Source organism: Mercurialis annua, linkage group LG6 (assembly GCF_937616625.2).
Source record: "Mercurialis annua linkage group LG6, ddMerAnnu1.2, whole genome shotgun sequence".
NCBI classification, from domain to species: Eukaryota; Viridiplantae; Streptophyta; class Magnoliopsida; order Malpighiales; family Euphorbiaceae; genus Mercurialis; species Mercurialis annua.
Window position 1 is genome coordinate 39926051 of NC_065575.1, and position 141710 is coordinate 40067760.

The 141710-nt window shown below is 33.5% G+C and overlaps 19 protein-coding genes and 1 long non-coding RNA gene across 23 annotated transcripts; 14 read left to right on the plus strand and 6 right to left on the minus strand.

Moving 5' to 3' along the window:
* The first annotated feature begins 6265 nt into the window (after positions 1 to 6265).
* LOC126685822 (probable pectinesterase/pectinesterase inhibitor 7) lies at positions 6266 to 8461 on the plus strand. Its single transcript, XM_050379787.2, has 2 exons — positions 6266 to 7306; positions 7636 to 8461. The coding sequence occupies exons 1-2, from the start codon at positions 6328 to 6330 to the stop codon at positions 8325 to 8327; spliced, it is 1671 nt and encodes a 556-aa protein (XP_050235744.1). The 5' UTR covers positions 6266 to 6327; the 3' UTR covers positions 8328 to 8461.
* Positions 8462 to 14260: 5799 nt separating this feature from the next.
* LOC126686239 (pectinesterase inhibitor 28-like) lies at positions 14261 to 14967 on the minus strand. The gene has a single exon (XM_050380284.2). The coding sequence runs from the start codon at positions 14932 to 14934 to the stop codon at positions 14389 to 14391; it is 546 nt and encodes a 181-aa protein (XP_050236241.1). The 5' UTR covers positions 14935 to 14967; the 3' UTR covers positions 14261 to 14388.
* Positions 14968 to 18794: 3827 nt separating this feature from the next.
* LOC126686087 (uncharacterized) lies at positions 18795 to 20365 on the plus strand. Its single transcript, XM_050380115.2, has 3 exons — positions 18795 to 19339; positions 19414 to 19652; positions 19990 to 20365. The coding sequence occupies exons 1-3, from the start codon at positions 18875 to 18877 to the stop codon at positions 20234 to 20236; spliced, it is 951 nt and encodes a 316-aa protein (XP_050236072.1). The 5' UTR covers positions 18795 to 18874; the 3' UTR covers positions 20237 to 20365.
* A 6295-nt stretch (positions 20366 to 26660) lies between these two features.
* On the plus strand, positions 26661 to 28639 carry LOC126653749 (uncharacterized). The gene is made up of 3 exons (XM_050347686.2): positions 26661 to 27281; positions 27789 to 28027; positions 28141 to 28639. Exons 1-3 carry the CDS (start codon positions 26814 to 26816, stop codon positions 28388 to 28390), a joined length of 957 nt encoding a protein of 318 aa, XP_050203643.1. The 5' UTR covers positions 26661 to 26813; the 3' UTR covers positions 28391 to 28639.
* A 904-nt stretch (positions 28640 to 29543) lies between these two features.
* Positions 29544 to 31476, minus strand: LOC126653616 (60S ribosomal protein L18-2). The gene is made up of 4 exons (XM_050347551.2): positions 31328 to 31476; positions 31029 to 31247; positions 30753 to 30935; positions 29544 to 29896 (listed from the first exon to the last, which is right to left on the minus strand). The coding sequence occupies exons 1-4, from the start codon at positions 31328 to 31330 to the stop codon at positions 29738 to 29740; spliced, it is 564 nt and encodes a 187-aa protein (XP_050203508.1). The 5' UTR covers positions 31331 to 31476; the 3' UTR covers positions 29544 to 29737.
* Positions 31477 to 33985: 2509 nt separating this feature from the next.
* LOC126686899 (exocyst complex component SEC15B) lies at positions 33986 to 36522 on the plus strand. The gene has a single exon (XM_050381187.2). The coding sequence runs from the start codon at positions 34120 to 34122 to the stop codon at positions 36520 to 36522; it is 2403 nt and encodes an 800-aa protein (XP_050237144.1). The 5' UTR covers positions 33986 to 34119.
* A 757-nt stretch (positions 36523 to 37279) lies between these two features.
* Positions 37280 to 37903, plus strand: LOC126686900 (uncharacterized protein At5g01610-like). Its single transcript, XM_050381188.1, has one exon. The coding sequence runs from the start codon at positions 37280 to 37282 to the stop codon at positions 37793 to 37795; it is 516 nt and encodes a 171-aa protein (XP_050237145.1). The 3' UTR covers positions 37796 to 37903.
* A 619-nt stretch (positions 37904 to 38522) lies between these two features.
* LOC126687874 (uncharacterized) lies at positions 38523 to 38999 on the plus strand. Its single transcript, XM_050382428.1, has one exon. The coding sequence runs from the start codon at positions 38523 to 38525 to the stop codon at positions 38997 to 38999; it is 477 nt and encodes a 158-aa protein (XP_050238385.1).
* A 1509-nt stretch (positions 39000 to 40508) lies between these two features.
* LOC126687983 (uncharacterized) lies at positions 40509 to 41486 on the plus strand. The gene has a single exon (XM_050382537.2). It carries the CDS (start codon positions 40732 to 40734, stop codon positions 41248 to 41250), a length of 519 nt encoding a protein of 172 aa, XP_050238494.1. The 5' UTR covers positions 40509 to 40731; the 3' UTR covers positions 41251 to 41486.
* Positions 41487 to 56448: 14962 nt separating this feature from the next.
* Positions 56449 to 58189, plus strand: LOC126685683 (uncharacterized). The gene is made up of 2 exons (XM_050379607.2): positions 56449 to 57054; positions 57890 to 58189. The coding sequence occupies exon 1, from the start codon at positions 56545 to 56547 to the stop codon at positions 57052 to 57054; it is 510 nt and encodes a 169-aa protein (XP_050235564.1). The 5' UTR covers positions 56449 to 56544; the 3' UTR covers positions 57890 to 58189.
* Positions 58190 to 63766: 5577 nt separating this feature from the next.
* LOC126687875 (uncharacterized) lies at positions 63767 to 66471 on the minus strand. The gene is made up of 4 exons (XM_050382429.2): positions 66141 to 66471; positions 64666 to 65781; positions 64144 to 64590; positions 63767 to 64068 (listed from the first exon to the last, which is right to left on the minus strand). The coding sequence occupies exons 2-4, from the start codon at positions 65777 to 65779 to the stop codon at positions 63767 to 63769; spliced, it is 1863 nt and encodes a 620-aa protein (XP_050238386.1). The 5' UTR covers positions 65780 to 65781; positions 66141 to 66471.
* Positions 66472 to 71111: 4640 nt separating this feature from the next.
* LOC126685819 (protein SENESCENCE-ASSOCIATED GENE 21, mitochondrial-like) lies at positions 71112 to 71773 on the minus strand. The gene has a single exon (XM_050379784.2). It carries the CDS (start codon positions 71617 to 71619, stop codon positions 71347 to 71349), a length of 273 nt encoding a protein of 90 aa, XP_050235741.1. The 5' UTR covers positions 71620 to 71773; the 3' UTR covers positions 71112 to 71346.
* Positions 71774 to 82068: 10295 nt separating this feature from the next.
* On the plus strand, positions 82069 to 82696 carry LOC126687876 (uncharacterized). The gene is made up of 3 exons (XM_050382430.1): positions 82069 to 82113; positions 82266 to 82357; positions 82459 to 82696. Exons 1-3 carry the CDS (start codon positions 82069 to 82071, stop codon positions 82694 to 82696), a joined length of 375 nt encoding a protein of 124 aa, XP_050238387.1.
* A 22137-nt stretch (positions 82697 to 104833) lies between these two features.
* LOC126688255 (U1 small nuclear ribonucleoprotein A) lies at positions 104834 to 107392 on the plus strand. The gene is made up of 5 exons (XM_050382888.1): positions 104834 to 105085; positions 105195 to 105367; positions 105609 to 105702; positions 105928 to 106010; positions 106830 to 107392. Exons 1-5 carry the CDS (start codon positions 104977 to 104979, stop codon positions 107118 to 107120), a joined length of 750 nt encoding a protein of 249 aa, XP_050238845.1. The 5' UTR covers positions 104834 to 104976; the 3' UTR covers positions 107121 to 107392.
* On the minus strand, positions 107370 to 108599 carry LOC126688256 (mediator of RNA polymerase II transcription subunit 28). The gene is made up of 3 exons (XM_050382889.1): positions 108354 to 108599; positions 107792 to 107904; positions 107370 to 107705 (listed from the first exon to the last, which is right to left on the minus strand). Exons 1-3 carry the CDS (start codon positions 108550 to 108552, stop codon positions 107571 to 107573), a joined length of 447 nt encoding a protein of 148 aa, XP_050238846.1. The 5' UTR covers positions 108553 to 108599; the 3' UTR covers positions 107370 to 107570.
* A 1699-nt stretch (positions 108600 to 110298) lies between these two features.
* LOC126685752 (poly [ADP-ribose] polymerase 2) lies at positions 110299 to 116546 on the plus strand. The gene is made up of 18 exons (XM_050379703.2): positions 110299 to 110476; positions 110549 to 110840; positions 111069 to 111190; positions 111334 to 111415; positions 111567 to 111802; positions 112119 to 112245; positions 112436 to 112491; positions 113144 to 113217; positions 113355 to 113401; positions 113521 to 113570; positions 113810 to 113872; positions 113996 to 114076; positions 114306 to 114416; positions 114580 to 114655; positions 114810 to 114952; positions 115545 to 115618; positions 115977 to 116082; positions 116234 to 116546. The coding sequence occupies exons 1-18, from the start codon at positions 110393 to 110395 to the stop codon at positions 116324 to 116326; spliced, it is 1917 nt and encodes a 638-aa protein (XP_050235660.1). The 5' UTR covers positions 110299 to 110392; the 3' UTR covers positions 116327 to 116546.
* Positions 116547 to 119682: 3136 nt separating this feature from the next.
* Positions 119683 to 120642, plus strand: LOC130015721 (uncharacterized). Its single transcript, XR_008791053.1, has 2 exons — positions 119683 to 120252; positions 120335 to 120642. It is a non-coding gene; the product is annotated as an uncharacterized LOC130015721 (long non-coding RNA).
* Positions 120643 to 123481: 2839 nt separating this feature from the next.
* Positions 123482 to 128855, plus strand: LOC126685750 (uncharacterized protein C57A7.06). Of its 3 annotated transcripts, none has more exons than XM_050379696.2 (11): positions 123483 to 123946; positions 124199 to 124397; positions 124483 to 124958; positions 125840 to 126061; positions 126191 to 126508; positions 126626 to 126976; positions 127062 to 127142; positions 127230 to 127316; positions 127402 to 127773; positions 128077 to 128208; positions 128389 to 128855. In XM_050379696.2, exons 1-11 carry the CDS (start codon positions 123608 to 123610, stop codon positions 128554 to 128556), a joined length of 2745 nt encoding a protein of 914 aa, XP_050235653.1. In that variant the 5' UTR covers positions 123483 to 123607; the 3' UTR covers positions 128557 to 128855. The 3 variants fall into 3 exon arrangements, with proteins under 3 accessions (XP_050235655.1, XP_050235653.1, XP_050235654.1); XM_050379697.2 differs by having other exon boundaries at positions 127233 to 127316; XM_050379698.2 differs by lacking the exon at positions 127402 to 127773 and having other exon boundaries at positions 123482 to 123946.
* Positions 128856 to 129327: 472 nt separating this feature from the next.
* Positions 129328 to 135119, plus strand: LOC126685751 (gamma-tubulin complex component 4). 2 transcript variants are annotated; one of them, XM_050379701.2, is made up of 16 exons: positions 129328 to 129635; positions 129722 to 130028; positions 130121 to 130257; positions 130372 to 130470; positions 130739 to 130859; positions 131594 to 131866; positions 132106 to 132186; positions 132278 to 132361; positions 132464 to 132550; positions 132662 to 132717; positions 132809 to 133006; positions 133191 to 133413; positions 133664 to 133752; positions 133923 to 134076; positions 134250 to 134372; positions 134458 to 135119. In XM_050379701.2, exons 1-16 carry the CDS (start codon positions 129466 to 129468, stop codon positions 134527 to 134529), a joined length of 2274 nt encoding a protein of 757 aa, XP_050235658.1. In that variant the 5' UTR covers positions 129328 to 129465; the 3' UTR covers positions 134530 to 135119. The 2 variants fall into 2 exon arrangements, with proteins under 2 accessions (XP_050235658.1, XP_050235659.1); XM_050379702.2 differs by having other exon boundaries at positions 129812 to 130028.
* A 211-nt stretch (positions 135120 to 135330) lies between these two features.
* Positions 135331 to 137953, minus strand: LOC126685757 (O-methyltransferase 1, chloroplastic). The gene is made up of 7 exons (XM_050379708.1): positions 137638 to 137953; positions 137058 to 137209; positions 136843 to 136963; positions 136405 to 136529; positions 136188 to 136316; positions 135917 to 136081; positions 135331 to 135612 (listed from the first exon to the last, which is right to left on the minus strand). Exons 1-7 carry the CDS (start codon positions 137825 to 137827, stop codon positions 135541 to 135543), a joined length of 954 nt encoding a protein of 317 aa, XP_050235665.1. The 5' UTR covers positions 137828 to 137953; the 3' UTR covers positions 135331 to 135540.
* Between the last annotated feature and the right edge of the window lie 3757 nt (positions 137954 to 141710).

The following is a 141710-nucleotide window of genomic DNA, read 5'->3' on the forward strand; positions in this document are numbered from 1 at the left end:
ATTGTTTTACAAACTATTTAATAGACATATAATTAAATTTAAATTTTACTAAAATAAATAAATAAATCAAAAACCGTCATATTCATTCATGAAAAATAAATTTATAAAATTTATCTCGAGATTTTATATTCATCCCGAGAAATATATTCACCCGAGATTTGAGTCGCCGCCATCCTCCATTCCCGCTGTCAACCTCAGACCCATTTATATTTTAAAAATATATAAATAATGATATTTAGAATTTATATTTTTAAAAAGTAACAACAAATTTATATTTTTAAATTTTATTTTAAATTTCAAACAGCAATTAATATTTTTTAATAATGGGATGCGAGAAGCGCTTGTGAAAGAATTTGAAGTCACGATTTAACAGTTTGCTGTCTAACGCTTATACCATTTGAATTATACCTCATTTCGCAGGAATTAATATTTTTTAATAATATAAATAGTGATATTTAGAATATCTATATAATAAACTAGGAAACGACTATAAGAATTAAAAATTTAGCTCCTATAGCTTAGCTTAACCCTTATGCAAACCAAATATTATCTATTTCCATGGAGTATTACAAATTTTGCATCTATGAAAATGACTTATATGTACCACTGTTACAGTAGAAGGCGGTCTAACTAAGTCGTTTTTTTTCCACCAACTAAGTCGTTATATTGATCATAATGTGTCTTTGGTTGAAGTTGAAATATTGGTAATTAATTTTAACCATCACTGAATTTTTCAGTTTTTTTATTTCAATTATTAAACTATTTTTTATCATTGAATTTTTTTTTTCATTTTAATATTGAATTTTTTTTTTCATTTTAGTATTTTCGGCCAAAAATACTTAGGCGGCAGCCGGAAATTGACATGTGCTAAGCAGATTTCGCTAGTTTTACTTTGAAAATTTATCACATATATATAATTTCACTTTTAAAATGAGTTTTTAGGTCAAATAATGCATATATGGCAAGTTTTCAAATAAAAAAATTAATACCGGCTACCATCCAAGTATTCGAAAAATATTAAAATAAAAAAATTAAAAGTTCAGTAATTAAAAAAAATAGTTTAATGAACTCGAAAATTCAACAATCTTTGGAATCAAATACCCTTGAAACATTAAATCAGAGTTGAAAAAATCAACGTAGGGAAGTTTCATTTGGTTTGCAGCACATGCGCTTTCCGCGTTAACTAAATTCGAAGGTTGTTCTATGCACCGATCAGATGAATGAGTCTTCTTTGTCCAACTTATTGCATGTATAAAGCTTTGTTAACTTAAGTAAAATTAATGTTTTGTAATTATGTGTATTGTGTAGCATGCTATTACATTACATGTTGATATATATAAATACATAAATGTGTATATACTCCTATGGGTATATTAATAAAGTATCGTTTTTACTTGTTATATTCGTAGAAAAATAATAGTTATGTGTATAATAATACATTTGTACATGTGAAATGAAAATGACAAATCTTATCAACCGATTTTAAAATTATTTTTGACATTTTAGTAATTAAAAAATAGTTAAAAACGTCATTTAATATTATTTTTTAAAATTAAAACAATAACTAATAATAAATAAAAATTAATTATTTTAAAACAATATTAGTACAAAAAGTTCAGACGCTGTTATTGTACTTCTTCCATTATTATATAATCGGCTGACTTGTAGAATTTCTCAGACATTACTGCTTCACTTGATTGTGAATAAATTCACTATAACAAAAGTTTAACTTCTTAAAAAATAGTATTTCTTTTAGTTATTTGGTTCATTTTTATCAATGTACTTTCTGGAAAATTGAGGGGTTGACTTCCTTTTAATTAAGAAAATGATTGCCCTAACAAAATTTAGGTTAATTTTTACTTTCCTAATTAAATTAATTAAAATATAACCATATATCTATATTTAATTAGCCAATTTAGTTATTGAAAATAATGTTGTTTTTAAATTTTAATTAATTAAAAATAAAATATAATTTTCTTGAAAATTATTAAGTGAATCAAACAATAAAAATATTAATTTCTTCCACCTTAATTTATTCAGCAATTAATTTCCGAAGAAATATACTTTTCAAAAATTATACACTTTTGAATAAAATGAGAGTATAACCTCTCAATCTACTTGAAAATGACTCACATGTTATAATCTTAGTTAACTGATATCAAAAATGATAGATGCATGGTTGTCTAGTATATTTGTTTAGGAAAATACCTTATAACCCATCTTTTTAATTCAGTTTTTTTAACTCACTTTATGTGGTAAGATTTTATTCGTCCAATTTTCATCTAAAAGTGCATATTTGAAAGAAAAAAAAAGAATGCCATCAATCCACTATTTAATTGTCATGTCATGCAGTACAAAAAAATAAATTAAACATATTGTGTTATATAGCATTGTTCAATTGTTTATGGGTCGGACTAGGTGAATTTAAATCTTATCCAGTTGAATTTAACTCATTTAAATATAAATTTAATTTTGGTTTGAATTTTCTTCGAATTTAATAATTCCTATTTAATTTCTGTCCATATATTAAATCTCTATATAATTCACAGAAAAAAGATTTGAGCCTAATTTATAAAAATCTGAAAAAAAAACAATTAATACAGCCATCAAATTCAAACTAATTAGTTTGAGGTAATATCCAATTTCAATCCAAGCGGGATGAAGTTACACAGACCAAGCAGAAACCCAACCAGTGGCGGAACCAGGACTCCAACTTTAGAGGGTCAATTTTTTTATGTTAGGCTATTTAAAAAATTAAACGGCTGTAAATATAGTTTGAATCTGTTTATTTGTAGTTTTAGGGGCGGTTAAAAGAAAAAACCGCCCCTAACACATGTAGCGCGGTTTCCAGGGGCGGTTATAACCGTCCCTACTGAAAAAACCCTAAAAATTCTATTTTTTTTTTAATTTTTTTCCGGCAAGGAGGGTCGGCCGACCCTCTTCGACCCTCCCTAGTTCCGCCCCTGTACCCAACCCAATAATTAGATATATTCTCTTTATAGCTATTTTAACTAAATTACTCTTAATTAAGACTATGCATTGATCCTATAATATGACTTAAATTAAGCGTTTGTTTTTCAACTCACCCACGTCTAGATCATGCACATATTTAATGGCGGAATAAAGATGTTATCATCGTTATCTTTGTTTTCTATTCATATTATGATTTAATTAAAAACTCAACAAACTTTAAATAGTTATTTAAATCATTATGCCTTCTTATTATGTTCTATATCCAATATTACCAACATTCTAATCAATAATTAATGAAATTTGGTGCCGTTTTGACTTTACAAGTAATGCCAATGAAATGCATCCCAAGGAAGCAGGCAAATCAAATCTTAGATCTTACCATATATCATTACCAACCAACCCTGTCTTCATCTGCATGCTATGTATGTATATACTCTAATTCTATTAAACATTTTGCGACGTCGTTCTAGACATTACCACCTAAACCATAATTCATGAAAACATATTTAATTTGTAAAATCTTAATTATATGGAATTATAAAATGTTCTTGGAATTAGGTAGTGGAATTATACTATTTTTGGCCCAAGTTTTTACTTTTCTTTTTCTAAAGAAATATTTTGTTGAGAGAAGTCCTTGTATTTTGTCTGCATGTAGTCGGTTGTTACGTATAGAAACCGCCAGCTATATCACAACCTATAATAATTCAGGTCTTTTTATTGACTTACATCCTTAACATTGTTACTGATTGGCTATTATTCTTGGATTTTTGAGAAAACTTGGCTATTCTAATAATTTCTTTAATTATAAAACTTCAAATTTAAGCTCTGCTTAGGGCAACTTTCAAAGAATTCTTATCAATGAAAAAAATTACATCAGAAGAGTCCTATGCAAAGTGCGATTCAAATGGACTATATAAAAGACTTAGTTTAAGATTTATGTTCTAAGGTACTAAGATTTTTTTATTTTTTTTATGAATGAGTAATATATTAAAGGGCAAAAACATTTGCTTGTGTCCTCATTTAAATTCCAAACCTTTCAAAACCGGCGTAATTAATCTATTTTGAAATATTCATAGCCTTTTCTATCCGTTTTTTGGATTGAACCGAATCTTTACTTATTTGGCATCCATGTCACTGCCAAGTCAGCGAATTGCTGACGTGGCAACGCCCCTTCATCCAATCAAATCTCATGACAACCCACATGATAATCAAACTGAAATAAAACCCAACTTTTAATGCAGATTAATTAATTATATTATTATAAATTTATATATATTAAAAAAGTTAAATTCTTTTAAATTAACTAGTAAAAATTAATTTAAAATTTTAATTAATTTAATTAAATTTAAGTTATAATATTTAACTAAAATTGACTTCAGTTAGAATTTAAGTTATAATATTTAAGTTATAATATTTAAATTTTAGTTAAATTAATTAAGAATTTAAATTATTTTTAAATTGATTATGGTTTTTAGTTAATTTTTAAAAATAAAATACTTATTTGTACTTTTTTGAATGGAAATAAATTTAATTTTATATTTAAAGTTGGTCAATTAAATTATTTCATCATTTAAATAAAAAAACTACGAAAAATTAAAAAATTAGGATACAATTGAAACGATAAAATGCAAAATAGGATAAAATTGACCAGTTATCAACGTCGGGGTAGAATTGAAAAGGAGATAAAAGATCGGGTTTTTTTTTTGAGGTATTAGACCTTAAATTATTTCACCAGAATATTAATGTATATACAAGAATTTCTACCGATTACTACATGGACCAATCTGTTAAGAATTTTACTATTTCTGATTGTAAAATTTATCGATTTAAAGTACTCCACCATCATTTCGAGAGCTCCTAGCTCGACACATTTTAACCCTAAATAAATACCATTTCAGTAATAATTTGTCGGTCAATTGGTTTGCTAAACTAAATTTTGTATATTCAAGGACGCATCGATAACAACTTGAATAATTCCCACATCATGCTAACAAAAAAGGAAATGAAATTCAAGCATGAAAGGAACGCGTTTTTCATTAAAAGTCATATTGTTGACTTCACAAAATTCAATATCATACATAAAAGAATTCCTACATGCAAATGGAAAATGAATCTAAAAGTCCTTCTAATAATCAAAATAAAATAACAACAATTTGGTCCTTGTGGGCTTAATTTAATGACTGAAATATATTATTTAAATCTATGAATTTCAGATTTAAATCTTCCTTCCTCTATTAATATACTCAATTAATAAAAAAATAGCAATTATTTGAATAGAAAAATAAAATATAGAACATGTTTTAATGGACCATCCTCATATAAAATAAAGGAACAAAGAATTTACATATTCAAAATTATACTAAATCTGCCTAATATATACTGAGTAAATGTTTTTGACGGGTTTGTCAAAAATGACAAAATAATTTTTAATATCCATAACTTAGACCGTTTTATTAAATATATTTCAAAACAATAATTTATTGATTTTATAAACTACGATGAATATAACTTTTGGACACATAATCACCCTTTTATAGCCATATAACTAGACGAGATGGGATAGCTCAAGTGGTAGCGCCTCATTTTACACTGTTAGATTTTGAATTCGAGTAGTTAAATTCTTTGTTCCTCATATGCTATGGGAAAAAAACTACATATCTTAAACTGAAATAAAGACACATTATGTAAAATTATTATTTATAAAACTAAAAACTAATTATTAACTGGAAAATTAAATTCTAAAAATATGTATAATTTGAAACTTAAATATAATTATTTTAATATGTAAAATTAACAAACCATAATGTTCAAATCATATTTTAAAAATTTATTTGACAAAATGATTAAAGTTGTGGATATAAAAAAATATTTTTCCTTTCATAATTTATATCAATAATTAAAAATGAAATATTAAAATAAATATACATTTTAATTTATTGACTTTTTTTATAATAAATTAGTACACAATTAAAACATCATACAATTATTTAAAATTATCTATTTGCTTTTATAAAAATATATATATTATAATTAATACATTTGTGCTACTATGTAAATTCTTACAAAAAAAATCTTTAAAAATGAAGTTTTTTATTTTTCTTAGAGATGTAACTATATAACAATGAAATAATTACTCGACATATTTGTAGCATGTAATAATTGATTTATTTTTATTTATGTAGCATGTAATAATTACTCGTGTAATAAATTAATTATTGTGACTAAACATCCATGAAGACCGGTATAGGCAAAAGTTTTTTTCTTCTATAAATTGCACCAAATCCACCAACACAAACTCAATTCATCATCAAACTATACTATCAAACTCTTATCTAAAATCTTTGTCCAGAAATTATGGCTTCTGAGTTATCATTTTCTCTTCTTCTTCTTTTGCTTCATTTCTTTACATCTCCATCTTTAGCAAATACACCTCCAGGATCAGTTTGCAGCTCCACTCCTGATCCTACCTACTGCAAATCACTACTTCCCAATAACCACACCGCCAATGTTTACGATTACGGCCGGTTTTCAGTTCGTAAATCCTTGTCGCAATCGCGAAAATTCTTGAATTTAGTCGACAAATATCTTTCTCGACGATCTTCCTTGTCAGTATCGGCCATTCGGGCTCTTGAAGATTGCCGATTTCTAGCTGGTTTAAACATGGATTTCTTGTCAACTTCTTTTTATACTGTTAACACCACTAGTAAAATGTTGTCATCTTCAAAAGCTGACGATGTTCAGACATTTTTAAGCGCCATTTTAACTAATCAACAAACCTGTTTAGAAGGGCTTCAAGCTACAGCTTCAGCTTGGAGTTTAAGGAATGGCCTTGCTGTCCCTTTGTCTAACGACACGAAGCTTTACAGTATGTCTTTAGCTTTGTTTACTAAAGGTTGGGTTCCGAAGAACAAAAAAGGGCTGACGTGGAAGCCGACAGGTAAACAGAGAGCGTTTAGTAATGGAAAGTTGCCGTTAAAGATGTCTAGTAAAGCTCGTACTGTTTTTGAGACTGTGACTAGGAGAAAACTTCTGCAGACGGATGGTCAGGACGATGACGGTGCCGTTTTGGTGAGTGATATTGTGACGGTGAATCAGAATGGAACTGGGGATTTTATCTCTATTACTGATGCTGTTGCTGCAGCTCCTAATAATACTGATGGCTCTAATGGGTATTATATGATTTTTATTCCTGCTGGTGTTTATGAAGAGTATGTTTCTATTCCGAAGAACAAGAAATATTTGATGATCGTTGGTGCTGGTATTAATCAGACGGTCATTACTGGGAATCGTAGTGTTGTTGATGGATGGACTACTTTCAATTCTGCCTCATTTGGTAAGTAATCGGTATTTTGTTTTCGATAACACTCCGAAACTCTATAATTATATTATAATCTATTTTTATAAAAAAAATGGCCATTTTCGGGCTAAAGAAATTATTATTGTTGAACTATAAATATTTTACATGATAGTTATCATCGTTTTATTTATTATATTTTGATAACTGAACTTTCATTTTTACATGTTATTTTAGCAATTCAGTTTAAAAATATGTTTATTTGGTAAATAAATATAATATGGTGATCGACCCAATAAGTAACTTTTGGTATCTCTGTTTCCGTATTGTATAGTCTATAATTACAAACTAATATATTGATTTTGCAGCTGTAGTAGCACCAAACTTCGTAGCCGTGAACATCACATTCCGAAACACAGCCGGCGCGATCAAGCATCAGGCAGTAGCATTAAGAAGCGGAGCTGATTTCTCCACATTCTACAGCTGCAGTTTCGAAGGGTACCAAGACACCTTATATACACATTCTCTCCGCCAATTCTACAGCGAATGTGACATTTACGGCACCGTAGATTTCATATTCGGAAACGCAGCAGTTGTTTTCCAAAACTGCAATTTATATCCTCGTCTTCCGATGAGCGGACAATTCAATGCGATCACTGCACAAGGCCGAACTGACCCTAATCAGAATACGGGCACTTCAATACATAATTGTACAATTAGAGCAGCTGATGATTTAGCTTCGAGCAATATGACTGTCCGGACTTATTTGGGGAGACCATGGAAAGAATATTCAAGAACTGTCTATATGCAAAGTTTCATGGACAGTTTGATAAACCCGGCCGGGTGGCAGATATGGAACGGAGATTTTGCGCTAAGTACATTATATTATGCAGAGTATAATAATACCGGACCGGGTTCTGATACGACTAGCCGGGTTACTTGGGATGGTTACCATATAATCAATGTTACTGATGCTGCTAATTTTACAGTGTCTGGCTTTTTGTTCGGACAAGATTGGTTACCTAAGACAGGAGTTCCGTTCACTGCTGCATTATTATGATGCGCTACTAATTCATTTGAATTTTTTTTTTCTATTTCTCTGTTTTTTCTTTTAAGCATCATTTTATATTCTTGCTGTCAGATAAATGTAATTCTTTTAGCCAAATTGTAAAATAAAAAGAAATCATTGACTTATTTTTATTTTACCCTTATGAATAGCTGGACAAGAGCTGGAATTGTTTTGTGTAAAAGGTAAAAGTAACTTCTTTTTCCAGAAATTGTCTAAACTTATTTGTACTATTTATATTCAAATTGATGTAGATAAAAGAGCAAATTGTTCTCAAGTCCCTTAAATATAATTTACATTTTTATTTCACTAATTTAAAAATCAAATAATATTGTCTTTTTCCGTCTACGTTAGTGTTTTAGTTTTTCCATTTTTTAACGTTAGTCAACTAAATTAAAAATTTTAGAGCAAATTATGCTAAGGTCCCTGAGATATACTATAATTAACAGTTTGGTACCCCTTGTTTCAAAAGTCTACTTAATGGTCCCTTAGATTTAATTCCGGTAACTATTAGGTTCTTCCGTTAGTTTCAACACTTATTTCAAACGATTTGGTACCCCACCTTTAGTTTTGTGAACTATTTGGTCCCTCACTTTTAATTTTATTAAACGATTTGATCCCTCACTTTTAAACGATTTAGTACTCGAATTTCAATCCGTTAAACGATTTAGTCCCTCAAATTAACAGAAGGATCTCTCAGTTAATGGAATTAAAATTGAGGAACCATTAAGTAGACTTTTAAAATAAGGAGTATCAAACTGTTAATTATGGTATACCTCATGGGCCTCTAAATAATTTGCTCAAATTTAACTAACAAAGTTAGATTTCAATTTAATTTTTATAAATTTATTTTTGACACAAATATAAATAAAATTTATATCTTTTATGAGATATAATGGAATCATAAATATAATTTCATCTGTTTTACTTTTTGGAACATATTTTAATTGTTTTCAGTTTTTTTATTTTTTTATTTTTTTTAATTTTTTCTACTTCATTTACTTTTGGAACTTAAAAACTAAAAAAAATTGAAAAAATTAAATGTCAAATGTTAAAAAGTTTTAAAAATTAAATTGAAGTCATTAAATTTTATAATAATATTTTTTTATAATTGGAGAGGGGGAGCGCTTATGGAAGAATTTGAACTCATGATCTAGCAATTTACTGCTCAGCGTTTATACTATTTGAGCTAACATATTTTTATTTATACATTTTTAAAAATATGAATTTTAGGACTAAATTGAAGTTTATATTTTTTAATTAATTCCTTTGATTTAATTGACTAACACTAAAACAGACGGAAGAATTAAATTGTTTATAAAAATAAAAATAAAGAACGACATCATTTGATTTTTAAATAAAATATTGAAAATTATGCATTATTGCATATGTAGAGACCCTAACAGTAATTTGCTCTATATTTTTTTTAAGGATAACAAACCATCTAATAAAGGGAAACAGGAAACAGTTACATGAGTAAAAAATACGAAAAAGTTGATAAACCATTTTTGCTGATCTAACACAGAAAGAGATGCTTGCGGTAAAACATGCGCCACACTATTTACAGATCGTCTTACGAAATTAAAATAAAAATTATGAAATATCCGATAAAATACCATATTCATCAATGAGCGGATCCACTCAAAGGCTTTAGCGGCGGACACAAATTCAAAATAACCTCTAAATTTACTCTATATAAAATGTCAGCAATTGTTTTTCAAAATTAATAGTTTTAATTTTTTTTTAAATATGAGCAATTAAGAATAGAGAAGTCGGCTGCTAGAACTTTATAACCAATTAATAATCTATCTTACAACATTTCTAATAATGGTAGAATTTAATGTATAACAATGGTAGGATATGTATATGTGTTTTAAAACCGAACTGATGGCTGAACCGGTGAGGCCACCGGTTTCCGGGTCAACCGATTGAACCAGTTTAATGACCGGTTTAACTGGTTTAATAAATTTAAAAAGATTTAAAAAATCTGGTTCACCGGTTCAACATCCGGTTTTTTATAGGTTAGATCCGGTTCAATCCGGTTTAACTAAAAAGTCTATTTTTTTACAGTTTTAGACTGGACCATCCGGTTCGACGGGTTCGACGGGTTTGACCGACCAGTCCAGTTTTTAAAACTCTGATATGTATTATATTATAAAGGGCTATTCCTTTTTTAATACCGAACCTTTACTTGTATCGTCAATTTTAGCCAAACGTTTTAAAATCGACTGGTTTAGCCAATTTTGAGATATTTGAAGCTTTCTGTAGCTAGCTTAGGAGGATGGCTATCTTTGAGAAACATGTGGATACCCGCTTTATCTCTCTTGAGACTCGTTTTGGTCGAGTTAAATCGGATGTTAGGTACACACGTAGTACAATGGACACTCATTGGGGCGCACCTACTCCACCTTTGGCACATAAAGGAGACGTGAAGACATCAAGTTTGATGATATTTTTGGGAATGAGCCCTAGAATCATTCATATTGCATTTTTATTATGTTTTATCATGTTTTTAGCATTTTCTTTTCTTTTTTAAAAATACGTTGTATTCTAACCATGTTATGAAATGCATGTTTTTGTGTTTATTTCAATGCGATTGCCTTATACTGCATTTATCTTATAAATGAAATATTTTATTTTTTTTATTTTGCAATTACTTGTCTTTTATGCTTAAATTTCTTATACTTTGTCAATTCTTTTAATTAATTTATCGCTTGCATATATGCTTTAAATCTTTTTGTTTTTAATAAATGGGAAGAAATATTTGTCTTTGATTTTAAAATTTCTCTTAAATTACAAATTTTTAACAAAATGTCAAAGTGTTAAAAATTGTAATTTACTTTATGCTTATAAATTTTGTTTTAATTATTGATGCATAAAGTGACGGGGAGGCAAAGCTCATTTGAACTCCCACTAACTTAGTCATTTGAGTAAATTGATTGTTAAAATTAAAAAGGGGGAGATTGTTGGACCAAGTCCTTTTCGATCTCTAATTTTGACTGATAATCAATTTAAAAGTTCTAATATTGTTTATTAGAGTGTATGAACCTATTAAAATCATCGTGCGTCGATTCAGAGTCTTCTAGCGAGAATCAAAAATTTTGATTTCCCAAAGTTTTAGTGGGATTTTCGCGCCCGTGACAAACATGTCTTGCGGGCGCGACACCCCTATAGAGGGCGCTATTAAAGGTGTAAACGAACCGAGCCGTTCACGAGCAGCTCGGTGTTCGGCTCGATAAGAGTTCGGTTCATGTTCGTTCGTATTCTAAACGAACCGACTTCGGCTTGATTTTATGTTCGTTAATATAAACGAGCTGAACATGAACATAGTGGTGTTCAACTCGTTTACGTTCACGAACAGCTCGAATAAGAGTTCGGGAACAAGCTCGATTAATAGTTCGTGAACAAGTTTGTGAACGAGCTCGTATATAGTTCACGAACAAACTTGTTTAGAAACTCGATTAGGTGTTCGCGAACTAATTCATATTTAAATTAATTTATATAATTATGTTTCTAATTTATTCAGCTCATATTCGTGAACGAGCTCGATTAGTTTGTTTTTAATTTATTCAGCTTGTATTCATGTTTGTTCGTTTAATAGTTCGTGTTTGTTTATCCGTTATACGAGCGGGCTCGGGAACGAGATCGTTTAGTACTTATCGAGCTCGTTCACGAGCTCGTTCGCGAGATTGTTCGTGAACGAGCTCGTTTAGTACTTATCGAGTTCGTTCGCAAACTTGTTGTTTTAGCGGCTAAACGAACGAACACGAGCTGAACACGAACTGAACATGAACATGAACACTATAAATCTAAACGAACCGAACATGAACACTCCCTTCAAAGTTCGACTGAACATGAACCGAACATGAACACCTTGTTTGCTAAACGAGCCGAACATGAACACTCTAAAGCTCGGCTCGGTTCATTTACACCCCTAGGCGCTATAAATTATGTAGATGGAACGACTTAAAGGTTGACTGGAACCCTGAGTCGACTTTCTGTAGAGGGTGCGACACACATATAGGGGGCGCGACAAATGTTACCGTTGGAGGTGAAACTGCTATTTTTGAGCACCCCAATGAATGAGTGACACATGGTTTCATATGATTGAAGGATTTAAAATAACTCAAAAATCGCGGGCGCGACACTTGGGTAGTGGAAGTGACCTAGCCAGTTTCTACACAACTTTTTGTCTTCACTTGGAAGACTTATAGAATAGTTGTTAGCGTTATAAATAACCTCCAACCACCATATTTATGTGGTTAGACACTCTAAAAACAACAACAACTACAAGCATTCAACTCTTACTTACATCTATTGTGCATCATTAAGTGATTACTTTTTTTTGTTGTTGATAATCAATTTTTGTTTATCATTAGTATCGTAAGTTTGTGATTAGCCTTGAAAAATCAGCTTGTGAGTTTGTGTCTACCTTTAGAAAACAATAATTGTACTCCCTCCGGTCCATAATATTTGTCGCATTTGTCTTTAACACAAAAATTAAGAAAGCAATTAATATGTCTTAATATATAGACATATTTACCAAGTTCTTTCTATCTTGAAACTTGTTAACATTTATGTCTAGTATTTTTATTTGTGTTGTTGTATTTTTTTAATAAATTAGTTAGGGGCAAACTTGGAGTAAATTTTTCGATAACACAATTTCATCTAAATCATTTTTGTTCTTTTCCAACATATAAATATGTATTCAATTATTTGTGGCAATCTATCGTTATTCCATTTTAATTTACTAGTGTCGCTTTACGTGTTTCACACGTGTCTCGTAGTGTGACTCGTTAAATTATCAAATAAAATTTGAAATAATAGTTAATTGAAATAATTTATCTTATTAAATACTTTAGATGACTGTTTTAATTGTTTAAAAAAAAATCGGTACTCAAATTTTATAATTTATAGATAATTTTAATAGAAAATATAAAGTGAAAACTAAAATAGTAGTTCATTGATATAGTTTACCTTATTTAGAATTCTATACAATTAAAAATAATTAAAATAGTAATGATTAAATAGTTAAAGTTGTCTACTTTAATTAGTATTATATACAATTATCTTAATATAGTAGTTTATTTTAGTTAGTACTCTAACTTATCTTAACATAGTAGTTTATTTTAGTTAGTATTCTAATTTTAATGCTTTTCTAATAGTTTTTAATTAATAATTAAATTTTATAAGTGAAAAGGACATCAACGTAAATGTGTCTGTCCCCCTCCCCCCCCCAAATCCGTGCTTTTATATAGTATAAATATAGATAACTATGTTTTTTTGTTGGTTTGAATGAATTCAAAAACCAAGCATTCAAATAATTATTTAATATTAAAAAATAAAAGCAAAAGCCGTCCTTCATATTATATATTTTGTGCGAGCATATTAATAAAATCAAGTCTAACTTTTTTAGGTGACCCGCTTGGTGGTTAGAAAAGCCCTAATCGATGACTGTAATTTTTTAGAGTTCTCATCATCTCTTTTAGAATAGTTCACTCAAGTTGAAGAATCATTCATCTGTAATTTTTGTTATTATTAATAAAAAAATTAGCCTTTGAAGAATAAAAAATTTACATTACAAAATTTATTTCAACACATATAATTGGCTATTTAATTTGTAAAGATTAAATTAATAACGTTTATCGAAATCGTTCCTGTAGATTCAACATTAGATACTCCAAAATTTTAAGCTACATTCGATTTTATACACTTGCATAATTATTCGAACAACTTTATTTATTTATTCATTTTTTATTTTATTTTTTGACATATTTAATTGTTTGGATTCAGACATCTTTCATGAACTCGATTTAGATAACAATCTCCCGCACGATAAATTTTTGACTAGAGATATCTTTAGACAGTATTTTTTCACTCAAAGATATATTTTTCTTCCAGATACAACCTTAACTAACATCACAAAATAAAGAATACAATCATAAATATATTTATATTGAACAAAAAAAGACCGTCATCAATTGCCAAGACTCAACTACTAAATTAAAAACATGAAGCCATAGGCATAGCAATAGAAATTTGCATCACAAACTAATCAATGCTTTTTGTTGTTCATGAATTTAACAATGGCCAACACATTATTGCATAATTGCCGAAAGATCGCATTCTTTTGTGTCAAAATTGAATCCTTACCAGCAACACTATTCTGCTTAAATCCATCTTCACAAGTTTTAGCATTAGCAATGGCTGCACTGACCCAAACGTAAACATTCCTATTATCCTTAACTAGCAACGCGGCTCCTGCATCAGCGAGTTGCGTATTAGCATCAACGTATTGGTCGTAGCAATCGGAGAGTGCCTGCTCGGTGGTAGGATCCCAAGTTGACCTGTTATTAAGCAATTGCTTGATGTGCAAGGTAGTATGTGTTGCATTTTCGGCTGCAAGTTTCAATGCGATAAGGCCGAGTTGTTCAATGTTTGCGGTTTTGCTGTCCCGGTTTGATGCAAGACTTGCAATGCAATTAGCCTTGCTATGAGTTCTTTCACATACTTTTCCGACCAAGCTAACGGCCGCGTTTGCGTGGGGGAAAATGCAAAGAACTAGAGAAAATAGGAAGAAGAAAATTTTATTTGGTGTCATTTTCTTTTCTTCTTCTATTTTTACTATCAAGAATCAGGAGTGATTCTGGTTTTTAAATGAAAATGAAAGAAGCGTAATTTGCTGAAAATAGTTTGTTAAATTAGAATTTGGTAATTTTTAGTGCTAAGTTATTCTTTTTTTAAGTAAGTCCATCAAATGCAAGAAATGGATGCGCTTAACCAACGAAAATGACCGTATTTTCGGGAGTCTTTCAAATTCTCTGACGCGTATTTCACATCAAAAATTACAGTTTCCTGGTTCAATTACAGAAATGAAATTGGCATTTCCAAATATAGGAAAATTACTTGTGACACCGAAAATAACTTTGAGAACCAACTGTTATTTAAAAAAATTGATGGTTATTGTAGTGGCCTGATTTTACAACCAGGCCCTAGTAAATGGGCCCGAGAAGATTCGCACTTCTACTAACCCAATCAGCAGGCCTGGCCCTTAGAGTGACATCTCCTCCATTTCCAACAACAACTAAGGGTGCAATCATCGAGTTAGGCTATCCGTAATTTACTCAAGATCGACTCAAAAATAATTTGAGATCATCTTGAAAAATCGAGTTGTGCTCGAACTCAAATTACTCGAATTTCATTTCGAACTGAGTTCGAGTATCAATTATAAATACTCGTGATGCTCGTGAGTCTAAAAAAAATCAAACGGATTTACTTTATCATATTAGCTTTTTATACCTCTAAATTTAGATATGCTTCACATTAATTGGACAAATTATATATTTCACAATAATATACATCAAATAGGCAAGATTTAAATAATTTTTTTTATTTTTATTGAAACTCGAGCTTGAGAAGTTTAGATGTTATTTGAGCTCAAACTCAAACTCGAATTTGATAATTTGAACTCATTCAAAATCTGATTTGAGCTTGTCTATAATATACTCGAACTCAGAATTCGAAGCTAGCCTAATTCGGGATCAGATCCGCCCGGTTCTCACCTCTAACAAACAACAACTTCAAGAGAGTAGAATATTCCCTTTTTGATGATCTAAAGGAGAGCATATAAGTTGGATGTAATTGTAATGTACTCTTTGGAATTGGTTTTCTGGAACTGGCGTGATGCCATGTGGTGGCATATCCAATATGATTTATATTGTAAACTAAGACAAGATGGAGATTACAATATAGAGAAGGCAAAAGGGTAAGACATATATGCGAAAAAGATTACAATATAAAGAATGTATTATTTAACAATTTTAGCAAGGAAATTTAGCGTTTATGTAATGTATTTGGAAGTAATTCCATGAGCATAACTCCATAATATTCTTCTATCCAAATTAATATATATTATGTAAAAAGAAAATTTATAATCTATACCGAATCTTTATGAACTACAGTTTTTTTAACAAAAATTATATTAAACAACCACAAGTAGCAAAACAATTTCACTATTCCAAAAATGTATGCACATTTAAAATTATAACTCATATAAAAGAGATATAATATATAAAATACAATCAGAAATTTTAAAACAAAATCATACAAAAATATGAAAAAGATGTATTAATATGTTCGCTTCTGGTTGAAGATTTTGTCATTACGAGCTTTTCAAATATTCCAACTAATATAAAACCTTCTCATCTGTAGGAAGAATTACAAACTAATGAATAAGAAAATAATTTACAAAAAGGTTCAATCCAAATAACACAATGCATCAAACTGTCATTTTGATGTTCTTGTATATTTACAATAATAATATGCTTAATCACTTAAAAGCATCCATATTTTTGGTTTTTTTGTTTATGGCCTCCTCACCTTTTAAATTTTTGAGTTTTAGCCCATTTTTCAGTTTTCACTTTCAATTGTAGTAATATATTCAAATTAAAGTGAAAAAAAACTCAAATATGTCGTTTATTTTACTTCATATTATTCCAATTTGCATTTTTATCATAATAAATTTGTAAAACAGGTAATGTCAAAAAAAATCACGAACTTTACACGTTTTCTCATTTTAATCACGCGCTGTTTAAAAATCGTCATTTTTATATACCAATTATCAATTTTCTCAAATCCATATACCGTTCAAAAATCCGGCAAAAATTGTTGTGGCTGATTCGTTATAATATGTCACTATCTGGTTGTCAAATCAGCAATTTGTATCGAATTTTTGAGTTTGAGAAAAATTGGTAGTTCGTGTATGAAAATGATGATTTTTAAATGGCTTGATTAAAATGAGAAAACGTGTAAAGTTTGTAAAATTTTATGACATTAACCCTTTTTAAAATGAAGCAATATGAGAGGTTATTTGAACTTTTTTCCGCTACAATTGAAAGTCAAAACTGAAAAATGAATTAAAATTAAAAAATTTGAAAGATAAAAGGTGTGGCCATGAATAAAAAAATCAAAAAGGTAAAATGTTTTTAAGCGATTAGGCCGTAATAATGCGCTGGTGAGCAAAAAAAAAGCTACAACAAGAAAGCCAATCATATAAAGAATCCATATAAAAATATTAATATTGGCTCAACTTCGAGTGTTTTTTTTAATAATTAGAGATATCAAAGTTATAACCAATTTAATTTAATTGTCTACAACCACTTATGTGGAAAATTTAATTTAATTGTCTACAACCACTTATGTGGAAATTTTTTGTTCATCAATGGTCAATTAGTATATATTTTAACTTATGATTAATTTAGTTATAGATTTGTTTATTTATTTATTTTAATGTAATAATTATTATTAAAGATGAGCAACATGCGCCGAATCAAGTGTAAAACTGGAATAAATTGATCACAAGAAACTAAGTTTAGAATTAATATTTGACCATAAAGTTAATATTTGTGTCAATTGACCATCGTTTGCAAGTTGTGAAGATATATTGCTATTTAAATATGACAAAAACTAGTTCAACTAATAATATTTTATATTTATTTAGTAAATTAATTTCTAAAAATAGAAAACAATTATAATTTATAATTCTAAAATAAAAATTTATTAATAATTTATGAATGGATGGAGCTAGTATTAAATTTGTGAATTTTGTTTGTTGAACGTTGATTTATAATGGCCTAATGATTTAAAGAAGCCAATTTTTTTGCATTTTTATTAGTTTTATCAAAACTTTTAATTTATCAATTTTGATATGATTTGAATTTTTTTATAGTTTAATTCTAAAATTTGAGTGAGAAACTAGATGTTTTCTATATGAAAGTTTAACGTAAAATGAGATAAGTCTTATATATATATATATATATATATATATTAGGTATTTTTGTAAATATGTTTATTATTAATATAGAGTGGGAAATTATAAAAAATAATATAAAAAGTAGTAAATATTTTTAAAAATAGTGTGTTTAACAAATAATCCATAAATGTAACACCCATTCAAATTTCTGCAATATGACATGATTTTTATAGAGTTCAAAATATAAAAAGTATATTATTATTTTTATTATTTTCACATCTTTAAGCTATAATTTAGTAATTTTTTCTGACATGATAGTCATGTAAATAAAAAAGAAGCAGGACAAGATGGTTATACAAACAAAAGACACATTTGAATTATTTCAATATAATTAAATTTTACTAACGAGTTATATTTTAAATAGTATAAACACCAAACATTATTGGGTTAAGATTATGGATTTAATTTTTTTCAGAAATATATTTCTCCTTCTCACTTGTCACAAAAATTACAAATAGATTTTAATTAAATTAAAAGTTTTTTAGGCTGATAAAATTGGAAATTTTGTTTATTATTTATAAATTTCTTAAAGATTTGACTTTTTCATATTATTAACCCATTTTTAATATTAATTGGTAGCTATCAAAGTGGTCACAGCACCTATTTTACTTACACAGTGGTAGACAGAGTTCGTGCAAACCACATAAACTAATCCATAAATAAGAAGAGAAACAAATATAGCATTCACACATACAATTTCTGAAAAACTGTTAACTGAAGAATAACAATTATGGAGAAAATAGAGCACACAACAGTTTCTACAAATAACATAAACATGCACGTAGCAGCAATCGGAACAGGCCCAGAAATCCTCTTCGTCCATGGCTTTCCTGAACTCTGGTACTCATGGCGACACCAACTTCTCTCTCTATCCGCCCTCGGCTACCGTTGCATAGCGCCCGACCTCCGCGGATACGGTGATACGGATGCCCCGGAATCATTGACGGAGTACACAGCGTTTCACATCGTGGGCGACTTGATTGGGGTCCTCGACTCGATGGGGATCAAGCAGGTGTTCTTGGTTGGACATGACTGGGGTGCTATGATAGCCTGGTATTTTTGTTTATTCAGACCTGATAGAGTCAAGGCCTTGGTCAACACCAGTGTCGCATTCCTGCCCAGGGAGCCGCGGGCCAAGCCGACCGACCTGTTCAGGACTATTTACAGTGATGATTACTATGTTTGCCGATTTCAGGTATGTAGTGGAATTGGATTAATTCATTGTAATTTAAATTGCTGTATTGGAATTGAAATAAGAATGTGATGCAGGAGCCTGGAGAAGCTGAAGAAGATTTTGCTCAAGCTGATACAGCAAAATTGATTAGGAGTGTTTTTACTTTGCGCGACCCGAGTCCGCCTATTCTGGCTAAGGAGATTGGATTCAGATCGTTGCCCGATCCTCCGAGTTTACCCTCTTGGTTGACGGAGGAAGATGTCGACTACTATGCTGATAAATTTAACAAAAAAGGGTTCACCGGAGGATTGAATTATTATAGAAACATGAACAGGTAGGAGTAATAATCTATGCTGCACAAAAACTTTACAAATGAAAGTTAGTGTTTTTTTATGACTCTTTTTAAAAGTCATGATTAAATTAAGAAAACGTGTAAAACATAACCTCATTAATTTAACGTACCAAATTGTCGAAAAAAATTAAAAAAAAAATCTATTAAGCTGGTTATAGTTATGAATGTATAAATTATTTTGCTTTTATAATATATTTTTCTGTTTAATGATTTTTTTTGGGTTTTAGTACAATATAGCTATCCATCAATAAAGTAAAGGTATGCTATATGTTAATTGATTTGCAGTTACTAATTAATCACTTTCTTAAATTTGTTGTAGAAACTGGGAGCTAATGGCACCATGGGATGGGGTCCAAATAAAAGTAGCAGTAAAGTTCATAATTGGAGATTTGGACCTAACCTACCATTTTCCAGGAATGAAGGAATATATACACAATGGTGGGTTCAAACAAGTTGTTCCTCTTTTGCAAGAAGTGGTGGTAATGGAAGGTGTAGCTCACTTCATCAACCAAGAAAAACCTGATGAAATTAGTAAACATATTTATGACTTTATTACCAAGTTTTGATTATGTTAATGCAAATTAGAGAAGCTAATTAATAATTTCATGTGGGTTAGCTCTTCCTTAATAAGAACAAACAGCTGAATTAGTAGTTGATGCCTTGATGGGAAATAAAATTATTTCATGGTTTCTGTCTTTTTCAGTATTTATTGTTTGCCTTTCTAAGAGAGTTATGCTGTGTATTTTTTATTGATTAGTCTTTAAAACAGAAAAACAAGTATATCTATTAATGCCAATTTGGAGAATAATTATACAACTGGCCGAAATTTATAGAAATAATGATCAATAGGCTTCATTTCTAAGGAAATTTTTAGAGTTTTCTTAAATACCGCATCTAAATCACTAGGTACCGCTTCTCTTTCTATCTCTTTGCTCTTATAATTAAAAAAAATTAACTGGACTTTTTTTATAAACATCTCCCCCAGATATTTATCAAAAAACGTCTACCCCTTTGAAATGATGTAATCTGAAAACGTCCCCATGAGATGTTATGAAAAAAAATGAAATTAAACGAAAAACATATAGTGCTATCTCGTCCTCTTCTCTGGTTAGATTCCGACATTTTCATCCGAAATTTTTATCATCCGTTTTTAATATTTGAATATGAGTTGAGAGGATCTGAGTGTGAGTTTTAAAATTAGGAAAAAGTAAAAAGGTATTTAGTTAAAAAAAAGGTGGTAACTAGTAATATAGGGGGGTATTTAATAGTTCACGATTTTTATTCATATATAGTACATCTGAAAATTTAATTTTTAATATCTCCACTCTATTATATAATATATGATATTTTGACGAAGTCTTTTAGTTTAAAGTCTTATCAGAATTTAATTAAATTTCATTTTTTTAGTGGGCTAATAAAACTGGATGAAATGACTAAAACGTTAATGGAATAAAAAGACAAAGGACCGTAGGATTTAATTTAACGAGGACGAAATTGTGAATTATAACATATATGAAGAATCTGAAAATAATTTACTCTATCAAGAATAATACAAAGTTAATAAAATTGACAGATTTATAAATATATTTAATAATAAAGTTATGGATAAAAAACTTATTTTATCTTTTTAAAAATTTAAATGGCATATTTAATCATAATACATATGTGTTGTGGTATTTTAAAATGGGAATAAGTTGAAGTATTGTATATACATTAAAAGTAAGTATTTTATATAACAGATGTGTCACGTTATTTTATAACAGACATTTTGTGTGATGAAAATTGTATTTTTATTATTAAAATAATCAACACATATTTAAAAGAGGAATTTGCACAAAATACTCTGTATTTAGATTTATTTGTTTCAAATACCTCAATTTTAAAAATTTATATTTTTACTGTTTTTTTGTAATGTTTCTATCTCTACTCCAAATAGAATTTTAACATATTAGCATTTTTACTCCACTCATGTAAGGCACATGTGTACTTTTATTTTTTTTATCTTTTTCTCTTTCTTCCTTTTCTCTTTTCTCTTTCCTCTTTCTCTCTTTTTTCTTTTCTCTTTCCTCTTTCTCTCTCTTTTCTTTTCTCTTTCTTCTCTTCTCTTCTCTCTCTTTCTTCTTTTTCTTCTTTCTTTTCTCTGTAACTTTTTCTTTTACGTTTTTTTTTCTTCATTTTAATGAAATTTCTTAACAAATTCTATCTAAAAATTCAAGATAAAGAAGAATTAATTATGAAAAATTCGACCTAATTCCTCTCAAGAAATAACGAAGTTTTCCGCCATTCCATCGCCGTCATTGATCTTCTGCTTTTTTCAGAATTTTCTTCTTCTTCTTCTTCTTCTTCTTCTTCTTCTTCTTCTTTCTATGTTGTTTTAATTGTAGTATCGTTTTTTGGTTATTTTTTCAATTTTTTTTGAAGAAATCGTTTTTTTCTTCATTAATGATGTTTTGACATGGTTTTCAAACGCTTTTAAATTAATTTTAGAAATTGTTGGAAACTGTTTTTTCGAAACTGTTTTATACTGTTTGAAACATTTGTAAACGGTTTGAAACTGTTTCTTTGAAACTGTTTGAAACTGTTATTTTTTAGACTGTTTGAAAATGTTTTTTCGAAACTGTTTGAAACTTTTGTAAACGGTTTGAAACTGTTATTTTTGAGACTGTTTTAAAGTGTTTTTAGAAACCGTTCTAAACTATTTGAAACCTTTGTAAACTGTTTGAAACATTTTTATATTGTTTAAAACTGTTTTTAAATAACATTTGCAAATTATGTTTTATGAAACTGTTTGAAACCTTTATAAACTGTTTGAAACTTTTGTAAACTGTTTAAAGCTGTATTTTAGAAACTGATTGATACACTTGTAAACTGTTTGAAACCATTGTATAATTTTTTTGAAACGATAATAAATACGTCTTTTAAAAATTGTATGAAACCGTTTGAAATTACATTTGAAACTGCATTTGAAACTGTTAGAAACCGTTTTTAATAGAACAAATAAATAAAAAAATTACAGTTTTCTTTGTTTTTGGAGAAAGTTATGATCGTCGGATTTGAATTTCAAGTGAAATTTGAAGCGATTTGATTACGAATTAAAAATTCGAGCGGATCGGAAAATAGATTTGAAACTAGCAATAAAACTTTAAGAAATAGTAATAAAATCACAGAAATTAATTCCCTAAAATGTTATGAGTTGAAGATTAGACTTGATTTGTTGATGTGTTATTTAAAAAAAATAAACTGAAAAAAATGATTAAGAAGAAGAAGAAGAAGAAAAAGAAGACACTGAAACAAGTGGAGTAATTTTTAGGTATAAAAATAAATTGGACAGGTATAAAAATAATTGGCTGAAACGGGTAGGTAGGTAAATCAAGTCCAAAAATTGTGGTAGGTAATTGCTAATATTTTTTTTATTTAGGTATTTCCCTAATTCTCTCTATTTAAAATAGGACCTATATATAAAAGCACGGATGGGGGGGGGGGACAGGCAAATTTACTGAATAATCCTTTTCAGTTTACTACTAAATAAAGGTTTTATAGTCATTAACTAATTAGTTATTTAATTAATCACTATTGTAATTAAAGTCCTAATTAGAATAGGTAGCTAAATTATCTCCAATTTAGTTTTTAATATGCAAAAAATAACTAAATTGTCTCCAAATTAGTAGGAATACATATCTTTTAGTTTGATAGAATTAAAAAATTAAAATACTCTATTTGGTCAATATATTATTATTTAAATTTCTATGTTATTATTTTTAAAGATATTATTAATTAAATTAAGTTAATTATTTATTTATGGTTATTATAAAACCAAAAGAAGAATAAATTCAGTATGGAAAAAAATTTAATAACCGAATATATTATATTTACTTTTATAAAAATTCTTAATTAATTTAATATTAATTATAAATAAAAAATTGATATAATTATAATAAATTTACTAATATGTTCATTGACGAGTTACGTTACGAGCCACGTGCATAGCACGTAATGCGAAACTAGTATTCATAAATGTAAAAATATATAAAATTGTACTTTTGTCTTGTTTCTGGTGGGCTTAGTTGGATCTATTGGGCCCTAACTCGAGAAGTTATCAATTGATAACTTTGAAAAAAATATAGAATTTTAAGTTATTTTTATGATAAATTAGTTATATTTGACGAAAATTGTATACATAAAATGATTATATTTAAAGTTTTGTAAAATTATTAGATAATTTCATGAAAAAGATATAGTTCTTGTACCATTAGGAACTAATTTATCAGAAGATAAATTAAAAAATTTAAAAGAATATCTAATTTTTTATCAATTAGATTCATCACATTTTTTAAATTACTGTTTGAATATATATAATTGTCATCATTTACTGAATTAATGGAATATAATTTTATCAAGTTGGTTGTAATTATGAATAAATAAAATTATTTTGCTTTTAAAACATATTTTTATACGGTATGTTTTTTTTTTCGTTTAATGGATCTTTTGTTTTGGTAAAATATAGTTATCCACCAATAAATTAAAGGTATACTATAATGATTGATTGATAGTTAATAATCGAATAAAGGATCAAATCGACCCCTAAAAAGAGTCTTTTTCGCTATTTTTAGTACAAACAACCTCAAAAGTTGCGTTTTTAGCTCAAAAAGGCCCTCCCCTACTCTCACCCAGGCAAGTGTGCTACACTCTCCATGAAAAAATGAAAAAAATTTAAAAAGAGCCTTAGTATTCAATTTATCTCTTAAATTAATTCTTAATAAATTTAATTTTCAATTACATCTTTCAAATTTTAAAATTCAGTAATTAATTTAATTTTTAATAAAATTTAAGGAACCATTTTTTCCCTTTTTTTATTTCTTCTTCTTCCCCCTTCTTCATCTTCCTCCTCCTCCGCCTTCTTTTTCCTTCTCCGGCCACCATCCATATTCCACCGACTGCCATATGCCTCCATTTTCACCCCCCTCTCTAGATTATTCATTATTTTTGGGATGAACAGATCTGTTCATCCCAAAAGGGATGAACAGATCTGGTTCATACCTTTTGGGATGAACTCATTTTGTTCATCCCTTTTGGAATGAACACACGCTGTTCATCGCAAAAGGGATGAACAAAATGAGTTCGTCCCTTTTGGGATGAACAAATAGGTGGATTTCGGTGGCGGCGGGCGGCGGGCAGCGGGCGGCGGTTTTCGATGTGTTAGAATTATGATTATTTGGTTTTAATTAAATTCAATTAGTGTTACATAAAATTTAAATGTGTTTAATTAGGATTTAATTAGAATTAATTAAGTTTAATAATTATAATTAGTAAATCCCACTCTCTTTTTTTGGTTAGAGGGATTTTTTTGATACGAAAGTACAAGTTGCGGGTTTTTCTGATACGAAAACGCAAGTTATGGGTTAGTTTGTTCCAAAAGCTGTGAAAATGACTTATTTGATATTTAATGCCAAATTGAGGGGGCGATTTGATCCTTTGTTCGTTAATAATCGATCACTTTCTTAAATTTGTTGTAGAAAGTAGAAACTGTGAGCTAATGGCCCCATGAGATGGAGTGCAAATTTTAAAGTACCAATTAATTTAATAATTGGAGAATTGGACCTACCATTTTCCAGGAATGAAGGCATATATACACAATGGTGGATTCAAATAAATTAAAGCAGTAGCTCACCTCATCAACCAAGAAAAACCTGATAAAATTAGTAAACATATTTATGAGTTATGACCAGGGGCCGAACCAGCCTAATAGCTGAGGCAGCGACCGTCCTCGTTACTCTTTTAAGTTTTAATTATTTTAAAAAATATAGCTACTTAATTTTAAATTTTATATAATTAGCCCCCTCGGATTTTATTTTGTATAAATTAGCCATTTTATAGTAGAATTCCTATTTCTGCCCTCTGTTTATGATTTTATTACCAAATTTTGATTATGTTAATGCAAATTAGAGAAGATAATTTCATGTGGGTTAGCTCTTCCTCAATAAGAACAAACAGCTGTGATGAAAAATAAAATTATTACGTGGTTTTTGTCTTTTTCAGTATTTATTGTTTGCCTTTCTGAGAGAAATCTGTGTGTATTTTAATTGATTAATTTTAAAAAGACACACACTATGGAGTATCTATCTATATGTATAACCATCCGGATGCCAACTGGCCAAAATTTATAAAAATCTTGATCAAAAAACTTCATTTCTAAAGGAAATGTATCCATATACACATCTGAAAATTAAATTTTTAATATTTCCACTCTGTGCCATATTATCTGGCATTTGGACAAAGTCTTTTAAAAATTAAATCATTTGACCTTTAAAAATTATGACGAAAGTGTAAATTATAATATATAAAAAAACTTGAAAAAATCTTTTTAAAATTAAAAATTATTGTTATAAGTTATTTTTATATTTCATATTTTTTCATTAAACATATTCTACAAACTACTAATAAAGCATCTTCATAAAATAGTCTTTGCATAGTGTTTTTAGGCTAGGCCTCCATAATTTTTATCGAACTACATATAAAAATACATATTAACATCTTTTTCCTTGTTTTGTATAATAAACAAAATAACAATGAAAATTAAATAGGTAATCTCAACCGTTCAAATAACAATTTATTCTAAATTAAATAATTATAATATTTTCTTCAAAATAATAATAATTATAATATGGTATAATAATTGAATTTGAATGATAAAAATGACTATTATTTGTAATTCGAATATTAAATAACTCATTTTTTTGTTATTTTAATTTTTAAAATAATATTTATTATTTTTAGATCATTTCGTTTTCTGAATCTATTCATATTATATAATTTTATTATTAATTAATTTAAAAAAAATTAAGTGATAAAACAATTAAAGTTATATTATTTAATTTTATAATAGTATAAATTTAGAAATCAAGTTGAATCTAGGACCGAGTTGACCGTATTATGTTCATTTCTAAAGATCTAATTCAATGAATCATCATTATCCTCTAGAATTAATTCAAAACTCAAATATACTTTAAGAAACTTCCTATATCTTATCTTTTTCATTTGCACTTCATAAAAGCTCTGTGAACTTCTTCAACTGCTATAAATATCACCAAACTTTCACCATCTTCACCAACCAAATCAAAACCCCAACACCACGGACCAACAAAAATGGAGAAAATACAACACAGTACAGTCTTCACCAACGGCATAAACATGCACATAGCATCAATAGGCACAGGCCCATCCACCATTCTTTTCCTACACGGATTCCCTGATCTTTGGTACACGTGGCGCCACCAGCTTCTCTCTCTTTCATCCCTCGGTTACCGTTGCATAGCTCCCGACCTCCGTGGCTATGGCGACACCGACGCGCCGCCCTCCGCCGATCAGTACACTGTTTTTCACATCGTCGGCGACCTTGTCGGGTTGCTTGATGCTCTGGGTATTGAGCAGGTGTTTCTTGTGGGTCATGACTGGGGAGCTATTATGGCTTGGTATTTTAGCTTGTTTAGAGCTGATAGAGTTAAGGCGTTGGTCAACACGAGTGTCGTTTTTCAGCCGAGGAATCCGCATAAGAAGCCTGTGGAGAAGTACAGAGAATTATTGGGCGATGATTTTTATATCTGCAGGTTTCAGGTTATAATCTGCTTCTTATTTTTCTGTTTTTGGGGTTTTAATTAGGGTTTTTGATTGTGCAGTTCTTTATTTTGTTGGTATTTAATCTGATTTTAATTGAAATTGGGTAGTTTAATTAGGTTTGTAGTACTCAATTTGAATTTGTTCAAGAATCAATTGGTGTAACAAAACTTGAAATTTGAGCATTTAAAACTGAAAGTTCACAGTTAAGTGTTGGTTGGTGGGATTTTAGGGTTAAGTTTAAAAGCTGTAGCATCATCACCTACCAACCATTATGATTTATGATCCCAGATTCAGTTTGGACTTACTTTTAGAATTTAAGTATTTTTGACTTTTGGTTCATTTATGATCTTGAACTCAATGACATTGATTTTGAAAAATTAGAAATCGACGAGTCTGAATTATCGGCCTGTGTTTAGTATTCATCGATGCATCATATGAATATCGGTTGTTGAAGTTACCGAAGAGCGTTGCATTGAAGATCGAACTAACCAAATTATGTTGTAGGAAGTCGGAGAGATTGAAGACGACTTTGCCCAAGCTGGTGCTGCAACGATAATAAGAAGATTCTTTTTAACCCGCAATACAAAACCACCTTGTATACCCAAAGAAACCGGATTCAGAAGTTTGCCTGCCATTCACGATTTGCCGCATTGGCTGTCAGAAGAGGATGTCAATTATTATGCTAGCAAATATGAGCAAAAAGGCTTCACTGGGGGATTGAACTACTATCGATGTTTAGACCTGTATGTTCTAAGCAAAAATTCATAGCTATCTTTAATGTTGTTTGATGTTGTAATTTATGGAAGGATTAGATTGAGTTGCAAATGCTAAACTCATTTTTCTGTTGCTTATGCAGTAACTGGGAGTTGACAGCACCGTGGACTGGCTCACAACAAATCAAGGTTCCGGTTAAGTTTATAGTGGGCGACAAGGACATAACCTACCATTTCCCAGGTTCTAAGGAATTTTTACATCAAGGTGGTTTGAAGAAGTATGTACCGTTTTTGCAAGAGGTGGTCGTTTTGGAAGGAGTCGGGCATTTTCTCAGCCAAGAAAGGCCGGAGGAAGTAAGTGCTCATATCCACGACTTCATCAAGAAGTTTTAACTGGCATCTGATGTTTCTGTAGTCGATTAAGAGCTTAGTAATCTTCATACGAAAATAAACATGTTGAGTGCTCAGTAGTAGCATTCTATTAAAGCTTAATTGCCATTCCTTACTTAGATCATATGGATAAGTATTTTTCTACTACAAACTAGGGCTTCAAGGGCGACCCTGTTTGTGATGGAAATAAACAGGATATTTGTACGCTGCAACTGTAGATTGATTAATAGTTTTGAAGGCAAACTTGATTAATAGATATGTGGTAATCATTCAGTAGGTAGACTTAAGTACATAAGTACAGAGGCAGTTTTGGAATATTAAACTCCTTGAGTCACTAAGTTATTCCAATATTACAAAAAGGGTATTAAGATTCAAATCGTTAAAAACAGTTATTAAGTAATTGAATTATTTCACGGGATGTCACTCGAGACAAAGCGCTAATTTTTTTGAATTTTGTCCTACGTGGCATGTCATAATTATAAAAAAGGTGTATAATTCAGTATCCTTTTTTAACAAAAGAGTATAATTTAGTATCCGTTTTGTAACTTGCGATGAACTTAATGATCTTCTTTTAAGACGGTGACCTCCCTGAGAAATAATTCAATAAATTAGTGACTATTTTTTAACGATTTGAATCTTAATACCCTTTCTATAATCCTATAACAATCCAGTAACCCATGGAGTTTAATATCCCGCAGTTTCGCAACTATCACTTGTTGGTTACAAAAATATTCTTACATGTAAAAATCAAGTAATATGTGAGGTCATTGGATATTAAATATCATAATAATTAATAAAATTTTAATTAGTAATAATAGATAAATAATTCACAATCCCACGTTGAACTAAGGTCATGTAAGAATTTTTTGTTGATTGCCAGCTACTGAAGCAAAATGAAACCCCAACAATTTGCTCTTAACAGTGCAACAATGTAGCCTCCAATATTGCAACTCAAAGGTAGCATTTATACCAATCTCTTGCAAGGTAGAATTTAACAAGAATATAACATGAAATGCTAGTTTTCAAGGCCATCATGTAGAAGAGTTCTACTTCATCTAACCACCAATTACCATCCATCATTCTCACATTGAATAAGCAATCTGAAGTAGAAATAATTCACCTTTGTGTGATACTCATACATCGATCAACATCAACAGAAGGAAAAAAGATAAGAGTTTGACATTAAATCAAAAATCTATAATTTAAATCAAGAAACAACATAATGAAAATATAAAATGTTCCAAACAATAGGATAAAAAAAGGTAATAGATAACCAAATTGAGTTGATTCATGGCTGCATCTAGTTGGATTTGGTAGACTACAATGCAATTCCTGATTGAATTTGATTGCTCAAACCTTAAATCCTCTGCTGTTCCTTCTTCCTCTAGCCTTCTCAAATTTCCTTCCCTTTGATCGGACATAAGGTTTGGTATGGCTGTGTGGTACACCAGGTGCTGGTCCAAAGTGCTTCACTGCTTCCCGAGAATTCTTGGGACCTCTAAGGAGAACCTGCAATTTCGAGAAAACCATTAGTATCACATAGTTTTTTCTCTTGCTGTTTAATTATTAGAAGATTACCCTTCATCAATATGCAGAAGGAATTGAAATCTTCATTTGGTACTCTTAACATAATACCAAAATCATAAGCAAAGACACTGAGAATAAGCTGATGAATAGATTCAATCCAGATTATAAGCCAAATTATATGGAACCAACAAAAACATGCTGATGCATAATGCTGTCTCATAGAAAAACATTGCTTCCCAAATGCCTGTGAAGTAGAGGAAAATGAACATAAAAGAGTGTTGGTGTGTTACATGACTTAAAGAAACTATCACGGTATCACCCAACTCCACGTGTGTTGAAATGAAACGTCTTTCACATGCCATTAATCTTTGTAGGTTCCAACTCATTGCAGTACACATCTACATCTGGATAACTTGCATGCTAAATGATGATCCGGGAAATAAATTTCAAATTTGATTTCTATAACATTCAACTAGATCAATAATAGTAAGCTGCTCAGAAACATCAACATAAATTGGGAGCAATAATAAACTGCCTAGACCTTAATTTGAACTCGGTAGCTTTCTAACTTAGAATATGTAACAATACTTAAAATAGTCAGCTTTTGGAAGCTTCTCACTTAATATTAATAAAACCATCTCAAATTACCAACATTCTAAATTCTCATTTGTAACGTAATGCAAAAACATGGAGACACTTGTTGCCCGAGTTAATGACTACTCTGAAAGTTGGAACACATCCCTCTCAGAACTAATCGTCCTCAGCTAATTGCAAACTTTGCTCTCAATTCAAGTTATAATATCAAAAACAAACTTACAAAAGCTAAGAATTCACATACCGTGTTCTGACCAAGAGGAGCACGAAGAGCAAGCTGATCAAAAGTCAAGCATTCTCCACCAGCCTTCTCTATCCTAGCCCGAGCAGTCTCGGTGAATCTAAGAGCAGTAACCTTAATAGCAGGGACTTCAAACGCTCTGATATCATCAGTGACAGTACCCACAAGCACAGCAATTTTATTATCCTAAAAGCAATCAATCAGTTAATAAAAAAGCTCAGCAATAACAATATTAACTTCAAATCATACATAAACTGGCAGAGAAAAAAATAAACAAACCTTGTTCTTCATGAAAGTAATCAAACGAGAGAGTGAAAGCGGGGCTTTGTTAACCCTGCTCATGAACAGTCTCTTCAAAACCACCGCATTGAATTTGCTTCCAGTCCTCCGTACCAAAAATCGGTACAGCTTCACGATGAGCTTCAGGTAGATATCATCGGACTTCGGTGCGGTCCTCTTCGTCTTCTTGTTCTTGCCTCCTGCTATCAAATCGATACCCTGTAAAATAAATCACAATGTAGTGAGATCAGAAATCGAACGGTCACAAAAGAAGATTGGGATTTAGTTTAAAATGATACCATTGTTGGCGGTGGTTGTGCTCCTCCTGCTGCTGCCGCTCGACGCCGGACTTCTGTTGAGGCAAATGAGCTTAAGGAGAGAGCGGGCTAGGGTTTTTCAGGACTTTGTAGGGGAAACAAAGTTGGGATCCGCTGCTTCAGTTTCTGGTGAACTCCGTTTGTTTCAGATGGACCCTGATTAGATGCCCTACACGTGGCTGGATGGGTGTACCCTAATTTGATTACTCTGAATGATGTCGTTTTAAACAAGTTCGTAAGTGGATGGTGTGGATAGAGGCCTTTAACCTTTTAGGCCCATCTCATGGACCGGGCTCTGACGGGTTCAGTCTGGATCCTGTCAACCTTAAGAATTCAAGTCCGGTCCAGTTCGAAAATATTATTTATCATCTGAATTTGATAAATATATTAGATTTATGTGAGATTAGTCCGAATTTTATTAGACCTATATAAAAATTTAGTTAACAATTAAATTTTAAGTCTTCACATAAAAAGAACCTATCACGGGTTCATGTTTGGAATGAATTTGATGAAAAAATAAATGTTCGTGTTCGACCCAAGTGAGCGGAGTCAGAGCGATCCGAACGGACATTCAACACAATAATCAGTAACAATCGTTGGATTTTTTTTAAACTTGTTAAAACTAGGAGATATTCGCGAACTTTATTTTCTTTGAAAAATCATAGATATATTCAATCATAGTCGCAAATGAACTTCAAAAATTTCAAACTCTTTTAAGCAAATAATTATAAATAAAAAAAACATTTGTTTGTTTCATGTTGTTCATGATGATTGGGTCAATAATTATGCATCTTTAAGTTATACCAACTATTAAATGATATGGGGCAATCCGATTTTTGGTAATATAAAATCACATTGCACCTTTGATGGCATAACTTTTTCTTATCCATCACCTTTGATGGCATAAACAATGCAACCCATGTTGACAACAATAGGTTACAAATATGCAAATTTTCATTTTCTTTTAGTTAATAATCAACGTTATATTATGGCCAAGTTGCATTGCGTTGGTCTCCTGGCTTAAATGAGGCTTTAAATTCTATTTATGTTCATATATACAGCCTTCTATAATTTGGTATTAAAATTTTTATCTTTCATAAAAAATTATCCGACTCAAATAGATATTAATTTAAATGTAAATATTATAAAAATATTGCCTCACAATTCATGTACCTTGTATCTAAAAAAAGAGGAATTTCGCCCCGTATTTTTTTTGAAATTTTATAAAAATACGTTCTAACTCTTTGCTATTGTAAAACTATTTTTTTTTATTTTTTCATAAAAATACCCATCTACTAATTTATTTACTAATTATCTATTAAAAAGTGTATTTTTTATTAGAGCAAAAAATAAAAGCAGATTTCTACAAACTTTGAACTGTAAATAAGTACTTTTACAAAAAGTTCTAAAAAACATTTATTATAGGCAAAAATACTTAAAAAAAACCCACCTTTAACTTTGTTTCAATTGCACCACCACGTAGGAAAATTTTCAATTACACCCTATTTTGGGTTTTCAGTTTTCGTCTATACCCCAATTGACTAAAATGACCTCTTTTTATTTAGAAAAAAGTTTAAATTAATCCTTCATATACTAATTTATTTGTTTTTTTCAAATGGAAAAAATAATAATACAATCCCTCTATTTAGTTGGTTTTAATAATTTTATCATTAAATTAATTAAATTATCAATTTTTTTTATTTTGGGGTACATATGAAAACTAAAAACTCTAAATAGGGTGCAATTGAGAATTCTCCTATATGGTGGTGGAATTGAAAAAAAAAATAAAGATGGGGGAGTTTTCAGTATTTTTGCCTTTATTATATTATGGCCAGTAGTGCTATTTCATTTGTGGGCCAAATCATTTGCACCTCTTAGTTGGTCGAACGGCAATATGAACAAAGCTGCATTATTATTAGTATTTTATGTAAAAGACTGACTTTGATTATTAAATGCTTATATTTTATATTTAGAATAACTAAATTAATCCAATTAAAAATGAATAATGTTCACCAACGATTTCCTAATTTTATTATCTCCCTTTTATATTCCTTAAAGTTTTAAAAATGCTTTTGTCTATGTATTTCAGATGTCTAACTCAATTATCTCTACATCAATTATTTTCTAACATCGATAAATCTTGTCGAAATTACATCTGTCTTGAAAGTCTGTGCTATTAAAATTAATAAATTACTAACTTGTTTGATGAATCACATCAATAAAATATAATTGTGTTAAAAAAATGACTAATATGAGATAAATTTGAACAAAAAGAACCGTTGGTATATTTTGAAAATTTTATGGAAGATTGGAATATAAATTTGAAAATATGAATGGTTAAAATATATTTTAACTCATGAAAATTATCTAAAATAATTGGATTTGTGTATAAAAAAAAGTAAAGCTTTGTTTTAAAAAATCCTGTGAAAATGAATATTAAACTTTTTCGAACTTGGAATAAGTTTTATTGAATGGTAGTTTCACATTTTCATCTAAATTAAAAATAAAAACTCATAAAATCCCACCAGGATGATAAACATGAGGATTATAGAGACATTTCCCAACCTGACCGCCACCGCCGTGGTCAGTGGTCACAGAATTAGTGCCTTCCATATTAAAGTGTTAAAATGACTAATCTACCCCTTTGAAGATTTAATTAGTTGTCAAAATTAGTCAAATAAACCTTCAAATACATTTCATCTTCTTTCTCCTCTCTTGTCCAAATAACTGCTCAACAATCCATCCCCACTCCAAAAGACGTCCACCGTTCCGTCATGTACACCTCAAAAGTCCGCCGGAAAGTATCTCCGGCAGGGAACGGAGACATCGACAACAATTCCGCCGAGAAACAAGACCAGTTCCTCCTCTCCGCCGCCATCTGCAACGGCGAAGACCTCGGTCCATTCATCCGCAAATCCTTCGCTTCCGGCAAACCAGAAACCTTACTCCACAACCTCCGTCACTTCGCTCGCTCAAAAGAATCGGAAATTGAAGAAGTTTGTAAAGCACACTACCAGGACTTCATCCTAGCCGTTGATGACCTCCGATCTTTACTCTCCGACGTCGATTCACTCAAATCCGCACTCTCCGATTCAAACTCCAAACTCCAGTCCGTTGGTGAGCCTTTATTAACCGCTCTAGACTCGTACATCGAGGCACAAACTGTCTCTCGTAATGTAAATTTAGCTTTAGCTGCAGTTATTTCTTGCATTAAACTAATGGAGCTTTGTTCACGTTGCAATTATCATTTATCCAACGGTAATTTTTACATGGCTTTAAAATGTGTAGACACTTTAGAATCTGAGTATTTGGATAAAACGCCGTCGTCTAGTTTGTTTAGAATGTTGGAGAAAAAGATTCCTGAGGTTAGATCACATATAGAGAGGAAGGTGAATAAGGAATTTGGTGATTGGCTTGTTGAGATCCGTGTCGTGAGTCGTAATTTAGGTCAATTAGCTATTGGTCAGGCGTCTGCTGCGAGGCAACGAGAAGAGGATTTGAGAATTAAGCAGAGACAAGCTGAAGAGCAGAGTCGCCTTAGTTTACGAGACTGTGTTTATGCTTTGCAAGATGAGGATGATGAGGATGGGTTTGTTAATGATGATGGTAATAGCAGTCTTAGTAATGGATCATTAGGGTTTGATTTGACTCCTTTGTATAGGGCTTTTCATATACACCATACTTTAGGGCTTGAAGACGGGTTTAAGAAGTATTATTTTGAGAATAGGAAGCTTCAATTGACTTCTGATTTTCAGGTGTCGTCAATGACTCCATTTCTTGAGTCGCATCAAACATTCTTTGCGCAAATTGCTGGTTTTTTTATTGTTGAAGATCGAATTTTGAGGACAGGAGGGGGTTTGATTTCAAGGATGGATGTTGAGAATATGTGGGAAACTGCTGTTAGTAAAATGTGTTCTGTTTTAGAAGATCAGTTTTCGAGAATGCAAACTGCTAATCATCTTTTGCTTATAAAGGATTATGTGAGTTTGTTAGGAGTGACTCTGCGGAGATATGGGTATCCTGTTGATGCTTTATTAGATGTTTTGAGTAAGCACAGGGATAAGTATCACGAGCTGTTGTTGTCTGATTGTCGTAAGCAGATTGCTGAGGCTCTTGCTGCTGATAAGTTTGAGCAGATGTTGATGAAGAAAGAGTATGAGTATTCGATGAATGTCCTTTCTTTTCAGCTACAGACATCGGATATTGTACCTGCATTTCCTTTTGTTGCACCGTTTTCTTCGACTGTACCTGATTGTTGTCGAATTGTGCGGTCCTTCATTGAAGATTCTGTGAGTTTTATGTCTTACGGTGGACAGCTTGATTTCTTTGATGTTGTTAAGAAATATTTGGACCGACTGTTAGGTGAGGTTTTGGATGAGGCTTTATTGAAACTTATAAATACATCTGTCCATGGGGTTGCCCAAGCTATGCAGGTTGCGGCAAATATGGCTGTGATGGAACGTGCTTGTGATTTCTTTTTCCGTCATGCTGCACAGCTTTCTGGCATACCATTGAGGATGGCAGAGAGGGGTAGGAGGCAATTTCCACTGAACAAAGCACGTGATTCAGCAGAAGAGACATTATCTGGATTGCTTAAACAGAAGGTTGATGGTTTCATGACATTAATTGAGAATGTGAACTGGATGGCTGATGAGTCGATTCCAAGTGGAAATGAATATGTGAATGAAGTGATGATATATTTGGAAACTCTAGTTTCTACTGCTCAACAGATATTGCCAGCTAATGTTCTTAGAAGGGTTCTACAAGATGTTCTTGCTCACATATCGGAGATCATTGTTGGGGCATTAAGTGGGGATTCTGTCAAGAGATATACTGTAAATGCTATCATGGGAATTGATGTAGATATCCGGATGTTGGAAGCTTTTGCTGATAATCAGACTTCTGAGGGAGACCCCAAACAGATGAAATCAGCACTAGCTGAGGCAAGGCAACTGATTAATTTGCTTTTGAGCAGTCACCCTGATAACTTTTTAAACCCTGTAATTAGGGAGAGGAGCTACAATAAATTGGATTACAGGAAAGTAGTTACTGTATCCGAGAAATTGAGGGATCCCTCGGAGAGACTCTTTGGAACATTCGGGAGCAGGGGATCAAGGCAAAATCCAAAGAAGAAATCGTTAGATTCATTGATTAAAAGACTCAAGGATGTCAGCTGATTCACCACTGATTTGTACGAATGATCCTTACTTCTTCCCTTAGTTGTGGCTATGATTTTTTATTATTATTCATGCTTTTTTAACTGTTTCAATTTTTGTCTTGTGATTGTGTCGATAGATATGATTTGTTCTTTATATTTTGTAATTATTGTTCGTACATATGTTTCAGCTTGTTGTATCGAGTTCTTTGATTTTTATTAGCGTGTCTTTTTATCTCCTTCAATAGATCTATCATGTGTTCATGAGTGCTCTTGAGATTCAACAGATCAACTGTTTTTTTGCAATGCTTGCTGATGGTTGATTTTAATCCCATTCTCTATCTATGATTGATCTTGTTTCAACTGTGAATAACTCACTAAGTGCCAAAAGTAGAGACCTTGATTGTTCTAATTCTGTCTTTACTAGGCTTGAAATGACTGTTGTTGGAGCTAGGCCATTCATATTAGAGCTAAACATCACCATCCGCTTACACAATTGCATGCGTCTGCACACACGCTCTACACTCTTCCAAACATTCTAGATCTTCATTTACTCTTATTACATGACTGTCTATCAATTATCAGAACCTCTCTCTTCATTAATATCCTTTTCATTACAATCCCAACAAGATTTGTTTTTGTTTTCTTGCTTCTGTCCTGATCCCCTACTCTTTTTATCCTTAGCAGTTGGAAATTGAAGTTTATGCTTCATTCCGTCTCAGGTTCAAGACCCTTCACCTTCGTCGAAACAAAAACCATATCAAATTCTCATATTTGTCATGGGCTCGATCCCTCTTTCAAAATCTTTGCTTTTAATAGCTTTCCTGTGGCCAATTACCTTCCTTTCAACTTCTCCAATCCTATCGGCCTTCGGTTACGACGACAACCTCAAGCCTTCAGCTTATGAAATGCTTGAAGAGTATAACTTTCCGGTCGGTATTCTACCAGTAGGCGTAACTGGGTACGAGTTAAATAGAGAAACCGGTGAGTTCTCTGTTTATTTGAATGGAACTTGTAAATTTCCTGTAGAGTCGTATACTCTTGAGTACAAATCCACTATTTCTGGTATAGTTTCAAAGGGCAGGCTCAGCAATTTAAAGGGTGTTAAAGTTTTTGTTATTTTGCTGTGGATTAACATAGTAGAAGTCACTCGTGAGGACGATGAGCTTTATTTTTCTGTTGGAATTACCTCTGCAAGTTTTCCAGTTGACAATTTTGAGGAGCGTCCTCAATGTGGTTGTGGGTTAGATTGTGCCAACAAGCTGATTAAACATCATCGCATTTCTTCTTACTAATCAGTGACCTAATTCAGTTTAGCAAGTGTGTAAAACTTTACATTTATTAGAAATTTGAATCATGTTCTTTACTTATTTTCTTCAATATTTGAATGACTTTGATTTCCATTTTCCCGTTGTATCAATTAGAGTGTTGTACCTTTCGTACAAATAAGGTCCATTTCCTTTAAGTTGCTAACTTGTAAGTAGTTGGTATAATTGAATAGAGTCAACTTGCAAACGACTCGGAATTGACTAGAAAAATCTTTATATTTGATTTTATGTTAATCAAGTCAAGATCGAACTTGAACTACGATATTTAGTTTGACAAATTTGTGAGTGTAATTGAGCTTTAATTAATTTTAAAATATTAGTTAGTACATATTTATGATATTGCCCTTTTTCAGTACTAAATTTAAATATTTATATAGATAATCGACTCGAGTTCAGTCAAGTTGATTTCAGTTATTCTATTGAACTGAACTTGAATTCCTTCAATAAATTTTTACCAAATTAGAATTAAGTTTCAATTTTTAGAATCCTATAATCAACCAAGAACATGGCATCCGCATGATCTACTGTTATCTTTTCTTCTGGAGAAGAAACACTAGCAAGAACCTTGCTTGAGCAAAATAGTTTCATCAATCAAATAACCTAATTATTTTGACTCTCCTCTTCTATTAATACATCAACAACCATAAGTCCATCACCATTACTTACAACTTTTCTCATGAAATTACAAACCCTAATGGCCTTCCTCTGCATAACAATCCTTCTGTGCTTACTTCAATCAATCTCCGCTATAACCAACAATGCCTCAGACGCTTACGATATTCTCCAAAAAAACGACTTCCCAATCGGACTCCTTCCAAACGGAGCAACAGGCTCTGATTTCGACAACAGTACGGGCAGATTTTCGGTTTTTATTCCGGAAACTTGCACGTTCAGCGTTAAGGAAGATTATGAGTTCATGTATAAGGCTACTATAGCTGGTGTGATCAAGCAGGATTATATGTATGGGTTGAGGGGGTTTTGGGTCAGGAGTAAGAAGCATACGGATCTTAGATATTTTTGGCTTCCTGTTTTTGACGTGCAGCGCCACCATGATCACCTGAAAATCAATGTTGGCATTTATAGTGACAAGTTTCGTGTTAGTGTGTTTCAAGAATCTCCGAACTGTGGATGTGGATTTCGGTGTAGTGATGATGATCATGATTCGATTTAAATGAAGATTGAGCTTAATCTTCATTGATCATTCATTAAAATAATTGAATGGTAGCACTAGTGATAATTATTGAACATTGAATTATTATTTAATGACATTACAATTATAAGATGTATGTATTATTAGCTAGATTTGTATGACAAAATAAAAAAAACATTTTGATGAGTTTAACTTGCTTCAAAATTGAAATCATGACTCTTCTTTCTCCACATCAAATTGTTTTTCTATTATGACAGTTTATATCATGTAATGGTCGTGCCACATCATTTTCAAAATAAGATAATTTTTTTTATTATTTATTTATTATTAAATAATTCCAACATGACAAAGGCCTCATGGTTTGTTGGACGAATAACAAGATACAAACATTATGTTGTATAATTATTTTTTCATTATCTAACGCTTTTTATGCTTCACTAAATTAAAATCAAGGCATAATTAACTAAAAGACTTTAAAAATATAATCATAGGTAGGGAGGAAAATAAGAGGGCCGTCTCCCGGCCATTAGCCGCTTATCGTCTTTATTAGAGGTCTGGATAAATTGAACTAATTGCAAGTTTTTCAAGATTGATTCAGAAAATTTAATCGGATTCGAGTATCAAATAAAAACATATCTAAACAAGTATAAATAAGTCTTTTTGCACATACGATAATAATTTATATTCTATTATATTGATTTATATACATTTAAATTTAAATATATTATATTAATGAGCTGACTTTTTATAATTCGTCAAATTGGTATCATTTTCATTGATTATTAGACTCGAACTTATTCAAAACAAGTTCAAATAGTTTAGATGTTATTCGAGTTTGAATTCGATTCTGAAATTTAAACTCCTTTTCAAGCTCGAATTTTTGCAAGACATTTAAATTGAATAAATCTTCTCATTTCATCTCAATTTATTCAAGGCCTAATTGTATAAAGAAATCTAATTTTTTGAGTGTGTTTGCAATTTCAACTAAATTTTTATAACAGTGTCCCAATAGTTATTTCATTGCAATTTTAGTCCATTTTTTCTAATCAATTTAATTGTTCTATATTCCAGTTAAATTTATATACTAATTCCGGAATTAGCAAAATCCATTTTTCAAAATTTTGAAATTTAACTTCTAGTAAAAAAATCAAAAAAACATTAAAATTTAATTCTAAATTTGTTAAAGTTTGATGGTTGAAGTTAAAAAAAATTAAGTTAAAATTGCTAAAAACAAGCAAACAATGCAAATATATGTTGAAATGAGACGAAAGATTGAAAAAAAAAATTGATTGAAAATTGTAGCGATGAAATCGACACGTTATTATAAAAGTTCAAAAAATTAGTTCAAAACTGCAAATATCCGTAAAATTTTAAATTTTTTTACAATAAGATTTAATTTTTTGGCGATAGATAGAGTCTAATTATGCTAGTTGTTAGGTGTTAAAATGGGCTTAAATCATTTAAACTCTGACATCGGAAATACACTTAGGTTATCTAGCCATTTGATACTGTTTTTTTTTTGTTTCACCTCAATCTCTAAATGTTTTCAAGTTCCACCACCATCAGCAAGGGGAAAAAAAGTTATTTTCAGAAAATGGTAATGCTAATTGGAACAAAAACGAAAGTTGAAGGCTGAAACATGAAATAACAGGAGATGATCCAATTATGACAGCTCTTGCACATGGCATGCATCAACCTGTCGCCAACAAATCAAACCTAAACCAAACACTCTGCCAATAATAAGCATACGCATATGCACCAAACCAAACCCATTTCACTCAACACCATGACTCTCCTCTTCGCCATCACCCTCTTCCTCATCTCCTCCGCCACCTCCGCCGCCGCAGACAACAGCAATTTAACAGTCTACGAAGCACTTCAAGAATACAACTTCCCAATCGGGCTCCTCCCAAAAGGAGTGAACAGCTACGAATTAGACTCTTCAACAGGTAAATTCTCAATTAATCTGAATGAAACTTGCAGTTTCAAGATTGACACTTATGATCTCAAGTACGCCACTAAAATAAATGGGGTTATTGAGAAGAATAAGCTGTCGGGCTTGAGCGGTATTCAGGTGAAGGTTTTGTTTGTTTGGCTTAATATTGTTGAAGTTAGTCGCGTCGGTGACGAGGTTCATTTCTCAGTTGGGATCGCATCTGCTGATTTTTCTATTGGGAATTTTGTGGAGTGTCCTGCTTGTGGATGTGGGTTTAATTGCCGTGATCTGAATTCAAGAGAGATTGAGATTGATAGGCTTATTTCTTCTTCTTGATTTGAGTTTTAGTTTAGTTTATTTCGTTTTTAACGAGGCATACGCTTTTTGACCTGTTATAAAAATGACGTGGTAAAACTGTTGCGTAAAATAATCACTCATCGATTATAAGGATAGTTAAGCTCAAATCGCTAACATGTTTGCCTTAAATTTCCATTATTTATTTACTGCTAAAAGAAACAATTGTAACATTAGTGAAAATTTTGTTATCTAAAACTATCATCGTTTTATTTTTACTTTCTTCTCTATAATGATAGTCATAATATTTCGGTTTTAAAAAAGTAAATTTTTGATTGACTATATATAATTGAATGACTCATTTAAAAGTTAATTTTTTTGAAAAAAAAAAGAATTTCATTAATCAAAGAGCTCATGAATCAACCGGTCAAATATTGAAGGATATCAAAATGGCTATAGTAAGTCCATCACCTGCAGCCTTAAGTTCGCCATTCCAGTCTTTAATGGCCACTCAATTTCAGCATCCACATTACGCTTAACGTATTTCTGTTTTTGATATCCATTTCCGATTATATGCTAAATTGATCTCGTAAGTGTTATTTTGTGTATGAGAACGAGATCTTTTGCATGTTCACTGAAATTCTTCTACATAGCCTTGAACCCATTCCAGAAGTTTGTTTGCGAATTTTTCAAATGCATAGAATTCATACCACATTTTATAAATTTGATCGCAAAAGTTTTTTATCAATTGCAATCAAAATTACAAAATCTATGTAGCGTTTTAAATGTTTGCAATTTATCAATTGCAACCAAACTTATAAAATATTTATATTTTAATATATTTTATCAATATACATATTTAAGAGATATTTTATATTTTAATATATATATTTGTTATTATATGATCATATTTATTGTTTGATCGCAATTAATAAAATATATAAATATTTTAATTTAAAAAGTGAATCATGCAAAAACTTGGACACAATTACAACAAAGTTTTTGAATTTTAAAAATTAGCTAAATAGATTTCAAAAATGATAAAACGTGTATCTGGGTCTTTATGCTATCAATTTTTTTAAAATTAGTGCTATAAGTTATAATTTGTGTATACTGAATCCTTACACTTTAGATTTATAGACATGAAATTCCGCTATAAAAAAAATTTAATGTGTCAAATCAGATTGAAAAAATTGAAAGAAATAAAGTGCATAATTTTTTTTTGATCATATTAACGACGTGAAGAATACGAACGTTTCATTTTCATCGAAAAATCTATACTAACAAGTTATTAAATAAAAAATCTAAAAACTCAGTCTTAATAAATAAAAATTAAAAATCTAGTTTTAAGGGTAATGTTATAAAAATGCATAAACTATACATGTTTTTTTAATTTAATCACGAACTTTAAAACGTCTCAATTGTATGCATGAACTTTCATTTTTTTTCTCAATTCGATAAATGGGATCATAATATGATAATGTGGCTGCCAAAAATGATGTCCACCTTAACAAAATTACACCAATAAATGAGTGTCATGTCATCATATGCATCAAATTGAGAAAAAATGAAAGTTCATGCATACAATTGAGACGTTTTAAAATTCATGATTAAATTGAGAAAACGACAAATTCTTAGGTAAACTCAGTATATCACGTCATTCGTGGACTAACCTATCATATTACGACACGTCATTAAAATAGTGGCATTATCGTAATTTTGTTTATTATTTTTTTATACATTTGAATACTAATATTACGATAGTGCCACTATTTTAATGACGTGTTATAATATAATATAATTAATCCACGGATGACCCGGTGCACTGAGTTTATCTAAGAATTTCTCAAAAAAAACATGCATAGTTTATGAATTTATTTAACATTACCCCTAAAAGATACCATAACACATATTTAAATATACATTTTGTCTTCACAAACATAATTGGCTTAATTACTTAAAAACCACTCACCTTGAATTTTTTTTTCGTTTATACCCTGACCTAGGAAAAAGTTCATTTATACCCTGACGTATGTATTTATGTTTCACCTCTACCCCGATGCACTAAATTAACCTCTTTTCATTAAAAAAAAGTTTAAAATAGTTCTTCATTTTTAACCTAAGCTAATTAGAGATTAATTAGAAATGAATTTTTCTCTAAATGAAGGACTATTTTAAATTTTTTTTAAATAAAAAGAAGTTAATTTAGTGTCCCGGGGTAGAGGTGAAACATAAACACATACGTTAGGGTATAAATGAACTTTTTTCTAGGTCATGTTATAAACGAAAAAAAAGTTCAAGGTGGGTGGTTTTTAAGTAATTAAGCCAAAATAATTTGGCCTAAAAGAAATATAGTACATCATTAGAGCTAAATATTTTTAAGGTCACTAAACTATGATATTTTTATAAAACGGTTGGAACTATAAAAAATTATAAATTGGTTATTAAATTGTAATTTTTTTATAAAATTATTACCGAAGTATTAAAGGTTACAAAATAACTATCGAACTATTATTTTTTTTACAAAACAATTACCATACTATGCATCTTTTTTTTTCCACATCATTAAAATGATAATCCTTTTATAAAAAATAATTGTTTGATTACCATTTTATAATTTTTATAATTTGAAAATCGTTTTGTAAAAAAACTAATTTAATAATTAGTTTATATTATTTTATAATTCAATAACCATTTAAAAAATATTTAACCCACATATGCGCCGGTGACATGAGTTGGTCCTCGATAATAACCTTAATCAAAATCCTACTTCTAGTTCTAGCTACCCACTCTTCTGCCACAAAGTTACTCGTCTGTTCGCAACGTGTTGCGTTCCTATCCACCACGTCATTGACAGACATGCAATCCTTAATACGAAACGCCGTCGTATTCCTAAGACTTCTCTGCAAAAATGGTGCCGTCTCCTGTCAAATGTGTCAGCAACATACATCTTAGGTGGCAGCCAAACAACTCCAGTCCAAAATTTTCCCAATTAGATTATTCATAAAAAATAATTAAAATCGTATTTAATATTTTTATTCATAATAAATTAACATTTTAACCAACCAGCTAATACAATTAACGCTGTTATAATTATAAAAATATTATTTATTTATAGATAACAATAAATAATTAATGGATTTTAAATATAAATAATATAAAAAAAATTGATCTTGAAAATTGTTATTTTACCTAGACAAAAATTTGAGACAACAAAAATTTAAAAAATGTACAGTTATATTAGAATGGAGGAGTAATATTTTATTTTAATTTAATCCAAAATCTTCCCAATTACTAGATGTTTACACCGGCCCAAATAATTACCGGATCGAACTTCATGTGGGCTTATCAGGGATTAAGGCCCAACGGAAAGCTTGTTTATTATTGCTTTTTTCTATTTTATTAGGAGTTTGTAGCTCAATAGGAGTAATTTACTTTCAGAGTCTTAGTCCTAGTTAAGTTAGGAGTCTTAGTTATAAGGAGCTATAAATAGCTCAGAGCTTTATTATTTTTGTATCAACAAATCAATCAATCAAAAACCAAGCCCAGTGCTTTTTATCCCGCAATCTCCGGATTGTTTTAATTTAGGAGTAGTTTTCGGTATTAATCTCGCCTGAGTCCGTGACTCCCAGATTATTATCTTTTAGATCACGTGGTTAAGTGTCTTTAACCAAACAAGCCCTGTGAATATCTGCATAGGTTCGTTAAAGTATCAAACCTCAAACCGATCCCGATTATAAATTCAAAGATTCGAGTCCGGAATATTTCCAGGCGAACATCTTTTGGCGACTCCACTGGGGAGCAGTTTATGGTTAGCACAAAAACGGACTTTAAAGACGATTCCAGGCACGCTCGGTCTATACGCCGACAACAACGGAAGGAAGGTGACACAGTAGACGAATCAGATTCGGATAGAGCAGAAACCATGGCCAAGGACAAACAGGTGAACCAATCAAGCAAGGCGCCGAATACAACGGACGCCGAGGGGAGCCTACCTAAGGACAAGGTCGACGACGCGACCGATGACATGATAGACTACTCACGCCAGCTTCCTCCCTCTCGCCCTTCTTTATCACAGGCCGACTTCTCGGCCATGAGGGGCGAAATAGCGCAAGAGAACAAGCAAATGTTCGACGGTGCTATGCATCAGATGTCCGAAGTAATGAGGAACATCATGGCCGACCAAACGTCGGTCCAGAGGCAGATCCAAGGGAACTTAGATGGCCTCAACAAGGCAATGGAGAACCTAGGGCGATTATTCTCTGGGCAATCCGCGGCCGATCAAGGGTACAGAAGGGCCGAACAGAACCAAACACCGAGCCGTTTTGGTCAACCAGGTGGTTCGGCCGAACAACAACCCAACAAGATGGGGTATACATATGGTTCCGTTAAGCTCTTAACAAGGAACGAGGCCGAGTTCTCAGGAAGGGCCGATCATCCGGGAGCAAGCTCGTCCAACCCACAAGGCGAGGCTAGACCACAAGGGGAAGCTACTGGAGCCAACACCCAGGAGCCCAACACGGGCGAACGATCGTACTCCGAGGGGGGCGATCCAAGTATATACAATCAAGGGCAACTCGTGGACATGCTAGAAAGGCTCGGGGTGGACCTTCGACCTATGCCTCGCCCATCGTACATGAAACCGTATCCAGACTGGATCGACAAGTTATATCCTTTCCCAAGGGGGTATAAAGTGCCAGAGTTCAGCTTGTTTTCAGGCGAGGAGAAGGGCCAATCGACGGTTGAACATGTCGCCCGATTTTCAGCCCAGTGCGGCGAAGCAGCCGCTCACGATTTCTGGAAGCTCCGGCTTTTCGCCAGCTCTTTGACGAAAATGGCGTTCACATGGTACTCTAGATTGTCGCCCAATTCGGTGGACACATGGAAGGATCTCGAGATCCTCTTCCATGAAGAGTTTTACAGAGCACCACCTGATGTCACCCTAGCTGACCTCGCCCGAATCTCCCAGCTACCGAGTGAGTCGGCAGAAAAGTATATCGGCCGATTTAGAAATCTCAGGACTAGGTGCTCCACCAAAATGTCAGAGGCCGACTGCGTACCTATGGTGGTAAGAGGGATGAGTTTCGCCATGAGGGAACACTTCGAGGGCCACAGGTTTCGTGACTTGTTCGAGCTAACGAACAGGGTGACGAGCTACGAAAGACTCCTCCAGGAAAAAGAACAGAGGAGAGGCGCATCTAAAGGGACCTATTACAAAGACCAGCTTGACGTGGCCTTGGTGTCCGATAGCGAGGATAGTGGTTCCGAGGATGAAGTCAACATGGCCGAATTTTTGGGAACGAAACCCCTGGAATGTTCGGCCTTGCGAAAGCCTGGCTTTGTTAAAAGGAATAAGACCGCGGTGGTACAAAAAGAGTATTCATTCGACTTGACTAAGGCCGACGACATATTCGATGCCCTGTTGAAGGATGGGCAGATTGCCCTAAGCGAAGGACATACGATTCCACCGTCGGAAGAGCTAGTCGGTAAGGATTATTGCAAGTACCATAATTCCTGGAGGCACAGTACGAACAACTGTGTAAACTTCAGAAACGTGGTTCAGAAGGCGATTAACGAAGGGAAACTTTTGTTCCCAACAAAGAAAGAGGCCGATGCCAAATACGTGTCTATTAACACAGTTCGGCCTCACTTTGATAGCTACCTGGAGCAAGGGCAGATACGGAGCAAGTGGAATCCAAGAAGACCCAAGCCGAGAGTAGAGACCGATGGTTCTAAGTGGCGAGGAGAAAAAAAGGCAACCTCAACAACAGAAGAGGAAGCGATATAACTCGCCTACTGCGGACATGACGTGCCCATCATGCAGTACGTGTTTTAAAGTCAAGGGAAGCGATAACACGAGGAAGCATCCCAAGACCTTTAAACCAAAATCGCCCACAGAACAGTGGCAGAGGCATGAGCCACAACGGAGGCCTGCCACTAATGTATTCAAGAGGACATTTCGGCCAACGGAGGAGACCCCTCGTATGACGAAAACCCAGAAGAGGCGAATGCAAAGGCTGCGACAAGAGTCGCGGGCGAATCACGGGGCAGATTCGGCTCCCAGGGAGCAGCACGGGAGTAGGCCAATAACCGAGAGACTGGGGGCAAGAAGCCAGGCCGACGCGGACACCAAATCACCTGATAGGCGAAATGCCAAGGTAAGGAAGGTATGGATGCCGAAGATTGAAAGACAAGCGGCCGATGTGTCTGCTGCGGCGGTAGTTCACAAGGGTGATGAAGATTCCAGTGGCCGATCGTCCTACAAGGACGTGCTGGTATCGCACCACGATGGCCAGCTTAAAGCAAGATTGCCCAAAGACCGCGAGGTCGTCGTTTCGCACAAGAAAGGCATGTTGAAAGCCTGGGTCCCGGTGGTAAGGGATGAATATGGAGTGAAAGTGGTTACGCTTCCCAACTCATACAGAAGTAAACCAGGGCAAAAGGCAACGTTGGAAGGCGATGTAATCGTACCAGAAGGAGATAGCGCCGATGATACCGCGGTAGTATCCCTCAGTAAACCCCCAACAAGGATGACCAGGCATATTCGGCCGCTATACATCAAGGCCGATCTAAACGGGGTGTCGATTAACAGAGTCCTCATCGACAACGGGGCTGGCGTCAACATACTACCGGCGAAAATGCTCAAAAAATTGGGCATAACGCGGGATCAGCTTGACCCGACCGACGTTTACATGACTGACTTCGCAGGGGGCGAGACGCCGGCCGAGGGGTACATTACCCTCAGAATTAAGGTAGGGCGAGTAGAAACCGAAGAAGGGTTTTTTGTGGTCAACGCCCGGAGCAACTACAACATTTTGCTCGGCCGCGATTGGATACACTCCAACATGTGCATACCCTCAACTATGCATCAGATGCTCTTCATATGGCGAGATGGCGGCGAGGCCGAAGTCGTGCAGGGTGACCCCAACCCCTTCGGCGAGGACCATAACGTACTCGAAGCACGTTTGTACGATGAAGAGGTGCGCAACATACAATCCCTTAGTTCGAAGGGAGAAACGAGCGTTCCTCGCTTGCTTGTTAACTCGGATCGGCCGGTATCAGTGACCCTCGGGGGCAAAGGCCGATCCACCATCCTCAAAGATTCAAAATGATAGCACGACATAAAGAATTGAGGGAGAAAATTAGACAGTTAACCTCGCTGTACGATATTGATTCGGCCGAATGCATCTATGAGGACCAGGAGCAAGACCCAACATGATCGCTGCGGATTGGGGACATACGATTGGCAACCGGGAAGTTAGAAGATGATCCCGCCCAAGTACAGGACGAGCTCCTCGAAATCAATCTGGGGACAGGTGAATCGCCTAAACCCATATACATCAACGCAGGACTGGACGAAGGATTCAGAGAGCAACTGATCGCCCTTCTCATTGAGTTCCGTGACTGTTTCGCCTGGTCGTACGAGGAAATGCCGGGCCTTGATCCTGATATCGCCGAACATAAGCTTCCATTAAAGAGTGGATTTCGGCCATTTCGGCAACCTCCCCGGCGAATGTCCAGGGAAGTGGATACTCTTATACAAGATGAGATTAAGCGGCTGGAAGATGCCAAGTTTATTCGGGAAGCCCAATACACCGAATGGCTCTCTAACATCGTACCAGTAATGAAGAAAAACGGGAAGCTACGAGTATGCGTTGATTTTCGGAACCTAAACTTGGCCACGCCCAAGGACGAATACCCAATGCCCGTGGCCGATATGCTGATTGACAGGGCAGCTGGACACACGATACTCAGTTTCCTCGATGCTCACTCTGGGTACAACCAAGTTCCAATCAGCAAGGAGGACATCTCCAAAACGGCTTTTAGATGCCCCGGGCCGATCGGAGCGTACGAATGGGTCGTGATGCCCTTTGGCTTGAAAAACGCAGGGGCAACATATCAGAGGGCGATGAACAGGATGTTCAGAGGCCTTGAATGCCTCGAGGTCTACATCGACGACGTCGTAATCAAATCAAACACCGGCGAAGTTCATTTGGCCGATCTCCGGAAAGGTTTCGAGCGTATACGACGTAACGGGTTAAAAATGAATCCTCTGAAATGCGCATTTGGCGTATCGGCTGGAAACTTCTTGGGTTTCTTGGTTCACCAGCGGGGAGTAGAAATAGATAAGAACAAAGCCAAGGCGATTATCAATGCCGAACCACCCAAAACCAAGAAGCAGCTCCAGAGGCTCATCGGTCAAATCAATTTCCTAAGAAGATTCATAGCAAACACAGCGGGCCGACTTCGCAGCTGGAGTGTTTTGCTAAGGGGAAAAGAGACCGACGAGTGGATATGGACGGACGAGCAACAGCGGGTTTTCGACGACTTGAAAGGTTACCTGGCGAAACCTCCGGTTATGACTCCTCCGAAGCCGAACAAGCCGTTGTTGCTATACCTATCGGCTGCACACGAGTCCCTAGGATGTATGCTCGCCCAAGAGGACGATGGGGTCGAGAGAGCAGTCTACTACTTAAGCCGAGGATTGACGGACACAGAAATTCGCTATACCGACATAGAAAAAATGTGTCTATGCCTGTACTTCACATGCTGCAAGCTGCGATACTATATGTTGCCGGTCGTAGTGTATGTATTATCCCAGACCGATATCATTAAGTATATCTTATCAAAACCATACCTGAGGAATCGGATTGGAAAATGGGCGATTGCAATGTCCGAATTCACATTGGTGTACGTTCCTCAAAGGGCTGTAAAAGGACAAGTGTTGGCAGACTTTTTGGCCGATCACCCTGGTATTACCCTCAAGGAAGAGACACCTAATCAAGTGGACGTCGCGTTCTTCGACATCGACGTGTGGAAGATGTGGTTCGACGGATCCAGAACAAGCCAGGGGGCAGGCGCGGGAGTACACATCGTCACACCCTTGGGGGCATCCTACCAGCTATCATTCAGACTCCAGTTCGAATGCACCAACAATCAAGCAGAATATGAGGCCCTCATATTCGGTTTTGAGATTTTGGCCGAGCTAGGGGCACGGGCGATCAGTGTAAAAGGAGATTCTTTGCTAGTCACTAAACAAGTGACAGGAGAATTTAAATGCGAGTCCGAGCTATTGGTGAGGTATTGCAACAAGGCGAAACACCTGATCGAAGGATTCCAAGACACGAGAATAGAATACACAGAGAGGGCCGACAACGGCATTGCAAACGACCTAGCTCAGCACGGAAGCGGTTACAAGGTAAACCGAGAATTCGACGCCATAGAAAGGGAAACACCAAATCTCCACACCGGGGGCATCACGATCGACGAAAGACAGCTCTCGGTTTACCAACTGGACGTCACCCAAGATCGGAGGGACGATCTCCTGAAGTGGTTCGAAAAACCAGACGCCACGAATAGGAGTTTGAGGACTTTAGCCCTTAATTACGTGGTCTTAGCCGGCGAACTATATAAGAAGGGCTTTGAAGGACTGCTCTTCAGATGCATCGGTCCGAAAGAGGCGATGCTTGCTATGGCCGAGGTACACGAAGGGATAGCAGGCGCCCACCAGGCGGGTCCCAGAATGAGGTGGCTCATCCATAAATACGGCTTTTATTGGCCGAAAATGGAACAAGACTGCATAAGATATGCCAAAGGTTGCGAAGCCTGTCAGAAATTCGGCCCAATACAACACGTCCCGGCCGAAGACCTGCACTCCATCATCAAGCCTTGGCCATTCAGAGGATGGGCGGTCGACCTGATAGGGAAAGTATACCCCGGCTCGTCTGATGGTCATGCTTTTGTGATTATCGCCACTTGCTACTTCACCAAGTGGGTCGAAGCTAAACCTTTGAAGTCGCCGACACAAGAAGCGGTGATCAAGTTCTTCAAAGAATACATCGTCCACCGACACGGCTTGCCCGAGTCCATAACCACAGATCAAGGGACGATGTTCACGGGAAGCGATATAAGTTGGTGGGCCTCCCAAATGAAGATAAAGATGTTACACTCAACACCGTACTACGCCCAGGCCAACGGACAGGCCGAAGCCACGAACAAAGCCATCAAGCTCATAGTTCAAAAGATGATTGAAGAAAACCCAAGGCAATGGCATGTGTTTTTATCAGAAGCTGTTTGGGCGAATAGAACCAGTCAGAAGTCGGCTACTGGGACCTCGCCTTTTAGACTGGTCTATGGTTACGATGCGATGTTGCCAATGGAGCTAACCGTCACGTCTACTCGCCGCAGATACCAATGCGAATTGTCCACAGAAGATTACTTCGACAAGATGGTGATAGATTCTCTGGACCTTGACGAAGAACGTTTAACGGCGTTAGACCACTTAGAAGCCCAGAAAAGAAGGGTCGAGAGAGCTTACAACAAACGGGTAAAACGAAAAGCTTTTGTCGTGGGCGATATAGTGTGGAAAGCAGTCTTGCCTATCGGCCACAAAGACACTCGGCTTGGAAAATGGAGCCCGAACTGGGAAGGCCCCTTTATTGTGGTCAACAAGTTAGAAGGCGGTGCTTACTTGCTGGCAAACATTGATGGAGAGGAACACGAAAGGGCGATCAACGGCCAATTCCTGAAAAAATACGTCCCTAGCTGTTGGGAGGGCATAGACCGTCGGTTATTTGGAGCCACCGAAAAATAATAATATCGGTTATAAACTTCCGCCGAACATCCCGGAGTGAGAAAATTCATGGGGTGTTCGGCCACACTATGTAAACACCGATCATATGGTAGTACCATTTGTGTTTCGGTGTTTCACATCCGTTGAGTTTTTTCGACGGGTTCTCCGTTTTTCTCAACATACTGTAATCGTTTTTAATAAATAACATTATTTATGGTCGGACCAATTACGGACCGATAATATGAGAATAATCAGACGTTGAAGTAACGCAAGTAAAAATTACGGCTCTCTGGCCGGATAAACGTTGATTATTCGTAAAAATCAAACAAGATACGGCCACCTGACCGATCAAATGGTACTAAAATTCGGAGCCATTACAAGAGCTAAAAATTGTTCTGAACTTGTAAAAATTTAAAAATGGCGGAAACAAGCGCCCAGCTCGCTACGAACTTGATTAAACTCGGTCATCGCCGTATCATACTTCGGCTTCATCTTTGAAAGATCCCCCTTGAGCAGACTCCGACGCTTCTTCACCTCTATCCCCTCAGCCATCTCCTTGTCCATCGAAACCTCGAGATCACCGATGTTTTGTTGTTCAGAACGCAATTCATGCTGCATCAGAGCGATTTTCTCTTCCAGCTCCTTAACACGTGATCGGCGGTCCTGAAGGGTGGTGACAGCAGCTTTGACACTGGTCTTCAAGGAGTCCAGCTTTTCCTTTGACTCGAGCTCCTGCCGAACCAGTTTGTCGTGCTCGGACTGAATCGAGACCGACTCGTTATACATCCTCTGAAAAGCCTCCAGGGAAGCCGAGAGCCTCGCTACAGCAGAGCAAGCTTCAGTAGTTAAAATTTTGGCAGGGGCCTCAGCCAGAATTTTTGTCGCCTTCCTCAACTTCTCAACGTTCTCGGGAGATTTGAAAAGCTGGATGCCTTCGTTCTTCATATGAGCCATCACGCTGAGGTGACCTTCCCAGTTCGGGACTTGAACGATCATCTCAGCCACCGGCTCGGTTTCAGGAACAGGAAGAGGCTCTTCGTTGTCACTGTCCGAATCCAGGAAGGCTGCCGCCTTGGCCGCCACATCAGTGATGCGGGGTGGAGAGACTGGAATCTGCCAAGTTCGCCCACAATAAAAGATTAGCTGCTAGGCGATATGTTCTGAAGTACAGAATGCAAAGGACTTACCTTAGAAGTAGGAGATTGAGTTTTGTCAGCACCAAAATTGAGGAATTCGGAGGCCAGGGGCGACAATAAAGCAGGTGTCTCCATTCTTCTAAATATCTCCGAAACGTTGGGGGTCTGAGAGCTGGTCGCCCTTGAACTTTGATTAACCCCTTCGGCGTCTTGGGAATCGCCCACATTCTGTTGATCGCCGTCAGTGTGGGTATCTCCTTTTGATGAAGACTGGCAGCTTTGAGACGGCACAGGAGATGGATTAAACATGGCCGAACCTTGCGGCTCGGTAGGCTTTTTACCGGACTTCTTCGAAGACTCGGTTCTTCCCTTCTTGGCCTTCGGCTCTTTTGCAGAAGTCTTGGCCGATCGTTTCTTTTTGCCTTTCTTGGCCGCAGGGTTCTCTTCCTCGTCGTCTTGTTCCCAGTTGTCCTCTTTTTCGAAATGAGGAACGCCAACTGAAAGAAAACCAAAGTCAGGATATAAACGAAAGCAGTGAACTATAATGACGAATGATCGCCCATACCTGGGATTCTCTGGTAACCGATGCGCACCAGTTCATTTATAGCCTCTTCATCAGGTGGACATCGGATGCCAGTATAAGTTACACCCAGATCAGTTAGATCTACCTTAGCTTTTTTAGACTTCCTTTTCTTAGGTTTTTTAATTGGGGCGATGGTAGTCATATTACACCTAGGGACGAGTGGGGACTTATACTTAAACTTCGGCCGAACTTTTTCTAAGAAGAGTTGATAGGGTAGGTGTTTATATTTTTCCTCCCAAATTTTATCCCATTTTGTGTAGAAATTTTGCCGAGCTATTCTCCTATGATTTTGCATTTTTAGATTCATGCCTGGGCGATCTAGAGGGTCAAATTTGAATTTATAAAAACGTTCAAAACGAGCAATTTCATAGTGATAGCCAATAATACCTGTGAAAGTTTGGCGTTTCGGAGCCTGCAAAAGAAATAAATCGGCATGAGTAGGTTTTCTGTTTAACGGAGGTAAATCAAAATTATGAAGAGAGAGAATTTCTTTAGGCGACAGGTCGAAAGAATTTTGGACGATGGAAGTCCACCAGTTGGTGAATTCCGGAGTACAGGAAGGGGAGATGATAGGGCGAGACAGTTCGGACAGGGGAGGAATGTAAGCTTTATTGAGGCGAATGATGTATTGGAGTTCGGGGTAGTTGTCTATAGAGGCTCGATGGGTCCCGCGATTATTGAAGGCGATCAATAAAGGACAGGGAAGGCCTTGGCAAAATCCAAATTGGCGAGAAACGAAGTTCGGACAGTACGGCTCGACCCCACTCCGATCATAATCAAGCCCAGCTATTAAGTTTCGGCATTTAAGGGCGATGCCCCAATATGGACCGCCAAGTTTCAGCCTTGGATCGGCTTGTGCTGCGTCTTCCAGATCTTCTATATCCCAGCCGGCGAGCAACCAAGATGGTGGATAAGTAAGCTGAAGAGCAGGGCACATCAGCTCAGGCGACCTTACAGCATGGTTGTTAAAGACTTGTAAAACATCGAGTACATGAGGAAGACGGGTCCCGGCCGATATCAGTTGAAAGCCACATAATTCGGCCTTGATAGGTGGGCCGACTTCAAATAGCTCGGGAAAGTATAGTGCGAGCCACAATTGAACAATCCAAAGCGGGCCTCCTGGACATTTGAAAGTTCTTGGATCCTTCAGGGGTGCTATATCGCCCAGAGATCGATATAGATGTGCCAGGATGAATTCACCCAAGTTACACTTTCGTCCATCGGCAAGCGCTGTTGCTAGGAGGAAACAGTCTTCGGTTACCCTGAAGGATGAGGTGCACAGAATGTACTTAGCGATGAAAAAAGCCAGGAAGGCGATATGTTCATTGCGGTCAGGCTTGTAAGGCTCCTCGCCCATGAAAAGCTTCACAAAGGCACCATAACTCTTTTGCGCCTTAGATAGGTTAAATTGAGGAGTATCGGCGCGAAGGTTGGGATTGATGCGTTCGCCATTTAGAGGAACGTTGAGCATAAGAGCTAAGTCGAGCAGGGTGACAGTCATGGGTCCAGATTTGAAACAGAAACAGTTAACGGCGCTTGACCAGAATAGAGAGGCCCCCATGATGTAGTGTTTTGCTATCGGCCTGCTTGCTTTACATAGTTCGATTAGATCATGGATGCCAGTGTCGATCCAGGATTGGCAAAAGTGTGGTGAAAGTCTTACTGCCCATTCAGAGAAGCCAGCATGTTCGATCGGCCAATTTCGGAATGTAGTGCCGACCCAAACCGACGATTGATGAGGTAGGGAGAATCTGGGAGGAGCAGCATCATGGAAGGGAGAGGCTAGGTCGCATAAATGACTCGGAGAAGTGACAATGGGACCGACGCATATTTGGCCGTAGCCCGCATCAGTAATTACCTTGAATTCTGTGTTCGGCGCGTTGGTTCGGACTTCGTCGATCTTTGCAGACACTTGTTCGGCGAGGTTGTTAAGAGCAGCCATGATTCCTGAAATAAATCGCTCACATCAGGCAGATAAACATGAAAAGAGATCGCTTAAGGTAGGCGAGGAAATAGGGGCGAGCACTTACCAGGAGAGTTGTTTTGAAGATACTTGAAGTTGCTGAGGAGAGAGAAAACTTAGCAAAATATCAGGAAGTAGGTGAAATGAAAAAATGAAATGTTGTTTTTGTTTAAAGGAGGAAATCAAAAGGAGCCGAAAGGTCATGGAGTAAGGACGTGGCATCGTAGGGAACAGCTGGAGATGACGTGGCCAAAGGGGGGTACCGAAAGGTTTATAAATGCGCACCCCTTTAAATCTGTTTTCGGGTTATTTGGGCCTCAGTAGTGGGCTTGGAAGCGCTGAGAAGGGAGAACAAGCCCAAAAGATAAACATTTCAGACTTGTTGGGGGCATTGTTTACACCGGCCCAAATAATTACCGGATCGAACTTCATGTGGGCTTATCAGGGATTAAGGCCCAACGGAAAGCTTGTTTATTATTGCTTTTTTCTATTTTATTAGGAGTTTGTAGCTCAATAGGAGTAATTTACTTTCAGAGTCTTAGTCCTAGTTAAGTTAGGAGTCTTAGTTATAAGGAGCTATAAATAGCTCAGAGCTTTATTATTTTTGTATCAACAAATCAATCAATCAAAAACCAAGCCCAGTGCTTTTTATCCCGCAATCTCCGGATTGTTTTAATTTAGGAGTAGTTTTCGGTATTAATCTCGCCTGAGTCCGTGACTCCCAGATTATTATCTTTTAGATCACGTGGTTAAGTGTCTTTAACCAAACAAGCCCTGTGAATATCTGCATAGGTTCGTTAAAGTATCAAACCTCAAACCGATCCCGATTATAAATTCAAAGATTCGAGTCCGGAATATTTCCAGGCGAACACTAGATAAATTTTATTCATATAAAATTATTTATATTCTAATTAATATTTATATTCTAATTAATATATATGTTATTTTTAATCAATAAAAATTCAACACAGTTTGTATCTTACCTGTAATTTTCTAACAAAACAACAGAAAAGGTCCCATTTTCCAGCGTGTCATCTCCACAAAAATCGAAAACCAACCAAGAAACACAAATCATTCCGCCATGACTCTCACCGCCATCTCCACCTTCCTCCTCCTCCTCTCTTTCACCGCCGTATCTCTCGCCGAAATCACCGACACATCCGACGCTCAATCAGCCTACGAAGCCCTCGCCGGATACGGTTTCCCTATCGGTATCCTCCCTAAAGGAGTAGTCTCTTACGAACTTGACAGAACCACAGGCAGCTTCCGCGCCAATTTTAACGGTTCTTGTAGTTTTGCTCTAGAAGGTTCATATCAGCTGAAATACAAGTCAACAATCACCGGTTACGTAAGCGATAGAAAGCTAACACAGCTCCGTGGAGTCAGCGTGAAGGTGTTGTTTCTATGGCTGAATATCGTGGAGGTCTCTAGAAGTGGCGATAATCTTTATTTCTCCGTCGGGATTACGTCGGCGAGTTTTCCGCTTGATAATTTCTATGTGTGTCCTCAGTGTGGATGTGGATTGGATTGCGATAATGTTGGTAAATTAAGCAAGATTAGGAGGAGCAATCCTTTTGTTTCTTCAATTTAGGTATTTTTATTAATTTTATTTATTTGTGTATTACATAAGTTTGTTTGAATACTATGTTTTTCTAGTGTTAATGCAGTATGGTAATTGGCATTATTTTGTTAATTATTTGATTAGGTGTGAGTTGATTTGAGATTCTTTTCTTTTGATTTGATTCCATTTATGTGATAGTGGATAAGAATTGTGTTGTTAGGTATGAATTTTGGCCTCTTTGTTGTGTTAATTTTGAAAATGTGATGTGTTGGCCATGAAGGAGATTATAGTAAGGGTTTGCTGAATTAGATAATTGACATGGAGAGGGGTTCTATAGGTAGTGAGTTTTTGATATTGAGCTAAGGCGATGATTCCGATGAATGAATGTCAAATACAAAATAGGTGAACACTAATTGATAGTTGAGTTAGGAAATGAACTGGCTTAAAGAGACTCCGAGATTGATTGCCTTTGTCCTCGGAAGGGACTAGTTAGGATTAGGATCTTTTGGAATGGAGGAGTTAGCCTTAGGACGGGAAATGCATATATTCTAGTTACAACACTTGAGGCAGTAATTGTAGCTGCAATTATGCTTCAAACCGTCTTTGTTACTTCTGCTATCTGTTTTGGTACATTTTGATTTTGGTGTAGTATACGATGAAGTTATAGAGGTAGCGAATTTGCTCTAGCTACATAAGCACCATACTGTGGGCAGATCTAGTTCCGGTGTCTTTGAAAGTGAGGTGGAGGGCTGCAGTCATGTCCATTCTAACTAACCGGAAACATATTTATAAACCTTGCACTAATTGAATTCGTATTATCTCTAATAAAAGGCGCTAAACTAGTGACCCCTTCAATTCCTTGCAGAGTAGCAAATCAATGGTATGATGTTCACATGCTTAGTTTACAAGTGGTCTTAAGGTTTGATAAGCTAGAGTACAGTTGAGGAGCATGAACTAATACTTGTGCAATAAGAGCTCATAGTAAGATTCCCGCTTTTAGTTTAACAAAATTCATAGTCAATAAAATTTATTCATATGTCAACTAATTGTGGATTTTTAGGCAACTGTGCTGGTAGATCTACTATCTCCTTCTCTAGAATGTTATTTGCTGACTTGTGATTTGATATGTATAACAGTATAAATGATCGACCAGCATTTTTTTTCACTGAAAGTTGCATACTATGTTATCACTGTCATTGCAGTAGACAAATAATAGAGATTTAGTTATCAAGTTGATGCTTGATATTCACTCTGGGAGAGAATTAGTGCTCCTTTGTTAGCATTTATCAGCTTTTTTGCACTAGCCGAATGCCACTTTAACATGCTTTTATTAGAGCTCAAAGGCTAAATTAATATACTTATTACTTTATATAGGTTTTTAATAGCTAAAATTAATGAATGCGGTTGAAGTATTAGTCTGGAATTCCTACACATTTTTTGTGCTTTGCTGAATGCAAAAAAAAATCCTAAGGATGCTTCGTATTTGAAGAAAGTTTCGCAAATTCCGGTTTAGGTGGAGTGACTGATTTCACTCGGCAAGATCATTGGTATGGCAAGCTTTTGTCATTGCTGCTAAGTGCTAGGTTAAGTTTATTGCCGAAAATGGGTGTTACAGAATGACCGGAAATAATACAATTACTAGCGTCAGTCCCGTGCGTTGCACGATTTTTATTTAATTAATTTTTTAATTGTTATCAAAATTTATTATATCAATTTATTTTTTTAGTTATTAAATTATAAATTAAAGGCCAAATTTGCAAAAAATATCAAAGTTTTGCTATTTATGTCAAATTTTTAAAATTTAAATGCACACAAAATCACCAACTTTCGTGTATTTTTGGTACCTAACATAATTTTTTAATTTTGACAAAAAAGTACATGAATTTTTAAAATTTTGCGATTAAAGACACCGACACTGTTTTTAGATTAAAACGCCGTTTTGGATATAAAATAACACTACTTTTCAAAGAAAAACACTCGTGGTTTTAATTACAAAAAAATGAAAAGTTATGTTAAATATGCCAAAATTAAAAGATTATGTCAAGTACCAAAAACATGCGACAATTTATGATTTTTGGTGCATTAAAACCAACTTTTAAAAATCAACAAACATAATCCGTTTTTGCATATTATGTTTATGTTATAGCCATTTTTGAACCGGTTTGTTTTTTTTTATTAAACCTTTTATTATAACACATCCCGTAAAAGTTGTGTATATGGCTGCCATGTTGGCAAGAAATTTTTTTTATTTGAATTTGGCTATAAAAGGACAACAATTTGTCAAAGCGGATTATTTGTCGATTTTGAAAGATTTGACATAACTGATAAAAATCGCAAATGCTTGGTATTTTTAGAGGGTTTTTCCTAAATTAAAACTAAAAAAATACTAATATACTATATAATTAATCATTAATGTTATTTTCATATTTTTAAATTGTTACCAAATTCAAACAAATATTGTTAAAATAAAAAAATCATAAAATCTTTCTTAAAATTTTAATTTATAAATAAAATTACCAAAATAATTAATATAACATTAAAAATATTACATATTTAAGAAGTTTCAACAGTAAGAAATCTGAGTAGAAGTACCATGAAATAGACACGATTCGTTACCCTGTATAATAAAATTATCTAAAAGGCAACTAAAAGATCATTTATACAATTTCTAAAGACAGGGTAATGAGGTTCAAATCCCTTTATATATGCATTGTAAATTTTACTATATAACCCTTTTCACGAGTAAAAAAATCCTTTGAAAAAAATAAACATCAATATTAGGTATCAAAAACGTATTATAGCACCGACGTAGTTTAAAGAATGTAAGTATATTACTTCTTTAAACTTTTTTAAGGGTGATAGGTATTTAATATAAATAAAAATGCTATAAAAATAAAGACATGTGAGAAAATTAAATACAATAAAGCACAATTCAAATAAGATATGTATATATCAGTAGGTTTAAATGTAAATTTTTTAAAATAATAATTTATCAAAATTAGTTAGACATTAATATTATATGTAAAATTGAAACAAATAAAACATTCACATTTATTGCTAAAAAAGGTATTACCAAACTAAATTTTTAAAAATATTTTTTAAAAATAATAATTTAATTAAAAAAAACTGGTATATTTGAAATTTATTTGTAATTATAATTGAATAAAATTAATCAACCAAAAAACTAAGATTATAAAATAAATTATCAATTATTTTTGAATTTTTATCAAATCATTTGATATAATAAAAATTATAATTACGTTTCTTTTCATAATTTTAGGTTGAAACAGAAAGTTAGCAAATCAATAAATTAATGTAGTTTTAAATTACAATTGTAATTATACTTATATATTTATTAAATCAAATTAAGTATTCAACCAACTAATGAAACATACTAATAATTAATCAAGTGTTTTTCATATTAAGTTAGCAAATAAATTTAACATTAACAACTAATTACTTTCATATTAAGGTAGCAAATAAAAAAAATTAGACAACAAAAAGACAATTATCATTTCTCTGATCGTAAATGAGACAGTGCAAAGTAAAGATGAGTATAAAAGAACTACATCGTTCACATATACATAAATTCAAAGAAACAAATAGAAATATACAAATAATCATTATCGTCGGTATTTTGCTCTCAATACATTTAGATAAATATAAGTAAAAAAATTATCCTTTTCCCTTGCACTCATTTAATTTAACTTTAAGACATTGCTCTTTGATTAGAAGATTTAGATCTACTTGAAGAGTGAAGTGCAATTGATTCTTTGTACTTGTTTCTCACATATTTTCTATAAATAAAAAAAATGGTAGAGTAAAAATACTTACAACCAGCCTATTTATATTAATTTAGTGAAGGAAATGATTAGGCATAGCTGTTACGATAATTTTAGCATATGAATTAATTTTATCGATGTAATACAAATAAATGAGAAAGTTACTTTTTTAGTCTCAAATTATAAATTACTATTATTGACTCAATTAATGCAATCTTGTCAAAAAATAAAAAGGCATAAAGTCTTATTTCTTTAGATTGAAATTTATAAAAAAAAGTTAGCAAAATAAATACTATAATGTTAAAAAATTAATTTAAAGAATAATACATAATCTTATTTAATCTTAAAATAATATAAATATATTTTTGATATTTTATACTAAAAAAACACATATAAATATTCATTTATTCAACAGATTAACTTTTTTTTTTGTAAAACGGAATCTCATTCAATTTTTTGTTACGGTGAATAATATAATAATTTTACTTACCTATGTTTCATCTATCTCACGATCAAGTAATATCAAATTGGTCAATACTGCAATCAAACACAACATACAGCACTAAAGAATTAAAATTATAAAGATATATATAAAAGTTCACTGAAATAAAAATGATAACCATCAAAATACCTCTTTTGCTTCATCAAATATTAAATCCATCAATACCCTTTAAATTTGATCACAATACAAAATCTACACGACAAAATCAAAATCAAAATCAAACTCAAACTTAAAATCAAACTCATATATAATTGATCATTTTTTTTATAGTGATTAAGAGAAAAAATAGAAATACTTACCTCGAAAGAATTCAGTATTGAGAAAGAATAAAAATGTGAGAATGGTTGTGAGAATGTGAAGTATCATAAAGCAAATAAAATTAGATTAACAAACCAATTAAATCTTACCTTCATTCGGAATCTATTTTTTCTTGATGAGTGCATCTTTATTATGAATAAATCTTCACAATACTTGCATAAAAATATAATCAATCATGAGAAAATATTTCATCAATAGATACAAAAAAAACAACTAAAAAACCACAACAGAATGAAAAAAAAAGAAAAATTTAACTTATCTAAAAAGTTAGTAAAAAAATGTAAAAATATGAATATATATATATATATATATATATATATATATATATATATATATAATGGTAAATTATAGGTTAATCAAAAGTTTTTTATTATTAAAGGATTTTAGACACTTTTTAGGGTTTAATACTATCTTTTTAAAGCAATCGATTTAGTGGTTACCAAAAAAACATAACTACCCCATTTTTTTAGTATTTAAATAAGGTAATTTAATTTACAGCCAATATAACTTGCAAAATAGAAAAGCCTCACTTGACAACGTATTTTATAGGTTAAAAGTGTTTAATGATAATATGAAATTATTGGTATATTTAATGTATTTTGTATTTACTTTTCATAATATAAATTGCCAAAATTAGTAACAGCTCTATAGTTAATAGCTTTCATTATCTCTGATTTCATGGCTAAAAATTACCGTTATCATTGATTTCATATGTCAAAGTTTTGAAAATTATTAAATGTAGATAAAGGCCAATTATTGCATAGATTAATTAGTTGATGTGGAAGTGCCACTTGGCATTTAAAAGAAAGAAAAAATATTTAAAAATACATGTGGAAATGACACATGTCAATCATTTGGAAAAAACGTCCTGCTTTATATATATATATATAGTAGATAGATTCATGCATGACATAATGGAGCCAAAACGCTGAGTCGGTTAGTTAGTGAAGAGTCTATGGAAATATATGTCATGTTGAGTTGTATCTTACCTTAAATAAATGATGATACTATATATTCCTTATAAGCATCAATTATGGATTCTAACATTGGGATTTTTCTCTTTACATCATTCCTTATTCCTTATGTGTAGTCATTCTCCTTTTTTGGCTCTACGTATCAAGACTTGCTTGGCTGAAACATGGAAAGATTTCGTTTTCATTCCATAGATACAAATAGGGGTGTGCATTCGGTATTACAGTGCGGTTCAGAAAATCTTTCGGTTTTTTAAGAAATCAAAAACCGAACCGAAATTTGAGGAAAAATTCAGTTTAATTCGGTTTGGTTTTACAAAAATAGAAAATTAATATTTTTTTCAAAGACATTTACTTATAAAAAAATTAAAATTGAATAAAAAAGTTAAAATTACTATATTTAAAAATCAAATTGAAGTCATATTGTAATGTTTCATACATTTTAGATATTAAAAAGTAAACTAGTATTTATTTTAGAAATAATAGTATTATTTTTTTTAATAATAAATTTATATATTTCGGTTTTTCGGTTTTTTTAAATTTAAAATCGAACCGAACCGAAATGTATAAAAAATCTGAATTTTAAAATTAAACCGGCATTTTCGGTTTGTTTTTTTGGTTCGGTTTTTATTGCGGTTCGGTTGTTGCACACCCCCTAGATACAAATGTCACTTTCTTACCAATGCTAGCCTCTTTAATGGTCTCTGATTCAGCATTGCAAGCAATAGCATTTCAATCATATTACTAAATGTCAAATAATAGTATTGTTCCACTTTGTTTCGTACTTTGAATTTTGAAATTGTCTTTTACACTATGAATATGCTCACTTTAGTTTATTTGACACCGGAGAGATTTTTAGGTAGACTCAGTTTATCACGTTAACTGTGTACCAGCCTATCATATTATGACATATCATTAAAATAGTGGCACTATCATAATTTTGTTTATTAATTTTTTACATTTTTAAATAATAATATTACAATATTGTCATTATTTTAATGACGTATCATAATATGATAGGTTTAGTCGATAGATGACGTGGTGGACTGAGGCTATCTAAGAATTTTTGCACCGATTCTATCTTATAACTACATAAGGCAAGTATCGGGTTTTTGACGGATCTGTGCCTACGGGCTTTTAAAAATTACATTTTGGTGCCTGTATGGGAATTAATCCCAAATTAGTGCCTGGCCCCACGTCATCCTACGCCTTACGAACATGTCGACAAGCTTTTTAATTAAAGTCTCAAGCATTGATGAAATTGGAAGCCCCCTAATGTTCCTTAGGGTCGCATTGACCGACTCGGCATAATTTGTTGTCATCACGTTGTGGCGCTGTCCTCGATGGTCGTGGGCCCTTGACCATTTTTCTTTCGGTCGATGCTCGTCGGTTAACCATGCATAACCTTCTGGGCTTTTTATCCTCATGACTTCCATATATCTTTTGTATTTTTTCTTCTGATATGCCCGACCTACACATTATTTGACATCAATGTAAATGCACATTAAAATATTATCAAACAACAATCTTATGTTCGAAAAAATACCTGCTTTCTCCATCAATTTTTTCAACGACTTGTCCCTAAAGTGAGTATTGAAATTACTGGCCAAGTGCCTTATGCAGAATTTGTGCGGAACATCAGCCCATTCAGGACGCCTCAGAACTGCTAAAATGCCAGCATGGCGATCAGAAATAATGGAAACCTTCCGTCCAAGAATGACCTGTTCCCGTAAATGCCCGAGAAAATATTCGTAACTTTCAGTACTTTCTGATTCCACAATTGCAAACGCTATTGGCATTATATGGCTGTTTCCATCTATCGCTGACGCTATCAACATCGTCATCTTGTATCTCCCATACAAATGGGTCCCATCGACAAACAGAACAGGTTTGCAGAATTGAAATCCAGCAACCATCGGAAAAAAAGTCCAAAACATTCTAACAAACGTTCTAATATTCGGCTGAAGCATCCCGTTAATGTAAACATCATCGCCTACGCCAAATAATATAGAAAGTTTTAGAGTTAGAATATAAAATGTTTAATTCACCGTTAAACATGATTACATACCTTCCGCATGCCAGAATGAGCCCGGATTTACGTGAACCATATTATGCATTATGTCATTGATACATCCGAAGGATTCATGCCAGTCCCCGTAAACAGAAGCAATTGCCTTCTCCTTTGCATACCACATTCTTTTATATGGAGGTCTCACTCTATGTTCATCCCAAATGCCAGCAATAAGGGTATTAACGCGTATGTCACGCTGCTCCATCACTTCCCTCCGCACGTATTTCGCAATTTCTCGTGCCCCAAAATTTCTATGATTAGCATTTGGCACCAGCTCATTGCACGTATGCGGCCCGATATATTTTGTGCATGTCCACGTATGAGTTGCTTGAAGCAGAGTTGCACGCAGCCACCATTTGCAAATAGGATTATACCTACATGCAAACACAACAGTATAGTTGGTTGTCCGGCGACTTTTGTGCTCCCTCCCATTCTCAACAGAATAAGCAGTAGCGCATGCCTGAACAGAAGCACGATTTGGGAAGATCATCCCAACTTGGAACTCCATCCCAGGATTCCACATAAGGTTCTCATCAGATTCTGGTGCCACATCAAAATCATCCAAATTGACATGGTTAAAACCTTCTGGGAGTTGCGATTGGTACACTGTGTCTTCTCCAGAATCATGATCATTGCAATCCTCTTGCTCTTCTGCCTCTTCCTCGCAACCAAAAAAATCCTCTTCATCATCTTCATCTTCATCACTCCCTATCTCCGACCCACTCGATTCACTCAGAACCAACTGATCCACAGAGACATCGTGACAAACGACAGCACGATACTCGACGTAAAATTCTAAAGTATCAAGCCCTCGGTACCGCATCGTCTCTCTCAAAATTCCAAAAATATGCTCGTTGTTTTCCACTGAGTACAACGAGTAGGAGACAATACGACCACTTTCAATTTTTGGAAGCCGAAAGTAGATTTTTGTAATCTCCACTTCCGAGTCCGTAGCTACTGCCCTTATACAAATATTTCTCAATTCTTCAAAATTCATCCTATCAATAATTGGCATATCCGCCCGACGGCCGCCCTGGTATTCTACTCCAGCCGGAGAGCTTACCATACGACCATCGCACCATATCACAAACGATAGGTTTAAGGTCGCCATTGCTACAAATTTTATCAAAATAAATATACATACAACTTATTTTAGCATTTTTTCAAATTCATTAAATAAAGTTTAATTTTTTCAGCAATATTTTTTTTGTCATTTTTTCACAATTTATACTATTTTTTTAAAAAACTTAATATTTAACTAAATTACAATTTCTCAATAAACTAGAATAACACCTACATTTTTGCTAACAGTCACTAATTGAAAAATATAACATATTAATAATTTATACTAACACTTCGTATTTTTAACAGGTACACATACTTAATAAATAATTAAATACCTAACATTTAAGTTATATTAATCTATTTTTTTCTAATTTAATATAAAAATAAAAAATGAAAAGTAAATTTACCTCTTGTAGTCCTCCTCCAATAGTGCTAAAATAATAAAATTCGCCCCAAAAATAAAAATAAAATCCGCTCCAAAACCGCTCCAAATCCGCTCTAAAACCGCTTGAGAGATAATAATTGAGAGAGTTTAAGTGTGAGGAAAATGAGGGCGCTGAGCCCCCATTTTATAGAATGCAATCCGCGATTTAATATCGCGGATTGCATTCAAATTTTGACCGTTGGAAGCTGTGCTTCCAACGGTCAACAGATTCCCTGCCAGTGGCAGGGAATCTGTAAATGCCATCCGCGATATTAAATCGCGGATGGCATTTAAGTAAGGTTAATCTTTTGATTAACCTTACTTAATATCATCCGCGATTTAATATCGCGGATGACCACGTCATCCGCAATATTAAATCGCGGATGACGTGGGGCCAGGCACTAATTTGGGATTAATTCCCATACAGGCACCAAAATGTAATTTTTGAAAGCCCGTAGGCACAGATCCGTCAAAAACCCGCAAGTATCATCTAGTTGTTGCGGGCTTCTTTTAAAGAAAATTCAACATATTTGTTAACTCTGGCTTTATATGCTAAATTCCAACAATCATAAAATTCCATACTGATATTTTTTCTTCTTTTTGTTTCTGTTCTAATTTTCTAGATGATTAGCAATCCCTACTTTTGAAAAGAAAACACCTATTTCAATAAAAGTTGATTATTATTATTTTCAAAGAAAAGTTGATTATTATTATTTTCAAAGAAAAGTTGATAATTAATCACAATTTAACAGAGACTAGTTTGTTAAATCAACATATTTGCTCCCTTGTCCTCTTTCTTAGTCTGAAAGACTTGTTAATCAACATTTTCCCTTATTTTTCATCTTCCTTAATCAGAAGGGTATAATAATATAGCTAAGGCCAAATGATTAAAAAGGACCAAACTTTTTATAAAAATTTTAATCCAAACTTTTTATGAAAGTTTCATAAAAGTCCACCTGAAATATATAATTTTGTTTCAATTATGTCAAACTATGCGATTTTGTTTATGTGACGTTGATGTGTTCATCGCCACGTAGGCGCCACATCAATAAAATCTTCGTAATTGGACATTATTGAACCGAAAACTTGCGTTTTCGGACAAATTTGATAAAATTGAAAGATTTAAATTTTTGTGGAATTTTCATAAAAGGCTTGGCTTTTTTTAGCCACTTGGCTTATAGTTAAGGCTGTTGTACTTTGTGAAATTTGGCATCAGCAGTCTTTATCAAATTGCTATAGAACTCTTAAATTGTAAAGAAATTGCCACATTAAATTGGCCTAATGGGAGAATGCTGCACTCATTATAATTTTCCCCAACTGCTATGAGTTAAAAATAATTTGGAGCAATGAAACATTAGGATTGGCTTGACATGAATAAGTTTGGCATTAATCTTCACATGGCTCCAACAAATTGCCTAATACTATTCAAAAAGACCAAATTGTGTACAGTTCTTAATTTTGCAAATAACCAGTCAATACAGAACGCCTCGAAAGTAGCCTTAATTCATGTATTTGAATGAATGATTCAATCTTTCTCCAACCCCACAAGTTGCTCATGTCATGTCCTTATCAAACTTATTCTGCCTCTTAAATTTGTATGCTTTGATTACCCTTAATTTAATTAAAAATCTGCTTCTTAAATTTGTATGTGTTGATAATAATTGATGTAGTTATCAAATTAATTTGAAAATTTGTCAAACTAACTTTGATATTAAATATATTAATTTATATAATTATATTTATTTTATTATGATAACAATAATACTACACAGAATATGAATATATATATATATTTTTAAGTTACAATTGAATTTATAATTTATTAGCAGTTATATATATTTTTTTAAGTTACAATAGAAATTATAATTTATTAACGGTTATATATATTCTAAAGTTACAATTGAAATTATATTCTAAAATATTTTTGTTTATATCTGACACTAACAATAGCTGAACAGACATAGGCATAAGCTAATAGCTAAATTGTCGTCTTTTTTATGCCTCGTCTTCTAAGAAAGAGACTCAGACAATTCGCCTCATATTTTAAAAGCTATAATTGAACTTGGTCTAACATCTGCCATACAAATAATATTAGACAATAGACATGCTACAATAGTTGTGTACTCTTGCAAACTTTTTCAAAAATTATTGATTAGAATTAAAATATTGATAACGTTTCTTTATTGCTACTGATGATTATCAGTTTTATTGTTAAATTAATAAAGAGATAATCTATTGAGAAAATTAGCCCATATACTGTTTTGGGTCAAAATATTGTGGTTTTTACGGTGACCAAATTCATTTTAATTTTTTACGGTTACAAACTTTTTTTTTTTGATTTAACAATATATATTTTACACAAATAAATTTATAAATTTGACAAATACTTAACTGTTAATTCAGCAAACCCACAATCAATTCGTTACTTTCCTATTTCTTAAGATTTTCTCTAGATTTTTGGGACTTTATATGTACTTTCCTTTTCCTCATATATTTTCCCTAGATTCTTGCCTTCAATCTGTAACTCCTATCATTAACAAAATATTTCCCATTTTGTTTAGAAATTAGGTTGAATATCTTCTGAAAATGACGAAAACAAGGGCTGCCAAAAAACCCACCTCCAACCGAGAAATCTCTTCATCTCTTTCAGCCCGCCTCCGACGCAAGCCCTCCGCCATCGCGACCGCCATCGAGTTTGTTTTTGCTGCAGCCCTCAGCTAACTATTTGTCTCAAGCCCGCAGCTGCCAAGCTGCCGCCGTACGTCCAAAAATCGCTGATATGAAGCCATGGAGGAGACGACAGAAACGTCAAGAAATCCGTTGATGTCAGGGTAATTGTTCTAAAAAATCCTTATATGTTATTGCTTTTAGAGTTCAGAATCCGGCATCGTCTTTAATTAAAATTCCTTTGATCTTATAATAAACAACAACCTTCAATGTTGTCATTCCTGCATTTTTTAAAAATAATTACTGTCAGTATCCATGTTAGTTAACCATTAGATAACTATTAGTACACTATTAGTTAACTCATAACAGAAACTTTAATTCTGCAAGCATTTCTAAAGTTTTTGAATCGTCTTTGTTATTTTTTATATTGCAGTTTTTTTTCTGCAAACTGATGAATAAAACGATGAACGAAGGCGGTTTGAGTTGAACGAAGAAAGCAGTCGTTGGAGTGGGACGAAGATAGGCGAATGATGAACGAAAGCGAAGGATAAACGAAGGCGCGGTGTCTGGCAGCTGTTGTCTTTTTTTTTATTATAATTGGGATATTGGCAATGATGTACAAATAATTAAGGTTAACTATATGTTTTTTAATGGTTAATTAATAGTTAACTGAATTTGTATGAATTTTTATATAAAATATGAATATATATTGATAATTACTTTTTTTAATTACAATTAACTAATATGTGACTAATAGTTAACTAATTGTGCCTATTTAATGAGTAATAGCATACTATTAGTTAACTGCATGTTAATTTCATATTAACTTTATTTTTTCAACCTAATGTTAAGTTATTAAGAACAAATTGATATTTTTAATGATTCATAGTATACTATTAGTTAACTGAAAAGTAAAACCAATGTCTACATAAAGATCTTCCTTCCATACTCCGTCATATCAGAACTTTCAATGTTGTCATTCTTGCATTTATAAAATAAAAAATTTGTTAATTTTCATATTAGTTAGCCATTAGGTAACTATTAGTAAAATTTTATTATTTAAAAAAAAATCAAATCGTTTTTTTGTTGAAAAAATAATTACAGCTAGTTTTAAAAAAATTGTTATTTGTTTTTTAAGAATCATGTATTTGAATAATCATGTATTTGCCATTATATATGGGAATTACATTTGAATTTCTTGTTTTGCTGGATTTTTTTTATTTCTCAAATGCTTGTTGTTTTCATTTTTTTAATCATTTTATTTTTTTGGTTTCCCTTTTGCCGTTTATGGCATATAATTCAAATTATCAGTTGCTATAATTAAAGATTATTAAAGATTTTTGAATATTAATTGCTATATATTTATGCTTTGAGATTTTGTAGGAGATTTTGATTCTTATAACCACTTCCTTCCTTTTTTATAGTTGACAGTAATCCTCAAATATCATAAAGTTATTTGTGCAATTTAAAAACTTAAAAAGTATGTCATCAACTTTTTTTTGGTCAACAATAAAAATCTAATTAAGTATAGCCATGTAGGGTACTTATTTAAAGAAGCCTAATCTATTTAACTGAAGAGTATGGCTCAAGAAGCTTGAAAATTTAGGCTAAAGCTGGACTCGAAAGCTAATAATACTCCACAATTGATAGGTTAATTTTTATTTTAAGCGTTTTAAATTATCTGCTTACTATATTTATATCTTTTAAGTATTATTTAGAGGGTTAATTTTTGATTTTTTAGCCCGAAAATCATATTCGGTTTTAATATAGGAAATTTGTAAAAATTTCATCATATTAATTATCATATTTTTATAAATTATCTGATAAAAAGAGTGATTTTAAGACGAAGAAATATACTTACTCTATGAATCCCAATTAAAAAAGAATCCTTTTGCACATGTATTAAGAACTCAATAATTTTTGATATGTCTCTTCTTAAGTGGGACGGAGGAAGTATATAATTTTATAGTTTGTGTGTGAATTAGTAAACATTAATTATTGAAAGAGAAACGAGAGTATAAGAGAAGATTTCTTACAAAATGGCACAAAAATATAAACTCGCGTTTTTATATGGAACATAAAATATTGAATATGCTCCTTATTGAATCTGACGGAGGGAGTATTTTATTAATATCGTCGTAATTCATCAATTAAATCAAATAGTATTACTCGTGATACTTCAAAGGTTGATACAAATGAATATGTTAATTAAAAAGTAATTGTATAACCAGCAGCATACAGAATATGCATGATAAAATGGCTATATATATGGATTGAATCTCAGAAATAATCATTAAATTAGATTCCTTTATAAATAGAAGAGAAATATTACAAAGGTAATTTATTTTATTCATCCCTGAACAGAGGACAGAACAGAACAGAGAATTCCTAACCAAATATAAACCGAAAAAAAAAGTAAGAAAATCTGTAAGATCCGAACGCACATACCAACCCAAAGGCGGTTCGACCGGGTTTCACATGAAGAACAAATCTCCGTCATGTTTTCTCGATTTCATTAATGTTTAGTGTTTCTTCAAAAGAACCGCTCTAAGTTCAGCAGCATCAATCTCCTTGGCCATGTTTTCCGGTCTGTAAAAACCGGTCCTCGGGTCAGGAACCCACGCAACCTTCTCGGTAGATTTAACAACCTCCTTCTCCGCCGTGTTCTTCACCATAGAAGCAGCGCCGCTTCTCGTAGAAGCAGCAGACGACGCGGCCGCTGAAAATCCTCGTCTGTTGATCGCCTTTGATACAAAAGCGGATAGAACCTTTGCGTTTGAGAAAGATTGAGCCATTGCAGAGAGATTAATTGATTATTTTGTGATTAAATTTTTTAAAGCTACTGCAGAAAATTTTCAAGAAACAAGAAAAGATTTCTGCAGAAGCTTAAAGAATCTGTAATGGCTCTGTTTCAAAAGGTTCTTAGTTTTTGTGTTGTGGGTTTGGAAGAGGAGGGGGTGAGGGGTTTATATAGAGGGAGAATAGGGGACGCGTGAGAAATAAAGATTTGCATCCACTAGGGTTAAACCGACTCCGTCAAATTCGGCTTCCTTTGATATTTTGTATTGGGCCTCTCTACACTCGCCACGTTTTCCTACTTCCTTCTAGCCGTTTTCGTTTTTTCCTTGTTCTTTTTTTTTTGCCAAGTTTTTTCCTTGTTCATTAGATTACTCTATTTTTTATCAATTAGGTATTTTTTTTTACCAATTTTTTTTATCAATTAAAATTTTGATTTTTTTACGATAATTCATATCGGTTAAACCTATTTTAAGGTCCCTAAACTATATAGTTTTGGTTCGTTAGGTTCCTTAATTTTTATATGGCTTTTCTAGGTCTCTAAATTTTTGTTTTTTTGGTTCATCAGGTCTCTTAACTTTTATTTGACTTTTTCAGATTTTTAAACTTTTATTTTTTTAATTTATTGGGTGCCTAAATTTTGGTTTTTGGTTCATTAAATTTTTAAATGGATCTCCGTTTAAAAATCTAATAAACCAAAAAAATAAATTAAGGGTCTGAAAAAGACAAATAGAGGTTGAGGGACCTGATGAACCAAAAAAAGAAAGTATAAAGACCTGATGAACTAAAATTGTATAATTTAGGGACCCGAAAATGGGTTTATCTTTTAAAGGATCTTATGAGCTTGTATTTATACAATACACGATAAATTAATTGTCCATATTATAGTCGAAACTTTTATATAAACAATATATACTCTTTTTATTTAACGGCGGATTTTTCCGTTGTTAGTTCTCGCCGCCGGTTCAAACAGATATAACTACCGGTTTATTTCAGTTTTTCCAGTTTGATCTAGTCTAATATAGTTCAATCAAAGTTTCAATTTTTTTACAATTTTTGACAGGCATAGGACTACACGCCGGTTTCCGACTTAATCGGTCCGACCAGTCAGTCCAGTTATTAAAATACCGAATAAATCAATAAAATGAGTGAAATTTGGGAAAATTTAAATTTCATTTTACAAATAATGTTGCAAAATGTAAAGTGTGAAATATCACCTAATTGTAAGACATATGTTTAGTACTGATTAATTATGCGTAAAAGAAACGTGAACGTTAGACCCGGTAATAAGTGAAGTGATCACAGCCGCTGAAGTGTAAAACAAGGTGACATCAGTCGTTCACTTGTCGATCACTAGTTGAATGTAGGAGGCGGCGGACCATAACTTTTGACACTTCATATAATTTTAAATAGTTTTTCTACAATAGCTGGCCATTAGACAAACGAAGGGCAAGGAAGAAGAGTTCCAAAAAGCAAGTCTATAAAGAGTCAAGAAATAAGCATCTCTTATTTAACTTTATTTTATTATTTTATATTTATAAAAAGTAGTAGCAGACCGGGTAAAATTATAATAAAAATTTATAAATTAATTGAAATTAATAAGTTATAAATTTTAAAGTGATGATATTATAAATGTTAAGATGTCAAAATTACATTATTCAATTTTATATTAATATTTAAGAAAATTATGAACTGAATAATTATCGACTATAAACTCTTTTTATGTCCGTCTCTAAGCATGAGCATGAACATGAGCCACAGGCTGGCCTGTTTCTCTTTTCACCACAGAAACATAATGTATTTGTCTTTAGATTTCTTTATGTGTACCTAAATCTTTTTATACATTATCAATGGTCTAAATAATTCTAGTTTTGATTGTTGGAGCATTTAATTTGAGATCCAAAACCATTTCCTGAATCTACTAGACCGTCATCCAATAAAATATCCATATTCCTTTATTAAAAAAATGTTGATGTTTTCCTTTTAAAATAATAAATGAAACATAATTGACGTTTTAATCCGTCTCTCTCCTGAGAGTAGTTTTTTTCTCTCTGTTTTTCAGAAGAGAAAGTGATCCAGTCAAATGGAGATTACGTCGCTATGTCAATCGCTGTCACTATCCGATGATGAAGAGGATGTAGTGGTCTGCGACTTAGGTGAGATAGCAAGAAACGCTGGAGCAAAGAAGATTGCTCAGTCCTTGATGGGGAAAGTTTTATCTACAAAGAAAGTTAATAGAGATGGATTTATCTCTTCGGTTAATTACATGTGGAAGACGAAGAAGCCTATGAAAGTCGAAACAGTGGGCAATAACACCTTCATATTTCATTTTGAATCGCTAGAGGACAGAAACAGAGTTCTAGCAGGAGGCCCCTGGACGTTCCAGGATTGGTTAATTGCGATAGAAGTCCCAATGGGAGTTGGGGATTACATGAATATGAGTTTTGATAAAGCCTCGTTTTGGGTACAAATTCATAATCTGCCTCTCATCTGCCTGAATATGGAGGCGGGTTTTTCATTGGGAGCTCAGCTGGGAGAAGTGGAGAAAGTTGACCCAGGAGCGTCAGGAGATTGTCTGGGGAAATATTTGAGGGTGAGAGTGAAAATGAACATTAAAAAGCCTTTGAAAAGAGGCATTAAGATTAAAATTGATGAAGAAGGAACGATGGTGACTACGTTACTACGTTATGAACGACTTCCTGAGTTGTGTTTAAAATGTGGGATTATTGGACATCCAAGCCTGGAGTGCAACACAGTCAAGGAGGTTGATCCAGGAAAGTTCAAGTACAGTGATAGCATTAAAGCAGGTCCGTCTCAATGGATGGGCCCCCGAGGCAAAAGGTTGAGAAGTGGAGGGGATACTGGCAGAGATGAGAAGAGCAATCAGTTTCCGGCAAAGCAATTACAAGGAATTCAGAGGGGGAAGGAGAAAGGGGCAAATATGGAAAGAGAAGTTGATTCAGGGAATTTTGAGGAAACTCCTATGATTCCTCCTGGAATAAAGGAATCGAATAAATTTGATTTTCAAATTTCAGCCGAGGAAGGAAAGTCTAAGGAGAATCTGGATCTGGTTGAAGTTGACATTATCCAAGATTCACGGGTAACTGAAAAGGAGGGTTTGGCGCGAGGGAGAGGAAAATTTAAATCCAATGTGGGGAATACTAGTGGGCTTAAAATAAAGGCTAAAGATAAAGGAGTTAAAAAGCCCATGGGAAGAGGTGGACCTAGTAAGAAGAGCCAGTCCAACTCTTTTCGAAAAATAGGACCACTTCTAGATATTACTAATCTTCTCGAGGATAAGGAAGAAGAGGGGAACAGTCCTTTGGAAGAGAGGGTGAAAGAGAAGAGGGTTCATCAATCAGATGCATTATCTGTGTTACCAGACTATGTTGCTGATGGGGTTGCTTATACATCAACGGTGGTGCCTGCTAGCCAGGACCACCGAATCCAATGAAAATCTTTTGTTGGAACGTTCAAGGGTTAGGCTCCCCAAGAACGTTCCTAAATCTTTCTGAACATATCAGAAAGATCAAGCCAAACCTGGTATTTCTCATGGAAACGCGATGTAAGGTGGAGAAGATGGAGAAATACCGAGCGAAATGGAAGATGAAAGGATGCTATGTGGAAGACAGTGAAGGTAAGAGTGGGGGTCTGGCGTTGCTATGGGATGAAGGTAGTAATTGTTCTATTTCGAGCTCTTCCAAGTTCTATATAGATTGCTGGGTCCAAGATGAAAGAAAGGAGAAGTTCAGATTTACTGGATTCTATGGTCATCCCATTCAATCCCAGAGAATCCATTCATGGAAGCTTCTGGAGAGGTTGAGTGAGCTTAGTGAAGACCCCTGGATATGTGGGGGAGACTTCAATGAGATTTTGAAAGATGAAGAAAAGCTGGGAGGTAACAAAAAATCAGATTATTTGATGAATAATTTTAAAGTTTGTTTGAATAAGTGCAATTTGAAAGAAGTTGATAATGCAGATAAAGGGTTTACTTGGTGGGGGAATAGGGGTTCAGGGTTAATCAGAGAACGGCTGGACCGGTTTGTTATGAATGTTGAGTGGCAAAACCTATATCCTGACCATGAGAGTGGTAATTTAAATAATTGCGGGTAAGATCATTGCCCCATTGTGATGTGTGGGTATGGGGATGATAGACTCAAGGATAATAAGAAGAGCAGGAAAAGGAGGTTTCACTTCGAGGAGGCCTGGATGATGAAAGAAGGGTTCCATGAGGTTGTTAGTGAGATGTGGAACCAGGACATGAACTTGTCTAAGGTAGAAGATATCCCAAAGAAGTTAGACAGGTGTGCGAAGGGGTTAACTTCTTGGGGAAAAATTTCAGGCAGAGATCTTAAGAAGGAGATAGAGGGGCTACAGAAGGAGCTCCACAATCTTTTAAATTCAAGGGATTTGTCCATCTCTATGGATTTAATTAAAGAAACTGAACAGAGATTAGACAAGTTACAGTGTCAAGAAGAGATGTACTGGAAACAGAGGTCCCGTGCTGAGTGGCTGGCGCATGGGGACAGGAATACACGTTTTTTTCATCTCAAATCTTCAAAGAGGAGAGCTAGAAATAAGATTGATAGTCTGAAGGATGAAAGGGGCATGGTTAAAACAGAGCAGAGAGAATTAGAAGGTATTATTCAGAGGTACTTCTCAAATATCTTTGAATCTTCTAATCCTAGTGCCATAGATATAGAAGCAGTCACATCCAAAGTGAAGACTACAATCAGTGCTGAAAGAAATGACCGACTTTGTGCAAAATTCACTGCGGAGGAGATTATTCATGCTTTGAAGGAAATGCCAGGAACCAAAGCACCGGGGAAAGATGGATTTCCAGTGATTTTTTATCAGAAGTGTTGGAAGGTGATTGGCCCGGATATCACTAAGGTTTGTCTTCAAATCCTGAATGATAATGCAGATGTGGGTAGTATTAATGGAACTATAATTGCTTTGATTCCTAAGATTGAGGTAGCTGATAGTATGAAGCATTTTAGACCTATAAGCCTTTGTAATGTTATTTACAAAATTATATCTAAAGTCCTGGCTAATAGGTTTAGAATGGCTTTGGATGATGTTATTGATTTAGCTCAGAGTGCTTTTGTGCCTGGGAGACAAATTGTTGATAATGCCTTGGTGGGTTTTGAGTGTGTCCATATGATTAAAAAATCTAAGAGAAGGATTAATGGCCCTTTAGCTATGAAATTAGATATGTCCAAGGCTTACGACCGTGTGGAGTGGTCCTTTTTGAAAGCCATGTTGATTAAAATGGGTTTTAGTGAGGGGTGGATTTTTAAAGTTATGAATTGTGTATCTTCTGTCCAGTTTTCATACTTGTTGAATGGTGAAGTTAAAGGTAGTATTCTGCCGCAGAGAGGGTTGAGACAGGGGGACCCTTTGTCCCCTTATCTGTTTTTAATTTGTGCTCAAGGCCTCTCTAGTCTCATTAATGATGCTGTTGAGAATAGGAAGATTAATGGGATTAGATTTGGTTCAGATTGTTGTGTCTCTCATCTTTTCTTCGCAGATGATAGCCTTTTATTCCTTAGGGCAAATTTGCAGGAGTGTAGAGTCATTAAAAGTATTCTGGATGTTTATGGCAAAGCATCTGGTCAAGTCATAAATTTTGATAAGTCTGCTATTAGTTTTGGGAGAGGGACTGGGTTAGATGTTCAGAATTCTATACTTCAGTTTATGCAGATGCCTTTAGTAGACTGTCATGAAAAATATTTAGGATTACCCTCTGCTGTTGGGAGAAGGAAGGGGGAGAGTTTTAGTTCTATTAAAGCCAAAATTTGGAATAAGCTAAGAGGGTGGAAGGAGAACCTGTTTTCAGCAGGGGGGAAGGAAGTTATGATTAAGGCTGTAATCCAATCTATTCCCACTTATTACATGAACTGTTTTAAATTTCCTAAGGCTCTGATTAAGGAAATTGAGATTTTATGTAACAAGTTTTGGTGGGGTAGCAAGGAGAATGAGAGAAAAATTCATTGGGCTAAGTGGAGTTCTTTAGCCAAGCCTAAGTGTGAGGGTGGGTTGGGGTTCAAAGACCTTCAATGTTTTAACCAAAGCCTTCTTGCCAAGCAAGGCTGGAGGATCTTGAACCAACCTAACAGTTTACTAGCTAAGATGTATAAGTGGAGATATTTCAAGGATAGAACCTTCCTGGATTCTGTTTGTCCTAGAACGGCTTCATACACTTGGAAAATTATCTGCTGGGGAAGAGAGATTCTGATTGCAGGTACTAGATGGAGGGTGGGAAATGGTGATGATATCCATATTTTGTCAGATAGATGGCTCCCTAGAGAGAGGTCCTTCAAAGTGTCTAGCAATTTGGGTATCAGTTCAGATGCCAGGGTTAGGGACCTAATCAGGCAAAATGGGCAGTGGGATGTTGATCTGGTTTATAGACTGTTTGATGTTGAGGATGCTAAATGTATTTTGCAGATTCCATTGTCTAATAATAACGTGCCTGATAAACTGAGGTGGCATTATGATAAGAAAGGAGTCTACAATGTTAGAAGTGGATACAGGGTGGCCAGGGAGATGGGTGATTTGGCTACAGGCTCAGATTCTACTGCGACTTTGAAATGGTGGAAATCTGTTTGGAAACTTTCGCTGCCTGCTAAGATAAAAATCTTTATCTGGAGATGCTATAATAATTGGCTTCCAGTTGCAAGTAATCTTAAACAGAGGGGTATGGAGGTAGAAGAGATTTGCTTAGTTTGTAACAAAGAGACTGAATCGTTAATTCATGCTCTGTGGTTCTGTAAAAAAGCAAGACTTGTTTGGAAAGGGTGGGCTGAATCTCATTGTTTAAATCCAGATAAGAGCTGGAAACTTCAAGATTTATTGTTCCAAGCTTACAGTTCCCTTCATAATCAGCAGTTTATGATTTTCTGTGTGCTTCTTTGGCTAATTTGGCATAATAGGAATTGTATTCTGTTTAATCAGGGATCAAAACCTGAGGATCAACTGCTGGATTGGGCGATTGGCTATGTAGAGGAATTCCAAACAGCAGCGTTGAAGAGAAAAGGTACAGGTCAAGGAATGAGACAGGAGGAGGAGGATAACAGATGGGTTCCACCAAGAAATGGTCTGTTCAAGGTTAATGTTGATGCTGGGTTCCAATTTCAGAATAATTGCTACAGCACAGCAGTTGTGATAAGAGATCATGAGGGGACAGTTCATGCGGCTGGGTTCAGAAGATATGAAGGGATTGCAGATGTAAGCGTGGGAGAGGCTTATGCAATTCGAGATGGTATTAGCTTGGCAAAAGAAGTCAATCTAACTCCCTTTGCAATTTTCTCAGATTCAAAGGTTGTAGTAGATAGCTTCAACTCGGAAACTTTGCCTTGCAATGATATTGGTCTGATTGGAGAGGACTGCCATAGCATGGTTAGTAGACAGATTTGTGAAGGTTTCTACTTTGCAAATAGAAAGAGCAATAGAGTTGCTGATGTTTTGGCTCACATGGCTTTAGGAGAATCAGACCAGTTTGCTATTTGGTTGGGGCATGTCCCACAAGCAATTTATCCTTTTGTAATGGCTGATATTTCAGCTTTTGATTAATTCAATTACTATTTCCCTCAAAAAAAAATAATAATAAATGAAACAATCCATTAAGCGGAGCCTCAAATTATTCTCTTATTTGTTCTAATTCTCTCAAAAAGAGACATCCACTGATTCTAAACTGTGGCTGTTAAAACCATTGAATAATTTAATGAATAATATTAAAACAATAATACAAAAAGAATATATTGTTTGATAATAAAATCTATAGTAAAATCATCCTCTAATTATTAAAAGACATAGAAACTAATAAAAAATTATCAAATAAAAACGTCTTTATGAAATACGGCATTTGAACATAATATATAATTAGATAAGCTATTTGTAAAAAAAAGTCTAAAAGGTTAAAAATAAATTAAATATCCCACGCCACTTATTAATTTTAAAAGCCAAATAGTAGGAGTATATACTAAGCAAAAATTAATTTTAAATTATTTTAAATATTAAAAAGCTAATATTATTGACGACCTTAACATGTTGGTGAGAATCTAATGAAACTCTTATTTTTATTATACAGTAGACCTTCTAATAATTAATACTCTAATAAATTAATAATTTCAATAATGAATAAAATTTTAGGGAACCAATTTTAATATTACGTCTCATAAAGTATTCAATAAATTAATAATTCTAATAATTAATATATTTTTAATCCGCCATGTATATTAATTATTAGAGAGTTGACTGTATATTTATTATTTCTATTTTATGAACAATAATAATTTAAATTTTAAATTTTAACATATCATAAAGTTACATGTATAATTATTACGTGATTGTCAATTTTACACTATAATCTAAACATTCAATTATTAGTTGAATGTCAATTTTCTACTATTAAAGATTAATTATAGATAAATACTCCAAGTTTATTAAAATAAGTTTATTAAAATAAGTGAAATATATCAATTTTTTAAAAATAAATGAGAAAATCACAAAATTACCACAATAATGACTCACTATTTCACAAATTACCACCCAACTCATCTATTTTACATTCCTACAAAAAAACATAAAAACTTTACACCACCACCATCCCTATAATATGAAGACACGTGTAATAGAGAGATTATTATTGTTAGGGAGAATCAACCACGTGATCTGCGCTGAAATTAAACAAACATAGGATTTTTTCCTTTTCAAAAAATATCGAATCAAATCTTCAACTATCGTCTTCTTCCTCAAAAATAGCATCCTGTTCTTCTTCAATATTGTATCATCGTTCAACATATTGTATCTCAATATTGTATCATCGTGGACTATATTCCAGGGATGATACAATACAAAGGCAAATGGGTAGAAGCAAGTCAATATACAGATTTTGAAGTTATTGGTGTCCTGATTTCTCACAACTCTACATATTCGAATCTTCTACACATAATAGCACAAGAAAAACAGATAAATTTGAAAAAACAGAATATTGAGATAAAATATCAAGTAAAGATTCAGTATCCACCACTTAAAATCAGTGATGATTCAAACTTCAGATTTTACTTAAAAATCAAGAAAAGGGAAATCGATTTCACTGTGTATCCTCTCTGCATAGTAGTTATCAGTGATACTAACCAGATACAAACAATTCTTCCAGATGCATCATCAAGTGTTTCAACAGCTATTTCACAATCAAAGATAGATCAAGATACCGTATCGATACATGATTGATACATGTCTGATACATTCGTCGAAATAGGTCAGTATACAAAACTTCTTGCTAGGGGTGAGCAAAAACCGAGTCGAACCGAAAAACCGAGTCAAACCGAACCGAAAAACACCGAACCGAAAAATAAATGGTTAAAACGGTTTGGTTTGGTTTAAGATTTATAAAATTTGCGGTTTTCGGTTTCGGTTTGGTTTTAGTGTTCGGTTACCGAACCGAACCGAAAAAACCGAACTAATAAATAAAGGCCATTTTAGTCATTTTTAGAGAATAGTATATATACACCCTTTTAACCTAAAAACCCTAACCCTTCACAATTCACTGCCGCCTCACATCTTCTCACCCTCACTCTCTTATCTTATTTCCTCTTCTTATTTCCTTTCTCCCCTTTTATCTTTCTTTATTAAACCTTAAATCACATCAAAAACTTCATTCTTCATTTTTCATCTTTCTTGTAAATTGGTGCGACATGGACGGGTAATCAAGTTTCGGATGAAGGCTGCTGCTTCATCATTTGGTCGGTGTCGGCAGTGATGATCAGTGTAGATTGGCTAGCCGTCAATGATAAGGGCTTCCGCTTCATGATCTCCGGCCGGCGTGGAATTTTTATTTAGAATATCTTTTTTAATTTTAAATCTGTAATCGTAAAGAAAAAAGTAATTATTCTTTTTTTTGCAGTTTTATATATTAACTTTGTTTTTTAATTTGTTGAGATGATTCTTGTTGATTTGGTTTATGGTTCTAGAATTTGTATTTTTCATTTAAAATATCTGTTTTTATTTTAGCTTTTAATTTCTCTTTTTTTGAATTTGATGCTTTTGGAATTTCGGTTAAACGGTGCGGTTCGGTCGGTTAAAACCGAAATTTCGGTGTACCGAATCGAAAAAACCGTTGACCGAAGTGGGTGGTTTGGTTCTTATTATTTAGGGGTGGTTTGGTTCGGTTATGGCAAAGTGCACTCCAAACCGAACCGAACCGAACCGTGCACACCCCTACTTCTTGCAATTGATACAATAGACTATAACAATGATCAAAATCAAGAATCAGTATCAGATCCACTACAAGATATAGATCTGACAGTTGGACAATCTTTCAAAGATAAAGCAACTCTTCAAGCATGCTTACGACTTCATGCAATTAATAATCACTACCAGCAAAAGACAGTTAAATCATGTCAAAAGAATATTTTTGTAAAATGTATCGATGATACATATAAATGGTATCTGAAAGCGTCAATTACATTAATTCACTGAAACTACAGGTATGTAAATCTCATATTATAAAGTACAAACACTATTTTATGTTGTATGTATATTTTATATATCTGACTTGCTGTGAACTTCATAAATTTGTTTCTTCTATGTATCAAATATGTATATAAACGGTATCTTGATATTGTTTTTATTATACTAGGTGAAACCATCTTCAGATGATATCATAACAGTTCTCGAGAATGGTAAAGAATACACAGTCAATATGGTCAAGAGAACATGTACATGCAAAAAGTTTGATATCGATGAAATTCCTTGTAAACATGACGTAGCATTTCTAGCCGACAAGAAGATTGAACCTTATGCGTACTGTTCAAGATACTATACAAATGCAGCTATTTAGCGACATATTCTGAAACCGTATATCCATTGGAGAAGGAAGAAGAATGGATTATTCCAGAACATATCAAGAACATGATTGTCTTACCACCCCAACATAGAACAAGAACTGGAAGGCCTAAAAAGAGTAGGTACACGTCAAAGTGGGAAAATCCGAAAAAAGGGAAATGTGGAAAATGCGGACAAGCTGGACATAATAGGAAAACATGCCGAAACATACCTAAAGCTACCTAGATTATCATTTCTTTCAGTATTTTTTATTCTATTATAAATTTCCAAGTATTATATACAATTCTGATACATTAAAGATTGTTGTATGTCAATTTCTAATTGCACAGAACATACATATCCGATATGATATTAATTGCAGATACATATATTATACAAGTCTGATACATAAATGATACACAAGTATTACATTTAGTATCACAAGAAAATTTATATATGCATATCCGGTAACATGTTAAGTTTAGATACATTTATTATATATGTAAGATACATACATTATACAACATAATAACTTTAAATATCAGAATAACATATATTATACATACATTATACAACATAATAAATTACAGCCAATTTAACCGCGTCTTCATCCAACTTGAAAACCTTGTTCAAAAATATGACACCCAATCCATCTCGAGTAACTTCACTATTTGGGAAATAGGTATCAATCAACCGATTCTGTAATGGAGCAAAAGAAACAGGATTGAAATCACCAACACAGTATATAATATTTAAAAAAAACACAGATCTTAGAACCTACAAATGTAAACTTAAAATGAAAACAACTGTAAGATACATATAATATACATAAATGATACATGTATTAAAAAAGCTTATTTCGTAAACTAATTTTAAAACCGAACATGACCTAACATATCAAAAATGTAAACTTAAAATGAAAACAACTGTAAGATACATATAATATACATAAATGATACATGTATGAAAAAAGCTTATTTAATAAACTAATTTTAAAACAAAACATGACCCAACATATCAAAATACATCTGTTATACATGAAAAATACACATATAAAAAAAATACCTGAACGAAACGAGTTGGTTCTTCAATATGCAAGGATTTCTCAACTTTCTTAGGATCAAGTACAGTATCAAAAGCCAAACGCCTTCTTTTCAAACCAGTGTCATCCACCTTCTTTCCCTTTGCTTTAACATTCTCAGAGGCAGAAGCAACAACACTTCCTTCAACATCTTTTTGCGCTTTTTTTTACTAATTTCCGCTTCATTTTGACAGGAGCAACAGAATCAATTTTTTATTTTGTAGGAGTTGATCTTGTAGACATAACCATGATGATATTTATAGAGGTAATATAGTTAATAGCAAATGTGGAGCCCTAAAAATTAAATTCACGTTAGACACTACACTGATAATGGCTAAAAAGTAGGAAGGAACAAGAAAACTGTAAATGGAGAAGCAGAAACGATTGAAATTAGAGAGATCGTGTGAGAGAGGGAAGAAGAAATGAGAGAAATCAGGGAAAATTTAAAAAAACGGTAAAAAAATCAATAAAGAAGGAAAGAACATGAAAATCAGAAGGGCGACACATGTGAGAATTGTATACACATGTTGGCTAGGGAAGAAGGTGGTGTTGGTTGAAAACTAAGAATGGGAGCTGGTATTTGATGAAAGAATAATTGCAAGAAAGTAAACAAATGAATTGAAATGGTAATTTGTGAAAAAGTGGGTGATTATTCTGGCTTTTCTGTTATTTTCTCAAATTTAATTGGCTAAATCACATAACCCCAAAACCAGCGGCGGCACCAGGCACCAGCTGTTGAAACAGCATGCGGCGTCGAGATTTTTGGTGTAAGGTGGTCCCGTGTCATATGTATATTTGAGGACCCACGGAAACTGAGAGAGTACTGTCTAACAAAATTGTAGAGGTTGAAATTTAACAATACTTGAAAATATATTGGTGACAAATACTCACTTTTAATATCTACCATCAAAACTTTAACAAAAAAAATACAACCATTAAGATAAGGATGATTACAATTTCCATGATTATTTTTTATTAATAATTAAGAGTGGAACATTTGCGGAAGAATTTGAACTCACAATTTTAATAATTTATTGTCCAGTAATTTCTATAGTTTATTGAAATGACTATTTTTTTTTTCAAATTATATTTTTATTTATAAAATTTTAAAGTGTTTAATATTTAAATGTAAAAAAAAATTAATATTTGCAAAATAAAAAATAATAAGCAAAGAGTTGATTCGATTTTTAAATTTGTGATCTAAAATCAAATAACTCACTTTAAATTATTTTAATCAATTAAAAACAATATTTTTTTTAGAAATTAAAGGTAAAATAAACAAGTATAGAAATCAAGATGTCTCAATTTTATTTTTAATTATATCAAAATTAGATAATATCATTCTTAATTGATATCTAAAAATAGAGATTTTATAATGGTCTGTTCATTTTTTTTATCTAAAAGAATTGGCCAAGACCAAGAAAACTAATTAATTGAGTCTACAAATTCTAGAAATAGAGACACCAGCTATGTCTTCAAACATGAGCTTAGCGATATCTAAAATTATTTGTTCATGAAAGTAACTCCAATGGAAAGGAAAAATCATGGTTAGCCATTTAATTCGCACAACGATTTCCTTCTATATATGGATGATAGACTCACAATGTCAAGCAATGACGAAGCCAAGATTTTAATTTTGAGGGAGCCAAATATAATATGTATTATATGAAGGGATATTTTTAAAATTAGGGAGGGCCAAATTATAAAACTTAAAAACTTTAGGTATGAAATTTTATATTCTTCAATAGTTGGAGGGGGCCATGACCATCCCATGCCACCCCCTCCCTCCGTCATTGCTGCCAAGGTCTGTCAAGAAGGGAACTGATGGCACGAAAAAGGCTTGTGTTAGCGTTAACACAACTTGCATTCTTCCGAACGGCATCAAGAACAGTTTTGCTGTCCATCTCGAGAATGACATTATGGTGTTAAGTTTCTGAGGCTCTATTTTGAACTTTTTTTTTTTTTTTTGGTGACGAGGACTCACTCTACTGAGCCGAAACTCAATATCATTGTCAAACCCCGGGATGTGGACCGCCCGCAAGCCCACATACCTGGCAAATCCGGGCTATAATGGCTAGCAACCCAGCCTCAACCACTCCATATTAAGAAAGGGCGTAGCCGGGGTTCGAACCCACGACCTTTGGCGCCCAGATTATAACCCAAATCTCTCCCTAAAAAAAATGGATTTAGCAATTATAATCGGAATAGAAAAATATGTTGACACTCAATTTTCTCCAATTTTAATTCTAAACATTTTAAAAAGGACCAAGTAGAGTACCGAGAAATTTCTCTTGAATTTGAATTACTCATAAATTACGGTGGGCGGCCATACTGTTTATGTTCTAAGCTAGCTGGGTTTCAGCTTGCATTGATTGTGTTTGGTTAAGCACAGAAGCAAGTTGCAGCTTTACAGTTCATAAATCTGCAAGCATTGCATGGCTGAAGATAAAAATTACTCCTAAAAAGTTGTAATTGTGATGCACGTGAAGTTTCAATAGTTTACCTAATTATTACTCAACCTTCCACGTTGCCTATGCGGTGCTCTTTGCTTATTGGATCTATAACATCCAACTTTCAACTCCACTATTTCCTGTCTCCACAAATAGCAGCATAATAATTTCTCCAAATAAATTTTCTAATTATAAGATTTTAATGCATATTTGAAATTGGGAGTGTCTGATTGATATCGAATTATCGATTAAATAGTAAAAATGTCAAAATTTGAAAATAATAATAATTTTTTTTTCTCGATTAATAAATTTGAAAATAATAACAATTAAATCCATATTATGGAGATGTTCAGTTTTAATCCATTTTTATTTTTAAATCTAAGTCAGGCTATATTGTATCATACATTTTAATATTTAAGTACATAAAAATATAATAATTAATTTTTCAAAAATAATTTTTTAAAACAAATAATATATATATATATATATATATATATATATAGAGAGAGAGAGAGAGAGAGAGACGTTTGTATAATTCAGTTTTTATTTTTTTTTTAAATTTTTTAATTAAAAACCAAATTAAACAAAAAAAAATTTAAAAGGTTAATATGTAAACTGAATCAATTAATTTCAGTTCAATTCAGTTTGACTTTTTCTTTTGATTATACTATATACAATAACTGATGGATACCGAATCCTACAGTAAATATAATGGAGCCGAGTCACAGGAGTTCCACTCTCAGGTGATACCGGACTCCCCCTGAAGGTCCGAAGATATGAAGGAGACGCCGAATCCTTTAAGATTCGGTGATATGCCAACTGATATCGAATCCCTTGAGATTCGGTGATATGCCAACTGGTACCGAATCCCTTGAGATTCGGTGATATGCTAATAAAGACTGAATCCCACATGATCCGCCCAAAGCGCGTTAGGTCCGAAGGCAGTCGACCAAGAATGGAAGTATTGTCCTATTCGGACACAAACACTATATATGGAAGGATAAGCTCTACCTTAGGAAGATAAGACTATTTAGGAAGACGTTCCTAAATAGGACTCTTATCAGATTAAGGTAGATCTTGATAAATCAGGAGAATCCCTACGATATTGCCGAATCCCTATAAAGTAGGATTCACCTGCCTATTACGACTCTACAAGGTATATTCGACTACTATAAAAGGAGCACGAGATATGCCTAGAATCACAATTACATTCATATACACAAAACGCTGCTCAAAACTCTAAACTGACTTTAGCATCGGAGAGTTATTCGGACAACCACCGTCCGGTTAGCTTCTACCTTGTTTTGCAGGTCTTACTCACCGGTTCAGAAGGCAGACTCCATCAATTGGCGCCGTCTGTGGGAAAAGCTTAACTAAACTTCAAAAAGAAGGAGCTTTTCTGAACTCAAAAACAAATTTCATTGAAGAAGATGACTTCTGAAAGAGTGAACCTGAAAGACAAACAACCAATGGACCCAAAAAACACTCCGGAGATAATCAACGTGACGGAAGACGGGGTTCACAACTCTGGGGAGAAAAGCAATACCGGAGGGCCCTCTTTTTCAACACCTCAATACCAAACTAATCCGATGAGGGGAAGCAACCCAATTGCTTTCAATCTGAACACTGAAGAACAACAAGCACCGAGCGTAGCAGCACAAGATTCGTACAACGAAATGCTGAAAAAGGTACTAGAATCGGTCCAAGCAAATCTGGACAGATTGGATAGCGAAGCCAAAAGAACAAATGATAGGCACGAAGAAACCATGAAAATCCTGAGGGAAAATTTCAGCCCTACAGCTCCCAAAAGAAGAGGAAGAACAGAAAACGCAAACCCAAGCCGCCGAGAGACGAGAGCAGAAAATAATAAAAACAAGGAACCCCGAACCAGAGGGAATGGAGAAAGAAACGAAGCAAGAAACCAACGATAGAATAGAACAAGCGATGAGGAAAGTCCGAATAGAGACAAATCTAACGAGGAATCACCAGAGACACCCAGAAACGAGCATAACCAGGAGGACGCCCGAAGTGGTTTGAATTCAAAGAGAGACGAATGAAGAGAGAAGGAAAAATAAGACGCCCCACCAAAGAGCAAGCGACAGGAGAGAGATGCAGGGAAAGAACAAACTAAGAAAAAACACCAAGAAGGAGAGGGCGAATCGTCAGAAACACCCCAAAAAAGCAAGGCCACATATGTAATAGAAGAAGATTTGGAAGAAAAGATCGCCAAAGCACTCAAAAAACTAAAATCTGAAGAGTTGGACATAGACGATCTCAGGTTGAAAGGATCCCCCCTCTCGCCCGAGATCATGGAGGAAACCATCCCACACAGCATGAAGCTGCCGATCCTGCCAACTTTCAATGGGGAAGGAGACCCCCGAGATCATACATCTGGATTCACAGCGACTATGGGGCTACTCAGCGTATCAGACGCCATTCTATGCAGGGTCTTCCCTACCACACTCACGGACACGATCCAGAGATGGTATAACAAATTAAAACCAGGCTCAATCAAGAGCTTCGCTTCGCTCTCAACAGAGTTCCTCAATAGATACCTCACAGACATCCCAGCAAAAACTACTACTAGCATCCTAAGATCCTGCATCCAAGAAGAAGGAGAAACCTTACGAAGCTACATTGAACGATTCAACAAGCAAGCTATGAAGATTGACAACCTGAACGTCGACATGGCGACAGAAGCATTGCGAGAAGGGACGCGATTCGGAAAACTGGTGGACAAGCTACTAGTCAATAAGCCCACGACTTTCTCGAACTTGATGGGCATAGCCCAGAAATACTTCGAGCTAGACGAAGGGCGAAGGGCGATTCGTGTAAAGGAAGCAAAAGGAAAAGAGTCAAAAGATAAATCCAGAGAAAAGACCAAGTCCAAACCTGATGATAGGAGAGGAAGGCCAGAAGAGAACAGACGATTCGCCCCCCAGACAAGATATGAATCGAGATATGATCCCAGAGATGACGAGAATAACTTCACTCCGCTAAACACCAGCCGAACTAATGTCCTCATGTGGATCAAAGAAAATGTCAAAAACGTGGTATGGCCACCAAAGATGAAAGCGGAGATAAGAGACACCAGAAAATACTGCAAATTTCACGAAGATTACGGACATGAAACGGATAGCTGCAGAGACTTAAAGGTCGAGATCGAAAGGATGATCGACACAGGCGAGCTGAGGAAATTTGTGGCCCGAAAAGAGAAGAGCAATGACAAAGGAGAAAAAATAAGCAGAGAAGACAAGCCAAAAGAGAAAGAAGACGAACGCCCATCCAAAATACTGGGAACCATACACATGATCAATGGAGGAGGACATAGCAGCTCCACGATCAGGAGAAAGCAGAGGAAAGAAGTGATGAACATCAGAGAAACTCACATGCCACCGGTGATCTTTGATGTAGAAGACTATGAATACGTCAAAGCACCCCACAACGATGCTTTGGTAGTAACTACTATCATTGAAAATTGGAACATGGAGCGAATCCTAATCGACGAAGGAAGCGCGGTAAACCTTATGACAAACGCAGCGTACAAAATGCTTGGAGGAACGGCGTTAAGGCTACGTCGAGTCCCAATTCCGCTATCAGGACTCGGTGGCCCCTCCATCAATCCACTGGGAGCAGTCACCTTGGAAGTAATAATCGGCCCAGAAAGAGGAATCAACAAGAAAGTCATGTCACTATTTAACATAGTAGACATGGAATTAACATACAACGCCATCCTAGGAAGACCTTTCCTCCATGATTCGGCGGCAGTGACTAGCATAAGAGCGTTGGCAATGAAAATACCAACTGAAAAAGGAGTAGTGACGCTGAGAGGAGACCAAGGAATAGCCAAGAAATGCTATGACGAGTCAGTAGTGGATCTTCAAGAGAACAAGACCGAAAAGAAGGAAGAATAGGAAAGGAAAATGACCCATCATCAGTAAAGATTTTATGTCTTACCAGATGGCGTCAAATCTATCTTTAATATTTTGTTTGCAGTCTTTTTATCAATAAAAGTTCAATTCTCCTACTATATGATTAGCCAGACGAATCAATAAAGAAATAAAAATCAAGAACAGCCACGAATGATTAAATCAAAGATGAAAGATGAAAAAATGAGTTAAAGATCAAACTCAAGAAAGGCAAAATCACCAAACAAGGCGAATCAACACGAAAAGGCTGATAGCCAAGAAAAATGAGTTTAAATTAACTCAAGGCAAAATCGCCAAACAAGGCGAATCGCCACAAAAGGCGAATCGCCAAGAAAAACGAGTTTAAATTAACTCAAGGCAAAATCGTTGAACAAGGAAAATCGCCACAAAAGGCGGATAGCCAAGAAAAACGAGTTTAAATTAACTCAGAAAAGGCAAATCGCCAAAAAAGAGTTTAGATTAACTCGAAATAAAAACAAAAATAAAAGAGTTTAGATTAACTCTATAAAAAAACAACGCCAAAAAAAGGGTTTAGAATAACCCTCGAGGCAAGACAAGTACATAAATGAAAAACTGATATAAAGCAAAAGCGCACTTTTGAAGAAGCACGAAGAAAATACATTCATAAATTGCGAATTACAAAAGAACAAAATTCGTACATCATGAAATACAATCAAAAGAAAAACTACTGGACACGGTCCTTAGATATCTTGACAAGAAGGTCACGAGCGATGGCCTGGGGATCCAACCCATTAACTCCAGAAAGATCAATATTAGGATTCTGCTCCAGAAGTTTCCTCCCAATCGCAAGGCGATACTCGCTTATCAAAGCAGAATAAAAAGCCTTCGTATCAAGTAAACGGATGTGAAGACCTTCAACCTCCGACCTTAGCTTATCCCTCTCCCCACCAACAAGGGTATTGATTCGAATAAGCTCCTTGATAGGAGTATTTTACTCCTATTTAGAGTGTCGTTTCCGCATGTTTTTATTATGTTTTATCACGGTTTTATGGTATTTCGAATGCCTTATTACGTGTTTTAGTATTTCAGGTACTTGGGAGCATTGCGGAAGCATTTTGGTGCAAAAGTTGGAAAAGTCGACAAAAGAGATGCGGAAGCTCATTTGCAAATCTGAAAAGCTGACCCCCGTGCACTATTTGACCGATTTGGACCAGCTAGAAGCTTCAAATGAATTCGTGTTCTTCATGAAAGTTAAAGTAGACGTCCTAAGCTTTCCAACGATTCAAGAATTGACTTAATCGGACATTTCTACACCGATTTATGAAGGTTTGAAGATCGCGATCCGGAGCAGCAAAAGGCAGCTCGAATCGAGCTCACCTAGTTCAGAATGGAGCTCGATTCGAGCCACATGAGGCTGAACTCAGAATGGCTGAGCTCGAATCGAGCTCCTCACTTGTCCAAAGTGAGCTCGATTCGAGCCAAGGCTAAAAAGAGGGGGGATTTCTGATTTCAAACATCACAAGGCTTGATTCAATTGCCATTTTGGGCCCAACACATGTGTAATGAATGTTTTTCTTTCCTCTTTTGTGGGTACTATAAAAACAACATTACACCAATTTTAGGTCATAACTTTACTCTAGAGAATTATTCCCTTTTGCTATTACTTTTCTTAGAATAGAATCTCTTTAGAATGAAGTGCTCCATAGCTTCCTCCATTGTTGAAGCTCTTAAAGCTTTATTTGCTTTGTATGAACAAGATCTTCATTATTATTGCAAGCTTATTTATTATTGAATCTTCATTATCTCTTGTGATTGATTGCTCTACTCATTTAATTAAGGTAACCCATCTTTACTTATAATGCTCTATTACTCTTATTCATTGATTGCTTGTGTTGCTTTAAGTATGAGTGGCTAAACCCCCCCCCCCCCCTGTTAGGGGGTTGGTATGATAACTTAGGGTTTTATTGATTGGTTGGTTCTTAGTGTTGTATGCTTATGTTTCACTCCTATTGCTGATTGCTTGATTAGGATTAGCTACCTTAATCATGTTTAGAGTTTGATTGATACACCGAGAGGTGGTTGATTAGATTGACTAATAGGATTGAAAACCTAGATTTTAGAGCACCACGAGAGTGGGTTTGAACCTAGGTGGCCCTAGAGTGGATTGATTAATCGCTAATTAATGATTTGGTGTTGCCATGTAACACGAGAGTGAGCTTGGTATTGATTAGATAATTAGATAGCGGTTTTGTCATTCTTTGAGGCTCGAGAGAGCGGGAATGATGTCTTAGACCTCGCTCGATCCGTAGCAACTTCCAATTTGACCAACCATGAAATGCATGACCTAGGTGGGACTACCAATCCCTTGACGTTTCCCTTCTATTGAATTACAACTTTGATAATTAGTGTTTCTTTAGTTGTTAATTGCAATTTCGTGCTTAGTAGAATTCTTAATTAGTAATTGGATACTTGAAACTTCAACCACTTTTGTTTTGCTAAACGAATTGGATCATAACTAAATTTCATTCTCGTCAATCACTCCTATTTCACTCCTTGTGGGTTCGACCTCGTATTTACCGAGTATTACGAGTTGGGTTTTATCTCAACACTCCTCAATCTCTTGAGTCAAGTTATTGGTTTTCTTCTCGATCACTTTGACTTGGCGATCTTTAATCGCATCCTGCGCCTTAAGTTGCGCCAAAAGGGAATCATGCTCTTCCAAAGATGCCTTCAACTTTGCCCTCTCAGACTCGGAAGTCGCCAAAAGAGAAGATAGACGCTCGACCACCTCCTCAGCACACTGGCGGCGGTCATTCAATACCAAAACAGATTGAAGAGCCTACAACACCAAAAATAGATCAGTAAGGAAACAACAGAATCAAAAAAAAATATTATATTCAAGAAAGAAAAAACTTACAGAGAAACCATGAAAACAAGCTAGATCGGAAAGCTCCTGACCCGGCCTAGAACAAAACCATGTGACATCATCAGGAATCGCCAAAGTTCGGATGTATTCCGCCAACACTCTAGGATTCAGCAAACTAGCGGGATCCTGACCTTCGACCCACTGCACCAAATCTGGGGCAGAAGAAGAGCTTCCAGGAAGACTCTCCCTCGATGGAGAATCATCGTCAACTCGACGTCTCTTCCTAGACGGAGAATCCAGGTTTCGACCCAAGGAAATCTCTTCCGAATCAGCGACAACCAGCCCACCGGAATTCACATCCCCAACTCCCCCCGAGACAGTAAATGATGCTAGAGGGGGAGGTAGCGATGGGACCGCCTCATCACCTACTGGATCAACCAAGTCATCATCATCTACAACAATAACCTCATCGCCCGCTGATAGGAGTAAAATACTCCTATATTACGAGTCTCTTTCGCATCGCTTTGTATACTTTTGTTGCATGTTTCGAGTGATTATATCGCTTATTACGTGTTTTACTGTTTCAGGATGAACGAAGCGTATGTGAAGGGTTTTGAGTCCAAAAGAGCAAAGAATCGATGATATGTGGAAGTCGAGAGAGAGATTGAAGCAAAGGGCGAAGAAAAGATCAAAGAAGCCTTTCTCCTGCATGGTCTCGATCGAGAAGCACAATTTCACCTTGCTTCTCGATCGAGAAGAAGAGCAAAATTCGGCAGGGATTTTGGACATCAAGCTTCTCGATCGAGAAGCTGACTTTAATGAAGCTTCTCGATCGAGAAGGGCCAGAATTCAGCATTTCAAATCAGCTTTGGGTCTTGTGCTCTCTTGGCCCACTTCCACTTTTGGACAAACAAGCTTGTAATAGGATGTTTTTTATTTCCTTTTTGGGCTTTACTATATTAGGACACCTTATGTCACATTTTAGGGTAAGCCTCTTTTGTAGCAACATTTATTACTCTAGCATTTATTCCCTTAGTTGGTGTGACTTTGTCTTGGAGATTCCTCCATTGTTAAGGATTTTGAAGCTTTTATTTCCAGATTTTGGGTTTTGAATTCATCTTTAATACAAGCTTAGTTATTGAATCTTCATTATCTTGTTCATGCTTATTTGTTCTTCATTGTTATTTGAGGTAAGCTTCCTCACTTTTATTATGATGATTTACTATTGCTTAGTTGTTGTTTTTACTTCAATCATGAGTAGCTAAACTCCTAGTCTAGGGGTTGTTTATGATTGCTATGTGTGATTGTTAGATGATTGGTTAGGGTTGTATGGGTTAGGGTTTTGTTATGTTTAATGATCTTAATGCTTGGAATAAGTTAGCTCCTTATTTGATGATTTGTGTTTGATTAGTGAGGACGAGAGTTAAGCTAATTGAATAGACCTTGTTAAACATAAGCTTAAGACCTAAATGCGCGAGAGTGATTTGGGGATTTAGCGGTTGTTCGAGTTGCGGATTAATCGAATTGATTGTTGTAGTCGACATCCACTTGTGCGAGAGTGATTTGGATTTCGACTCGTTAATCAATTGTCGATTCGTCAATTTCCGGCTCGAGAGAGCGGATTTAGATACTTTAGAACGGCTCGACCCGAACCAACACCCATATACCCGACCTATTACCTAGGAATCTCGATGGCATGATTAGCAACCCTTAGGCGCTTTTAATTATCGTTTTTAATCCGTTAATCAATTAATCGTTTAATTCTTAATTGCTTTTTAGTCTAATCAGTGATTGTTTAATTTTAGTTCCGCTGTTATTAATCAAAAATCCAACTACTCTTTGCTTTCCGAATTGAAATCAAAGTCAATTTCATTCACTTTAAACCCCTTGTCTCCGTGGGATCGACATCCGACTTCCGGATTACTACGAGTTGGCATTATTGCGTGAGCATTTTTGCTAACACCCGCAGGCAACGCTATCTCGACGGGAACGATGGGAACATCAGCAGGAATTACATCCACATCAACATCGCCAGGAATAATGTTGGCGATGTGAGCGTCAGGACCGCCCATCGGAACGTCCAAATCTACTTGAAATCCGGAAAGGAAATCGTCAGAAGAAGAAGACATCATACAAAAGAAACATCAAAAGAACTTAAGCAAATTAATATACCTTGAATAAAGGAGTATCAAAGATCCGCCAAGCCTCGAGGAGGATCCTCCAAAGGAAACCATCGATGTCGAAGATGACTATTAACCAAGACATCTAGAACAGGACGCTGAATAGCACCATAGAAAGATATGTCGAAAGCAAGTGTTGACTCAGATAAACTTAAAGGAGACGGACAACTCCGAACTTGATGAGAAGAAAAACCATCCGAAAAATGAAGAAAAGCAAAGTTATGGTAAATAATAAAGAAACGCCTCCGCCAGCGACTGGTCAGGCAAGGAAGATAAATACGAGATCACCCTCCTCTGCCAAGGGCGAAAACGAAGCAACCATCGCACTTCCTAAAGTCTACGAAATAATACAACACGTTAAGAGAAGAGGCATAACCCCGAAGCCTACACGCCTCCGAAAAGGCGAGCACTACTTTAATCGTACATGGATAAAGTTGTCCCAGAGCAACATTTAAATCCCTGCATACTTCTACTAAAAACGAATCTAAGGGAAACCTAAGACCAGCAGCAAACTGCTCCTAAAAAAGAACCGCCCTACAAGAGGAACCCGGAGAATCGGAGGCAGCCATATCGGCACCAGGTAATATTACCCTATAATCGAAAGGAAAGCTATACTTAAAATAGATATCTAAGACTTCACTCCTACGAAACTTTGATCTGGTAAAAGCCATAGTAGCACATGCATCTTCCACTCGACTAGGAGGCATCCTAGAACAGGAAATCACAAATATAAATACAAAATAAAGATCAAACAAGAAATATATTGAAGAACACATTGAAGAACACCAAGAATAGAAAAGGAGTTTCCAGAACAACAATCATGAAGAACATATACAAGCAAGAAAACCATCTTAACATCCAAGTAGCGAAAAGGAACATACCTGAAGATCTGGAGAAAACAAGTCACGAAGAACCAAATGATCAGACAAAGAACGAAGAGGAAATAGTTGCAGAAATAAGAATAAATTCGAAAAGCAAGTGAGAGGGAAAAGAAGAAATGCAAAGAGATTAAATATGAAGAGTTTTGAATAAATTATTATTCATTAAATCACTAAATGTTGACACGTGGCAACACAGAATCTTACTAAAGAAGAAACGTCACCCACAAACATATGAAACGACTCGCCCGGAATACAAAACGACTCGCCCGTATAAGAGGACTCAGCTCCAAAAGAGCTAAAATCCACTAAGGCATGAATACCAATTACTTCAGCTCACTTGCGGGGGGGCTAATGATGGATACCGAATCCTACAGTAAATATAATGGAGTCGAGTCACAGGAGATCCACTCTCAGGTGATACCGGACTCCCCCTGAAGGTCCGAAGATATGAAGGAGACGCCGAATCCCTTGAGATTCGGTGATATGCCAACTGATACCGAATCCCTTGAGATTCGGTGATATGCCAATAAAGACCGAATCCCACATGATCCGCCCAAAGCGCGTTAGGCCCGGGATTCGGGTAGTCGACCAAGAATGGAAGTATTGTCCTATTCGGACACAAACACTATATATGGAAGGATAAGCTCTACCTTAGGAAGATAAGACTATTTAGAAAGACGTTCCTAAATAGGACTCTTATCAGATTAAGGTAGATCTCGATAAATCAGGAGAATCCCTACGATATTGCCGAATCCCTATAAAGTAGGATTCACCTGCCTATTACGACTCTATAAGGTATATTCGACTACTATAAAAGGAGCACGAGGTATGCCTAGAATCACAATTACATTCATATACACAAAACGCTGCTCAAAGCTCTAAACTAACTTTAGCATCGGAGAGTTAATCGGACAACCACTGTCCGGTTAGCTTCTATCTTGTTCTGCAGGTCTTACTCACCGGTTCAGAAGGCAGACTCCATCAATAACATATTAATAAATTAATATATATTGTTATTATTAGATTCCTTTAAAAAAAGTTATTATTAGATGACTAAAAAATAAATTAAACTTCAGTATTTTATTTTGTCAATAAAATTAAAATTTAATGAACTAAAAGCTTAATGTTTAAGCATGATTGCCAAATATTTTCGAAAAAAGAAAAAGTGAAAAACCATAAGACTCAATCATATCCTCCGATCTATTGACTTTGTGTTATGCCAATCTATGTTCTAGAAATTGGATTGGATTGGATTGAACGACCTGATACCATAACAATTATATTAGTATATCCTATAACTATCACTAATCACTAATTAAATGTTGTATGACTCACAGTCTGTTAGTAGGTTTAATATCTATGATTCTCATACTTTGTACTTTGACATTTAAATAAAATGTACATTGCTTAATTAGTCAGATTTCAGAAAATTAAATAATTCAAATATAACATTTGTGTTAGATGTCATTGGATTACAATTGACTTATCACTTTATTATTTTTATTATTATAGTATTATTTTACTTAAATGAAGTCCATGATTTTTTCAAAAAATAATAATGAAGTCCATGATAACAAATTTAAAATAATGCATGCAATTCGATAAAACGGAATTTAATGTAATTTAGGCTGAAAGTTGTATAGTTATAGCCTATAGGCTTAATGCACAATGCCATTTACTGATCTAATTAGATTGTCTGTTAATTGTTTGTGGACGTATTAATTTACATTCCTTATCTAGATATATATTTTGTTATTTCACGTCAAAGAAACATGACTAATATTTTTCGTCTCAAATTAATAAAAATTATTAATTAAATAATTAAATATTGTGTGTATATATATCATTTTATTAAAATATTATTTTAATTTTTATGAATAAAATATTATTTTAATTATATATTTATTAACTTTTGGATAGAATATTTATTTAACTAAATAAGGGTAATAGTAGTAACATACTTTTTTTATAATTGATACTATATTTTATTTAGATAAATTAATTAATTTAATTATCTTATTTTATTGTTCAAATAAATTCAATTTGTAATATATTTATTTATCTTTAAAGTATCTATTAATTTAAATCAAGATGGAGTATAATAACATTTTAAGTGGTGCAACTTTGTAAATAATCTTTATTATATAAATATAATATGCCATCAATGATGAGGATGGGGATGCTAAATTAGATATTCAGATGAGACAACAGTACTTCAAGGTTTCAAGAGTCAATTAGCCTTCCAAGTAGCTCATTCTACATCAAGAACAATATTCATAAATAGTTAATGGCAGAAGGTAAAAAAAGCCCTTGAGTTTTTCTTAAAAATACAGACCAATCCTTTTAATTTATCTGGGTACAATTAAGCTCCCATATTTTTAATTATTTTAAAATCGAACAAATAAATCCTTTTAGTTTATTTTTGGGACATTTACCCCCTCAAAATTTTAGTAAATATTTTAAATATTAATTTTTTTTTTGAATTTTTTTTTATATGATTATGAAAGACATGTCAGCCATTAACGAGTGTATCTAATGATGTTGGATGAAAGGGGTTATTTGTTCTATTTGAAAATAAAGAGGGCTTAATTATATTCCAAAAAAATAAAAGGGTTGATTTATACTTTTATAAAAATTACGAGGTTTTTTTGTATCTTTTGCCATAATTAATCTACTATAATTTTTTTTCTTTCATATTCTTTTATGAAAAATAAAAATAAAAATAAAAACAAAAATAAAAATTGAAATTGAGGAACATACTCTTTTATCAAAATAAAAATAAAAATAAAAATAAAAATAACTTGATCATATAATTTTGAATTCTGTAGTCAAATTAAGTATATAAAACCAAATATTTATTTTATCGTTAAGAATATAATTCTATTAGAAAAAAAATATTGATTTATAATTAAGTTATATTGAAATAAGAGAGTAACTACAAAGTTTCGCAATAAGATGGAACTATACCAATAATAATGTAAAAAAAATTAATATTGTCTTTTTCTATTTACCGTTAGATTCTCTTAATTAGTAGTAGTATAATGTATTAATTAAACATGTCTAAAATAAATTAAAACTCTTTATATATTTTTATCAAATTTAATCATCTAAAAATATCTTTTTTTTTCTGTTTATGGCTTCATTTTTAAATTTTTTAAATTTTAACTCATTTTAAATTTTAAATTTTAATTATAGCCATTTTTTTTAAATCAGAGTGAAGGAATACTGAATCCACGATCTTTATAGAATGTTTTTTATAATCATTTGAGTTATAGTTTATTGTTACTAAATAGTACTTCCTCCGCTTTATTTTCAAAGTCTTATGCTTTTACACGTAGACTGGAAAAATATTTATTGTCTTTATCTTTTCATATTTTTTTACTATTTTACCCTATTAATGACAGTGAAAATTTTCATTTAATTTATTTGAAGTGATTAAATGAAGAATAAAAAGAAAAGTTCAATATAAAAATATTCTAAAAATAAAAATAGAATTTTTAAAATAGGACATTCTAAAATAGAATATGAGACTTCTAAAATGGGATGGAAGGAATATTTTTTAATTCATAATAAAACGGTCAATTAAATTTTTAAAATCATGAAATCATTTTTTATTTAATTATAAATTTACAATATATATTGATTCTAAAAAAAAGTTACAAAAAAGTTTCAGATAGACATCGAGGATATAGTTACTTAATGTCACAAAAAAAATTATGGTATGTTTGGTTCAAATGAATTTCAATTTTCCATGGAGTTCAATTGAATTTTTCAAAATACGTGTTTGGTATGCTAATGGAATTCAGGTTTATTACTATTTTTAAAACATAAATCATATAATAAGACTTCCATATTTAAGATTACCAGGCACAAGAATTCATTTTAAATGAACTTCAAATACATTAAAAATGAAATGAACTTTAAATAGAATTTATTAAAAAATGAAATGAACTTCAAATAGAATTCATTTAGAAATGAAATGAATTATACACCATAATTGAGCTAAACAGACCCTTAGTAGTCATACGCATGTGGTCATATAATTAATTGTTTACAATTAACTGTATAGTACATAATATGTGTCAACATCTTATTAGTCCTATACATTGCCCTCATATACAGATGTCACACTATTTCTCCCCGTGCACCACCACAAGCCACACCTTCAGTCACCTCCGACCGCCTTCTGCTGCCCCTTAACCTCTAAACTCTAAAATAAAATAAAGCGTTTTTAAAAAAAAAATTAAAGTCAATGGTATATTTTCGCAATATCAAAGTCAAATGAGTATTTTCAAGGGTTTTTTACACAAATCCCCCAAAAATGCTATAGTGTTGTATTTTTCCCTCAACATTTTGATTTTGGCAAAAATCTCTCAAAAAAAAAAAGTTCTCAAAAATCTCCCATACCCTAAAATGGACTACTTAATATAGGAAGTTGGACAATAATGCCCTTCTCTGTTAAAACACGTGACCCATAAATAAAGGTAATAAAAAAAAGTGGCGTTGTTGATGTTATGGTGTACGATCGGCAAGATCCTGCGATTTAAGTCAATAAGCTTTGTTTCATCAAAATAATCTTAAGAATAAAAGTAGGGATTTAAACTTTGAACAATCAGGATGGGAGGAGGAGCAGCCACGAGATCGGCGACGAAAGCCGTTGGATTGGGAGGAATAGTGAAATCAAAGGTGGTCGCCGGAGTGGGAGTGATAAACGGTGGAATCCGAGATGGATTCTCATCGTCAATTTCATTTGAACAATCTGTTCGCAACAGAATATAATTACTTATAGTGTTGAAATTTAGTGATTTCAAAGGCCAGCTTTTAAGATTGATGATTGGGAATTTGCTGGAATTTGAATCAGAGGGAATTTTATTTCACCTCCATTGCCATGTCTTGTGTTTGGTGGTCCATCTGCTAATGAAGAAGGCAGAGCTGCTATAAGAGAAGTTAATGGTGCATTAGAGAAGTAAAGGCTTTTTTTAGAGAGACAAAAATGCTTACTTTATAATTATGAAAGTTTTAATCTTTTTATTGCTTAGTTATAATCAAATGTTCTTTATTCTCTTATTTAGTATGTTCATACTTGTGAAAGTGTTCTAAATGCAAGCAATACATATTTCTCGTGTCATTAAACTTGTTTCAGTTTTATTTTCTTTTATACTTTCTATAACTTTCCATTTATTTTTATTTTCTATTATTTCCCAATTAAAATTAAATTTATTTTTGTTATATAAAATAAAAATATTATTTATTTTAATGTGTAGTAATAGTTTTATATGATATGTTAAATAAATAATGTATTAAATTAGTTTATTTTAAATTTATATTGAATTGATTGTATATTACATTAACTTTCAAAATTTTTTCAACATAAAATGTAAGTTAAGATGGTAAAGAGTAGCAAGACAAATTTAATTAAAAAATGAATTAAGATAGTTCAGTTGATATAGGTTCACATAAGATTCACATCAGGTTGATTTTTGATTTTATAAAATGTTAAATACATTTCACTTAAAAGATATATTTAATTTCTTTATTACACTAAATTTCAAAATTCTCTCGATACAAAATGTAAGTTAAGATTGTAAAAACATCTAGACAAATTTTATTAAAAATTGAATTAAGGTAGTTCAGTTGATATAGATTCACATCAGGTTCACCTCCGGTTGATTTTCGGTTTTATAAATTGTCGAATACATTTCACTTAAAAGATATATTTAATTTGTAGATCACTAAATCTCAAAATTCTCTCGATATAAAATATCAGTTAAAATTTTAAAAAGCAGTTAGACAAATTTTATTAAAAATTGAATTAAAGTAGTTCAATTCATGTAGGTTCACATCAGGTTGATTTTCGGTTTTATAGACTGTCAGATACATTTCACTAAAAAGAGATATTCAATTTATTTGTATAAAATTTTAGTTATTGTAAAGAGCAGTAAGACAAATTTTATTAAAAAATGAATTAAGGTAGCTCAATTGATATAGGTTCACATCAGGTTCACATAAAGTTCACATCAGGTTGATTTTTGGTTTTATAAACTGTCAGATACATTTCACTTAAAAGATATATTTAATATGTATATTACATTAAATCTCAAAATTGTCTCGATATAAAATGTCAGTTAAGATTGTAAAAACAAGCTAGACAAATTTTATTAAAAATTGAATTAAGATAGTTCAGTTGATATAGGTTCACATCAGGTTCAAATCAGGTTGATTTTCGGTTTTATAAATTGTCGAATACATTTCACTTAAAAGATATATTTAATATGTATATTACACCAAATCTCAAAATTCTCTCGATATAAAATGTCAGTTAAAATTGTAAAAAACAGCTAGATACATTTTATTAAAAATTAAATTAAAGTAGTTCAATTCATATAGGTTCACATCAGGTTCACATCAGGTTGATTTTCGATTTTATAGACTATCAAGATACATTTCACTTAAAAAAATATTCAATTTGTATATATAAAATGTCATTTAATAGACAATTCAATCCCAGCAAATAACAACAAAATATCAAGGATTATAATTCACAATTGATTCAAAATTCTTACAAATGATTCCTTAAAAACCCACTCAATTATCAATTTCTCTATTCCAAAAAATAAAAAAACAATACTCTAGTTCTTGCGCGCTGCATTGCCCAGTCAATCCACATACTCCATGGCAAACCAACAACCCACTAAATCGATGCAGCAACATCCTAAATCAATAACTCGATTTAACACATGAATTATATCAGTATTTGCATAGCAATCTACAAAAGTCAAATATATCGTATGATAGAAACAAAATAAAGACATCTCAAAATAAAAAAAATATGGAATTAATTCTCCATTAAATTTCATTTGCTAGTCATCTTCTAAATTTGGCCAAATAAAACCAGTAATGACATTCAAAATCAATTGTATTTAGCTATAATGAAATCTCATTTACAGGAAAAGAGAAAAAATAAAACTTATTATCAAACCATAGAAGCATGAGAAAAACTTCTTATAAAAAGTACATACCTGTTGATTTTTTAATTAAAAATAGCAAGATCTATAATTTTTCTTTTTGACTCCGACTACCGGCGGTTCAACCTCCGACCACCATTAATCCTACCTCCGACCACCTTCGGTCTCGCTTAAGACCACAAAGCAATTGATTTTTACGATTAACTAACACTCACAGTGTTAATAGAAATGAGATGAAAGTTGCTCAATCGCTGTTTCAGCTGCCATGGCTGCTATAGATTCTAATAATTTATTTTGAGAAATGGTAACTGATATGTTGCCATTACTGATTGTTATGTTAAGAAGAAGAAGGGGGGTATATCATAAGGATAAAATCCAAAAATTAAAAGGTATACGTGAAAAGATATTTTGAAAAATGAGAGATTTTTGCAAAAAATGAAAAGCTGGGTTATAAATACAAAGATTTAAATATTTGGGTGATTTGATGTAATTTTCTCTATTTTAAAAAATATTCTAGTAAAAATGAAGAGAAAATTAGACAATATACCGGCTTGACCCAAATTAATCCCAAACTTACGGTGTCAAGTTTCAGTTTTGAAATATACGACTCGATCTTTTTCTTTCTCATTTCTATATTTGTCCTTTAAATATATACGGGTTTATTAAAGCCCTAATATGTTCTTTTTGTTTCATTTTTAACAAGATCAAATCAAACTCTCTATTTGAGGTAGTGTAAGAAAAGAAAAAAAACAAAATCGGCGGTGGCAAAAGCAACTCAGTGGAAGGCCATCTAATTTGTTCTCTCTTATGGTGAAAAAGATGAAAGGGTTACAAGCAGTGGAAGTTGCCACAATCATTACATGTGAAAGAATTTTAAAAATATGGAGTCCACCGTGGTTGATCTTCTTCCTTTCTCTTTTTATTTTCACTGACTTCTACCATCTGTGATTATCATCGGTTCACGATTTATCTGTAGGATAGCTGATGTTTCGAGGGTTTCGTCATTGTATTTGCTTTTGCTCTCAGATTGTGGGTCACTAATTTTATTTTATTTTGTTTCTATTTATAACACTAACCGCGGCGGTGGTTTGAGGAGTTTATTCACAATTTACTTTTTGGTCTTTTGTTTATACATTAAATTTTGCAATTTGTTTGTAATGGTTTTGGTGTGAATTATTGTAGGATCAATTCGAAAAATTATTTCTGAAATAGTTCAACGTATTAATTCAGTTTACGCACACAACCTGTTCGACTAATTATTTGACTGAAATTTAGTGTATTTATTTTGATGTTGGTTTACTAATGGTATACTAAAAGTATACCAATAAATTTATTTATTGTATATCATTAGTAGATCGTGAAGTCGTTTGGTTAATAGTGAGCAAACCATTGGTAAACTTATAATGTGCATTTAAAAAAACTGTATTTTTTAATTTTTATGATAAATTGATTTTTAGCATACTGTTAGTTAACCATTGATAAATTTATAATAAATTAATTTTTAGTATTTTATTAGTAAACAATTAGCAAATTTAAATTGTGCTTTTAAACTTACTGCATTTTTTAAAAGTTATGATAAATTTATTTTTAATGAACTATTAGTAAACCGTGAGTAAGCCGTTGATAACTTCAAAATAAATTAATTTTTAGTATAAAATTAAAAATTGCTAGTAAATTTAAATTGTGCATAAAAACAAATTGTTTTTCATAAATCTACATTAAATTTATTTTTAGTATACTATGAGAAAACCATAAACAAATTTATATTAAATTAATTTTTGGTATACCGTTAGTAATCTGTTGATAAACCATTGGTGACTTAAACCGTATTTTTGAGAATAAAAAAATTATTTAAAAAAAAAGACAGTTTTCTAAAAAAAAAAGTTTAAACTGTATTTCTCAAAAATAAACTTTGGACTAGTACTTTTGAGAATATTTTACCATATCATGGGTATTTATCAAAAAAACCCAAAAATGAATGCTGGGCCTAATGTTCTCAAAAGAACGAAAGCCCAGTTAAGGCCCGTAAGTTTATTGTCTGGCTTTCGACTCTTATTGTGTTTTCTTCCAGCTCCAGGACGTAAGATTAGGGCTTTACCAAACAATTATTGTCAGCTAAAATTTCCTAAAAACAAAATCGCAAGTGAAAAAAACCTGTATTTCACACTCAGTTGCTCGTTCACTGCTCAAACTTCTTGAGTCAGAGGTATTAAATGGCGTTACAAGAGCAAAAGAATGCACCAGATGGGAACAATGGGAATGAAGTCTCTACTAACATGACCATTTACATCAACAATCTCAACGAGAAAATCAAAATCGACGGTGCTCACCATTCTTATTCTCTCAAATTTTTATATGATTATCATTTTGTTTAATTATTGCGGTCTGTGGTGTGAGCTAACGTTTTGATTTCTTGATTGTTTGGTTATAGAATTGAAAAAATCACTGCACGCTGTATTCTCGCAATTTGGGAAGATAATAGAGATTTTGGCATTTAAGACGCTGAAGCATAAAGGCCAAGCTTGGGTTGTGTTTGAGAATGTTCAGTCTGCTTCTAATGCTATGAGGCAAATGCAGAATTTTCCTTTTTATGATAAGCCCATGGTAAACTATGTGTTTGTAATTGTTATTTATTCTATGTTTTTCTTTTCTTGGATGAAAATTTGATGTTAGTTATGATAATATTGATTTGTAAACTGCTTATTGTTCAATTGCTGGAGCCCTAAATCACTTTTTCTAAAATTTATGCTTTAGTAGTTCACTTATTTAACTTATTAATGTGGTTAAGTTCGTTGTATGGTTATACATGTATTCGGAAAACTGAATAGGATGTGTTTTGATGTAGAGAATACAATATGCAAAATCTAAATCAGATGTCATTGCGAAGGCTGATGGCACTTTTGTTCCAAGAGAGAAGAGAAAGAGGCATGATGAAAAAGGTAGATTTCCACAGCATTCTAATGATCTGAAAATATTTTTTTTCATTTGATAACGGCATAAAACAACAATGTTGCAGTTACTGATTACAAATGTCCATAAGAAACAGAAAAGTCATATGCTAGATACTAGTTTGTCTCTCTGTTTTTCCTGTCAATATACTGGATCAGGTCTCCTTGGGGTTTCTATATTTCCATCCATGATGATTTTGTTTAAATATGTCACAGGAAAAAAGAAGAAAGAGCAGCATGATGCTAATCAAATGGGTATGGCTCCTGCTTATGCTGGCGGCTACGGTGCAACACCTCCGGTAAGCTTCTTCCTTGCTGTCCTTATTGCTTGTGTTCAGGTTCTTTAGAGTAATTAGTTTTAACATTCACCTCATTTACTTCTAGGCTTCTAGCTTTACCAAGGTGAAAAGTACTGTAGTTTCTTGCATTGTTGATGTAGTCTTTTATATTTGTAATCTATTAAAATGGATAATATGATTTAAATGAAATTAGTCTTTAGGCATCCGAAAGGAATTTCTCTATAAGGCTACAGATATTCTTTTCCTCAGTAATGAGAAGAAGAAACCTAATCATATGAAAAGGCAACTTGCTTTCTTGACCTTGGAATACGTTTTTGGATAACAAAAGCCGATAATTAGAACAGATCCTATAATAACTGAATGTATTCCACGACGACAAGTGAATGAGAGATTTTTTGCTTTCCAACCTATGAACTTTGCTTGAACCTATTAAAGGATGGGCAGGCAATAAGAAGGGGTCGTTCTGGTTTCAGTGCATGTGTGACATGAGAGTTTGTTTAGCCGCATTCGTAGTTCTAGCTTGAAGTTTGCCCTTAGCTGTCCCAGAATTAGCTGCTAGACACAAATAGTTTGACAGTCTAATTGCGTTGCTTTCTTAAACAGATGCATGAGAAGAAAGGGAGTAATTGCTCCTCCTTATTAGATATTCGTGGAACTTAGTATTAATAAAATTAAGCCCTTTCTCTAAAATATAGTAATATTAATGCTTAGTCATAAGCATTTTGTCGTTTTTCTTTGTTGGTAAATCAGCTCATTGGCAGTAGTAATTTTAACATGCTCATTGGCAGATAATTTTAACATCTATTCAATTTGGTGCAGCTATCCCAAATACCGTATCCAGGGGGTGCAAAATCTATGCTACCTGAGGCTCCAGCTCCACCAAATAGCATACTCTTTGTTCAAAATCTTCCAAATGACACAACCCCGATGGTGCTGCAAATGTTCTTTCAGCAATACAGTGGTTTTAAGGAGGTTAGGATGGTGGAAGCAAAGCCAGGGATTGCCTTTGTCGAGTATGCAGATGAGATGCAAGCAACAGTCGCAATGCACGGACTTCAGACTTTTAAGATTCAACAGAATCCAATGCTGATTACCTATGCCAAGAAATAATTAGGGGTTCTTCTGATGTTATCCTTCATTGGAGAAACAACAATTAGGAACTAGAATGTTTTAAAGCTGTAATTGCTTGTCTGCTGTGTCGGATTGATAGGTTACAAGAAGCTTAGGGTTTTTGGGCGTATCATCATCATCAAAAATAGTGACTTTTCAGTGTTGTTTGTTGGAAGGTGATTAGCACAGTAGATTGATAATTTGTTTGTATTTCACTTCCTCAAACATTTTAGAAAATACAAACTCAAATGTAAAATGGAATCATTCTGTCATATCATTTATACTGCTGGCAGATGAACCAATACTCCAATGATTTTCACCAATCTCAACATCATTACATTTGAATACACAAGCAGCATGCAAAAACTAATGCCATAAAAAAGCATCTTCTAATCAGTAAACATATTACGGGCAATGATCTGCAATCGTAATAGGCCAATTGGTGCCACATTACACCCTCTCCAGTTCAGTTTTGTGTTTTTCCAATTGGTCTTTCAACTCCTTTCTCCATCCCTCCATCAATTTTTTTTGCTTGTTAATAAGCTCATCCTTCGTCTTCAATTCTTCTTCCATCATAGCAATCTCCTGTCAACATTGTGCATAACATCATTTTTTAGTTGAGAACAATATACGCTGAGTGTATGGCAAACTATAAGGTGAAGAAAGTTCACCTTTCTCAGTGTTTCTGCTACAGTGGGTTGATCTTCTCGTTGGAGACCGATGAAATAGAGTTGAATTTTCTTGGCAGCCTCCATGAAATCCCTAGCATGTCTCTCCACATCAACTGAAACCGTCACAATAAAAGAGAACAAAAAATTAATTTGATCTAGGTTCAACACTTTACTTACATCAGGCTGTGCACATTTTACCCTGCTGTTAAGCAATGATAGTTATTCGAATAAGTATGATAAGGCACCAATTATATACTGCTTGAAATTCATCAAAACTCGGAACTAAGATATCAGATTGCAAGTAAGCATCACAGAACACTCAGCTTTAACTTCTTAATCTAGGAATTTGGCATCCATGGATATCAAAGTCATACGATGTCGTTTGACATTTCGAGCAAATTGTATAAATAAATGGTTTGTTTCTACACATACCACGTCGTATTAGGATTCACTAGCAATTTTAGCTCTCACTGCCATGTTCAGTGTCAATTAATTGAATGCTTAATGGCAACAGTTTCAATGACCAAATAACAAACAGAAAGATCAAAGAAAGAGTGCTAACTTTGATGAGAAGGATGAGGAGAGCGGTCAATGGCTTGAAGCTCTCTAGCAGGCAAGCATGGAAGCAAAGCCGCCTCTAAAGACATAACGCATTCAATCATGTCTTCTCTCGCCGGATGCTGTTGCGACGGTGATTGTAGCTGCTGCGGTGGCTCTATTTGTCGCTGCTGCTGATCCACCGCTGCTTGTCTCTCTGCCATCGTATGTTTTGCTTTCTCTCGGCTCTTACCCCGCTAATTTCACAGTTGCTCTCTTCAAGCCACAACTAACATATAAAGATCCACTATGATAGACTACATATGGGCCTAAAGGCCAAATTATTGGGCCTGTTTACTTCAAGCTCTGTTTTTAGAGGTTTGGTGGGTAATTTTCATTGATGGTCCCTAAACTTTATTGATTAATTCTGTGGATATATTGAAATTCATGTATCAAATGTTTTTATACTTAATTTTTTTTGTCATAGGCTAAACTTCTATAAACTTCTATAAATGAAGTGAATATATTTACAATATAAAGATAAAACTCCTCATCACAATGAGTGGGTCATAACAGAATCAAATGATGATACTGCAAAACAGTCATCTAATAGCGCTTTTTGACTACCAAATGAGCCACCCAAATATAAATATAGTAGTTACCGAAAAATTAAACTGAAACTGATTGTCACTTCGGCTCTGCTCATCAGATTATTTCTTTAAAGATGAAAAAACTCTGTAGTAACAACCCCTCCATATGCGTCTAAAATTTTGGTAACTTGCCATAATTAAAGAAGCCAAAGATTAACCAAAACAATAGCCATTAAATATAAGTTTATGGTTATTTTTTTTGTAAAAGGTATTTTAATTTATTTATTTATTATTATTGAAAGAATCGTACCAATTTTCTTCCAATAGAAAAATAAATAAAGTAAATTACAACAAAATAACCATAGAAACAGCCATCAATATATATTTTGTGTTATTTTTATAAAATCTAAATCACTTATTAAAGCATTCTATATAATAAATTTAGTGTAGATAAAAATAAGACAAAAAAATATACTTTCCCTTACTAATGTTTTTAGGCCAAATGTTGTAAAAAGGCCAAACCTTTCATAAAAGTTTCACAAAAGTCCTGACCTTTCAATTTTGTCGATTTTGGCCAAAAATAAATTATTTGATTTCAATTGTGGCCAACTCTCAATTTGATTTCAATTTGCCTATGTGACACCTATGTGGCGCCTATGTGGCATGCCAAATATTGAAAGGTCAGGACTTTTGTGAAACCAAATAATTCATTTTTGGCCAAAATCGACCAAATTGAAAGGTCAGGACTTTTGTGAAACCAAATAATCAGTTTTTGGCCAAAATCGACAAAATTGAAAGGTCAAGACTTTTGTGAAACTTTTGTGAAAGGTTTGGCCTTTTTACAACATTTGGCCATGTTTTTATGCAATATATGCTGATTTTTTTTGTATATACGAAAAAAGTTACATGTATATTTTTATACCCTTAGCAAAAATGAAAATAAATAAATAATTGTTGGTCATAGAAAGCTATTAAAGACCGATTAAATAAAAAAATAAAATAAAATTCATCAATTTTTTTTTCTTCATATTTTTGCATTTTGTTTAGTTGGTTCTTAACGACAGATTATAATTCTTAGTTAACTATAAATCAAAAATGCATCTCACTCGACGTTAACTAACATTAGATAACTATACTAAAAAAATAGTACCGGATTCAACATTCGTCAAAGTTGATACTATTATACTATAGATAATTTTAAAATTTCTAAATTGAAACATTAATATTTTATTTTAGAATGGAATTAGGATAGCTTTTTTTTTTTAAGGAGAGCTTAATTTGTTTGTTTTAAAAATCAAATTAAACAAAAACAAGTAAATTTCAAACAAAATATCGTGCTGCGAAAGCTTCTTAAACAACGACAGCCATCATACGACCTCGTTTTCCCCATTACCGCTGCGCACGCCCCTCTTCTTTTAAAAACCCGTCTTATAGCGGAAGGAACTGAATTAAGCCACCCCATTAGTTTTAAAAAATGGCAAACAAACTCAAAGTAGAACAACTTCGCGCCGAGCTCGCTAAGCGTGGACTCGACACCACCGGCACCAAACCTTACCTGGTATTTCCTTCTTCCTAGACTCACTTTTTAGCGCATTTTATTATACCAATTATTGACTCTGGTTTTTTGAAGGTGGAGAGACTGGAATCAGCAGTAGAGCAAGAAGAGAAGAAATCAAATAGCGCAGTTAATACTCGAGGCAACAAGAAAAGAGCAAGGGAAAGTCAAGAACAAGAAGAAGATTGCAGTAATGGAGCAGAGAAACTCACGGCTGTTGAGAAGTTCCGTGAAATGAATATCAAGCTGTTACGCGATGAAGCGAAGGTTTTAGGAATTTCCACTGCGGGGACGAAGAAAGAATTAGTAGAGAGGCTTTGTAATAGTGTTTCGAACGCTGACGGTTCTTCTGGAGATGCTGTTCTCGGTAACTATTTTAACTTTGCTTTCTAATTTTAACATTGTTTTTTCTTATGAGCTATTATTATTATTTTGAAATAATGTTTAGAAGCTGTGAATTGAACTCTATTTAGTCAATTTTGTGTTTTGGAAACCTGGAAAATTAGAAAGGCGATTTGAAACGAATGAAATAAGTTTTTGTTTGGAAGTATAAAAATTATGGATTGATTTTGATGGATAATTACTTACATTGTAGCTAAAGAAGAAGAAAATGACTGTAAAAAGGAGAAAATAGTAACTGCGACCAAGAAGGGAGCGGCTGTGCTGGATCAGTATCTTCCAGAGCAGATAAAGTCTCAGTATCATGTTATGCAATTGGTAATTATTGCATTTCTTAGTAGACTTGCTTTTGCTTTTACTTAATTACTTGCATTTCTGCTAGTAGAGATTATAGTGGTAACGATAATAATGGCAATATATGCCTTTTTTTTATAATTGATTCATTTTTTATGATGATGTAGGGTGATGATGTGTATGATGCCATGTTAAATCAGACAAATGTTGGGGATAACAATAACAAATTCTATGTCATTCAACTTCTAGGTAATTCTGCCTTCTGCATTTCTCTGATTAAGTTTGAAACTGTTTGTCGTGATTTACATTTACTAATGAATTCCTTGCAATTCTTTTTCTAAATGAAATAAGCAGCTATCTGTTTTTATCTTTACACTTCAATTCCTATGAATGCCTGCAGAATCTGATGATGGCGGTAGATTTATAGTCTACAATAGATGGGGAAGGGTTGGAGTGAGGGGTCAAGATAAAGTATTTGGTCCTTACACTTCTCGAGATACTGCAATTTATGAATTTGAAGAGAAGTTCTACACTAAGACGAAGAACAGGTGGTCTGAAAGAAAAGAGTTCAAATGTTTCCCAAAGAGCTATACTTGGTTGGAAATGGATTATGGTAACATTGAGAGAGATTCAGATGTTAGTTGCTTTCCTTCTTATTATTCTTCCAAATGCTTGTGAAATGTTTCATTCCGTGAAGTTAAATCCTTGTATATTTGGAGAGGTGAACCAATAAAAAAATATAAGAAAGCTGGACGAAAATGCCAACCCTTGTCAGTTTCAAATATAGTTTCCGCATTTATGATAAGAAATTTGTCCTTCTCCTATAGTTTGTGCTATGAAGAGTGAGAAATCCAGTTTAGCATCTTATGCCAGAGAATAAATGTGGGCATCCTATTGCTGCCCCCATGATTAGATCTAAACTTATACTTATGGAATCGATTGTTATTGTCAGGTAAAAGAAAAGTTGGATTCTGGTTTAGCAATTCAACCTCGGGAAACAAAACTCGATCCACGTCTTGCGAAATTTATATCTCTTATATGCAATACGAGCATGATGAAGCAGCAGATGATGGAAATAGGTAGTTTTTTTTTTATCATTCCAAATGATTCAAAAGTGAAGCTAATACTCATGTTACCTGTTTATTATTTGAAACTAATAATTATATGGGTTTTAATGCATTCACTTCAATTTTATTTTCTTTTGTGTTTCTTTTCGACCGAGCATTTTCATCAGGAGGTCATTCATGTTGTTTATCTGATGTCTTTTAGGATACAATGCTAATAAACTGCCTCTTGGCAAGCTAAGCAAGTCAACAATATTAAAGGTACGTTTGATTTGATAGTACAGTCTTAATAAAACACTTCCATTTCTTATGTTCCTTTTTTTACTGCCATTTTCTCTAGATGAATGGACTATGGAACTGGTTTTGTTTTTGTTGTATTCAGCTGAAAGTTCATGATTTGCAAGAAAAACTGTCTAAGCACTATAGATTTTAGCATAATGTATTTCGGTAGTCTATTAGTTCCTGCAAATCATCCAGCTGCAATTTGTATGTCCACGGCATTATAGAAAAACAATGTAATATACAGGAGTTTCTAGTTTAATATCAAAACTTGAATTAAATGTTAGTTTGAGTGGTAGTTCTCTCACTCTTTATGGTACAGTTGGATTTATGTGTCCAACACCCAGGAGATGATTCCTGAATCTTCATGTCAATCCTGGGAATCTACCCTTTGACATGCCTGGAGAGGTGGGTTTACAGAGATTCTAACTGATGACTTAGACATGAACTGTCCTTTGATTTAAATTAAATTTAAATAAACAAACTTAATAAACTTTATGAATAACTTAAACACAGTACAACATCCAGCTTCTGAATGTGTGCAGGTTGCACTTGCACCCTTGTTGTGTATTTTATTATTTCCCTCATTTTTCATGGAACTCCTCTTAAATCAATTTTCTTTTAATTTGTGTAGGGCTATGATGTCTTGAAGAGAATTGCTGATGTAATTAGCGCCGCAAATATGGTACAGCTTGAGCAATTGAGCGGGTAAGAATAAGCATGTACTTGAGATGGTAAATCACACATCTTTTTCCCTTTTGATTTTACTTGTTTTGTTTTAGTAATCTTTCTGAAAAAGTTATTGGATTATGAAATTTTGATGTAAGTTTGTTACTATATTGCAGAGAATTCTACACTATTATACCCCATGACTTTGGGTTTAAAAAAATGCGTAAGTTCTTTCCCTGTAGTCTTTGTGCGTCTGTCTCCGGCACTCTCTATTTTGTTAGACAAAGAAAACTTCAGCAAACAGTAATTCATAGTTGCATATGTGCTTTTCTTCTATAATAGGTGAGTTTGTCATTAACACTCCTCAGAAGCTTAAACACAAACTAGAAATGGTAATTTCCTTTTCTTTTGTTCAGTTTATAATTGCTTATTTCGTTTTTTCTACCATCCAGTTTCTAAAAATTCTTTGTATGCCTACATATTCTCGAGGAACAAAATACTGGAGGATTTACTTCATATCTCCTTTCCTTTTATTCTTTTTCATAAACAGTCTCAGCAGATTAATATGGAAAAGAATTTGGCTGTTTAATTTTAACAGAGGCAATAATGTGCTACTTGCTTCTGTTTGAAGGTTGAAGCATTAGGCGAAATTGAGCTTGCAACTAAGTTGTTGGAGGAAGAACCTGGAGTACAGGTATCATCTAAATCTTGTTTTCTTCTGGCGTCTAGCTGTGCTAGCAAATTGTAATCATTTAGAAATTCTTTTAAGACATGCTGTCGCTTTCTTTCCATTTTAATCAAGTTTCTGATATTGTAGGAAGATCCATTGCATTCTCATTATAGTCGCTTGCACTGCGAACTGGCACCAATTGAAGTTGACTCTGATGAATTCTCTTTGGTATTTTCAGGAACATATGAAACTTTCATTTTATCCTTTCTTTTTCTTTTATATGTGTTTATGGGAAGGTATTGATTGAGGGATTAACGTCATTTTAGTCTTCTATCTGGAAGAGCCGGCCTAAAATTGCTGCGACAAAACCTGAAAGTGTGCATTTATTTAAATTCTCTAACTGAAATTTTTTCTAGTTTTTTGATTTATTGATTAACACTAAATTTTTCTTATTTAGATTGCAAACTATATGAAGAACACACATGCAAAAACTCATTCACAGTACACTGTTGATATTGTTCAAATATTCAAGGTCTCAAGAGATGGTGAAGATCAATGCTACAGAAAGGTTAAAATGCATTTTTTTTAAACGAGTGCTGTAATTGTGAATTCTTTCTGTCGCTGAATATTTAGCAGTGAGAAAAATTAAAAAATTCCAGTTGAGTTTACTTACAATCCTCTAAGAATTTCTGACTTGTTATCTTTAATTGCTTTGCAAATCTTTTGAACAGTTTGCCTCCACAAAAAACAGAATGCTTTTATGGCATGGTTCTCGCCTCACAAATTGGACTGGCATTCTATCCCAAGGTTTCTATTCCGTGCTTTTACTTTTTGTCCACCTAAATATGCAAGATGCTTATGTGTGTTCTAGTCTTTGGGTGCGCTTTTGTATGTAGTAATTCTGCAATAAGTTCCTTATTTATAATTGTGAAGTGCAATTTCCGCATTGACAAAATACCAGGCTTGCGCATTGCTCCGCCAGAAGCACCTGTGACTGGCTACATGTTCGGGAAGGGGGTTTACTTTGCTGACATGTTCTCCAAAAGTGCAAATTATTGCTATGCTACAGCTGCCACTTCTGCTGGTGTGCTTCTTCTATGTGAGGTAGAGTCATGCTAAACGCGTGCTTTTAACATAAGATATGTCAAACAAATGCATCACATCTTCTACATGGCTGCAATTTCTATGCTGATTGCATCTACATAGTTCTTTCTGGAGCATGTTCTTTTTCTTCCAGTTGATCGATTTTTGTGAGTTGTCCAAATTTTAGGAATTTATGAGGAAGATTTTGTGATATCTGCTGGTATTTGAAAAATGAGCAGCTTTATATGCATGATATTTTAGCATTTGTTATACGTGGTCTATTTTGCTGAGTTGCCCAAATTTTAGGAATTTATGAGGAAGATTTTGTGAAGCTTGGTATTTAAAAAATGAGCACCTTCATTATGCATGATAATCTTGCATTTGTTATGTTTGATCCATTTTGCCAAGTTCCCCAAACTTTCAAATTTACAAGGTTTTGTGAATATCTGCTTCGTAGTTGAAAAACAAGCAGCTTTATAGTGCATGATTTTGGAACTGATGTTTATCTGTTTGTTGTGCCAACAAACTGGAGCTCTCATGTTGCATCATGTATTTTTGCTCTCACTCTTGTTTAAATATTTCTCACAGAACTGCTGAATTGTGCACTTTCTAGGTTGCGCTTGGAGACATGGCTGAGCATTTAAGTGCTAACTACGATGCTGATAAGTTGCCCCCAGGAAAACTAAGGTTTGTATCCATATTATCTTGGTTGAACATTTGATCCACACCAACTAAAATCGCTCAAGACATGGTTGCACATTTGTTTCCAATATTAGATGTATGTTTAGTAATCAACTATTTTGAATATATGCATGCATGCCTGCTCCTTCCAAAATTAGCCCCACCGATGGCTGTTGCTTTAGCTTGTTGAGGTCAATTTTTCTACAAACTGAAATAAGACATGGATGCTTGCCCGATTGTTTATGATTTAACTAGTTCTGTACTTTTTTGCAAGACGGTGAACTTTCAGAAAGTATTAGACAGACTGTTGTTTTAAATTTTTGGGTTATGAAAAGTGAATTGTCTAAAACCTAATTAAATACAGCACAAAAGGAGTTGGTGAAACTGCTCCAGATCTCTTAGGTGCCAAAACACTCGAAGATGGCGTCATTGTTCCTCTCGGCAAACCAAAAGCGCAGAAAGGTTCTAAGGTGTGCGAATTGCAATTTACATACAGATTTATAATTGATATCATTTAAATTGCAATAAACCTTAAACTCCGCATCGTTCTTTGTTCGGGAAATTTTATGCATATCATTTTGAGTTGGATGGACTAATTCTTCTTTCGTATGCTTCTTACAGGGTGCTTTACTGTACAATGAGTTCATAGTCTACAATGTAGCTCAAATAAGAATGAGATATGTAGTTCAGGTGGATTTCAAATACAGGAATTGATTAACATCGAAAATAATTAATCTTCCTGTATTAGTCTTCCAGTTAAACGATGTAAACTTAGTTTTGTATAATGCGATATATGCCTATGCTGCATATTATCTAATGTATATTATATTGTACATATGAATAACGCCTTTGAAACTTTTGAGCTCAACAAAAGAATCAATGGCCATACCAGAAGTGAATGCTTGGAGAAAAAAAGGGTTACGTGTTATATCAAGTTACCTGAGTAACTCATTTTTCTATGGCATAATGCTTTTAAGATGCACATGACAATCTTTTCTTTCATAACTCCATCATGACTTGATGGAATACATTTCTACTCAAATTTCAACAAGATTTTTCTTTTGTTCTAGGGTCAATTGCAAATCAAATTATAACTTTAACGTATTTTGTATTTTTTGATAAAAGATATTGATGGGGATGCTGGAACAATGTATATTATGGTGGCCGCATTAGTATTTCTTTTATCGAAAAGTTGTAAATAAAACGCTAAAATTCATAATTTGTTTTGCATTTAACCTTTCATTCTTTTACCATTGACTTACACTATGTATGTATATATTATATGGTCGGCTTTAATTCACAGGGCAAGCGAAGAAGTAATTCAACTCCTATTGCCTCTTCTTTGGTACGTCACCCAACTTTTACTTTTCTTGCCCTTTTTTTTCTATTAAAATAAAAGAAAATTGAGGGGCAGAGTCAAAGCTAAATGGAGTGGGGTGGAATTTAAGCTAGGGGGGGCAATAGCATGAGTGAAATTTTGAAGGGGTATTGAATAGAAATGAGTGTGTGACCAAATAAAGCATTTACTGCAACACTAAACAAGTGCATGGTGTACACGCTAGTATAGATTTGATGATGACCTCATCCCAGAATCTATGTTCTTCCCCCACAAGACAATTTTGGTGATTTAAGCTTCACACCATATCCATCCAATTTATATACTTCATCTCACATCTGTCTCCTTAGTCCTTACCATTGACCTTACCTATGTCATTATACAAATCTATTTATAGGTTAATGTACAATTTCTACTCATATATAGTTCGCTTTTTAACTTCAACTTTTATAAAAAAATTATTTATATTGGAACACTAATTTTTTTTTTTTAAATCGAATTGGACCCTCTTTTAATTTTTATTTACTTTATCGTAATTTATATTAACGTGAACAATGTGTTGCATTGATAGAAGATTCAATAATTTTTAGCAAATATTATAATATTAAGTTCCAAACAAAAATAAATTATCCATATCTAAATTTAATAAATATTATCACATGTCGTTCACATCAATCGGAAATAATAATTAAAAAAATTGTTAAAGGAAGGTATAATTTGTTAATAACCCGTTTGCTTCATTTTTACTAAACTTTTTTTTTATTTTGAAGGTTTTGGAAAGGAATTAGGTTTGATGGATTGTGCTGAAATGAGCTAATGAAATAAAGCATGCAAATAAGTTATAAAGTAACCATATCTCGATTTATAAAGGCTAATGGTCCGGAAAACACTTCACATTTTAGGCCCTTTTTCGTTTATACCCTAACGTTATAAAATCACCGATTGCGCCTAAATATACACCTTTCATTTTCAATTGCACCCTCAAAATTGATCTTTTTTTATTTAAAAAGAAGTTCAAATCAATATTTTATATTTTAACTAATTAGTGTATATTTAAAATAAGAAACTCTTCTTTTCAAAAAAATTAAAACTCAACAATAATTTTTTATTTAATAGAAATAAATATTATTATATTATAAATATATTTTTTATTGTTTTAATTATAATATTGAGTACTATTTAGAGTATATGTTAAAGTATGAAATATTAAAAAAGAAGTCAATTTCATGTTTGAGGGTGCAATTGAAACCAAAAGGTATGTATTTTGATGTTTGAGGGTGCAATTGAAAAGGAAAGGTGTGAATTTGGGTGAAATCGGTAACTTTATAATGTCAGGGTACAAATAAAAAAGATTAAAAGGTGAAGGGTGTTTTAGACCATTACCCATTTATAAAATATCTCTGAGCCAACAATTTCGTGATATTAGATTAAAATTCTACCTCAATGAGAAACGTTAACTCTCTCAGTGCAATGTAAGCATGGGGAAGTGGAACCACTCACAAGCTTTAGATTAGGTTATACTTTGGATTGTTGTTGATTTTCTTTTGAAAAAGGTAGGATTTACAGTGAAATTAGGGTTAGAAGACGATTAAACGTGGGCTACCGGGAGATCAAAGATGAACTAAAAGGTTCATATATGTCATAATAGACTGATTTTTTTTATAAAAAAAAATCGTCAATGAACGCAAGTTCATTTAATCAACTCTCTGAATGCCATATAAGTTCATCCAATCATTAAAATTGTGGATATAAGCAGCGTTTTAAACAGTGATTAAAAGTTGAACCAAATTGTCTAATTAAACTGGTTGAAGCCGGAATTGGACGACTGTCTAATCCACTTAACCCTGAAAATAGAAATCTAATCCAACCAAATTGGATCGAATTTAAACTGATTGACTCTATTGTACTGACTTTTGAACCGGTGATTGATATGGCTAACCAATAATTTAATCAATTAGATCATAAATCATGTCTATAATTTATTCAACCCGATGAATTAGAAACCGGTGACCTTATCGGTTTATCCACCAATTTGGTTTGGCCATATTTAATCAATTAAAATCAGTATTTTAAAAATCATAGTGTTGGCCTAACTGATATGGCTATCGGTTCAACCGATTTTACTATTGGTTTAATCAATTTCTATCCAGCACTCGACATATAGTTCAATGTATGTACTAATTAGAAACTTCTTTTTCTTTTTTGAAGATAGAAATTATTTATATCAGTGGCGGACCCATAAATTTTTTATAAGGTGGACAAAATTGTACCGAAAATTTAAAGATTGATAATATAAAAAATTTAAGGTGGCCAGTGTTATAAACTTTGAGGTCGAATATATATTCGTATTTTTTAAAGATTTAAAATAATAAGATGATCAACTGCCCACCATAAACTCTTTTTAGGTCGGCCACTGATCTACATTACAAGTTTACGAGTATCATTCAGTTTACCATTTTACAATTTAAACTAGCTACATGTAATAATTATTTTACGAAAGCCACCATAAATTCTGGGGGAAAAAGGCTGAAACCTACTGAATATAGGGCATCATATCCACCTAGGGAGACACCCAGCTCTCCCCAAAAATAAAAATTAACGCACATACTCCTCCATCTACTCAAAAACCTTCGCATCAACACGCAAACCCTACGTGCACTCTTTACATTATTCTTCTCCTCTACGACTCCAAGTTCTTCATCCAAACAAAGGAAAAAATGTGAAATGTAATAAGTTGAATCCCAACCCCACTTAATGGGGAGTGGGACCCTTGGATTTTGTTGATCCAAAGGTCAAGATGTGATCATTTTTATAGGTATGGTGATCAGAATTTTGTCTCACTGTGATTAGATATAGTGGCAGAGAGAACAACATTAAGGGTTTTTGTGAATTTAAGGCAGACATGACACCCCTGCTTTTCTCTTCATTTTTCTGTTTTCCCCTCTCTATCCACTCACTATTATTGCATGGAATGGCTTTAATTTACTTCTACCATTTCCAAAACATTTACTTATTGCTTTAAATTTTTTAAAATAACTCCTCCTTGTTTTTCTCCTATAAATACCTCAGCTCTCTGAATTCATCTCCATCTCATACACTTCAAAAGAAAAAACATTTTAACAAGCAATGCTAGGTTATTTAATGAGTTTTAATGGATGAGTGGCTCCTGTTGGAGAAGCAGGGCACGTGCAAACTCGATCAACAGAAAACTAACTGATGATCTGTTACTCTTTTGCACGCGCTCCCCTTCTCCAACACGGTCTTCTCATCTAGTTCAGTATGTGCATGTGCTAAATATGATCAGGTAATTCTGTTTTTATAGTTTAAATATACTTAATTATGATTTATTATTACTCTTCTTCTCTGTAATCTGATCTCCTGTGCAGGCTTTTTGTATTGCAATGGTGAAAACTGATGTTCTGGTTTCAAGCGACAGAGTCTGATGTAACACTGTCACTGGATATTTAAAAATGTTTACTGAAAATCCTACGGTTGGACTTAGTCTCAGAATCCATATACTTTGGAGAGTAGTTATTACAGTTGTAGAGTGTGTCGTGTAATTGTGTATTACCTTCGCTTCTCTCGGACTCATTATGGAGCAAAAGTTTCATTGCATGATCTGAAATCATGCACGTTAATTTGCATAATATGTAAATTTAAATTATATATAAACTTTGTTTGACCTTTTAATTAATCACCATGTTGCTAGAATGATTTTACATGTACTCTAATAATACTAAAATTTAATTTAGTTGCCAGACATTTAAGCCAATTTCCTTCTCTCCATCCATTGTAATAATAATAATAATAAAAACAATTGATTAATTGATGCTTATGTAAGAGAAATATGTACTAAATAGATTATGTGCGATGATTAGAGAGTTGCTTAACATTGATGATCATGGATTAAGGAAGCGTACACATTTCAACTTGGGATTCAGTCTGTTGATTTTTTTTAATACAAGTGTGAATGTCTTATGTTCTGCATGTAATAGCATATGGACAAAAAAATTAGATTGATTGATCATGCCTGGCACAACCCTAATGATCCAGCTAACTTATTCATTCCAACTTAAATATTTCCTAAATTTCACAAATTTGCATGTTCAAATGCAACAGTATATGCAAGCTAAAATTCAGTGAGTTGCTATACTCTTTGCATTCTATAAAAAAGTTGAGGGATAATTGCATATAATAATGTCTTGCCTCTTGCGGTCGGTTGGTCCAAATTCACTCAACCATTACCTCTCATTTTAAAAGCTTAAGACCATCTTTAAGGTAGTCATCACAATGAGAATTGGTGACCCCATCCCTACGGGAGTCATCTAAATATACGTAATAATATCAAAATATATTAATTATTTATTTTCATAATAAAAATATTAATTTAATATAAAAATATCACATAAATAATTTAGCGAGACAAAAATATAAAAATATTATATGAATACTTTTATGAAACGATAACATAAAGTCTTACATAAATAATTTTACAAGACTATTACATAAAAACATTACATAATTAATTTTACGAGATAATAATATAAGCCTTTATAATTTAAAAAAATTAATAGTGTTTTATTTTTGAAAATATAAATAATACTATATATAGAAGGACGAATATGAGTACAAATAAATTTGTGGGGGTAATTGATAAAATGTTAAGGATTAAAAATGATTAAAAAGTAAAAATCACCTCATTTATACGTTTGAGGTCAATTCTAACAAAACCTTTTAAAATCATCTCTTATAGCCCGTTTTGGAGATTTGTGCGTATATTATAGCCAATTTCAAAAATAATCAGTTTTTTATCAACGTAGAATCCACTCGAAGGACCTTAATTTGACCAAAAATTGTGGTTATTTTTGAAATTTGCTATAATCTATATGACACAAACTCTCAAAACATGCTAAATTAGGTGATTTAAAAAGGTTTGATTATAATTGACCTCAAAAGTAAAGATTTGAGTTTTTAAGACATTAAGCTAAAATCAAGGCGTAAAAAAAAGCAAATTTATTTTTTATTTTAGGTAAAGATAAATAACATTGACTTGAATTTATGAAAAATATAATATATAATTATACTAAAACTATCTATTATAAGATTGTAATTACTAAAATTTATAATTTTGTAGATATATAATATCCTAAGAATAAAAAAAAGTTAATTAAATTTTTAAAATTAAATATAAAAATATTTTCCAATAAATAAAAATGATTTTATGTTATTATTGAAACAAAATGTTGATGTCACATACTCATCACTAAAAACATTTTATTCACATGCATAAGTTTTATCAATGCGTCTAGAAAGAGAACTCTCACTTAAATTTTTTATTCAATTCCCGTAGAAAGAAAACTGCAACTTTTCATTGTCATTTGTTTGTTAACGTATTCACAAACGATTTACTTGAATTTGTAATACTATTTAGTGTTGTAATAGAAAAAATTCTTTCTTCTCAATTTTTTTTATCAATGCATGTTTAATGTAAATAATAATAATAACCTAATCCAACGATGATGTGACCTTTATTTTATGTAAAAATTATTGGAATTTTTACTAAAACTGACTTAATAAATCTAAATTCTTGTCAAAGCAGTTTGAAAAATATTAATTTGACGATCTGTTAGACACATACTAGTATCTTTGATTTTTTATGGTTTTTTTATAATATTTTTATTTTTACTATATATTTTTAGTTTATTGTCAAACTAATGTGATTATAATTTATTTAAGAGAATAATTTTAAGGCCCCTCACATATGTCATAATTCACAGTTTGATACCTCTTATTTGAAAATCAAATGATTTGATACTTCAATTACAATTATATAAACTGATAGATTCTTTTGTTAATTTTTTTATATTTTGCAAAATACGAACAAAAAGACAAAAATTATATAAAACGATGTCGTTTTGTTAAAAAAAGGAAAAAAAAACTTTGGCAATCGAAAAACAAACGCAGACGGCGGGTTCGCCTAAAGAGAATCCAAATGCGAGGCAAACCCATTTGCTTCCGAGTTCGTCTCAGGTGTGGCGAACAATGGTTTTCGGCAGGACGATGGCGGTAGGTGTGGTGGTTGTCTACATAACTAAGAAGGGTGGGGGAGATGAAGAACAAAATGGTACAAGTGTATAGGCCCCTGATTCTAGGGTTTGAATATTTTATATAAACATTGATTAAATTATTTTTTGATTGTCTATTTTAACAAAAAAAGTTAATAGAAGTGTGTTATCGTTGACGGAATCGAAAGTGAGATATCAATTTGTTTGATTTTTAAACAAGACATACGTGAGGAGTTTTAGAGTAATTTTCTTTTCATCAAATGATAATAAATAGACAGAGTAATATTTTATTATATAAAAATAAAGTTTTTATAAAAAAATACCTTCTCATGCCACGAAATACAGTAATTATGTGTATTTTTTCAAAGAAGTCCATAGAATTGGGCCTAACTTGAAATCTATAGTCATAATATTTGGGCTTGAAGACCACTACGGGTAACAAAACCGGTGGGTTATTGGGTTAACCTATCCAACCCGTTAATCAACTAAAACAATAACTCTAGTTCATCTCTTACAATCAAACCGCCACTCGCAGGACCTCAGCCTCTCAAGCACCTTCCGACGCAGCTGTTTTCCGATCACACAGCTGCAGTCATGGTAGACAACAAAAGAAAAACGAGAGACGTCAAGAAGAACAAGAAAACTGAAACACCGAATAAAAGAGGGAAAACCAAATCATTCAACAAATTCGATAGGAATAGTAAGAAGAAAACCGGTCCTCGGTTGCCTAACGCTTTGCGGAAAGAACTTGACCGGAGAAACCCTAATAACCGCCAATACCACGGCGGAGAAGATGAGGATGTTCTTTCGTCTGATGAGGAGGTGAATGATGTGTATGAGTATGAGGAAGGATTGCCTGCGGAGGACTCGAAGAAGAACCACCGATACGACCCCGTTGAGAACTATGAATACGAGTTGCCTGAGGATTTTAAGGTAATTTTGCTTCCCGAGTGTATCCAATTGAATTCTGTTTAGAAAGTTTATAGTGCTCTAAAAATGCTCTGTGAGTTTAATTTGCAGTATTCCGAAAAATTACATAATTGTGCTAGAATTCATTTTAATTAACTGGTGCCTTTGATTTAATCTAAGAATTAATAATTGTCAGTCATCAGTGTGGTTTAGTAAGTTCGGTATGTGTCTTGAACTTAAAAAATATATTTTTTTTTAATCATATCTTGAATGTAGGATGAGAATGTGCAATCAGATGATGATGATGATGATGAAGACGGTGATGATGATGATAAATATGTGAAGGCGGCTAAAATCTCTAAGAGAAAAAAGTTGAATCAAATCGATGATGATGATGATGTGGATGAAGAAGATGAGGAACGTCATCTTAGGATGTTGCAAGGAATAACTGGAATGCCAACTGAGGCGTTTGATGGTAATTATTTTTTGAATGAATTGCATTTCTAGTTTTATTTTAGTTAGTTAGTAGCATGACTCGCTGAAATATATGACATTGTTAGGCAAGAAGAAAAAGAATGTTGTTCTATCTGAGGCGTATCCTGAATCTGAATTCAATCCGACTCGTGATGTTCTGGATGGTGATGGCCGGGTTTCTATTGAAGATCTTATTGGAAGTCTTCATGGAACATCTGTATATAGTGAGCTTCGCAAGAGATCTAGTCAGATGGAGAAAAAGTCTGCTCCTCTCCATGCTCCGCTTTCTAAGCGAGAACAGGACAAGTTGGAGAGGCAAGAAGCCTATCAGATGACGAAGAAAGATATTAGAAAGTGGGAGCCTTTAATTAAGAGAAATAGGGAGGCTCCTACTATTATTTTTGACAGAGATATAGATTTAGGGTTTTCAACAGTGGGAGCAATAGCTTCTGAATTTGAACCTAGAACAGATTTTGAGAAGCAAATGGCTTCATTAGTATATGATGACAAGGTTATGGAAGCTCATAAAGAAGATGGTGCCAGACTTCTTGAGTTAAATAAGGTAAGAAAGCTTCAGATATCCCTTAGTTCGATATATATGGTGCTTTTAGCAATTTTTCATACTGGTTCACATATACTTCTTGATTTGGTTCATAAGCTTTTTCTTTTTCCGTATCTATCTAAGTACGTGAATCAAAATTTTTATAGTACTATAAAAAAATTGTAGTAATAAGAAAAATGGTGAAGAATGATTTGCACATTGGAACGATTGCTTAGAAAAAAGTATTTAGTTTTTAGGGAAGAGCGTTTGTTTAAAATAGCAGTGACAAAAATGTGTTCCAGGGAGATAATACAAATTAATTGTAATGCTTATCACTTGGGGCCTGGTAGAGATTTATAATTGTATGAATTCTTGTGCATATTATCAACAGAAATTGTCATTGATATGTGACTTTCTGCTTCTTAGATCCCTGAATGGTCTGGTAAGTTGGTGTCAGTTACTGCTGCTAACCCTTTTTTCTGCATGAAAGGAGGGAAGTAGTATATTTCCATTCCCACATCTATTGCAGTCTGAGAAGAAAAATATAACATGTCTAGTCAATTGGAATTCCCTAAACAGGACCACGTTTAATTGTTGATTGGATCATCAAAAAGACAATTTTGATGTTTCGGAGTTGCTTGAGTGGAGTTGTTTTTGTCCTTGTCAATATTAATTAGTCATCATTCCAAACCCTAGTAAATATAAGCCAGCCGTTTTGACTTCCTGACTTTAAGCAAATCTACATTGATTTGTACTCTCCCTGAATTTCTTTTCTTAATGTTTCCATGTGTCCTGTGTCATTGTGTCTGCAGGTTGTTGTGGCATCAGAACTGGTATCTTACTTATGTTCCTATTTCTTTTCCATATAGTTTTCACAAATTGCGTTAAATGATTGTTGGCAGGTATCAACTGACGATATTAGAGACCAAATGAATCATGTTGCCAAAATGCGCAGCCTTCTTTTCCATCATGAGGTGAAGATGAAACGAGTTAAAAAAATTAAATCCAAAGTTTACCATCGTCTATTGAAGAAAGATAGGTTGAAAGCGTCATCAGATAGCATGCATCTGAATCCAGAAGAAGCTAAGGAACAAGCTATCAAGCAAGAGAGAGAGAGAGCACTTGTGAGTAATAATTGAGATTTTATGAGAATTCTGGAAACTGGATTTCACAGATTTACTGTTTTTCTCTTGCTGACAGTCAAAGGTAATTGACTGAACTATCAAATTAAATCTTATTCCATATTGATGTAGGCGCGCATGACTTTGAAGTACAAAAATCAGTCAAAGTGGGCTAAGCGCATTTTAAGGCGTGGTCTTGATGTTCAAGATGACGGAACTAGAGAAGCTATTGCTGAACAACTTCGTCGGCATGCTCTTTTGACAAGGAAAATGAAATCTATGAATGACAGTAGTAGTGATGACAGCAGTGGAGAAGATGATGAAAATTATGCTGGTTCAGACCATGATGAGCAGTTAAAGATTTTGACTAAAGGAAAAGAGAAGACTCTCAAAGTATTAGAAGAAAATGATGAAGTGCCAAATTCAGGAGTGCTTTCTTTACCTTTTATGGTAATGTTTACAGGGTGTTACTCTGTATAATCATTTTGTGATTTTTCTCATCCATAACCTTTTGGGGTTCAGACACAAAGTTAATCTCTAATTTCTCCTTTTGATTTGCTGGCACAGGTGCGAGGAATGAAAAAAAGAAAGGACGAAGCTGTTGAAGAAGCTCAGGTTGCTCTTCAAGAGTATAAATCGTCAATAAAGCAGTTGGAAGATACAGGTGGGCCTGAAAACCCAAAAAAGAGTCTTGTGAGTGGCAGAAGAGTGTTTGGTGCACCTAAAACGCAGGGCACAGAACCTAATCATAAGATCAGATCGGATAATACTCATGATAACAGTGATAGTGAAGATGATTTTAGAGATAAAGAAGATGATATTGGCTTGGGCAGGATAATTGATGCGCAGCAGGTTGTTAACATTAACTCTGCTATGTTTAGAGAGGATTCTGAAGCTCAAAGAGATTTAATGCTTGAGGTAGGGGTATAGGTCTGCTTATGTTTTTTTTTTAGTATCTTTTATTCACTCCTATCTCAAAAGAATAACATGTTTCTATGCACAGAATATGGATGATATTGTGGTAGATAAAGGTCCCAAGACAACCTATGAAGTTTCTTTATTTGCATCGGGCTCTTGGAAAAAGGTTATTTTATTTTTATTTTTTTAAACATTTATATGTGTCGATATGTATGTTTTAGAGTATACATGTGAATGCTCTTTGGTAAATTAGCAGATGAAGAGCCAGAAGAAAGAAGATTCTAATATGAAAAGTTCTCCAGAGGTTGTTGAACCTGCTGTACAAAGTCGGGGCATAGAGGTATGGTCCTCTCTGTCTGTATTGCTTGTTAACGATGTATTATATTAATAGCTGTCCTCACATTCTTTTCTCCGGAATTGTGAAGGAAGTAAGCGAGGATAGTGATATGGATGGTGAGGGGCAGATGGTGGATGGAATCTTATCTTCAGGCCCTATATCGCCTTATCGACTTCCTTCTCAAGCAGAGCTTGTTCACGACGCTTTTGCTGGGGATGATGTGGAGGAAGAATTTGCAAAGGATAAAGAGGAACTTCTGAATGAGGAAAATCCCGAACCTGAAAAGCCCGTCTTACTTCCTGGATGGGGTCAGTGGACTCATATACAGAAGAAGAAAGGCATTCCGTCCTGGATGCGAGAAGAGCATGACATTGCAAAGAGAAAACGAGAAGAGGCTCTCAAGAAAAGGAAGGATGCACGACTTAAACACGTTATTATATCAGAGAAGTTAGACAGAAAGGTAAATTTACTACGGTGAATCATTTGCTATGCATGGTGAATTTGAATTGACATAGCAATTGTAGATTTGACTTCAGCATAAAACAAACTCGAATTTAAACATCAAAGGTTAACTACTTGTTGTCATGTCAAATTAATGTTCTTAATCAGCGTCCTCTGTTTGGGCAATCATATCAATATGCTTGAATTAATAATTGAAGTTGCAATTGCATTTGCATTTTGCTTCCATTTTATGACAGATCCTTTGGGTATTTGTAATGGCTAAGTTCTCCCTCTTTGTTGTTATCCTATTTAAATGCTGCAGGCTGAAAAATTGCATACAAAATCATTGCCATACCCTTTCACATCGAAGGAAGTTTTTGAACAGAGTATGCGGGTACCTATCGGACCTGAATCCAATCCTGCAACAACAGTTGGAGCTCTTAGTCGGCCTGAAGTGAGTGACTCTTCACAAATTCACAACCCTCTGCATGAATTATTGTATTTAACTTAATTTACGTCGTTAGAATATTGAGCTGAGTTTTAGCCTTTAAAAAATCATTTGATGCTGTTATATTGCAACAGATGTTAAGTTTTTAATTTTTGTTAATTCTTACCTTGAATGTACTTTGTGCAGGTGGTGAAAAAACCAGGGCTGATCATTAAACCAATTAAATATGAAGATGTGGATCCATATGAAAAAGAAGAGCAGAAAACTAGTGGGAAGAAGCAGAAGCAGAAGCAAAAGCAGAAGAAAAGAATAAAGAATCATGACAAAACTAAGGCAGTGGTTGCTAAATCATGAATGACGCGTTATTTAATACGTAATTTTTAGACTATTGTTATTTCTTGTGAGAGCGATCTACTAGTATTGTAACTTTCAGTTTTGTTAAGTATCGTTATTAGGAATTCTCAATTGGTCGGTAAAGGCAGTTGTAACCCGGTTAAGTAGAAGAGTCTAAGTGTAGCTACTCGATCTGGAATTGAGCTCGAGAAATTGATTTCGCTCAATTTTGATCTTATTTTTTTTTTAGCAGAAGATGCTGTTTATGCTTGCTACACAATTGTTTTAAAAATATTTATACTAGCAAATACTTGCAGTAATGTTATATTCTTTTAGTCCTAAAATAATTATTCATTTTGTCATTTTTCCCCCATTTAAAACATAAATAATATTCTAATTTTTTACTAATCGATTTTCATTTTCCGTGCTGTATCTTTTTTTTTTGACGAGTACTGTATCTTTATTAAATATCATGGCTAATTCATTTTCTTGAGACAATGATAATTAACAGTCAATATTCAATATGACAGGTATTTGAAAAATTAATTTTGAAAATTATGATTTATTAGAATGAACAAATATTTTGGACAAAAAAAAGAGAGCGAGACAATGTTTTGGAACGGAATGTGTATTTATTTGTAAATTTTTATATTTAATTTTAATTTTGTAACATAAAAATTATAATCTTTTAAAAATTAACTTTAATTTTAATAGATAATTTATTTAAATTCAATATCAATGACATTAAGAAAACGATAATTATCTGGGTGAATGTAATTACCCCTTCTTTTAAACTGCCCAGCGCCAAAAGCAAAAGCGAGCAAGTCGTAAAAATTCAAAAATAAAAAACCACCAGTTAGCTCGCACTAACACTGCACTTATGCTCACCGCCATCGAGTATAAGAAAACAAAATTTTAAAAAGCTAAAAAATGCTGCACGAGCTCTTACTAGCACTACTCGGCTACACAGGAGATCTCATCATCGACGTGAGAGAGCAGCAAAAATCAATCGGCGTTCACTTATCCCCGGACGCCGCCATCTCCGACGAACGCTCCTTTAAGCTCGCCCCCGACATTTCCTTCATCGACCCCAGCGACAGGTAAGCTTCTATATTATCATTTTTAACCTAAATTACATGTTTTCTCTACAATCTGTTGAAAATTTTCCAAACTCAATGATTTGTAGGGATTTAATTGAAAGAATCATCACATTAGGGTTTTACTATAGAGAACTCGATCGTTTTGCTACTAAGTCACGGAATTTGAGTTGGATTAGGTCAACTACAAATGTGTCGCCCTTGACTAGAGCTAATGAATTATCGTCACCGTCGTCGTCAAAGAAGAGTGAAAAACAAAGTGTATATAGGAGAGCCATTGCTAATGGCATTGTTGAGATACTATCAGTTTATAGATCTGCTGTTCTTCACATTGAGCAGACACTGTTGTCTGAAACCGATCCTATTTTGGCTACCGTCACACAAGGCCTTAATAAGGTTAGATAGTTTTATTTTTACAATGATAATGTTGGAATTTTATTTTTTCATTTCATGCTTATTAACTTGGTGCTGCTGCTGTGTTGTTGTAGTTTTTTGTCCTCTTACCTCCGCTGTATGAGCTTGTTTTAGAGATTGAGCGTGATGATATTCGCGGTGGACAACTTCTTAATCTTTTACATAAGCGGTGTCATTGTGGAGTTCCTGAATTGCAGAGTTGCATTCAAAGGTTTGTTTGTTCTTTCATCGTGTCGCTGTTCTAGTGACAATGCACTTCCTGTATTTTGAGGAAAATTTTGGTAATGACTTGCTTCTTTGATCATTACTTTATCCAAAAGAATAGGCTTCTTTGGTATGGACATCAGGTGTTGTATAACCAACTTGCCTCATGGATGGTCTATGGTATTCTTCAAGATCAACATGGTGAATTTTTCATTGCAAGGTTATAAACTTTTTTCTTCTTGTATTTATCTACTTAATATTCTTTGAGTTTGACATTCTTTGAGAATTGAATGAGTTAAAGGCTTGTGCTGAATGTTCTGTTTCAATATGGATATTGATGATGGATAACAGTTATCTGTTTGATACTTTTCATCATTAATGTTCATAAGCATTTCTTTATTTTTCTGTTGTCTCCTTAGTTCACATAACTAATTATGAAGTTTATTTATAATTTTACTTTTCTAAAGCTGGTCATGATTGATTTTCAGGCAGGAAGAGAGGGATGTAGAAACTAGCTCATCTCAATCAGATATGTCTGCAAAATTGGCACGTTTGTCAACTGATGATATGTCTTTAACTGATTGGCACTTGGGATTTCATATATTTTTGGTACTTTATAATGTTCTCATTCTATGTTCTTGTTATTTCTTGTTAATAATTAATACCAAAACCTTCCTTTCTATTCATTATGCTTATTGTTTTACCTGAGATTCATTCTGAAGTTCCAGAAACTAATATATGCGGTGTAGTCTTCTCGGTGTGTATGAGCATAAATATAGCAATATGTTCTCTCTGATTTCCTCTTTATGAAATCAAAGATATTATTATAAAAAGCTTACTAGAGTTAGTATCCTTTAAGCATCAGAAACAATGATGCTTAACCGAGAAAATTTGTTGTGGCTTCACCGTGCCATTAATGATGAGCAATTACCGCCATCTCATTATAAATAGCAATGCTAGTCTCCAAATTTTGATGTAGCTTTGGTTGCTTATGCTATTTTCATAATATTGTTTAACCAGTTATTTTGTGCATTTATCATTAAAAATATATTTTTTCCTTAATGATAGATGGCTTGTTCATGTTCTTCTTTCTTGTTCTGGTCGTAAGTTAAGCCATTAGGTAGCCACAACATTATATTTTGTCTTCAACTAATTAAGCCTTGAATGAATTGGTTTCCTTGTCTTTTGTAATGTTGGAGTCTTCTCCTATCAGCTTTAATTGTCAATTTATTGTTTATTATTACATTAGTGCTTTAATTTTGTCTTCAGGTGATTACGTAGAGAACATAATCTAAGTTTAGTTTTCTTGCAAGTCATGTGCAGTTTTTATTGCTATTTTACAGGATATGCTGCCAGAGTATATCCATATGCGTGTTGCTGAATCAATTCTTTTTGCTGGTAAAGCCATCAGGGTTCTTCGGAATCCAAGCCCAGCCTTTAAGTTTAAGGATCCTTCACATAGTCAGCAGATACCAAAAGGTGGCCATAAATTGCAAGGGTTTATAGGACGCTTTCCTTTCCAGAAGGAGCCTTTTATGGATTCAAACTTGATTGGAGAAGAATTACTTCCACAATCTGAGGCTGATAAGGTTGAAACTTTGCTTCGGAGCCTAAAGGTGCAGTTCGACCATCTATTTTATCATAGTATTTGCACCAACATTTTCAATACTACTGAGTGATGGTATAACTTCACCCAATATCTTTTGTGTGGACTCAAAAAATCTGCAATCAAATGTAGCATTCACACATCTTAGATGCACACATCTTATATTTTCCTACAAAATAAAAGCCTTTTTCCTTGAATTGTAAGACAATGGTGAAGTCCTTGTTCTAATTGTGGTTGTATTGTATGCAGGAATCATCTGAGTTTCACAAAAGATCATTTGAGAGCTCTGTTGATTCTATTAGGGCAATTGCAGCTAGTCATCTTTGGCAGGTACTGCATGTTCAAGTTTGTTTCCTTAACCTATCAGCGCATTCAAGTTATCAGCGTATGCAAGTTATCTCTTTCCCGTTCATCTGTATAGCTTGTTGTTGTCCGTGCTGACTTGAATGGGCACCTGAAGGCCCTTAAAGACTATTTCCTTTTAGCAAAAGGAGATTTTTTCCAGGTAAAGCATGACTAGCATTCAGATTTATTTGAATCCAGAAAATTCCTTGTAGTCTTAAGTGGACTGCTAATATGATTTTAATTATGTCATTTATTATGCTAGTGTTTTCTTGAGGAAAGTCGGCATTTAATGCGTTTACCTCCCCGCCAGTCAACTGCTGAAGCTGATCTCATGGTTCCGTTTCAGCTGGTATACCTCTACTGGATATTATTTTTACCATGTGGGTAAAATATTGATCATATTGACTACCAAATTTACTAGTGATTCGAGATTTAATTTTTGGAATTCGTTGCAATGCAGGCTGCTATAAAGACAATAGGAGATGAAGATAAATATTATTCTAGAGTATCCTTGCGGTTAGAGCCTAAATTTTTAATCTCAAGTTTGAACATTATTCCGAGTCTTTAATGTATTGGAGGTTATATTCATTTTTTTTATGTCCACTAGGATGCCTTCGTTTGGATTCACAGTCAAATCCTCCCAAATGGATTTACCCAAATCAAAAGATTATTCTGATGCAAACTCTGGTGCTGCATTATCGAATGCTTCTTCAGAGATATCGCTTGATGGCTGGGACGGTATTGCTCTTGAATATGCTGTTGATTGGCCTTTACAACTATTCTTTACCCAAGAAGTGCTGTCTAAGTAAGATGCTGCTGCCACTTCTGGATGCTCTTCTTCATTATATAATTATATATTTCTAAGCTTTTAGGCGAAGTTGAATGTAGTTGACCAAGTCTTTCTCAAAAATGTTGCAACCTTAGAATTGACAGCTGCTGAGTAATTGCCTTTTAGTCTTATTTCTGAATTGACATCAAGCATGGTCCAGGTACCTTAGGGTTTTCCAGTATTTGCTTCGGCTCAAACGAACACAGATGGAATTGGAGAAATCATGGGCCTCTGTGATGCATCAAGATCACACAGATTTTGCCAATCACCGGTACGATCGTAACTGCTCGGTTTCTCAGCAGCGGCGGCAACGTTTTAGGCCAATGTGGCGTGTTAGAGAGCATATGGCATTCTTGATCAGAAATCTTCAGTTTTATATCCAGGTAATTTATAGCATTAAATACGTTACTGTAAGCATGAAGTCTTAGTTTTTGAGAACCATAATCTGACACTTATATTATTAGATAATAAGACGATTATATGAATTATGGGACTTACAGACTCTGTTTTTGTTACTTATTTGTATGTTTGTAATTTTGCTCATTCTTTCACAATTCAGTCAATTATTTCATCAGATAATTTCCTTTGCTATCTTTTTTCTTCATTCAATTTCTCTCGATCTCCATGTTCTAGGTGGATGTAATAGAATCTCAATGGAATGTTTTACAAGCTCATATTCAAGACTCCCACGACTTCACTGAACTTGTGGGTTTCCATCAAGAGTAAGTACATGAATTGTTTCTCACAGTCTCATTGCCTCATGCATCATCATTTTATTGGGCATCTTTGTTCAGCATAGTTGGATTTGGCTTGTGTTTGACAAGGGTACAATCTGTTCAGACTGCACTGCACTTGCAACTGAAAGCTTAGACGTAATTTATTTTATCTACAGGTATTTATCAGCCTTAATTTCTCAGTCTTTCCTGGACATTGGCTCCGTCTCAAGGATATTAGACGGCATAATGAGACTTTGCCTGCAATTCTGCTGGAATATTGAGAACCAAGAAAGCAACCCAAATACATCTGAACTTGATCACATAACAGAGGTTTGTAGTAAGTTTTATCTGTTCAATTTATTCGTCGTTATTTGTTGCTAAAAGCACAAGTAATAAACAAATAAATAATCATCTGATATTCTATTTCATGATTTGCTTGAATCTCTAAGTAGTTATACACTTATACTGCTATTTATATGTAATTTCTTTCTAAATGTCCTCAGGAGTTCAATAAGAAATCCAACTCCTTGTACACTATACTGCGCAGTAGCAGGCTAGCTGGAAGTCAGCGAGCCCCATTCCTTCGAAGATTTCTTTTGCGTCTAAACTATAATTCTTTTTTTGAGGTGAGTTTAAAAACTGTTGCCCGCAATTACATCCTCTTAGAATAGCCTCAGTTTCCGAAAAAGTTTCTTTTGCTTCATTTGACAGGCAACAGCAAGAGGTGGTGTGATGAATGTTGTTAGACCTTCTCCCGCACTTCCTGTGATAAATCAACAATAGTGATAGCTACTTTGCTAATGTGAAAGCCGCTTGATGATTCTCATAACCTATATGAATGCGAGCACTGTTTCAGTTGATGGAGTTGGGGAATTTTTTTTATTAAGAATGGGTTAAACTGATTTTAAAGCAGTTGTACCTTAGACTCTTGGATGATGGTTTGCTTGGGGGGAACATTTTCGTCGTCTATATGTTCGTCTGGAACCATTATTTTCAGGGTTTTGTACAAAAAGCTGGGTGGCTGAATCTACGTGTCTAACTGTTTGGTTCACCGACAATTAACTGCCCTTTTGAAAGTAAGATGGCATTGTTGGTAGCGGACATTGGCACCGGCTTGTTCTCTCTATTTACACAGTTGATAACAAGGAAGTGCAACCTAATCGGTTGCATGAAGAGCAAGTTTGACTTGCATTTAGTTTGTAGAGTGAAATTTTGAGGATTGTAATTATGAAGCATTTCCACTGTAAGCGCTTGTTTTGGTTTGATTTTTCGACCATAGTCTGTGTTTGTTCAATGTTGTGCTGGAAATATGAAATTTATCTGTAATGACTGCAATTAGATTAGATCAATATTTTATTGATAGTAAAAGCAAATATGAGGGGACCAAATTTTTGGGGTCTGGTAAGAGAATGCTGGTAAAGTAGATTAAAAATTTACAAATTCCCAAACTGGAAAGTTTTCAAGGTTGGATGCGGAAGGTTACACAATAAAGTTGATTTGGTTCGGTTTTACATTATAAAATATTTTAGTCTTTTGATTTGATTTGGTTTTGAAAGTAAAGAACTTTCAGTTAAGTTTTGGTAATAAGCCAAACCAAATAAAATGATCTAAATTGAAAATATCAACTAAAAAATATCAAATAAGAGAGAACCGTCTCTGCTACATTTGCTTCTATCTCCCAAAAGAAAAAAATGAAAAATTGTTGCTTTCATAAATGGCTTGAATTGAAAGAAATTAGAGCAGGTCAAAGTATAAATTGAAAAGGACCAATTCTCCATGTTTAGCGTTTCACAATTAGAGCTCCTCAAACCCTTCTTCATCCCCTTCCTCCTCTATCCTGTGAAGTTCTCTCCTCCAAATTTCCATCTGATAAAAAATGCAAAAACAAGGTCAAACACATTATTGAGCTTGGAAACATAAATAAAATTTATCTACGGAAATTAGTTCGTCATGTTTTATTAAGAGACGGGAACGATCAAACGGTTAAATAAAAAGCTTTAAAATGAATTTGGAGGAGAGAACTAATTTTACAGCAAAGAGTAAAGAGAGTTTAATATTGTTTCTTGCCGCCACTATAGATGGTTTAGTGCGAAGAGAACAAAAATCTATTGTCAGATTAAGCTCAACCAAATCACAATACCTTCATATGTTGGTTAGAAACATGTTATACCTGATCATCCGAGAATCGCAATTGTTCTGCAACAAAAAGTATATTCTTAGACTCTTTGGGAGCTAATTCCTTGCCCAAATTCCTTGCAACTTCATTATAATGAATTGTGTCAACTCGAAAACCATTGTTCATGAAAATTTTTTCCATCCATTTCTCCGTACTTGCCTGTGAAGGAGACATAAAATAGTTGGCGCTTCTAACAAAAAATAGAAGAAAAACAATAAAAAGAGCACAAAATCATTCTTAAAAAATAATGAAGAGCCTAATAGACCTTGCTCCCAAGTTCAGTTTCTGCCAACCAAGCAGGCAGTTCTCCCACAAACAGAGATCCATTTATAGCCAAACTACCGACGGTGAGCAAAATTTCTTCAAAACTTGCCAAAGTCATTATCGACAGTCCCTGCAATTTCATTCATAAAAAGTAACTTCCTTGCCAAGGAAACAAAGTCAAAAAGTTCTTAATGCAATGATCAGAAGCCACAAATCACCTGCATGGCCCATATGCTTGGCTGGTTACCATTAAAACCTTTACTGCACAGACTTTGTTGTATGTTGGAGGACTCCAGTGGAATATGAAGAAGCATGCAACTTCTTGGAATCCTTGCCCCAACACCTAATATCTTCAAGAAGATACCGTCAGAACAGATGAAATTTTTTGAACTAAAAGTGAAATTCTATAATTCAGGAAGAACTGTGTCCTAATTTTTCGCAGCATAACATTAAAATGAAATCAAGATATTTTCATGGCAATGTATGAATTTCGCTACAATATCCTGAAAATTGCAACATGATTCTAGTGCATTAAGTAAATTTTGAAGACCAAAACTTAAAAAAAATTGATATGCCTAATGTTTCTAAAAACATTGTATAGTATAGCAACATTATTTTATGCACTTAAAAGTTGAAATCAGTGCAGGATTAAACACCTTTAAGCATCTCAGATGATTTCTTGAATATCCTTTCTGGAGATATGTCAAATATGATAGAAGAAATTGGCCAGTTAAGCCTATATGGGCGAGTGTCCATTCCGTCTGTTAAAATAACAACCTGCAGAAAGATATAAATGAAATCAGGATAATCATCAAACACAACTAAGAAAATTGATAAACTGTCAATTCATCAGTTCATAAGCACATTTTACCTGCTTAAGTCCATCAATATGGCTCACAGTTTGCAGTAACTTATCGTCAATGAACTTTGTTGCAAGGCAATAATGATGCGAATACTTCTTCAAATCCATCTGCACAGTCGGATCAATCAAACAACCCGCATATGGATCAAGAAAAAGTGGCTCTGCATGTTCAAACATTGATTCATTACATCAGTACCTTGGTATATATAGTCAGGAAACCATTAACAATATTTTGTTTGAAAAAACTATTCTTTACATTGCATCCATATTTATCACCAACATGTAACTCTAGTCTCTAAGCTAGCCATTACTCCCCTCCTGGGTACAAAGATAAATGAAAATTCATGCATTTATTAAACATATAAACATACAAGCAATAGTTAGTTATACATGTATGTTAAAAATCACATATTTTATACATAAAACAGAAAGGTCATAGTCATAGAGGTTGTAAAAAGTGTTAAAATCTTGAATTCTCGAATTTATCTAGAATTCGCTGTGTTAATTGATTTACTTATCAGTTAAGTGTTTGATTAAATTCCTGAATGAAAAGAAAATAATCAATTCAAGATCAAGAGAAGGGAATTGCCTGGTCGATGAGTCTCCTGAAAACGCAAAGAAGCTGCATTTGTGGCAGCTAGGAGCAATGGGTCAGCTTCGCCATTGATTTTAGCTCTCAACCACCCATTTTTTCTTGCATTTGCGGAGGCATATACAGTTGCATGTGGACGCACAACAGCTGTGGGTAGAGACTGTGTAACAGCGCCCAGCAAACACATTATACAGCCGTTTGATCGATTCCTCCCCAAGATTATTACAAAGAAAAAAGATTTAGTTAGAGAACCAGAACTAGACTGAAAGGTTTCATCTTCCCCGATCAGTGGCTGACTACCGTACAAATTCTTGAACTATAGCTGCTAGATACTGACTGCCGCCATTTGCTTTTCTGGTTCTCTTTTTGTTTAGTTATGGAAATAAATTTAGAAGATTTTGTAGGAGTATGAGGACTATCGCAAGGCCTAGGCATTTTTTATCTCAACTGCATAAATATCTCACATTTCCAAGTCAACACTTGTGCCTTGTTTTCCTTTTTCCTTTTTACATAAATATCTCTTTGTTTAGATTAGTGGTGAGCACCTCTCAAAAAAAAAAAACATTGGTGAACAAATATTAACCGAACCAAATTAACCAATTTATCTTGATTAATTTGGACATTTGATCGGTTCAATTCGGTTATGGTTTAGAATCTCAAAAATTAAATTAATTGAATCAGCTGATTAAATCTTTTTTTTTAGTTCAGTCAGTTTGATTTTGTATTTCTAAAACTTTAGAAATTCAGGTTTGGTTACTTTAGTTATGGTTCGGTTTGATTTTATATTTCTAAAATTTTAGAAATTTAATTTTGGTTACTTTAGTTATGGTTCGGTTAATGAGCTAATCGATTAATTTGGTAACGATAATTCAGTTTAATTTTAACCACCCCTAATTTAGATGATAAAATATCTTATTTATTTTGTAAATATGTTGTATTTGATTCAATCTTCTAATATAGATATGTATGTTGAAAATCAAGTTAAAGCAAAATAATTTTCAAGAAGCAGTTATATGAAGGCAGAGACTGGGTACAAGCCAAGCTATGTCCGGAGAAGCATTTATCTACTTTTAGATTTTTATTTTATTAAAGAAGAAGGCAAATGCCAAAACAAAAGCACTAGATGCTTCTAAACATACGGAGAAAAAAAACCCCAACATTATCATCAGTAAAGTAGCTTTGAAGACCATTTGGAATACTATCATACTTTTGGATTTTCATAATCCAACTAGACTTTTCTTATCTTAGGTATTTTTACTTGTAAACTCTAAGACATTTAAAAGTGTTCGAAATACTATTAGAATAGCGGATTAGCAATTCAATTCTTGATACTTTTAACTTACAAGAATTATCTAACATTACGCAGTGAGATCAGGTTTTTTCTTCTCTAATGTCAATGACATGCAGGAAGTTATATGGAATCTTGCAGTGCCTCCAAAGGTTAGACATTTCCATTTGTGTCTAATGCAGAACATCATCCCCTTTTATCAAGTTATTGCTAACTGTGGAGTTAAGTTTTGTGTGTCCTTGGTGTGGTTCGGAGTGTGAATAGACCATGCACGTCAATGTAACTGGGTGAGAGGTCTTTAGCTTCTCAATCCTCTTAGTATTATATAGTGGATCAAATATTTGCACATAATATTGCAAGGTTGGATATTTAATGGAGAAGATTACAAAACTATATAAAAAATTAATAAACTTTATAAAAATGCTAACTAAGCTCATTTATTACACTAGCACATAAAAACTTAAAAAGTTTACATTTTATAACTAACCACTAAATAAGAGACACATGTCTTACTCAAATAGCAAAAAAAAAGCAAAAAAACGTGCCAAACAGCTGTCAAAACGCGTAAAACAGCTGTCAAAACGCGTCAGAAACGCGTCTGACGCGCGTCTTACACGTGCGTCAGTCACACGTCAGTTTTTCAAAACTATTCAAACATGTATCGGATATGTATCTGTTATGTATCAGATATATATCGAGAACGTATTTGATGATTATTTTTTCTTATTTCTAAAAAATAAATAAATAAATAAATAAATTATTAATATGTATTATTTATTTGTCTCTAAGCAGTATGTATAATATATATTAAATTAAAAGATATATGTATCACATACTTTAATTAAAATTCACGTATCAAATAATAGCAATATAACATCTTATATACATGTGATATATAAAAAAAATGAACTAATAGTAATATGTATCCCCTTCATCAAATCTATCAACATTGATAAAAATAATAAATATATATATTATTTATGTGTTTCAAAACTATATTATTTATATGTATTATTTATGTGTCTCAAAATTATATTTTTAATATGGAGTATTATTTATGCGTCTTAAAAATTATTCAAACGGACACAATTTACTTCAGAATCTTTTCATATTAAATACAACTTTAATGGTACGTCTTAAATACAAATAATACATATTAAATACAACTTTAATGGTACATCTTAAAATACACCAAAAATACATATTAAATACACAAATAATATCTCTCTCTGCTACTGTAATCTATAATATTAAATACACTATTGTGCCATCAATTATATAAAAAATAGAGCAAAAAATCAGAAAACATGTCAATAGATATCATGTAATGCGTACAAAATATACAAACAATACGTTTTTAATACACTATTTATACATAATACATATCAAAATACACAAATAATATATATTAAATATAATTTTAATAATACATCTACGATATATAAATCATACATATTAAATATAATTTTAATAATCCATCTATTTTAATATAAAAATTACAATGTATAAATTTTACATCAAACATGTATCTATAATATATCATAACTTAACGCTTATGTTATAAAAAAATTACAATTTAAAAAAAATTTAGTTTGCAATGTATCATAAGAGGGAATGCTTTACTCATGGTCTCATTTTCTAACACTCTCTCGAGTGTAATAATTAAATTGACTTGTGATCAAAGATGAACTAGCGTTACCATATAATTATCACTTGTATGAGCTACTTCACTAGTTTAAAAATCGATTGATGTATCCACGATGTATTATTGATGTATTTATAATGTATCAATAATGTATCTACAACGTACTGGTGGTACATCTATGGCGTATCAGGTGATGTCTTTATAACGTATCATTAATATATCCAATATGTATATACATGATATATAAAAATAAAAAAAGATGAACTAATAACAATATGTCATCATAAAATTTATCACAAACTGAAGTTAATCTTTGAGTTTATATAAAAAAATATAAACATTTTACATAATACATATTAAATATAATTTTAATACTTATATGGGCTAGTTCACGAGTATAAAAATCGATCAATGTATCAACAATGTATCATTAATGTATTAGTGATGTATTCACGATGTATCAGTAATGTATCTACAATGTACTGGTGGTACATCTATGACGTATCATTCCTCGTATTAATTTATGAGCTAAAAATTTTAATTCAATAGAGTTTTATCGAGCACTTGTGGGCAAAGTGAACATTTTAAAGTTAGAAGTAGGTTTCTTATTTATACATCAAGAATCACAATTTTCTTTGCTTCTGTGTTAGAATGCATCAGTTCTAGTTAAACAACAACCAACGGTTTTTTTGAAATTTAAACCCAAAAATTCTCTCTCTATTTTTTCACTTTTTTAAAGCTTAATTAATCAAACAGACCATAAATCTTAACTAAAATTAAATTAGATCAAAACTCATGTATGATCTTAAATTTTGCATGCTAATATGATCTTTGCCATTTACAGACATCATTTGCATCAAAGATTCAAAATCAAACCATCTTATTTAGAAAAATTTGACCATAATAAAAGAACTTTAGATCTATACAACAAAACAAACAAATTACAGCAAAGACTCAATTTCTTCCTTGTTTCTTCTTTTTTCCACTTTTAACAAATTTCTATTTCAGCACATTATTATCACCACTCCACACAAAAATTACAGAAAAATTTCTGAACATTTCAAAGAAAAAAGCCTCTCATGTTTCATTGTAAGAACAACAATATATGTCATCTCTCTCATTCTGAATCACTTTTCA

Bases quoted from the DNA above. Each gene is read 5' to 3' on its own strand.
- LOC126685822 (XM_050379787.2), top strand. From the start codon at position 6,328: ATGGCTTCTGAGTTATCATTTTCTCTTCTTCTTCTTTTGCTTCATTTC. The intron at 7,307-7,635 runs GTAAGTAATCGG...TTGATTTTGCAG, and splicing joins TTTCAATTCTGCCTCATTTG to CTGTAGTAGCACCAAACTTC.
- LOC126686239 (XM_050380284.2), bottom strand. From the start codon at position 14,934: ATGACACCAAATAAAATTTTCTTCTTCCTATTTTCTCTAGTTCTTTGC.
- LOC126686087 (XM_050380115.2), top strand. From the start codon at position 18,875: ATGGAGAAAATAGAGCACACAACAGTTTCTACAAATAACATAAACATG. The intron at 19,340-19,413 runs GTATGTAGTGGA...AATGTGATGCAG, and splicing joins ACTATGTTTGCCGATTTCAG to GAGCCTGGAGAAGCTGAAGA. The intron at 19,653-19,989 runs GTAGGAGTAATA...AATTTGTTGTAG, and splicing joins TATTATAGAAACATGAACAG to AAACTGGGAGCTAATGGCAC.
- LOC126653749 (XM_050347686.2), top strand. From the start codon at position 26,814: ATGGAGAAAATACAACACAGTACAGTCTTCACCAACGGCATAAACATG. The intron at 27,282-27,788 runs GTTATAATCTGC...ATTATGTTGTAG, and splicing joins TTTATATCTGCAGGTTTCAG to GAAGTCGGAGAGATTGAAGA. The intron at 28,028-28,140 runs GTATGTTCTAAG...TTGCTTATGCAG, and splicing joins TACTATCGATGTTTAGACCT to TAACTGGGAGTTGACAGCAC.
- LOC126653616 (XM_050347551.2), bottom strand. The intron at 30,936-31,028 runs GTTTGTTTATTT...GATTGCTTTTAG, and splicing joins TTACTTTCATGAAGAACAAG to GATAATAAAATTGCTGTGCT. The intron at 29,897-30,752 runs GTATGTGAATTC...TCGAAATTGCAG, and splicing joins CTCCTCTTGGTCAGAACACG to GTTCTCCTTAGAGGTCCCAA.
- LOC126686899 (XM_050381187.2), top strand. From the start codon at position 34,120: ATGTACACCTCAAAAGTCCGCCGGAAAGTATCTCCGGCAGGGAACGGA.
- LOC126686900 (XM_050381188.1), top strand. From the start codon at position 37,280: ATGGGCTCGATCCCTCTTTCAAAATCTTTGCTTTTAATAGCTTTCCTG.
- LOC126687874 (XM_050382428.1), top strand. From the start codon at position 38,523: ATGGCCTTCCTCTGCATAACAATCCTTCTGTGCTTACTTCAATCAATC.
- LOC126687983 (XM_050382537.2), top strand. From the start codon at position 40,732: ATGCACCAAACCAAACCCATTTCACTCAACACCATGACTCTCCTCTTC.
- LOC126685683 (XM_050379607.2), top strand. From the start codon at position 56,545: ATGACTCTCACCGCCATCTCCACCTTCCTCCTCCTCCTCTCTTTCACC.
- LOC126687875 (XM_050382429.2), bottom strand. From the start codon at position 65,779: ATGGCGACCTTAAACCTATCGTTTGTGATATGGTGCGATGGTCGTATG. The intron at 64,591-64,665 runs GTATGTAATCAT...TATTTGGCGTAG, and splicing joins CTCATTCTGGCATGCGGAAG to GCGATGATGTTTACATTAAC. The intron at 64,069-64,143 runs GTATTTTTTCGA...AATAATGTGTAG, and splicing joins AAAATTGATGGAGAAAGCAG to GTCGGGCATATCAGAAGAAA.
- LOC126685819 (XM_050379784.2), bottom strand. From the start codon at position 71,619: ATGGCTCAATCTTTCTCAAACGCAAAGGTTCTATCCGCTTTTGTATCA.
- LOC126687876 (XM_050382430.1), top strand. From the start codon at position 82,069: ATGGTATCTGAAAGCGTCAATTACATTAATTCACTGAAACTACAG. The intron at 82,114-82,265 runs GTATGTAAATCT...TTATTATACTAG, and splicing joins TTAATTCACTGAAACTACAG to GTGAAACCATCTTCAGATGA. The intron at 82,358-82,458 runs GTTTGATATCGA...ATACAAATGCAG, and splicing joins AGAACATGTACATGCAAAAA to CTATTTAGCGACATATTCTG.
- LOC126688255 (XM_050382888.1), top strand. From the start codon at position 104,977: ATGGCGTTACAAGAGCAAAAGAATGCACCAGATGGGAACAATGGGAAT. The intron at 105,086-105,194 runs GTGCTCACCATT...GTTTGGTTATAG, and splicing joins CGAGAAAATCAAAATCGACG to AATTGAAAAAATCACTGCAC. The intron at 105,703-105,927 runs GTAGATTTCCAC...AATATGTCACAG, and splicing joins AAAGAGGCATGATGAAAAAG to GAAAAAAGAAGAAAGAGCAG.
- LOC126688256 (XM_050382889.1), bottom strand. From the start codon at position 108,552: ATGGCAGAGAGACAAGCAGCGGTGGATCAGCAGCAGCGACAAATAGAG. The intron at 107,905-108,353 runs GTTAGCACTCTT...TGACGGTTTCAG, and splicing joins TCCTCATCCTTCTCATCAAA to TTGATGTGGAGAGACATGCT. The intron at 107,706-107,791 runs GTGAACTTTCTT...CAATGTTGACAG, and splicing joins TAGCAGAAACACTGAGAAAG to GAGATTGCTATGATGGAAGA.
- LOC126685752 (XM_050379703.2), top strand. From the start codon at position 110,393: ATGGCAAACAAACTCAAAGTAGAACAACTTCGCGCCGAGCTCGCTAAG. The intron at 111,191-111,333 runs GTAATTATTGCA...ATGATGATGTAG, and splicing joins AGTATCATGTTATGCAATTG to GGTGATGATGTGTATGATGC. The intron at 111,803-112,118 runs GTTAGTTGCTTT...TGTTATTGTCAG, and splicing joins ACATTGAGAGAGATTCAGAT to GTAAAAGAAAAGTTGGATTC.
- LOC126685750 (XM_050379696.2), top strand. From the start codon at position 123,608: ATGGTAGACAACAAAAGAAAAACGAGAGACGTCAAGAAGAACAAGAAA. The intron at 124,959-125,839 runs GTAAGAAAGCTT...GATTGTTGGCAG, and splicing joins GACTTCTTGAGTTAAATAAG to GTATCAACTGACGATATTAG. The intron at 127,143-127,229 runs GTTATTTTATTT...TTGGTAAATTAG, and splicing joins CATCGGGCTCTTGGAAAAAG to CAGATGAAGAGCCAGAAGAA.
- LOC126685751 (XM_050379701.2), top strand. From the start codon at position 129,466: ATGCTGCACGAGCTCTTACTAGCACTACTCGGCTACACAGGAGATCTC. The intron at 131,867-132,105 runs GTGCAGTTCGAC...TATTGTATGCAG, and splicing joins CTTTGCTTCGGAGCCTAAAG to GAATCATCTGAGTTTCACAA. The intron at 132,718-132,808 runs GTTAGAGCCTAA...TATGTCCACTAG, and splicing joins TATTCTAGAGTATCCTTGCG to GATGCCTTCGTTTGGATTCA.
- LOC126685757 (XM_050379708.1), bottom strand. From the start codon at position 137,827: ATGTGTTTGCTGGGCGCTGTTACACAGTCTCTACCCACAGCTGTTGTG. The intron at 136,530-136,842 runs GTGTTTAATCCT...TGAAGATATTAG, and splicing joins ATCATCTGAGATGCTTAAAG to GTGTTGGGGCAAGGATTCCA. The intron at 136,082-136,187 runs GTCTATTAGGCT...TCTCCTTCACAG, and splicing joins AAACTGAACTTGGGAGCAAG to GCAAGTACGGAGAAATGGAT.